The following is a 144,179-nucleotide window of genomic DNA, read 5'->3' as shown; positions in this document are numbered from 1 at the left end:
TATAATTTTCTAACATTTTCCGCGCTTTAAATATAAAGCTTTATTGAAAGTTGCTATTATTATCTTTTATTTCTTTGAGATAATTAGATAAACTTAATTTAATTAAATTAAAATAATTAAATATAACTTTTATATTAATATCTTCCATCAAAGTTTCAAGACAGTTCATGAGCTTTAACATATTCATTAATGTAGTCATTATTCACCTCAAATTAAAATTAAAATATTAGGCGAGCATTCTGTAGATTTGGCATATTCGAGGTGGACGACGTTTGTTCATTTCCAAGCAGCTCCACGTAACCCATGGACAACGGTTGCAACAGCTACCGCTAGTGTCCCAAGTAGGAGGCTGTGTATAATAAATTTCTTATCCCGGCGTTCCATTGAATCTTGCGTCTTCTTTCATGCATGGCACGTGCTTTTCGGCCCTCAGCTGCTATGTCTCTTCGTGGAATCTTCAAATACCCATCGTTACTCGAGCACGTGTCCCCTTTCGTTTGTCCTTCTTCCGGTCGGGGAAGGGACCGAGAACGGGCATAAAACAAAAACTCATTGCTAAACTGAAAGAAAGAACTTTGTTGTGCATGTTTCTCATTTAGTAGTAACCTTTAATAGTATTATTTTAGTATTTAGTTCTATTCTTATTTCGTTTTGTAACGTCCATTTCCACTAATGCAGATTAACTTTAATCTTAGTTTAATTAACTTTTTACTTTTCTAGTTCTAAGAATTAGAAAAAGATAAAAAGTAAATTAAACTGAGATAAAAGTTAATCTACATTGGTGGAAACGTACATAATTCACAGTATTGATCTCTATATAATTTTAATTACTTCAGTAATTCAGTAATTCATTAATTTTAAGTAATTCAAGATATTGTAAATGATTGTTTGCGATTGGTGCTACCTGAAAGTATTATTGGGATTAAGTTCTTTGCACATGTTATTGACTCAGATACTTAATGTGATTTAATGCTTAAAGACTGAAACACTTGTTATGTTGAGGATATATATATATTTCTAATATATTTTATTGCCACATATATAAATATTTGTAATGTATATTGTATAGGTAAAATGACATGAATAAATACAGTTCTATCACAAGTATTTATGCCTTGATTCATTATTTTATTCTTCATCAAGAAACTTTGTCTACTAACAAAATATATAATTAGAAGTGTTATACTTATGACCACTAGTGTATAATACATAACTATCAAACTAAGGTTACTAGATAATTTCTTTTTGCTAAACCAGCATCTTCATCTGCCACTGGATCTTGAACACAAACTTCATTCTCCCTGCCTTCTTCAATGTTTTCATTTTCCCAACCTTCTAAGATATATTCTTCTATGTTTTCATCAAATCTTTCAAGACAGATGTTGTGAAGAACTGTGCAAGCAATTATCACAAAGGGGATCATGTCCACTCTATTCATGTCTAGATATTTCAGCATTCGAAATCTTCTTTTCAGCAATGCGAATGCTCTTTCAATTACTTGTCTAACTGTAGACAGTATGTTGTTGAATCTTTTCTGAGCCTGCAAAAGAAAAAATATTCTAATAATTTCATGGTTTCGACATGCAAAGAGAAGTGAAGAAAATGTTTACCAAATGAAAAATTAATATGATTCTATAGATACAACTAAATATATAAAGTATGTATTTACCGCTGTAAGATTACCACGATCACGAAAAGCAGAAATACACCAACGTAAAATAGGATAAGCTTTATCACCAATGATGTATTCCTCGTTAGGGAAATATGATTGTCTATCCCTCTGGACTTCTGACCAAAGATCAGAATTTCTAAATACTCTTATATCACCTACAGATCCTGGGTAACCAGCAAAGCAATCCAGAAAAACTAACTCAGAGTCACATATAGCTTGAAGTATAACAGCATATTTTTTCTTATATGTCTTATAGGACAGAGAACCTTTCTTTAAAAAATAAAGTTTCAGCCAATGTAATATTTAGAGGTATTATGTTTTTAAAATTAATATAAAATTATCCAGAGCTAATGAACAGAGTTAGGTCACCGTGCTATTATTATTAAAAAGTTATAATAATACGTTTCGGTTAAACAATGTTTTTTTACTTTATTTCTTTGATGATCGCATTTATGGTTAAAACATTTGATATTTTATTTGTTTAATATAATTGTTTAATAATAATAGCACAGTGACCTCTACTCAACCCTTGACAATTTTATATTAATTTTAAATGTTTAGAGCACATACACAAAATATTTATAAATTTTAATGTTCATTTTAATTTTAAACTCGCTCAACAAATTTTTTGCATAAAATCATATCATGATCAGAACATTGGATAAATCCATCAAGATATAGTTGTTTTAAACGAAAAAGAAACTTACATACGGCTCTTTTATAGAAATATGAGTACCATCCACAGCTCCAATAATGTCAGGTAGCACTGACAACCTTTGAAATTTTTGTTTTACTGTTGCTAATCTGTCTTCTCTTGGTCATTGTATGACATCTCTAGCGATGTCATTCAAGGCTTGTACAACCCTCATGAAACCGACATTCAGTGAGCTCTTACTCATGTCAAATCTTTCCCCTACAGACCTAAAACAAATACACTTATTCACAGACAAGATTCACACACACATGCACACGCACGCGTGCATACACACACACACACACACACACTTTCAATGGTCGTGAATTACATATCATGACTATACATTTTCTACTACATCTGTGGTTGCATAGTTTTCACTGTCTCTTTAGAAAATGCTTTAAAAGAAACTTACCTGTAGGAATCTGGTGTAGCCAATAACCATAGAGTTGCAAGTAATTGCTTCCTGACTGGTATGTGAGATTTCATATCAACATCTCCTTGCAAAATTGGTGCCAATCTCTGTTCGAGTTGATTGTACGTTGTTGGAGTCATGCGAAAATGCTGCCTGAACTGCTCACGATGAAGTTGTGGGATTGTATGTTCTATATAACCTTCAATTCTTACAGGTTTGCGTTGAGGTCCTCGCAATTGCATATGTATTCGCATATCCAACTCCTCATCAGAGGTATCACTGCCACTACTGTCACTATCACTTTCCATTACTTCTTGTAAAAAATTTTTACTTATAGTCACAACTGACGCTATAATTACTCGATGATCCATCTTTAAGGTTAGGTGATTGTAGATGGACGTTTTCTTTGTTAATGGCACCTTTACACAGTCTCCAGAATGCATAGGTGCGTTCAGATTCTTCACTCCACCGAAATCACCTCACAGTAACTCCGCCCACTCCCAGTCCACCCTACCCACACTCGCTGGGTGAGAGATCTGAACGCACCCCAGGATAAGGAGCGCCACGGGTGGAAAATGCCCAATTCATTATCGGCGTGATCCCGGCAGGCCTCTTGCTCGTCACTGTCCGGCGGAGCGTTCTCGAGAGCAGAGGTTCCTGCGCGTGGATGCCGAAGCATCAAAGGACCCATCGCTACCGGTGAGACGAACGGCCCTATATTCTTGTAAAGCCGCTAAATTCTTTTTTGTGAGTACCGTATTCGGGAGAGAAGCGTGTCACGGCCGCGGCCGGTTATTAGATTCACCGGTGTAATTTCGCGATATTTCGAGAGGTTTGATTTAGAGTTTCGTTCCGCGTGGAATTTATCCCGGCGCCCGGCCGACCGCGTGCTCTCTCCCGCGCGTATACGTATTAAGAGAGGCTCTCTCTCCCGTGGATACGCCGACAGTCACCGCGATTTCGTTACATTAATGTAGAACAAAAGTATCGTTTCGTGATTATTGTGTCGTTCTCGTCTGTTAGAGTTTCTATATCTGAGAATAGAAAATTGTCTAGAGTCACGCATCCGAAATAGCGTATTCTTTCTCGCGCATATCATTATCCGCGCAGTCTTATGATTCTTTGTAAAATATTGCGAGGGACGACCGGAGTGATCGGTCGCAAAGGAAGTCGCGCGGGACTTACTACAGTTTACGGAAATTTTGTATTGCCTACAACCCTCAGAATTAATTACGCCGCACGGACCTTATTAAGTCTCGTGCGTTAATAATTAGTCGACACGTAGGCGTGCGAATTTACTTCCGAGTCCCGCGTGTCGTTCGATATCACCGCGTCGGGTCGTCTCAAAGGCGCGGAACAATAACAACGCGCCGCGTCTCGGCCGTAAATACGCCGTATTGTATTGTCCGAATCAAATTTCGGCCTCGTTTATTTGTATGTCGGCGTCATTAAAACGGAGATCCCTCCGTAGTATACCGAAAGAATATTGATTTTTCTTTCTGGACCTAACAGGTCACTCAAGCTTTTATACCATTATTTTTCTGTCTATCTTCGTTCATCATTATTCAAATATATTTAATGTTTGTTACATTTGAGCGATTTCAAATAGCCTTTCTCGAATTCCGTCCTCTCTCCCGTCCGAACTCCCCCCTCTACCCCCTGACGATCTGAGCGAGTCGATTATCGCCGTCGCGGAAATTTTCGGGATGATTTACTGATTATAAAGGTCATCTGTCGATTTGTAAATTTTCAGAGTGGCGCGAATCTCGCGCCTGGCGCCCAATTAAACATATTTTTCGTGTTTACGCGAATTTCCCGCTTTCCGCACCGAAGGTGTGCCGTCGGCCATTTACATCGGCCCGATTTCCCGGATCCTTATTGATTCGACGGACTAATATAAAATCAACGGTTACAATATATATATATATATATATATATATATATATAAAACATAATATTAAAAAAACTCGCAGTTTTAATCGTTCTTAACGGACGATGAATACATTCTATGCACTCTGCACGAGGTTTACTGCACCATGAACAATAAGAGACTGAGAAAAATGATCAAACGTTTCGGACCAGAGAAAATAAAGATAGAATATATATATATATATATAAAACACAATATTAAAAAAACTCGCAGTTTTAATTGTTCTTAACGGACAATGGATACATTCTATGCACTCTGCACGAGGTTTACTACACCATGAACAATAAGAGACTGAGAAAAATGATTCAAACGTTTCAGACCAGAGAAAATAAAGATAGAATATATATATATATATATATATATATATATATATATATCCCGATTCAGCCGACTTTCGGACCAATATTTTTCTCGCCTATTTCTTTACAGGGGATGTTAAGAGAAGGAACAAGGGGAATTTTTGAGATCCCAACCATAGGATTCAAATTCCTTAATTTTCCAAATGTTCTTTCTTTCATAATTGTCGCAATAACATCGCGTTTGACTCTATTGGTCGAGAGGAATTAAGTGGAGATTGTGGTTTTAAAAATTAAAAGAGCTGACTTAATAAGTATTTTCATTATATATATATATATATATATATATATATATATATATATTCTTCTTTCTCCCACTCAAGTTTTCACAAACATTTATATCTTGGACTCAACCCTACTTAGTAGGATTTTGGCCCTACATATAGATCCTACCGGGTTTTTAGGTTGATATTTCTCCCTACGAGACCTCTACCGCTCAACGATGAAGATTGATTTTATATCATAATGGGTATGGACTCTGACTCATTTTATCAAGAAGAGCTATCTGGATTCGACGATCTTTAGAGTAGACTAGTTGTAATCTTTGCACATGAAAGCGATGTTGAATATCACCGTGGTTTGATGTGTATACTAACCTATTTAATTCATGAAAAGAATGTCGTGGACAATTTTCTAGATTCTGTATTTAGATTTATTGAAACAGGCAGTGTCAGAATTTGACGAAGCTTTATTGTATTATTTCACCGATACACCGCTGCCTTTTCCGCGAATATTCAGCAAAATCTTTTCGAGTTATTTATCAAACCTCGACTTCTCTTGTGTGAAGGCTCAAGACTATGAATCATGCCACTACTCTCCTGGGAAACTACGGAGTGTTTTAAGACGTGAAAAATTCGTAGAAATTAAGAGCAATGCGACAGTTTTTGACGCATACGTTAATGTCGGTTTGAAAACTTTTATTTTCAAGTTTACCGAAAAGAAAGTACGTGCACCTCCTGCACCTGAAGATAGACCTACGGGTGATCTAGCGACAAGCTTGATACCGTCAGATAATTATAGCGCAACCAACTTCTGATGTGAGAATTTCTCCCCCTAGGATTCATCCACATACAGTGGATTCGGATAAAATCCAGAACGGATTTCCCGACCAGAAGACTGAGAAGAAGAGGGATATCAGCAGGCCAAAGTACCGATATGGGATTTGTAGTGATCCTGTACTCCGGATGGACATTGCTGTTCATAGGCCTAGCTGCATTGTATATGCTCCTCCTGCTTCTGGAAAAACAACATGGTTGAAGCAACAACAAGGCAATAAGGTTATCGACACGAAAGACTATCCGTGTGATCTTGGAACTGATAGTGTTGTTACTGATTGTAGTGAACTGGCAAAGTTTGGAAAGACCTCCATATAGATCCTACCTACGTCATCTCTTTTTCTTAAACGAGAACAAAGAAATTCAAAAAAACTCTTCGCGTGTTCTTCAGGTCTCGTCCAATTGTTTGCTAAATTGTCTATGTCGTAAAGTAACTGCTTTTTTTTACCTTTTTTTAAATATATTTATATTATACACGTAATACGCTACAATGTTATACATGTCACTAGTAATTCACATCATTGTCATTTTTATTATATAACGTTTGCATAATTTTTAAAACTGTTAATAATAAAGAATATTAAACGTGATTTTTTGATTTTTCATAAAAATAAATAATCTGATAAGAATATCCAATGTGAATCATCGATCATTTAATATCGACGTTTCATATAAAATTTCTACGCGAATTGAATAATTTATTAGCCACACACACAGATTTCCTTTGCTACATATGACATATATATGTTATCTATCTACATTAATTGTTAATAATAAAAAATATTTCAAGTAATGTTAATCTTTTTCTTTTAATTAAAATATAAATTTAAAGTTTTGTATAAAATAATTACTTTCCGTATTTTCAAGTTTGCTTTTATTTCATTCTTACACGGAAAATCACCTCATTAACAATTCTATTTCTTTCACAGCCTGCTAGTTATTAATAATGTAGAAGGTCGACACGACCGTTGGTCACGGTCACGGTATGTGTGTGTCATGTGATTTTCGGCTGCTGGCGGCGCGCGATCCGCGCCCAACAGCAAGAGCGATGCGTGATTTCAGTCAGTCGAGATCCGCACCTGACTTCGTCAATATTGAGAAATAATATGTGTACGCGGCATGAGTGAGCCGATCGACAAATACTTCGTGTATCTTAATACTGTTACAAAATATATTTTGTGATTCTCCCTTCTGGAACTCTCCGATCTGTTTCATTTTTATGCTACATATTAATTGTATAACATCCTTCAAACTTTTGGGGGCTTGTCCGGGATAGCAGTGAGACATTTGGAGACGTGGCCGGAAGATACATTAAAGAGAGAATTTGACGACGTAGTCAGGTAGTGCGAGGAGTTTGAGAGCGAAACGCGCGTGTCGGGGTACGAGGGACGGTGCTGCGACGTGGAGGGCGGTTTTAGAGACGGTTCTCGTTGAGTGGAGTGCGGTGTAGAGTCGCCGTAATGAAAGATCCGAACAGATTCACCGTCGTTGCGTTGAAGGAGCTGTTGGCGGCGCGCGAACTGTCCACTGCGGAGTTGATCGCGCGGTTGATGGAGGACGATCTGTCGGGGGCGTGGATGGACGGACAGGACGAGTGTGGTGACAGCGGCGAGGATTCGCAGCAGCGAGAGGTGGTTGGTGCAGCGAGTGCACAACCGGCATCGAGTCGGCAGCAGCGAGAGGCAGCTAGTGCGGCGAGTGCACAACCGGCATCGGGTCGGCAGCAGCGAGAGGCAGCTGGTGCAGCGAGTGCACAATCAGCATCGAGTTGGCAGCAACGAGAGGTCGAGCTGCATAAGAGGGAGAGAGAGTTGGCGGAACGAGAGTTGACGGTAGCGCGTTTGGAGCTGGAGGTAATGCGCAAAAGGATGCAAGCCGAGCAGACTATAGTGGGCGAGCGACGGCAATCGACGCGTGTGGCCGCGGCGATTGAGCGGGAGCAAGTGCTGGCGATGGCGACGGGGAGCAGCGGCGGTAGCGACGATATTCCGGCCTCGTTGGTTCAAATGCGAACGAACATAACGGTGATTGCGAATCTGCTGAGTGTTTTTGATGGTAAATCCAGTCATTATGAGACGTGGGAGAAGCAGATAAAGCAGCTTAGGTCGACGTATCGATTGGAGAACGACGTTGCGAAAATTCTCATCGACATGCGACTAAAAGGAAGAGCGCACGAGTGGTTGCATTCCAGAGGCGGAACACATCACGATGACATTCGACCATCTTCTGGATGAGTTAAAAGCTATGTTCTTTAGGCGGCAGAGCAAAGTGACAACGCGGAAAAAATTTGAGGAGCGAGTGTGGAGGAAGGGCGAAACGTTCCAGGAATATTTCCATGAAAAGATTATCTTGGGCAACCATGTGCCAATTGAAGAGGATGAAATGCTAGAGTATCTGATCGAGGGGATTCCAGACGAGAGACTAAAAGATTAAGCACGCATCCAGCGATTTGCAGCGGCGGATGGACTATTGGAAGCATTCGAGAGGGTGACCCTCCGAGACCGAGGTATATCCAACGCATCAAGGTCAACGAGAACAGAGAAGCGAGTCAGCGACCAGGGAAGAAGTGAGCGAAGAGAAACCGCAAACGGTAGCGAGAATAGGAGGTTCACGGGTAAAATCGCGTATTGTTTTAATTGTGGCGAACGTGATCAATTAGGCATAAATTGTCCGACTAAAGGGCAAGGCGCTAAGTGCATTCAATGCGGAAAGCGGGGGCATATTGCGTCGAGGTGCGTTAAGAGGACAAAAGCGGGTAAAGAGCTGCGCGATATCGGGGGCTTCGCATCGTAAATATCTTAAAAATGTTTTTTTTAACGATCGTGAGATAGAGGCATTGATCGATTCGGGAAACGACTTTAGTTTGATCCGCGCGGACGAATACATCAATCGGTTCTCCGTGTTTGCGATGTAGCAGGCTGTTATTTGATGGCGTAGGTTCAAATAATAACACAACATTGGGAAAATTCCAAGCCGAGCTCAGAATTGAAGGGCATTCATATTTGGTTTGTATACATGTCGTGTCAGATACGATGCTTCGACACAATTATTACTGGGAACGGATTTCTTAAATTTGACCAATGTTAATATCAGGGGCGGCGATATGACTATCCGTCTGTTGGCACAGATAACGCGCGAAGTGGTAGAGCATGCGAGCGTCGAATCTGGGGCGATGAGCGATGTGGCGGAATGTGAGAGTACGCGCGACGTGGTGAGGCGCGCGAGCGTCGAGTCGGAGGTGGCGAGCGATATGGCAGGATGCGAGAATATGCCGGAGATACTTAAGATAGATGTAATTCGCGACGAAACGTGCGAAGCGAGTCACGTAAATGTCTCGCATGTCAAGGACTCTCAGCGGAGAGAAGCGATAGAAAAATTAATAAATAAATAATTACAAGCCAGACAGAACCGGTGAGGCTGAGGTAACAACCCCCCCGTGGACCACCACCTTGGCGTGGTGGGGGGCTCACCCTTTGCAAGGGAATAGCCTTGCGAGGGGTGCTAAGAGTGGTTTGTACCTCTCGAGGTACACTACCCCCGGTCTCGGGGGCATGCCCTCCGTCTCTGGGGGCTCTCCTCGAGGTGTGAAAGAATTCCACATCCCGGGGAGACGGGGACCACTTCCCCGTTAGAGCTTCGGCTCGTATGTGGTAAGGGATGGCGACCCGGAATTCAAACGCCCGGTGGCATGGCACCGTTAGGAGAAGGGACTGCACGGCGCTTCGGCGCTTTCCTTCGCACCATGCTATGTGGCTCGGCACGCCTGCCGGGTAGACGGCTTTCGCCGTCTGGGGTCTTGTCTCTGTCCTGGGGGGGCTTTTTTCGGGGTTTTTCCTGGGGGAGTCCCCCCGGGGTCTGGGGTGGAGTTTTGGCGGCGGGGGCCGCAGGGGAGGGATGTGTGTGCCGCGCGTGATCAGCTGAGGGGCCCTGCCCGGAGGGTTTCCCGAGGGGCTTTGCACGGAGGGGGCTATATCGATCGGTCCTCGGGGCCCACTCGTGGAGTAGTTCCCGGGGACAGAGAGGTACCTCAGGGTGCTGATAGAGAGCCCGGCTCTCGTCTCAGCGTCCCTGGGGTAGGCCGCACCCAGGCCGCTCGGACGTTTCCGAGGCAGGGCTGGGTCGGCGGAGGCGGCCACGCGTGGTTACCCGAGGGGCATAGCCCGGAGAGTTTACTCAAGGGGCACTGCCCGGAGGAGACCACGCGTGTCGGCCGTCGAGGCCGCTCGGACATTTCCGAGGCGGGGCTCGACGGCGAGTGGGACGTCGCAGGGATGCTGGTCGGAGAGCGTGCTCTCGTCCCAGCGTCCCTGCGACTTGCCATCCTCGGGCCGCTCGGACGTTTCCGAATCCGGGCCGAGGATGACGGAAAAGGCACGTCGCGGTTACCCGAGGGGCATAGCCCGGAGGGGTTACCCAAGGGGCATAGCCCGGAGGGGTTACCCAAGGGGCATAGCCCGGAGGGTGCCGCGGCCGCCTGCCGCCGGGGCCACTCGGACGTTTCCGAGGCAGGGCTCGGCGGCGAGGGAAGATATCCCCAGTCGGTCGGGACCGTTTCCCCTTCCGAACCGACCGACCGGAGAGGCGCATGCCCCTCGTCGAAAGCCTTCGACGAGGGGCGACACGGTATGCTGGTCGCCACGGCGTGTAGGGCAGGGCCGGGGAGCGGCGACCCTGTCCAAAGCGTCCGTGGGGCCCCCCCGGGTGGCGCCGCCCATCACGGTACCCGCATTGTCGGAGATGTGGGACTCCTGAAAGCTCGCGTGGGCGTCAAAACCCGCGCGGGTGTGTAAGGGGCTCGGGGTCAGGCCGGGGTGCGGTATTCCCCCGGCCAATGACGTACGTCCCCTCCCCGGGGGAACTTGGGGACCGGCCTTGGGATGTGGCTGGTCATGTTTCGGGGCACCCCTTGGCCGGTGGGGGTATACCCTGGGGGACAGGAGCCGTGATGGGAACGTGGGATTGTTAGAAATGGAGAGACTAAAAACTCACACAAAAAAGGAAAACGAGGCAAAAGAGTCTGCAGAGGAGCAGAATGTACAGGTAGGAGAAACCTCAGTCGTGCCTAACGTAGCCAGAGAAGCATTCTCGGCAATGGAAAGGTCTAGGGAGATCACAAGAGATCTCCAAATTAGACTGTCAAGGGTGGACACTCAATCATCATCAGGCACGAGTGTACTTTCATACAAAGGTTCATGGATCGGAACCAAGACCAAAAGAAGGGGAGCAAATACATCGCCTGCGGCAGGAACGACGGCCAACAGATCAAGGAGCCCGTCAAAAACAAGGCACGCGTCGAGATCGGGATCGGAGCATGGAACATGCTCCAAATATGACGTTGACAATGCCAGTATAAAAACAGAAAGGGCAGATCTCCCTGGCTTTAGAAAATTTGAGAAGGCCATAGATCTCGAAATTGAAAGACAGGGAGACAAGTTGCTACAACAGCAACAACAGCAGGAACCGCCGCAGCAGGAACCGCTACAAGTTGCGCACGGCCGGGACGTGGAAAAAGAGGATATAATTCCCATAATTGAGGAAAAAAAGAAGCAGGGCCGGCCCCTAACTACGGGAGGACACAAGATCCTTCAGGAAAAACAAAGAAAGAAGGAAGAAGAGAAGAAACTCCAAAAAGAAAGGGACATTATGGACCCCCTTATAAAACCGGCGCAATCCAATTCATATAAGGAATTCTTGAAGAGGATAAAAGAAAAAAAAAGAGAAGTATAGGAATGCGCCAGTATTGGATCTGGAGGCAATGATCTCCGAGAAAAACATAGACATATATAAAATGGCTGTGCAATCAGGAAACATAAAAGGAACGCTGGTAAAACTGGCGAAGGTTGCGGCGGCCGACATGTGCGCAGCCGCAATAATTCTGGCGTTAAAGGCGCAGAGTCCGCAGGAGATGCAGGTGGCGGAGCAAATAAAAGAGTTGAGGCACCAGATGCATCTCCTGAGGATGAAAAACGCACAACTGCGCAGAATGGTCGAACAGACAAAACGACCAAAGAAGAAAACCTTTGATAATATCGAAATTCCCCAAGGACCGCTCTGGGAAAAACAAGATCTCTCCCTATTTCAGGAAAGGGGAAAAAGGACGGAGAGGTGGGTTAAGGAAAACTCGCCTCCACCGGAAGATGGGGGAATCTCGGCGATCGGGATGTACCCGACCACCGAAACTCCACTTCCATCAACAAGTGGGGAGCCCTCCAAAACCCGGGGGGAAAGAACTAATGGAAAGACGCCTCTATCCACGGATAGGGTCCCCCCAAAAGCCCCTGAAACAGAGGAAATGGAGGTGGATAACTGGAAGTCGGAAATTTTCCAGGAAAAGGATTTTCCCCCTCTTGAAGAGAGGAAGCAAGGAAGAGGTAAGGAGAAGCAAGCCTCGATCCCTCAAACACGAGGAAGAGTAATTGAAATCTCCAAACAGCCCTCCCAAGAAAGGAGCGAGGAAAGGAAAAAGCAGGAAGCTCTTATTGCCATGATGGAGGGCATATGCGAGCGCTTAATGGATAAGAGGCTGGGCAACCCGACTCTCAGCTATAGTCAGAGGAAAGAAACTGAGAGAGCGCAAAAGGAAGCACCAAAAGATAAAAAGGGGGCTGCATCTCAGAAGGAAAAGGTAAGGCCAATAAAGAAAACTGAAAACATTCCGGCAACAACATTAAATCCACCGGCAAAACCCGCTCTGCCAAGGATCAAGAAAATAGAGAAGGTTTCAATAAAAATCCCCCATATGTCAAAAACAACGGGGGGAAATAAGGAGCAGAAAAATAAGGAAAACAAACTCCAAGAGAAGGAGTCAGCCCAACAAAAACAACAACAAGGGTCAACAGAAGTGTCGAGAAGGACAGCACAAAAAATGAAGAGGAAAGATCAACCTCCAATACGAGGGGCCGGGGCCCCCACCCCTGCTGCAGCCCCAAGCGGGAAGCAGCGGCCTGGACCCCCCAAAAAACAAAGAGAGCCAAAAATGGCGGCGGTGACGATCACCTGCCCCCCGGGGAAATATGAGGAGGTGATGACAGAGGCGCGCCAGAAAATAGGCCTGAAAAACCTAAAAGGCCTAAGAATAAATGAGGGAGTCAAGATCCGGAGAGCAATCACCGGAGCCCTCATATACGAAGTCCCCGGCGAGAACAGCAGCGAGCTAGCAGACAGATTAGCTCTCAAGCTGAAACAAGCTCTCGTCGGGAGAGAAGGAGTAAGAATTCAGCGCCCAACAAAGACGGCTGAACTCAGAGTGAGGGGATTAGACGAGTCAGTCACCCCCTCAGAAGTTAGAGAAACCATCGCCAAAGATGGCAACTGCGAAGAAGAGGAGGTAAATGTGGGTGAAATAAAGACAACGCCCAATGGGATAAAAATGGCCTGGATCAGATGCCCAATCAAGGCCGCAAATATAGTGGCCAAAAAGGCAAAAATACAGGTTGGATGGGCACTGGCAAAGGTGATACTATTAGAAAACCGCCCCCTCCAGTGCTACAAATGCCTGGAGGGTGGTCATGTCAGGGCACGATGCCCGAATAAAACTGACCGCAGTGGTAAATGTTATCGCTGCGGTCAGGAAGGCCACGAGGCCAGGACGTGCGAAGCCCCGGTACACTGCGCGGTGTGCGGCGATAAAAACCTTCCCGCTAACCATAGGACGGGAGGGAAGGCCTGCACATCCGCACAAAAGGGTAGAAGAGGGTTCCCACTACATAAAATAGTAGGGGGACCCCAAAGAAGACAAGAAGTCACCCCTATGGATGTAGAAGTAAAAAGTGACGCCTGCCCTGAAGGAACCTGGGAGCGGCCTAAAGAGCAAAGGCCCCTCAGGATAGGGGGAAAGAAAAAGACTGAAAAGAAGGAAGGAGAAAGCGATCCCGAACAGGGAATAGGCAAGAGGCAGCGACTCAAAGAGGGACTTGAAGAAGAGGATAAAGATGCCATAGAGATAGTGGCAGAAGGCAGGAAGGTGTCGGTGACCAATGATGGCAAACAATAAGGTATTGCAAGCCAACATCAACCACGCGAGGGACGCTCAGGACCTTTTCATCCACACAATGGCGGAAAGGTCCTGTGGCATTGGAATTGTGGCGGAGCCGTACAGGATATCAGATAGAAACTGGGTCAAAAGTACAGACGGCTCCGCCGCAATTGTAAGAAGGAATGTGCGCGACTTCCCACCCCTAAATCTGATTGAAGCGGGAGGAGGATTTGTTGTAGCTTCCTGGGGGTCTTTCGTAATAATAGGCATATATCTCCCGCCGAGCTTGGAAAGGGGAGCGTTTGGCGGGAGACTTAAAACTCTGGAGCGGCAGATCGCGAAGCACCACTCCCGTCCGATGATAATAGCGGGGAACTTCAATGCCAAATCAACGGCATGGGGTTCCCCGCACACCGACTGGCGGGGGGGCGAAGTAAGCGATTGGGCGGCGCAGTGCGACGTTATACTCTTAAATGAAAGACGCGAAAACACGTGCGTGCGTTGGCAGGGCGGGTCGATCGTAGACCTTACATGGATGACCCGCTCTGCAATTAGGATGGCACAGAGTTGGAGGGTGGCGATGGAGATAGAAACATTATCGGACCATAGGTACATAGAAATCTCTGTCGCCACCACAACAAAGGAAGTCGCGGAGCGCCGTCGGAAGATAGAAGCCAGCTTCAGAAGATGGGCCCTCAGGAAGCTCGACAAGGATATGTTCATGGCAGCTATTAACGCTGCACTATTAATAAAGGAGGGGGAAACCGGGGACTTGGAAACACATAGGGCATGGCTGGACAATACAATGCAGCAAGCTTGCGAGGCCGCCATGCCCAGAGTTAAGACCCGGTCTCCAAAGCATGCATACTGGTGGTCGGAGGACATTGTTGAATTGCGGCAGTCCTCCGACCGGGCCAGGAGAAACATCAGAAAAAGGCAGAGGTACGCGCTATCGGACCCCGAAGGATTAGAGGACGCGTGGGACGCATACCGAAACGCAAGAGATGTCCTGCGTGCCTCCATCCGCAAAGCAAAGGCGAAGGCCTGGGAGGAGTTAATCTCCTCCCTGGATGAGGACCCGTGGGGCCGTCCCTACAAAATAGTCCTAAACAAACTGAAAGAAGGGACGGCACCAATAACGGAGTCACTGGACCCCCATTCTGTCCAAGACATAATCAGTGTCCTGTTCCCTCGCGGGGATAATATAACAAACCCCATCCAAGCGAGGGAGCAGGAATGGGATGAGACAGAAATGGGGATCACGGGAAGGGAGATCCGGGATGCCATCAGGAAAATCAAGAAGAGGAAAGCCCCAGGGCCTGACGGCCTCCACGGGAAGCTATGGGCCCTCGCCTTTAAAGAGTTGGTAGAGCCCATGAGGCACTTATATAATGAGTGCCTCAAGACGGGCACCTTTCCCCAGGTATGGAAGAAGGCGTCAATCGTCCTGATTCCAAAGGAGGGCAAACCCAAGGAGTCGCCCTCGGCGTACAGGCCCATATGCCTGCTGGACGAGGCGGGAAAAATACTCGAAAGAGTAATCGCGGCTCGCCTCGTCCACCATCTGTCCCGGGAGGGTCCAAACTTGGACAGACAGTAAGGCTTCCGGGCCGGGCGGTCAACTGTCGACACAATCTTGCGTGTCCGCTCGGCCTCGGATGCCGTGGTGAGGGAAGGCGGGGTGTTGTTGGCGGTATCCTTAGACATATCGAATGCCTTCAACACCCTGCCGTGGCACCGGGTGGGGGAGGCCATGAAATATCACAGGGTTCCCCCATACCTGGTGTCCATAGTGGCGGACTATTTCAGGGACAGGCGGTTGACCTACATAGACAGAAACGCCGAGGAGCGAAGCAGAAAGATGTCATGCGGGGTTCCACAAGGCTCAGTGTTGGAGCCACTAATGTGGAACCTGGCGTATGACATCGCCCTGAGAACTGCCCTCCCCCCCGGCTGTCAGGCAATCTGTTACGCCGACGACACGTTGATACTGGCCGGGAGAGACACCTGAGGAGAAGCGACGAGACGTGCAAACCTGGCAGTGGCGCGCGTGGTGCAAACCATTAAGGACATCGGTCTAAGGGTGGCGCCTCAAAAGGCAGAGGCTGTCTTTTTTCACAACAGAAGAATAGGGGCGCCACCCAAAACGACCATAGTGGTGGAAGACACCCCCATAGAGATGGGGACCCAAATAAAATACTTGGGTCTCCACCTGGATGGTAAATGGACATTTGGCGAGCACTTTCGCCGGATAACCCCGAGGGTAGACAGAGCCGCGATGGCCCTATGTCGGCTTCTGCCGAATCTCGGGGGGCCCGACGAAAGGGTTCGCCGATTATACACCGGGACTGTCCACGCAATGATAATGTACGGAGCTCCCGTATAGGCGGAAAAACTAGAGGCGACCCGGAAGCTGCGAGATTCACTGCACCAGCTGCAGAGACGGGTCGCCAACAGAGTGTGTAGGGAATTCCATACAGTTAGCTGGACGGCAGCGGGGGTACTCCCCGGAATACCTCCCATCGAATTGCTAGCCCGCATGTACACAGAAGTGTATAAACGTACACGCGGGCTGCAAAAGGAGGATATTATTGTGACGGACAATATCCGGCGTAATCTGAGGGTCCGCACCCGGCGGCGTTTAATCGAAGATTGGTCCGGGAGACTAGAAGATCCCAGTCTTCCCGGGCAGCGCACCGTCGGGACCATCCGACCCTGCCTGGAACAGTGGCTGGGCAGGGCGAAAGGGGGTGTTACATACCGGATGACTCAGGTGCTCACCGGGCATGGATGCTTCGGTGAGTACCTGAGGAGAATCGGAAAGAAGCGCACCACGCGCTGCCATCACTGCGGCCACCAACGGAACATCGCCCAGCACACGCTCGAAGAATGTGTTGCCTGAGCGGGCGAATGAGCAGAGATGGTGGCCGCAGTCGGGAGGGATTTGTCGCTCCCAGCAATAATACAAAAGATTGCTGGGAGCGAGGAGGCATGGAAATCCTTCTCCTCCTATTGCGAAGCTGTGATGCGGCAGAAGGAGGAGAAGGAAAGAGATAGAGAGAGGAAGGGACAAAGAAGAAGAGAGTGGGAGGAGGGAGAGGTTGCCGGTGGCAGCGAAGAAGACGAGGAGAAGAATCAACATATAGGTGGGGGTGTGCCCCTTCCTTCCTCGGCGCCCGTGGCGGGCAACTGCTTGCCCGGCGGGGGCGTCGGGAATCGGGGGGGGAGGGGGGCGCACGCCTGCCATACCCGCATCTAACATAAATGCGGGATAGGGTCTCCGGGGGGGACTAGGGACATCTAAGTCTCAGGGCTCCCCCCCCCCGAAGACCTCTCGAGAACCGGGGGCGCGGGCGCGTCGGCCTCGCCTAGGCGGGGTTGGCAAGGCCGCGCCCCCAAAAGGGCGACCCCCCCCTCGGCTGTGGTCAAATCTTAACTCCCAAGGGAGCGGAGGGAGCCGCAACCAGGGGGCGCCGAGGGGGGGCCACGTGTCCCTGGCGGGCGGGCATTGCTCTCCCGCCTGGGGCGCCTGGGCCCCTCTCAAGGACGGAGACGTGACGTGTGGGGCTCTTTCACCGGGAGCCATATGGCACCGGTGGAAGGGCAACACCGTCCACGAAAGGGGGTTTCTCTCCTTCAGAGAGGAACCCCCTGGTGAGGTCTCCCCTTGTGGAACGCCGAACCGGATCACCCTCTAGGGGATCCGAGGGCTGCGTCCACTGGGGGGGCGAAGGGCGATGGCTCGAGCGGGAATTCTCGAGCCATGGCTCCGCCCCTCAAACTCTTTGGGAGGGCGTGGCATGAGGTCGATGTCGCCTCGTGCCGCAACCGCGTCGATACCGCACAGTCATTGACTGTGCGGTCGGGGAGGTGTTTCGGCCATAAGGTCGAAGCGGCTCCCCGGGACTATTGGCGGGGGGGGGGTGGTTTCCGAGACGGCTATGGGAAACTAGCATCCTCGGTACCCCCCATTCAACGCCACGAGTAGGACATCCGTTGGGGTTTTAGTGCGGTAGGTCTTGGGCCCCCTGGTCGAAGCATGAGTGGCTCGATCAAGGGAAACAAGGAGTCCCACATAACCCGCACCTCTACCCGGAGGTGCGTGGTACCATGACGGTTTCCCCAGCGTCAAAAAAAAAAAAAAAAAAAAGGCTGAGGTAACAATAAAACTTGTGCTTATGGATGAGGAGCCGGTGTATCAGTCGGCAAGGCGCTTATCGGCGTTCGAGAGAACAGTAGTTAACGCGCAAATCGATCGGTGGATTGCGGATGGAATCGTGCGACCATCTGTTTCTGATTATGCGAGTCCAGTGGTTTTAGTTTGAAAGAAAGACGATACGTTTAGACTGTGCGTAGATTATTGGCTAATAAATAAGATTATTAAAGACAGATATCCGCTGCCATTGATCGAGGACCAGATTGATATGTTGCAGGGCGCGCGTGTTTTTAGTACGCTCGATTTGACGAACGGTTTCTTTCATGTACGAGTGGACGAATCGAGTCGGAAGTATACGGCATTTATTGTGCCCGATGGCCATTACGAATTTTTACGAGTTTCTTCCGGTCTCTTTAATTCGCCGGCGGTGTTCCAGAGATATGTGAATACAGTATTTAGAGATCTCATACGGGAAAAGATAGTTTTGGCATATATGAACGACTTGATTATACCATCCAGCGATGTCGAGAGTGGCATTAGAAATCTGGAAAGAGTGTTGGTAACGACAAGGGAGGCGAGCCTGATGATCAATTGGAGTAAGTGTTGCTTTTTGGATACCACTGTTGAGTTTTTGGATCACGTGATTTGTAACGGATGCGTTCGTCCGTTGGATCATAAGACTGAGGCGGTGCGACGTTTTCCATGTCCTGCGAGCGCAAAACAAGTGCAAAGTTTTCTTGGTTTGAGCGGGTATTTCCGTAAATTTATCCCCGGATATTCCACGATTGCGAGGCCGTTAACAAATCTTTTGCGTTCGAATGTTGAATTTCATTTCGGAGCGGCTGAGAGAGACGTGTTTATGCGGCTTAAAATTATGTTAAGTGAGAAATCGATTCTGAGTCTGTATCGGGTCGAGGCGGAGGCAGAATTACATACAGATGCCTCGGCGTTGGGGTATGGTGCGATTTTGCTCCAACGAAATAGCGACGATCAGCGCTTCCATCCTGTGTATTATTCTAGCGGGAAGACGACGCCTACAGAGGCAAAATACAGTAGTTACGAGTTAGAGGTGTTAGCGATAATAAAGGCATTAAAAAGATTTCGCGTCTATTTGCTCGGTATCGCATTTACGATTGTCACCGATTGTCGTGCGTTCGCGCTCACTATGAGCAAGAGAGACCTTTGCGTGCGTGTTGCGCGGTGGGCTTTGCTTCTTGAAGAATTTAATTACCGCATAGAGCATCGGCCAGGTAAAAATATAGCTCACGTTGACGCGCTTAGCCGAAACCCACTGCCTACGTGTTTAGTAATTGACGAGTCCGAGACTGGGCTGACGGTTCGTTTGCGGAAGGCTCAGGAAGAGGACGACGGTGTGATGAAGCTCCGAGAACTGGTGCAACAAGACAAGACGCAGGATTATGTGATGCGAGGCGGTCTGCTTTATAGAGAGTCTGGTGGTGATATTCAACTCGTGGTGCCGAAAAGAATGCAGACGCAAGTTATACGACGTGCTCACGAGCAGAGGCACTTTTCCGTGGAGAAGACTATGGATCTGGTACGCGCTGACTATTGGATTTCAAATCTGCGACAACGAGTTGAGAAGGTGGTGCGGAACTGTATTGCGTGCATTCTGGCCGAGCGAAAGCGTGGGAGGCAGGAGTGCCTGCTGCAACCGATCGAGAAGGGAGGTGTTCCTCTCGATACGCTGCACATTGACCATCTTAGACCTTTACCATCGACGAAGAAGTCGTATCGTTATGTTTTCGCCGTGGTTGATGCTTTCTCCAAATTCACGTGGTTATACGCCACAAAGTCTGCGGGTACAGCTGAGGTTGTAGCGACACATCAGCGGATGAAGAGGATGGTGATGTTAATTTATAGATATGGACATTCGAGACGAATGAAGGGTCAGAACGGCCGAGTGTAGAAGGTCGACACGACCGTTGGTCACGGTCACGGCATGTGTGTGTCATGTGATTTTCGGCTGCCGGCGGCGCGCGATCCGCGCCCGGCAGCAAGAGCGATGCGTGATTTCAGTCAGTCGAGATCCGCACCTGACTTCGTCAATATCGAGAAATAATATGTGTACGCGGCATGAGTGAGCCCATCGACGAATACTTCGTGTATCTTAATACTGTTACGAAATATATTTTGTGATTCTCTCTTCTAGAACTCTCCGGTCTGTTTCATTTTTATGCTACATATTAATTGTATAACATCCTACAATAATATCTCTTGTTAGTTATTAATAATATAACAAATAAATTATTTCTACATTTTTTATGTGATTTAAAATTTTTCATAAATCTTTTAAACCAAAGCAGATTTTTTATCATTTTATAGAATTAGCTATAGGTCTTTTGAAATTTGCAATAATTTATTGAGAAAGGAGACAGTTCATTACTTATGTGCAAAACATTTGTAAATTAAAAAAAATTAAGTACAAATTAAAATTAAATTTTTTTAAATTGCATTTATATTTCAAACTTTTTAGATCTCAGATATTATTTTAAATGTTTCAAAAAACAATTTTTTTGCGTAGTCTTTTAATTTTATTTTTGGCCAGGTTATTGCAAAATCGCTTTTTATACGATACACCGATTAATTAAAATAACAAAAAGTGCACAGATAAAAACATACCTCTGTTATAGTCCGAATGACTATAACTATATTATATTAAATATAGTTTTAATAATAAATTAGTAAGTTGACTATTATGCAATCGTTTGAGAAACGTTCTCACGCTCTCGCGAAGCGCTTATCGCGAAAAGACGCAAACGCGACGGAATATAAGCGTTACACCGAAAACCGCGGATCGCAAGCGAAGAATCAACCTACTTCGTTTGCACCTAGATAAAAACGTGTGAATAAAAATTAGCCAATGGAAGAGCTTTTCTACATCTTCCCCCAAAAGATGTAGAAAAGGGCAGGAGACCACCGCGAACGGAGAGCGAGGCGATGAAGGCAGTCGTTAACAAATATCCGAAAAGACAAGTCGTTAATTAGAACCTAACTAAGAGTCGAAGACAAGCCGCAGAATACAAACTATCACCTGTAATCTAACTGCCGAGTGCGAGCATACTTAACTAACCACCCAGGTGGGATTAGACATAATTAAACCAACTCGAGAAATAAGAGAAATAAAGGATTTATTCAAATAAACAAGTAAAGTTTTTCAAAGTGGAGACGCTCGCCGATCCTAGGATCCTCATCCTTCAGTCGGCTGAGACCCAAAATTTTCAGTGCCTTCTCGGAGGCACAACACCTCTGACCAAACTTTTTCTTCCAGAATGTGTTGTCGTCAGCTATATCTCGAAATTTCGTGCACGTGGAACGTACACGATTTACAATAATTACAATGTCTTTCAAACTAATATTCTCGTTTTCCATAATTGTGAAAGTTATCTCGGGAGGCAAATCCAGTATTGTAGCCATTATTTAATGCGAATAATATTATATATATATATATATATATATATATATGTATATATATAACACAATATTAAAACAACTCGCAGTTTTAATCGTTCTTAACGGACGATGGATACATTCTATGCACTCGGCACGAGGTTTACTGCACCACGAACAATAAGAGACAGAAGAATGACAAAACGTTTCGGAACAGAGAAAATAAAGATAAAATAGTATATTGTGATACAAGTGCGAGAAGTTGACAATTGCCGCACGAGCCGAAGGCGAGTGCGTTCACCTCCACGAGTGCGACAATTGCCAACTTGCACGTGTATCACATACTATTTTATATCACGAGTGCGAACTATGTGGAATAAGAGGGTGGAAGTAGGCGAGAGAATAAAACGCAATGGGGGGGGGTCCAGGGGGCGAAGCCCCCTGGCGGGGCGTCTGCGGGGGGCGGAGCTCCCCGCAAAAGAGAAAGTTTTATGAAATATAAAGAGATTTTATTTATATCTTGTTTTTACAATGAAATAATAGGCAAGCAAAATAAAAATAAGTCTTAATTTTCTTTTAATAGAAAATAACAAAAATAAATAAATAAAGTAAGGTAATTTTTGGTTTCTTTGATAAGTAATAACAAAAAAAATAAAAATAAAGTAAATTAATCTTTTTTTTCTTCAATAGACATGTGTATTGTGCAGTTATTTAATGTTAATGAAATATATTTTGTTTGGCGTGCTGTTAATATTTCATTATAAAAACAAGATATAAATAAAATCTCTTTATATTTCATAAAACTTTCTCTTTTAACAATGTGTTTTGAGAGAATGATCTTATATTTTTGACAGTTGTCTAGGTTATAAATTTATTGTATGCAGCTGTATATTTTTCTTTAGATTTTTGAGGCAAGAGATTTTCTATGGTGTTTCTTGCCATTTCTGTAATTTCTGGAGGTGATTCATTTTCACTGTTGTCAAATGTGATGTTCGATGTCATATTGGTTTTTTTATATTGACTCGTTTCAATTAGATTGACGCAATGTAAAAGACTGGAATGGGGACGTAGTAGCGGTTGCGCGCTGCGAGATGGCGTTAGGAAGAAAGTGTTTGTAGCGATTGTAGCATTTGCAGCGTGAAATAATGAGCTTGTAGCGTGAAATAATGGGTTTGAAGCGTGAAATAATGAGTTTGAAGCGTGAAATAATGGGTTTTGAAGCGTCTGTAGTGTGTTGCGTGTGATAATAGGCTACTTTGCGCACGGAAAACTGCGCAAAGTAGGCATTTACGCGCACGCGTGATATCATATATATATTCTTTTTTCCTTCACTCAAGTTTCCACAAGCATTTATATCTTGGACTTAACCCTACTTAGTAGGATTTTGGCCCTACATATAGAATCTACCTAGGTCATCTCTTTTTGTTAAAAAAGAACAAAGAAATTCACAAGAACTCCCTCCACGTGTTCTTCAGGTCTCGTCCAGTTGTTTGCTAAATTGCCCACACAGCACAAAACTCAACTGAAATGTTGCAGAAACGTTTCAAAGTTTCAAAAAAGTTACAAGTAATACTGACAAATCATAACATCTACCCAGTGAGAAATGATGGCCGAATCGACGTCGATTCGTTGTCGAATCGATGTCAAATTCGTCGAATCGATGACAATTCGACCAATCATTTCTTACTGGGTAAGAAACATAACATAGAAAAAGTAACATTTAAAACATTTATGCAATCTTTCATAAACATATTTGTGACAAAATAGCGGACATTTTCACGTATTTAAGACGTATATGAAACATTTTTGAATAAATTTTGCGAAGGTCTCTGAAATGTTTTGTGCTGTGTGGGTGTCTATGTCGTAAAGTAACAGTATTTTTTCCTCTAGCAAATTATATGCTATTTATGTTAAAAAATCATATAAGTAATTGTTTTTTACTAATATTTTTTTTTAATTGAAAGCTTTTATATCTGAAAAATAACAATAATTATAATATGCTAAAAAAATTATTTATTTATTTAAAATTAAGTGATTTCTTAATATATGAATTGATTATCTTTTCTTTACAATATATTTATTTCTGAAAAAAACATGGAAAATCACTTATCGCAAATATTTTTGTTGCTTTTCCCCGACTGGCTATCTCGATTAATATTGTGTGTTATTTTAATAGCATCAGCAACTTTTATTATGAAGGTTAACAGTTTGACAGGTGTAAAATAAAAAATAAATTTATGTAGCATATATATACATATATATCATTTCGTTTAATCTAACCGAATATTACATACGCAAAGCGATGTTATATTATATGTATATATATATATATACATATAATATGTATACAGGGTTTGTCCGGAAAGTAATGCGTCGCATTTTTTTGTGACGCGACTATACATCGCAGAGCGATGGGACCGGTTGGGGAGGAAGGGGGGTACCCTTAGCTTTCCAACGGTAGGTCGCTCAATTGTTTCCATGCGCTTGGAGGGTTAGGACGGCTTATTCTGTGAACCTCTGCTTAGTGGTCGCGTCGAACTTGTGATGGAGAGAACGATAGAGCAACGCTATGCGATAAAGTTATATTACGGCCTACCTGACCCGGATCGGTGTGGCAACGGTGCCGCAGCCGCCCTACAGTCCCGACTTGGCCCCGGCGGACGTTTTGTTAGTTCCTCGGCTGAAAAGGGAGCTCAAAGGACAACAGCTCGAGTCGGTTGACAACGTACAAGCTACTTCGACGGCCTCCCTGAACAGCATCCCAGTCAAGGAGTTCCAGAAATCTTATGACGCATGGAAATCGCGTTGGCAAAAATGTATTGACGCAGAAGGGTCATACTTCGAACAATTTTAAGTTGTTTTACCTATGCGATCAATAAATTCTTTTTTAAAAAATGCGACGCATTACTTTCCGGACAAACCCTGTATATGCAATAATAATTATTGCAATTAATGCATAAAAAATATATCAATTAATTATACAACGCATATATAAATTTAATATTTAAATCTTTAACAAAAAATACGAACGAAGAAATACAATTTTCTACAAGAATCTTTTGTGATCAAATATCTACGCTTTCATTAGACTCGCGCAACTTCTACACTCCACATATCCGTCACGCGGCTCGAGCGAGACTTATTCTTGTTCGAGCTCACATGAAGTGGTCACCTCGGTCCCGCATTGGCGATACCCCTCACGAGAATCAGTTTCGCGCGAACTGCGCAGTGTGATAGACGTATGGGATGTATTAATCCGAAAAGGATAGACAGAGGGAGTTGCTTTCATGGTTTATGTAATATAATGTAAAATTAAAACATTAAATATCTCATAAAATATTCACTTTTTTCTCACTATTTTACCCATATAACTTTTTATGCAGAATATTGCAAGGAATCGATTTATATAAAAAAATGTAGTGATTTTATTTGAACAATTTAAGATGATCTTGCTCTGACCTTGGCATTATCATCTATGGTCAAACTGACAAAACTAATAGATAGATATTTTTAACCGCTACAATTTTTACTTAAAATATTTTTTCTAAAATGTATAATTTGTGAAATATTCAATTATTTCTAGACTTTTAGCACATCCTGTATGTGTAATTTAAATGATGTAAATCAAAACATTAAGTTTTCTACATATACTACTTATTTACAATATATATACATAGAATTGATTTAATTTTGAATATATGTTAATGATGTGAAGCTTATTAAAAATCATTATATATATATATATATATATATATATACTAGGTGTCCAGTGACTCGCGTTTTACACATTAATGAGAGATTTCTGAGGCGATTTGGAGACGATTTTTCCTCAGCGAAAATGATGAAAAAATTCATCATTTTTTTAATGCTCCCAATTTTTGAAATCATGTATCTATGTAACTAAGCCTTAAATTAAAATTCTATTACAGTAAACTTTACCTGAAATTAACTAAAAAATGTAGTTCTGTTAATAATTTATTTTTACAAAGCTTAGTTTACAAAAAAGCTTTTATTTTCAATCATTTATAACTCAATAATTATTGGTGCCTGGACATTTTCGCTGAGGAAGAATCGTCTCCAAATTGCCTCAGAAATCTCTCATTAATATGTTAAACGCGAGTTACCGAACACCCTGTATATATATATATATATATATATACATGTATGACTGTACCAATAATGAATCTTAATTTTCACTTTCGAACATTTACTTCTCATTTTCGATATATCGTATAAACACAATTACAATTAGTAACACAATTTTGGTAATATCAATGAAAACAATTTAAAAATTTAAATTCTAAAATCTTAATATAAGAACAAAAAAAAATCGTAAAACTTGTGTACATGATGCAGTTTGCGGAACAGAATTTAAATAACACTACGACATAATAATTTCATAAGACAAAACTGTAATTTTAAATTGTTTTTAATTTGCAGTAAATTTCTGTCTCGCAAATAATTCAACTTGCTATTCAAACACTATAAAATGTAAACATTTATTGCGAGTACATTTAAACTCATTATCTCGTTTGTTGCAAAAAACCGATGTTTAATACGCGAGTCATGCGTATTAAAAATATTTACAATAGAAATTTCATGATTCTAATTTATTAAAAATAAATCCACTTATTGTAATCCTTTATAAAGAGGATGCTCAAAAAGTGCGATTTTTTTACCTCGAGCGGAAAGTAAAATTGAGTTGTTTTAGATCTCATACATCTAGAATAACAATACTGGTTTTTCCAAGACAATACAAGAATATGTAATAAAAAATAGATAGTTCTATTTATGAAAATGAAAGTGACCTTCACATGACTATTCAAGGTCAAATCAATAGCACGATCTTATGTTCCTTTCGAAACGCTACAACTTTTGTTTAAAACATTTTTTCGTATCTTAAGTCGTTTCCAAGATAAAAAGCCCGAGTCGGACGTTAGATACCCTATATATACATATATCATTCGATTTATTATTGACTGACATTAAAATCGATCTAAATGATCTTGAAAAGTTGGTGTTATCAAAATATTTACTAAAATATTCGACTAAAACATGAAGCAATCTCGATTTATTGCGAGATATTGATTTACGTGATTTTCTCTAAACATATAATGATATTTAAAATGTTCCCTGCATTTCTAGGAAAAACCACTATAATTTTTACATTATTCTAGATATATGAAACCTAAAACAACTCGAATTTTACTTTCCGCTCGAAGTCAAAAAATCGCACTTTTTGGGCATCCTCCTTTATCACTAGTGTTGGCGCTCTTTGTAGGTCTCGGCAATAAATGGAGATAGAAGCTTGTTTTACAGTATTTTACTATAATTCTCAGGCACAATACAGGAATAAAAAGAATAAGAGAGAGTTCGTGTGCCGCTCGTCACATGTATTTATATCTCGCCCACGTAATACCTGCTTCCCAGAATCGAGCCAATCAAGCGAGGGCACGTCTTAACGAAATAATAAGGACATACATACAAGGCGAGCACACACGCGACAACAACAATAACTCAGCCTCAAACAAATAGAGATTAAGAGGATGCCGGAGCGACGGCCGAACTCCGATAGGTAAGCACCACACATATCTAAACATATGCACGTATACAACACATATGTGTGAAAATGTTTTTAATATATGACTTTTTTATTAGACTTGCAATCTCACTTTTAATCGTTTACTAATAATTCTTCATATTATCCTTACCGCGTATACTATATTTTATGCACAGACAAACTGCAGAACTTTTTTATTAAATAAGTATTGTTACGAACTGACATAAAGAAGTCGATAACAAAACTGTAATTTTTTATTTTTATATGATTTATATATGCAATCATAGCTAACGCGGTCCGTTTTTATAAGTACTTTAATCGTGGAAAAAGATTTATTGATCAGCATAGTCAATAAAAGGTTATTTAAAAAAACTAAATATTCGCATTCGGTCGGTAAAAACATACCTCCGGCATCCCCTACCTGTCGAAGGTTAATATAATAAATAAGACATATGATGATACCATGGTATCATCATGTAGCGAGCGTTCTCCACGGAGACGCCGTTGCATAGAATATCGCCAACACTAGTAACACCAATTTATCACTTATTTCGAGTACTTAAATTACTGTATGTATATATTATTTTAAGTACTCGAAATAAGTGATTAATTTGGCGTTACTAGTAATAAATTTCTACAAGGGATATTATTTTAGATTTACACTAAAGTATATATAAATAATGAAAGAGAAGAAGTAACGAATTAAATTTAGTTGCCGTCTTTTTTACCATATTGATTTGCAACGATGGATCGAACTAATTGTTGAAATCATCAAAGTCAAAACTGGTCAAATCTCAAGGTTGATGACTGTTGATTGGTTGATTGATTGCTGTATAATGGATCAATATCTTCTACATATCTATCAGAATTTAACAGACAGTTTAAATTATTCGATGATCCACACAATAAAAGATAAAAATTGCTAGATTAATTAATATTATTTAATCTTGTTTGAATCATATGTATATAATGTCCCAGCAAACACCGATATATTGCTATAATAAAATGGAATATAACAAATAATATAACGTGTATGTTACATGTAACATTCATGTTAGTTATAATTTCCCACTCATAGATGTAACATTTTAATATAACATTGTATATTAATATACATAATTACAATATAACTACAATGTAATATATGTTATATTAAAATGTTATATCTATGAGTGGGAAATTACAACTAACATGGATGTTACATGTAACGTACACGTTATATTACCTGTTATATTCCGTTTTATTATAGCAATGTAACAATTATATATCGGTGTTTGCTGGGTTTGTTCTTACTTGATTCTGTACGGAGATGAGAGTTTTCTCGGCCGCTCTTGGTGATAACGCCTGGGCTGTCGCTCTCTTTCAGGACCTCGGTCTCAGAATGGAGTTGGTAAAACAGACGCACACTGATTTTATGTTGCTTTAATTCTTTATTCCTTCATTTACAAACAAATTCTAAGTCCGTGACTTAGAATCGTACAGTTGGAGTTTGAGTATTAAAACTAACAAATAAGGTTGACTTAAATGATCGACTAATCGTTAGGCGACCACGAAAAGATGTAAACGAAAGACGAAAGCCGAAAATTGACCCGAAAAGCTCGACTAGCAGTAGTCGGCCAGTAGTTGACTTAAGAAAATTGTGACACGAAGTGCTCTATTCTAAAAGTTGACACAAAGTGCTTGCAGGACGCTACATTCACGATGTATATACCCTTTAGAGGACCAGTGCGTGTTTAGATGACAGGTTTATCGTTTTGCTCTTCTAAGAACTTGGCTTATCTCATCGAAGAGGGGGTACAACGGCGAAGAAGATAGTCCAGTAACGAAGATAATTCGTCGGCGCAAAGTAATTACTATTCTTAAGTTGTCAAATGAGAATCTTTACAATAATTTCGTGAAATGCTTATTTTATAAAATTTTAATATTTGTTATTATAATTTGCATTAGTGTATTTAGGTAGCATACCTCAGAGTTCTTCACAAAATGTTGAGATTGGAATTTTTAGGTATTTATTATGATGATAATTGTAAGTATAATTGTATACCTAATTGTAAGTATAAATAAAGCGAATCCTCGAATCTTTTACAAAATAATGTTGCATGCTTTGAACAATAAGCATGCAACATTATTTTGTAAAAGATTCGAAGATTCGCTTTTGATAGCACGATTCGCAGCTTAAGATAGATGAAAGTCTAGTTTACAATGACAATTAAAAAATAATAATATTTCGCCTTCTAAATCTTTGGTCCGGCGTTGGGTACCGATTTCTTTCCTACAGCTCAGGAATGTAGGCAACAAAGTTATGCAGAGGTCGAATTACCAGTCATCGCGTCGCCAAATCGATTTCTTATGTCGAATACTTATGTCTACTAGTACATATATTGCTCTTGCTCAGTCTCTTTACGCATTAGTAATATTGATCAATCAATTATGGAATACTTTATTTATAATATATGATTGTTAATATTTAATCAAAAGGTCGCCGAATTATTATTTATAAATCCATAATTCATTAATGCAATTGAAAGGTTTACATACTCAAATGTGTACTCGGGTAATTCCTAATCGTACCTACAGAATCATGGTTTCGTTTAGATATGAACTCTGGAAGAATTAGCATATTTTTAGTTATCGTATGAATTTTAGTATGAGTAAGATTCTGTAAATATGATTATGGAATAATTAAAAGGTCTAATAGGTCGTCTTAGAATCAATAGTACATCACATTGCATTGCAATTTACATCACGGGGTAGGTTAATACTATTCTTAAACCTTAAATCTTGTGCCTGATAGTGTTAATATTTGTCATACGTATTATTTATATCGTTTAATATTGTTGTAATAAAGGTGCATACATAAGCGTTCTTATAGGGGAATATCTAGTTAGTTCCGCTGGTTACGTACTGTCTCTGGGGTCCCTAGACGATGCCAGGGTATCGATTCTGTAACTTTTTCTAAAGTGAAAATGTGAAAAGTGAAAAATTTCCGCCAATCGCACATCAATTTCATTTTAAAATCAATGCGTGATTGACGAGAATTTTTTACTTTTCACATTTTCACTTTAAAAAAAGTTACAGAATATCGATACCCTGGATATCAATTCTGTAATTTTTTCTTAATTGAAAACGTAAAAAATGAAATTTTTCCGCCAATCACGCATTGATTTTAAAATGAAATCGATGTGTAATTGGCAGAAATTTTTCACTTTTTACTTTAAAAAAAGTTACAGAATCGATACCCTGGTTGATCGCGTGGTTAGAACTAGATAGGAATGCTTGGTTCTTAGGCAGAAGACCCTAGATCTGGTGATTTTAACTATTAATACAAGAAAAGGCAAAAATAATCGAGTTAGAGCGAATAATAAAACGTAATAATCATTAATAGACTTATTTCTACGGGAATATGAATAGCGCGTAATTATTATACCAAAAACAAAAAAAATTAAAATAGACAGAACGTCACATCTTCCCCCTTATTTGAGAACAAATTACGATGCTTTCGTAGTAATTTGGTCTAGATCGTTCAAGCGATCTCTTATACGTTGATAATAATTTGGGGTATTTCTCAATGTTTCTGCTTCGATATTGGATGAGGCATTTGCATTTGACAACCCGTTGATTGCTGTTCCTTCTAGTGAGGCTGAAGATCCTGCGGGAGCGGACGCCAATGATGTGTTATCTTCAGTTCCGTTATTCCTATCATTCTTATCAACAGGTCCTCGTGCAAGGTGGAGTAGCAGGTTGATGAGGGAGCTCCACATAGCTCCGAGCAAATACATGCTCCTTCCGTAGGTGGTGTAAAGAGCGTATCCGTGGATAGCCGTATCGATAATGATCTTTATTATTCGAACGACTACTAGTATGCCAAATATTCCAGCGGTTGCAGATCCGAAGGAGACAACTCCGTTCCATAATCAGGAAGTTGCGCTTTCCGCTATTTCATTGAGGGAGGCTTCGTCTAGTAAATTATACATGGAGACCGCGGAATTATTGATAAAGTGACCGGTAATTCCTCTGGCTATTGAATTAAGAAGAACCAGCTTTTCAGCGGAAAACATAATATAATCTCTCAATTTTTCAATATTCTTCTCAGAATATATACCACTGGTAGCGAGAAGCCCAGGTGTCAGATAGTCCCAAGATAGTACGGTCATAGGCTTGAGTTGTTGCGGAAGAGCCTGCCTTACTTGGCGTTCTGGTGCGAATTGAACCCAGGTATCTTCGATGCGGTAAATAGTCGGCAATTCATAACTGCATTCTCTTTAATTGCCGAACTTGGTAATTATCCGGGATTTAAAAGTAAAGAATAAGGAGGAGTTACAAACAGTAATGGGTAATTCTGTGTAGCATTCCGTTGTTTTCCTCACCGTGACGTCCACTGGTATGCATTTGATGACATAAGTGACTCCTCCGGTGGTGACTGCCATGTATCCTGGTCCTTTCATCTGGCGGTATGCGAATTCATCAGGTTGCAGAGTTGCGAAAGACAGAGCGTTTGTTATAACTTGTCTTTTTAATTCACACTTTTGTTACATTACGTTGTGATATAACGATGTTATTTGCTGGCGAATGTGTTTTTTCACGTATACGAATTTGGAATTCATATACGCGAAAATATCCAAGTTATCCATGGGGATAATCCCTCTGATGGCGAAAGTATCTCCTTTTCGGGTTTCGAGGATGAAAAGTTTAGGATGTTCTGTTTAAAGTATATCCGCAGAGAGGTTTTTCCTTCGTTTTCGTGAGTGCGAAGGTGACATCTTAAGTAGTTAAGCTGTAGATGGTTGAGGACGGGTGATTCGTTGTGTCGTCCGTTTGGTTGCATGGCCCTAGTAGAGAACGTCGTACTTGTGAAAATTGCAGGCGGATGAAGTTTCCAATAAGTGTATCCATCGTCTACATCAAAACAGAATCTTTCTTTTAGAGTACAGACGGCTCCAGATTTCAGTATTATTTTTCCGGAATTTAGTTGTACAGGTACATGTGATGATTTCAAGGAGACCTTGACGACGGCTTGGACCACGACATCGTCCCAAGTTTCGTAAGGGTCGGAATATTGAGTGCCCTTACAAGTTCCGTCGTTGCTGATTTGTCCAGCCAGGGTGAAGCTATGGAAGGTAGTCTGATTGATCCTTAGACCTTGGATAACGTTACCGGATCCCAGTGAAAATGTTCCATCATGAAACATCCTTAAACAAAGTATATCCGGTTTCATGGATATAATCAACTCTTCCGTTGTGGACTGCTGATATGTGAGAATGCATCCCACAATGACAAATAGTCCTTGAGATTTCCACCTTGCATTGGATGACTTCAGCATGATTATAGTCCGAAAGTTGCAGTAGTTGAATATACAGTCGCTTGAAATGGGTTTCCGTACGTTGAGATTGCACTCTCCAATATCGAGCAATGACACTAAGGTAATATTTAGGTGTTGCCCGCTACAATCAAATCCGATAAGAGCGAAAATTGAGCTTGCAAGCAATGCGGGTTAATATATTTGTAATTTTTAAATATATGTTTATACTGTGTGTATTTATTATAATTTTTATACAAAGCCTTTTCCTTTTTTTCAATATTATAAATATTATACTAAACTATCGGGATCATTAACATATATAGGTAAACATACACACATACACACACACACACACACACACACACACACACACACACACACATATATATATATATATATATATATATATATATACGTACATATATACGGATGTATATACATACATATATAATCTGTAGCTGAAAATAATAGTAAATTCGATAGATTTATCTATAAAATAATAAAATTTATTAACAAGGAGTAAATGTAAAAGGAACTCTATAGAGGTCGGTGCTGTATGTCATAGTCATTGTCTCAGCGCTAGGATTACTTGTGTAAGGGAGGGGTAAGGATTCTTTCTCTGAGAGTTGTCCGTCGTTATTATTACTGTTCTGGCTAGCGTCGAGTGCAGTGCTATCATTTTCTTAGTGAAAGAAGAAAACATGTAGAGGTACCAAGAGAAGGCCGGAGTTCTAAATATCTTTTATTATCCGCCGACTCATGAACGTGAAGGGAAAAAGAAGAGGGTCATCGTGAAAAGTACATTTGTCATACACAGTAAGTGTAAAATTTTCGTTTAACATCCTTATGAAAAATTAATTTGAGACGGTTTATGTGGTCCGTAAGATTTAAATGTTGTTTACTAAGACTAATTACTTTGCGTTTATCTGATTGTAAAACCATAGTAAAAGTAAACAATTTCATGAATATTTTATATAAATTGTCAAAAGCCGAAGATCGCAAAAAATGGAGACCAAAAAGGTGTGGGAGAATCGGGAAGAGTTCTTTCGATTTGGAGGAGCTCTTTGAGCCGAAGCTCCCGAATAATTCCTTCGAAGAGGTGGATGAGCCCTGGGTATCCATGCTGGGCAAATGTGGAAATTTATGGGAGTTGAACCTCTCGTTTGCTCACATCACCCTTCAAATATTGATGCTGGATGTAAGTAAAATTATTTCCATAACGGATATATGGATTAATGTATATATATGTTTATAAAATTTTGTTTATTCCAGGTGAAGACCATTTCGGATGTGGACATCCGAGGATTTATTAACATGAGAAGAGAAAGCGAGATGCGTTAGAAGAGAATGGATTCAAGGAAGACGACGGACACCTTGTGGGAGGCCCAAGATGAAGACATCTTTAACCAATCGTCAGACCGATTGTCAGACGGGTCGTCTGGCCATTTATCCGCTATCGGCAACTGCTATTGTTTTACAGATGTGTCCACTCTGTAGATAAGAGAGGTTGGGATGTAAAGGTAGGTTTTTCTTGTTTAACTAGAATATGTATACATATATTAATGGAGGAGATGGAAGCGGATTAAATAATTTATTACGACACGTGCACGAGAATCGGTTTGACAAGACTTTATTGCGCCACGTTCGAAAAGGAAGTGGCGGGATAAGAGAGTCGATATTCCTTGCGCGCCTCTTAATACATTTATCTAGATGGCACACTAACAGAGATCGCGTCATTGCTTATCATGCGTGTTGAGCTTTAGTCTCTAGTTCATGAGTGTAATCCCATGTAAATATATAATTCTATCACTCCCACTTGAACTCGAGCTAAATGTAAATACATACAGTTATTTCTTAACCTAAATATATCAGTCGACTGGCAATAAACCCATTTCTTTATTACAATGTTTTAACTTCTCGCTAAATACACCTTTCGTTAAACAATACGCGGTCATTTCGCGTGAATTTAAGTAAACTAGTTTAAATATTCGTTCTTTCATCTTTTGTCTAATGAAATGATGACGAGTGTCTATGTGCTTTAATCGGGCACGATACGCATTGTTCTCACTTAGTTTTATTGCACTTTGGTTGTCGCTGTATATTGTAGTCGGCTCAGCTATCGCCAAGGGATTCAGTTCCCTCAGTAACGAGTGGAGCCAGATCGCTTCTTGACAGGCCGCTCCGACGGCCAAATATTCTGCTTCTGTTGTCGACAATGCGACTGTAGATTGTCTCTTGCTGCACCATGAGATTGCTCCTCCTTGCAGTATGAATGTGTAGCCTGTGATGGAACGTCTCGTGTCGACGTCTCCAGCTCAATCTGCGTCGCTGTATCCAGTGAGGTTAGTATTCCCCGTTAATGAGTATAGGAGTCTATAATCCTTTGTTCCTTTCAGGTATCTGAAGACCCTCTTGAGTGCAGTCCAGTGTGCTTTGCCAGGATTGGCAATGAACCTCCCTAGTGAGGTTAGTGCACTTGCTATGTCAGGGCGAGTGCCTTGATAGACAATCATTAGTGCCCCAGTGCCTCTCGGTAGGGTATATGCTGCATTTCTTTCTTGTCTTTTGCTGTCTTCGGTGACATATGCTTGTCCAATCTTTGGTTAGGATCAAGCGGTGTCAGAGCATGGTTGCACTCGGTCATGTTGAATCTCTTTAGAATCTCATCGATGTATTCAGTTTGGTCTATTGCGATGAGTTCTTTCGTTCTGTCTCTTGTGATCTTTATGCCAAGAAATCTGGATGCCTTTCCCAGATCCTTCATTTGAAACTTTTTCTTTAAATCTTCTTTGTTGAGATTTTCAGGTCCTTGTCATTGGTTATTAGTTAGCAGATCGTCAACGTATGTTGCTATTATGGCCATTCTGTTTTGCACTCTTTTGATGTATACTCCTTGGTCGACTTTGGAACGCGCGAAGCCCATGTTGGTGAGTACGTCGTCAAGCTTTTTATTCCATGCAAAACTACCTTGTTTTAGGCCGTATATAGCTTTTCTTAATCTGCATACCTTTTCTTCTTGTCCTTTAGTTATAAAGCCTTTGGGTTGTCTCATGTAGATTTCTTCGTCGAGGTCTCCATGCAGGAAAGCCGTCATTACGTCGAGGTGATCCAGATCGAGATTATATCTAGCAGCCAAGGTAAGTAGACATCTAATCGTATTATAGCGCACCACAGAAGCATATGTTTCTTGAAAGTCTATGCCCTCCTGTTGCACACAACCCTTTACTACTAGGCGTGCTTTATATCTTTGAACTGTCCCATCATTGCTCCGCTTTGTTTTATATATCCACATGCAATTCAACGCTTTTCTTCCTGACGGTAAATTGCATAGGTCCCAGGTTTTGTTCTTTCTCAAAGAATCGTGTTCTTCTTTCATGGCCTTTTGTCATTCGTATGTCTCTTCGCTGGAAATAGCTTTTTTTACTGTGGTGGGATCACTTGACGATATCTTCATTGCATTGTATAACACATAGTCTTTCATGTTCCTAGGTTTTGCTGGTTTGGATGATCTCCGCAATGCCTGTGCTCCTGTGTCACTACTTCTAGTTTCTTGCAATGATGGTGGATCTTCTGCTTTGATGTCAGTGGGGGGTTCGATCAGCTCAACATCTGTATCTGTGTCTTCAAAATTAAAGCTCTCATCATCCTGGGAATCCTCTTCGGCGTCGCTCTCTTGGCTGGCCATTGTCTCATTGTCTGATGAGTCTGCATCCCCCACTTCATCGGTGATATCTCTAAAACTTTTATTCAACTGAAGTGGTTGAGTCGTAATTTCCTTTCCTTTTATGTTTTCAAAGAAAATTACATCTCTGCTTTTAAGAACTTTATCAGTCTTTATGTCAAATAGGCGATAACCTTTAGAGTTTTCTAAATATCCAACGAATATACACTCACGTGATTTTTGATCCCATTTTTGTCTCTTTTCTGTAGGTATGTGGGCCATCGCCTTGCAGCCAAACGTTTGTAGATGCTCGAGGTTTGGTTTCTTCGAGGTCCGCATCTCTTCCGGCGTTTTGAATTAAAGGCTCTTCGATGGAGATCGGTTCACAAGATAGACAGCTGTAGACGATGCTTCCGCCCAAAATCTCTTCTCCAGATTGGCTTCTGCAAGAAGACATCGTGCTTTCTCGACTATGGTGCGATTTGCTCGCTCTGCAACTCCATTTTGCTCTGGAGTGTATGGGATCGTCGTTTGGTGACGTATCCCGTGGTTCCTCAGATAAGTAGCAAAGTCTTTATTTATGTACTCTTTCCCATTGTCTGACCGAACACTTTTTAGCTTGTGTCCTGTCTCTGTTTCAGATGCTGCATAGAATTCTTTAAAGCATTCCAGTGCTTGTTCCTTTGATTTTAGGAAGTATATGAATATTTTCTTTGAGTAGTCATCAATGATTGTCATGAAGTACTTGGATCCTCCAATTGACCTCGTCTCCATTGGCCCGCATAGGTCTGTGTGCACCAGTTCCAGTGGATTCTTCGCTCTCCTTCTGGATGCTTTAAATGGCTGTCTTTGTTGTTTTCCTTTTAGGCACGTAGCACATGGCTCATCTGAGGGATCGTCATATTTTAAATCTTCTGCATGTTTATCACGTAATAGTTTTATGCTGTTTCTATTTAGATGGCCAAGTCTTTTGTGCCATAGCTCACTGTCTGCGTATTCTTTGCAGGTGAGTGCTCTCTTTGTCGAAGGTTGATTCAAACAGTAGACTTCATCCGTCAATTTGGCTGTGGCCATAAGTGACATGTCTTTGTCATAGATTTTGCAGCCTTTCTTGTTGAATTTCACGGTTAGGTCTTTCTTTGTCATCCGACTGACTGATAAAAGATTAGCAGCAATTTTTGGTACGTAGAGAACATCCTTTGCAGTGATTGTCTGGATTCTATCTTCATCCTTAACTTTTATTTTCACGTCTCCTATTCCCTCGACCTTGAGCTTTGTGTTATCTGCGGTCACGATTTTTGAGCTTCTGTACGGTTTGATCTGTTCAAAAATCCTTTTGTTCCTTGACATGTGGGTTGAAGCTCCCGAGTCAATGTACCATAGATCTTCTTCTACTCGTTTTCTACTTAACAGGAGAGGCATACCGCCAACGACAAGAACTACCCCCTCCATATTTCATCATTCATCAGGAAAGGCATACCGCCAATGACAAGACCACCATGGTCCACCACCTCCCCCCTCTGTTTTCTTCGAACATCAAATAATAAGTAATTTTAATTCATCGTAGGAAATGGAGATCCAGCATCCAGATATGGACTACCTTACTCGCAGCCGCCTGAAGGTAACCATAGTAAAAGCGGAATCGCCACTCTTTTTCTGGGTGCAATTAAAAAACAGGGCCAAAAACCTACTGGAGATGGAGGAAGAGCTCCAGCTAAGGATGAAAGGGAGGACCAACTTATTACGCATGTGGCCAAACGAGATGCGGGAGGAAATAGAAGTCGTGATCAAGGATCACCAAATGTGGCGACGAGGGTATATTCGGAGGGTTGACGCAGCGAACCGGACAATCCAAATTATACTTGGAGATTGGGGAAGAATAGTATAGCGCCGCTTCTCCGACATCTATCGGTTGGAAGACCGATATAAAAAACTAGAATGGCAGGCCATAATGTGCGGATTGGCTTACACCAAAGCTCCGGGAAATAAAACTATCTGGCCAAGAAGTACAAGAAACCACTGTCGGCTTCTTCTACAAGGCCACAAAGGATGGATAAACATAGTCCTTCCTTTGAGGAAAGGAGTGGCATTGGTGAAACTCCATATGGAAACTACCAATCGGTTTGACAGAGTCTACAACTTTAGGGACGCACTAGTCCGGATAGGCCACGCCGAACCGTGCACTAAAATCACCGCTGTCGTTGAACCCGCGGTTTAATATAAAAAAGGAGGGAAGGGCCTTTTTATTACATAAATATTACTTACAGAATTAAGTCCTAGAATAAATAACTATATAAAAATAAACATACTTAATAATAATATTACTCATATATTTAAAATAAGTTTTAAAGATAGTTATTTCCTCTTTATATTATTAATCTTTAAGAAAAATGATAATAAAATAAATGCAATAAAATTATTTTTAGACATATGTAACACTAAACTTTACAACTAGGATAAAATAAGTATTAAATCTATAATAAGTATTTGCCTTCACAACAATAATTCTATTACAGTTTGATAGATAGAGCCGTATTATTGTCACATCCTCAATATCATAATAAAAACTTGAAATATGTAATAAACACTTTATTAGAAAATAGATATCTTTTGTCTTTTATCTTTAAGCATGTTGAGGTCAGAATAAAAAAATTAATGTTTACGAAATTATGTCAGAGTAATACTGTTGATAACCAACTTAATAAAAAACTAGATGTGAAATTTATAGCAGTTCCTTATATTAAATATTTAACTGAACATATTTGCAAGTTCTTTCGAAATACAGATTTTGCAGCGGGATATAAATGCTTATATAGGCTTGATAATATTATTAAGATTCATAAGGATACCACTCCAAAAGAATATAATAACAATGTTATATATAAGATTGAATGCAAAGAGTGCTCAGCATCATATGTTGGACAGACTAAGCGACAGTTACATACTAGGATAAGAGAACACAGGACGAACATTAAACAACATGAGACAAAACACACGGTAGTGTCTCAACATATCATGAAAACTAATCATAATTTTGACTGGGATAATCCCAAGATTTTAAATCACGAAAGAAATTATTATAAAAGGTTGATCTCGGAGATTATCCATAAAACAACAATACAATGGTCTAAATGCAACAGAAGATAGCGAATATTTAGATTCTTCTTACTTTCCGTTATTAGATTCTATTTTTAATAAACAAAATTATACAACATGATTGTCATTGTCTTTTCGTCACTGTTTGCTTAGTATATATAATACCGTCGCTTTAAGGTTGATGTCATTGTCTGTTCATAACTCAGTAATTATTGTTAAGTAAACGTGATTATTATACACCGAATAATTTTGACACGTATACATACAGAATAATTTTTATCATTTGACACACTGCAAAATTTATTTATTCTAACTTGGACAAACGATTTGGACAAATTTATTTATTCTAACTTGGACAAACAAGTTTAGTTTAATTATGTAAACAACACTCACATAAAATTTGATATTCTTAAAATTGTTAAAGATAATTATTATATTATATTTATAGCGTTTGTATATTGCGGCTGAAGAAGTTTTAAGTAAAAGTACGAAACGATCCGCTTCTAATAAATGTTACATTTGATATTTATGTTTTTTTTTATTTTATTTTATTCTAACTTCGTGCTCGAAAAAGCCCTAATAAAAATTAAATCTTATACTTTTAACTATCGAGCTTGTCAATTAATTTTAATTCTATTACATTTAATTTATATTTTATATTCTATCGAATTATATTAGAATATATATATTTCTAGAATAAATGTATTTACTCTATATACTCTTTATTAACCATATGAGTAGTGCACAATCTACAGAGCAGTCATCATGGCAGATATGTCAGATTACGATGAAAGCTCAATGGAATATAAATGGATGTGGTATTATTTGAGAAAAGATACGGAGAATTAAATGTGTAATATTTGTGATAAGAAATATGATTTGTGTCACATTCGATGTATGAAAGCACATATGGCAAGGGCACATTCTGGTATTTATGATAAATTGAAAGATGATCCCTATTCTACAATAGAGAGCAATAACGGAATAAAATGTAATTATTGTCCTACAATTTATTATCCATTTTTGTATCCAAATACGAAGACGGAAAAGCATATAATAAATATTGTTCGTGATTGAGCGCCGAAATTAAGAACTCTAGCTTCAGGCTTGTGGGGACAGCACCGATCGAGTGCTGCTGATTCGAAAAGCCCCCTCCATCGAGTATCGATACATTCCGAAGCTTGTTTTTGATTTCTCACTCTGCTTTGTGCCTCGGCGAGATATACTCGTGTTTAGAGTTCTCACTGATTGTTAGTGAAGTAAATGTCGAGTTGTATTACAATGGAGTAAAATAAGTGAAATTGATCAATTAACTGTGTAATTTCTTCTCTTATCTCTCAATGATATTTCCCAACGCGCTGCCGGATTAAAACGAAATTATTATTGGCAAACATTTAATCCTTCGAGCCGGATATTTCGTCGGCGATGTATTGACGAGTGCTGTGGGAATTTCATAAGATTCCAGAGACTGAAAAGAGAGTTGTGAGTTACCTGAACTATACATTGTTAACACCGTTAATTGATCAAAGCAGATAATTATCGCCGTGTAATACGAGTTACGAGCGTTCCGATAAGGACGCGGCACGAACGACTGTGTTTACGTTCAGTGTCTCTTTTTTTTTTACTACCTGTACTTTGAACAGACATCATTCGTCAATATTGACAGGCGAATTCCTAAGTACGATTTTGCTCATATATACGGTGCTCTAGCAATATGGAACGTCACCTAACTGAACAGCGTGTCATGTTCGGCCTTGTTAACCGTACTGTGGAGAATCTAAAAAAGATCGGGCAGAAGAATTGGACTCCAGCGGTTCTACGCAATCGCATACAGATTCTAACGGATCACTGGAAACAATGTCAACGTCTCCATGTAGAAATTGAAATTGCTGCGACAATCAAGGAGCGAGAGGAGTCGTACTTCACTGATGAGGAGTTTCTCCTGGCTGAGGAGGCCTATATGACTGCATCGGACTACTTGACGGAAATATTGGATAAGTTGATTAAACCCGTTGCGACGGCTACTGCCAATGCTAGCGACTCTTCTATAACTAGTGATACTAATACAACCGCGATTCAATTACCTCGCATAACATTGCCCAAATTCTCGGGCCGTTATACTGATTGGGCTAACTTCCGAGATCTCTTTGAATCTCTAGTCGCTAATAATGAAAGTCTCTCCAATGTACAGAGATTACATTACTTGAAAACAAGCCTTACAGATGAGGCTAGCTTAGTTATTAAAAATGTAACCATTACTGACGCGAATTATCGAACGGCATGGATCGAACTAAAGAATAGATATGAGAATCAACGCGCTATTATTACTTCTTATTTACAAACTATATTCAGTATTAATCCGATGAAATCGGAATCCGTAGCAGCCTTAAAAAATATTCGTGATATTATTAATGATGCGCTTGTTGCGTTGCGTAATCTTGGCAGACCAGTAGATACCTGGGACGATTTATTAGTTTTCCAGATTGTACAGCATTTAGACTCTCGAACGCGAAAGAAATGGGAGCTGAGTTTGGGTGATTCAATCGAACCACCATCCTATAACAAGTTGAATAATTTTCTTTCTGTTAGAATACGTGCTTTAGAAGCTGCCCATCCTTTGAATGATTATTCAATGATTAAATCAAATCGTTCTATAACTACTAAGTCCCACGTATCTGCTGTATCATCTTCGAAATGCTTGTCGTGTCAATTCTCTCATTTGTTATCGCAATGCGCTCAATTTAAGTCTCTTTCAGCGGAACAGCGACGTACTTTGATGAAACATCATCGTTGCTGCTTTAATTGTTTACGACCGGGGCATCTACCGCGCGACTGTCCGTATCAAGGATGTTGTATACGCTGCCGACGTAGGCACCACTCGCTACTTCATTATGAGAATGAGAATGATCAGGATACCGGTAAGGTGACTGCCAGTCCGAATAATTCCACGTCGACTGAGACATCAGTGAGTGAGACTGCTACTACTAGTCAAGCGTTAAGGGTCTTTGTTCCTAAGAACTACGAAAAATCAAATTCTATTCTTCTTGCTACGGCTCGCGTATCAGTAATTTCTGAAAATGGTCGTTCACTCAGCATTCGTGCCTTGATTGATCCTGGCTCAGAAGCCACTTTTGTCATCGAAGTAGTACAACTACTTAAGGCGAAACGTAAGAGAACTCATGTAGAGGTCTTTGGACTGGGAGGTCAGTCAACGGGAGTTGCAAACTATACTGTTTATTTACATTTAAATTCATGCGATGGGCAGGAATCTTTACCCGTCCATGCCTTAGTTTTTTCTAAATTAACTTCGTATCAACCTGTTCAGTCACTGTGTAATCAACACGTTCATTTGCAGGGATTGCAATTAGCGGATCCAGATCCTACTAATCGAGAGCCTATCGATTTGTTGATTGGTGCTGATTTGTATGGCTCGATCTTATTGGAGGGCCTACGAAGAGGGCCTAGGGATTCTCCTGTAGCACAACAGACGATCTTTGGATGGATATTGTTTGGAACTCTTTCGGAGAATCGATCCGTTCATCACATTAGTGTATCCAGCCTACATTGTGCCGCGTTTTCTGAAATACACTCATGTTTAAAACGCTTTTGGGAGGTCGAAGAAACTCCTATTGTTCACACGATATTATCGGAGGAGGAGAAGCAATGTGAAGAACATTTTTCTTCCACTTACTCTCGACTGTCAAACGGACGATATATAGTATGTCTGCCATTTAAGAGCAATTTTCCAATTGATATTGGTGAATCCTATACAACTGCTGCTAAATCACTGGAAAAATTAGAACGACGTTTAGCACGAAATACGCAATTGAGTTTATCATATCATAAATTCTTAAGCGACTATGAGACGCTAGGTCATATGATTTCTATTAAATCTCATGAGATGCCATTACGTCCTTCTCTGTATATTCTACATCATCCAGTCTTAAAAGAATCCAGTAGTACTTCGCCGTTGCGAGTAGTTTTTAATGCTTCTAGCCCTACCTCCAATGGGACATCGCTCAATGATCATCTTTTACCTGACCCTAAGCTTCAGAATGATCTTCCCTCAATAATAATGCGTTGGCGCACACATCGTTTGGTATTTACCGCCGACATTGCAAAAATGTTCAGGCAAATACTCGTACATTCGAATGACACTGATTACCAAAGGATTCTCTGGCGATCGAAACCGGACAATCCCGTTGGTCATTATCGATTGTTAACCGTTACTTACGGAACCGCTTCGGCACCATTTCTCGCGATGAGGGTATTACATCAATTGTCTCAGGATGAAGGAGCTGATTATCCTCTTGCCAGAACGGTGATGGAAAATTCCATCTATGTAGATGATGTTTTATTCGGAGCAGACGACGTCACCTCCATACTGGAGATTCGACGTCAACTAATTTGTTTATTAGAGAAGGGAGGATTTCATTTGCGAAAATGGGCGTCAAATTATGACGAACTACTAAATGATATTTCCATCTCAGATCGTATTAAATTAGATAATATGCCGTTGGAAGAGGAAGCATCCGTGAAGGTGCTAGGTATCAATTGGAACCCCAAAACAGATTGTTTTAATTTTAATACACGAGTTATTGGAATTGAACGTTTGACAAAACGTACTGTATTGTCCATTATTGCTCGCTTTTACGATCCATTAGGATGGATTACTCCTGTGATAATAACTGCTAAGATTTTTATGCAGGAGCTTTGGATTAGACAGTTGAGTGGGACTCACCCCTCGTTAATGACCTTGCGGAACGGTGGTCTTTCTTCTGTCGAGATCTAGAGTGTATTAAAGCGCTTTCAATACCACGTTGGACACAACAAGTTCCCCTTTCTGAGTGTGAATTGCACGGATTTGCAGATGCCTCTAACCGCGCTTACGCTGCGGTTATTTATCTCCGTACTTCTTTATTAGAATCCTGTAGCGTGACACTTCTTGTAGCTAAATCTAAGGTTGCTCCCATTAAAACCATTAGCATACCTCGATTAGAATTATGTGCCGCGGTTCTACTAGTCAGATTAATGGAATATGTGCAAGGGATTTTAGGAGTACAAATTCCTTGTTATTGCTGGTCAGACTCTATGGTTACGCTTGCTTGGATTAAACAACATCCTTCTCAATGGAAGCCATTTGTGGCAAACAGAACTTTGGAAATACAAACGCGTCTTCCGTCCGCACGATGGAAGTATGTTGACACTAAAAATAATCCATCTGATTGTGCATCGCGAGGCATCTCGGCAAAGGAATTACTTAGACACCCCTTATGGTGGAAAGGCCCGTCTTGGTTGCGCAATCATACCACTACCTGGCCAGTTCAACCCCCGGTATTAACTTCAGACGCCACGACGGAGCAACGCTCCGTTCTTGTGCATTTAGTTCAAAAGACAAATGTAGAATGGGAGTTACCTCAACAATTTTCATCTTGGCCGAAACTACTTAGAGTTACCGCCTATTGTATCTTATTTAAGAATTGTCTGAAGTATAGAATAGCAAGCGTTAAGGACACTTTTTTGTTAAGTGAAAACACTCTTTCTGACAACATTCGAAGAGCCAGGGAATTTTGGATTGCTTATGTCCAAGGTGTTCATTTTCAGTCTGAAATTAGAGCTGTTAGATTACGTCAAGGGTTGCCCAAGTCGAGTAAGTTGAAAAATTTGAGTCCATTTCTGGATTCTCAAGGCCTACTAAGAGTTGGTGGTCGATTACATCACTCTATGTTATCGTATAATGAGAAGCATCCTATAATACTTCCTCGTCACCGTATCTCAGAACTCATAGTTGATCACGCTCATAAGCAAACCCTGCATGGAGGATCGCAGTTAACATTACGAGTTCTAAGACAAAATTTTTGGATCCTACAAGCACGTAATGTTGTTAAACATCACATCTATGAGTGTGTCAAATGCGCGCGACAAAAGGCATTACCTATTGAGCAGATTATGGGTAATCTGCCAGAGACACGGGTTCAACCAGCTCGTCCCTTTCAAAATTGTGGTGTAGACTATGCCGGGCCGGTTCAAATATTGCCTCTAGTAGGCCGCGGTCAACGGGCTCACAAGGCTTATATTGCAGTATTTGTTTGTCTGGCTACTAAGGCCGTACATTTAGAATTAGTTAATGATTATTCCACGAATGGATTTTTATCAGCCTTTCGTAGATTCGCAGCTCGCCGTGGTATACCTACACTAATGCTGAGTGACAACGGCACTAATTTTCAGGGAGCACAACGAGAGCTCGCTCGTACATTTGAAGCTTTAATTTGTGACGCAGATTTAATTGCGCATTTAGCCTCAGACGGGACGACTTGGCAATTTATTCCCCCGGCTGCCCCTCATTTTGGAGGCATATGGGAGGCTGGCGTAAAGTCAATAAAATATCATTTAAAACGTGTAATAGGTCCACATACGTTATCTGTGGAAGAGTTTACCACATTATTGACTCAAGTAGAAGCTTGTCTTAACTCCCGTCCAATTGCCCCACTGACTGACGATCCGACGGATATTACTCCTCTTACCCCTGGACATTTCCTGACAGGTGGACCGTTAGTAACCGTACCTGATGAGTCTACTCTGAATCTCAAAGAATCACGCCTGAGTCGCTGGCAGCGTATACGACGTATGCTGGAACAATTTTGGCGTATCTGGTCGCAGGACTATCTGCACACCTTACAGCAACGGTATAAATAGCGGAAGGAACAACCTAATCTCAAGATTAATGATCTAGTCATAGTGCGTGACCATTTACTGCCTCCGTCTAAATGGGAATTAGGGCGTGTCATAATTGTATTCCCAGACGAAAAGGGATTCGTGAGAGTTGCGAAAGTGAAAACCACTTCTCGTGTCACCAAACGTCCGATATCTCAGTTATGTCGACTTCCCATCGATACCTCGTAGATAATTCTCGACGTCGGGCGGCAGTTAGTTAAATGTATTATTTAGTTATTAAGTATCTTAATTTAGTTAAGTAAATTAGTTAAGTACCTACTATTAACAAAAAAAAAACTTTGTAATTAAGCAATTGTTCGTAGTTTATAGAAACTAGTTATTAGCTGCTTCATAAAGGAGTATGTTTCGTATTAAAAGTACGAGTCAGGCGGTATGTTCGTGATTGAGCGCCGAAATTAAGAACTCTAGCTTCAGGCTTGTGGGGACAGCACCGATCGAGTGCTGCTGATTCGAAAAGCCCCCTCCATCGAGTATCGATACATTCCGAAGCTTGTTTTTGATTTCTCACTCTGCTTTGTGCCTCGGCGAGATATACTCGTGTTTAGAGTCCTCACTGATTGTTAGTGAAGTAAATGTCGAGTTGTATTACAATGGAGTAAAATAAGTGAAATTGATCAATTAACTGTGTAATTTCTTCTCTTATCTCTCAATGATATTTCCCAACGCGCTGCCGGATTAAAACGAAATTATTATTGGCAAACAAATATACATAATATTAACGAAGATATAGCTAATAAACTCAAAATCTGGGTAAACAATCAACTTTATTTAATTCAGAAATGCGAGGCTTGCGATTATTACGTCCTGTGGACTCCACGTTTCTATTCTTTCTCACAACCGGAGCGGAGTTTGTCCCTAGATAAATAAAAATTGCAGGAAATAATAATCCGAGCGACGCGTATGATGAAATCGCAAACGTGCCAACACAGCCGGAAGTATCGGAGAGGTCTAACAAATATCATAAATTATTAAGATATAAAGACGGGGCAAAAAGTGCCAAAAGCAAGGAAAAATAAATACATATTTTTATATCTATAAAATTAACAAATAAGACGTGCCGATCAAGCGGAAAACCTTATGTACAAATTGTAAGAACACAACGACCGTAACCATGTGAGGTTCTCACATGCGATTATGCATTATGCATGCGGAAATTCTTCTTACCCTGTTGGTATACATTTTTGAAGTACAGTGACATTATGAATTCTGTGTAAATGTACCATTATATTAAAAATATCAGATTTTTTTAATTGTTCGCAAGATTTGCGTTTCTCAAGTAAAGGAAGTTGGTCGTTTACCCAGATTTTGAGTTCATTAGCTATATTTTTGTTAAGATTATGTATTTGTGTCATGTGATTTTGTATATTCGTACATGGATTCAAGGATGGCATAATAATTTTAGGACAATATTTACATTTTACTCCGTTGGTTTCAATAGGAGTAAAAGTATTATGTAATTCTCAGGGTTCATACATTTTAGGATGTGAGGTTCTCACATGCATTTATGTGAGAATTACATAATACTTTTACTCCTATTGAAACCAACGGAGTAAAATGTAAATATTGTCCTAAAATTATTATGCCATCCTTGAATCCATGTACAAATATACAAAATCACATGACACAAATACATAATCTTAACAAAAATATAGCTAATGAACTCAAAATCTGGGTAAACGACCAACTTCCTTTACTTTGAGGCGGGCTATGCGACTTAATAAATAACTTGATATATAATTATTTTAAGCAATAGCTCTCACCCGACGCGACCGGGTCCGTGGCCGTCAGGGCTCTTTATTAATATTTAAATATATAACAATAGGCGCCAACTAATTTTTATAAAATTAGTAAATTTCTTTTAAATTTAGATTAATAAAACAAAAGAATTTTCACGGAAAATTTAGTAGGTTCTCAGGGATGGGACTTGGGAGGACCCAAAATTGTAAATTAAGGAAAATAAGGTCGAGAATTATATGGAAATGGAAAATTGCTCCGGGCAGAGCCGCTTAAATAATTGCTACTCACACGTATAACCGTAAGCCAGATTTATAGAATAGACTCTCTCTCTTTGTGTATACACTTGTCTCCGACAATTCAAGACAACAATCCTCAGTTTAACGTTTAATAGCCAGCGGCGGTCCGACTTCTCGGGGGAACGACTCATGCAGCCTTTTACAATGTGTATTCCGACGGAAGGCCTATCGCAGAGTACCCGCTCCGATCTTGGCAGTAGATTGTCACACCTGGCCTGGCTGTTGTCGGCTTGAATCGATTCGGAAAGTGGGGCCTTCGTTCCTTTTCGTCAAGTATTCTTGAGTAATATGATGGATAGTTCAAACGTAACATGGATGTGACAAAATTAATAAGAATAAGATTTTTACAATAATATCTAAGTGTGGGAACTCCCGACGAGTCGGATCGCATTGACGCAATGACATATTACAAGAGTCAACAGAAAATACACCAAAAAGATCTCAAAGGACTACAAAATTCCCACACAGATACAACGATTACGCATTTTTAACATATGAGGAAGTTATAAATAGCAAAGATTAAAAGAAATGGATTAAAGCAATAAAAGAAAAAAAGAAAATAAAACATGAAAATTAGTAAATATAGATAAAGCAAAAAGGAAGAAATGTCTTACAAGAAATAAATTTCTAAGTCAAGAAAGAACTAGACCTTGAAATTCCACGGTCTAGTCACTCATGCTTTTAATATTCTTTGCATAAGCTTAGTATCAAATTTGATTTTTAAATTGTTCAATCCAGAATTATGCTCTGTTCATGCCGTATATGTGCGTGAAGAACATAATTATTTGACTAATTATTTCATTTATTAATAGTTATAACTTAGTTTAATTAATTGTTACTTCCTGTGGACTCCACGATTCTTTTCTTTCTCACAACCGAAGCGGAAGTTTGTTCTTAGATAATAAAAAATTGCAAGAAATAATAATCCGAGCGACACGTACGACAAAATCGCAAACAGCCGGATGTATCGGGAGGATCTGGCAAATATTATAAATTATTAAGACGTGAAAACGGGGCGTAAAGTGCCGAAAGCGAAAGAAAAAAAATATATATTTTGATATTTATAAAACTTGTAAATAAGACGTGCCGAACAAACGGAAATTGTCATGTACAAATCGCGAGAACACGACGCCAGAAACGCGCCGGAAGTAGATTTTTCTCAAGAAAATAAAATTGGAGAAAGGACACACTCGTCGATTCTCGCCAAATAAATGATAAATCAGCAGTCTCATTGATAAAAGAACATCACTAATAACCGCCAAACATCCCGATACACGCCAGGAAAATCTAAGAACAAACATCGCCAACAATACTTAATTTCGAGTTATCCCCGCTTTTGGAAACGAACTCCGATTCGAGGATCCTTGTAATAAACTTCTAATTCGCCAATCCTCGGAACTCATCCTATGAAAGGCAAAAATATCCAAAACTGCGTCTAAGGATTTTCGTTCGCAGGGTCTTATTAAGAGGACAAAACGGAGGGCGTAAAACCGGGATATAAACGCGAACTTTGCCACGGAGCACTACTACTTTAGTGCTTGTGCTTATGCAAAGACTAACAAACCAAAACTGCTTTAATCGAGACTGATCCATCGCTCTCTACAAGTAAAATAGTTGTGTTTGCTTCGCACTTGTGCTAGTGCGAGACTACTGAGCCGGAGCTGCCTCAACAAAGCCTAACCCACCGCTCGCTATAAGTAGTAAATCTATCTGATACATTCACACCTCCCTCTTGTAAAATATAATCCCGGGAATTCAATTAAATTATTAAGCTTTTATTTTTATTACCTTCTTATTTCGCTATGGGATTTGTTAACCAATCATCTACCTTATCTTATTTGCTCCCTCTCTCAAAATCACTCTAGATTCTCCGCGTTAACAGAGTAATCCGTGGTTTCTTGTCTCTCTTTCTCACCCTCGAAAATCACTCTGGATTCCCTGCAATAGCAGAGCAATCCGTGATTTTCTTCTATCCCTCCTTCTCTCGAAATCACTCTAGATTTTCCGCGTTAGCAGAGTAATCCGTTTCTCTTCTTACTCCCAAATTATTGATAAATCTGACTAAGCGAACTGAGAAATAAAATAAAAAGAATAATATATACATATTAATACATTATCGTACGTAATCCACGAAAAAAAGTTCCCGAGAATTATTTTAGAACATATTACATATTAATACATTATCGTACGTAATCCACGAAAAAAAGTTCCCGAGAATTATTTTAGAACCCCGCCTGTCAATTCAATTATTTCATTCCGTTCGGTCTTGTAGTGGAACCACGCAAATGACCTTCTCTATGACTCCGACACACCCCATACATGTAGATAAGTAATTATTTAGTAATATGTTATATCTATTTTCTAATAACTAATCGGGATTTAGATAAACTTTGAAGAATGACTCTTTCCCTTGTAATCCCGATTGATGACCTCCGAACGATTGTAACACCCGCGAGAAACACACACATGCACGCGCTAGGTATATTATATAGAATTTAGAATATCCTTTAATAGATAAATTATTTTTGTTTAATGAATTAATAAATTTGTTATTTTATGAATCTTCTACTATTAATTGACTAACCCCCCTCCCTCTTTTTCATTCTTCTCTGCCCAATAGACGCACTGGATCCCATCCTGAGCAAAAGAGATTTAATTCTTTTGCCAAAAAGGGACCACCGAGAGAACAGCCTTTAAATAGCGTAAAAGTGACTCTCCAGGTCACAGACATATTAAGACCTTCGCACGTTTGCTTGGCTCGAACAAACGCACCGCCAAGCGTTGTTTGAGAGATAAGTATAGTTGCGTCCTTCTTTCGACTCTTCCTTTTATTGAGTCTAGACGTAACACTTTTCTCCCCCATTTTGTACAAATATTTTATACGTTTATTACGAAATATTTGTGCAAATTTTTGTATGAAGTACTGTAAACAATAATAGTAATATTATAAGTATGTAATGTGTAATAAGGAATAGTATTTTGTATCAAGTGTGGAAAGTTGACAATTGGTCACGAGTGCGGGGGGATGGACGCACGAGCCGAAGGCGAGTGCGACCACCCCACACGAGTGAACAATTGTCAATCCGCACGTGATACACATACTATTTACCACCCCACACGAGTGAACAATTGTCAATCCGCACGTGATACACATACTATTTTGTATTACAAGTGCAGGCAAAGTGGCTTTGTGCGTGTTTTCTGTGCGCAAGGTGGCCAATCGCACGCCGCCATCTTGCGGCGGCACGGTGCGGGAATAGCCGTGGACAATGACTTTGAACGCGGCTCAGCCGTAGGTAATGGCTTTGAACGCGGCTTATTCACTCATCGTGCCGCCGCAAGATGGCGGCGTGGGAAATCGGCCGCTTTCCACACAGAAAACACGCACACAAAGTGCCACTTTGCTTGCACGTGTAATACCAAATATATTCTATGTACAGTTTTTATAATACCGTTACAGATATTATTTAAAATTAGCAAAGAATAAAATTTTGTATCTCGAGTTGTTTAATATGCTCTTTTCTCTATTCCTTCTCTGTATTTCGAGAAATAATTATTTAATTATTTTATACATATAATTATTTTTTATATATAATTATATTTTGTCAGCAATAAAGAGATTGTATTGATAAAAACCTAGTAAGGTCGAAACGTCTACATTTGTATTATAAATAAATAATTTTATCCTTACATCTAAATTATATTTTCTCGTTTATTTGGCCTACTATTTATGATTTATTAATTTTTAATTTTACACGAACGTCAATTTGTATTTTTCTTATTTTAAATGTTTCAAAAAACAATTTTTTTGCGTAGTCTTTTAATTTTATTTTTGGCCAGGTTATTGCAAAATCCCTTTTTATACGATACACCGATTAATTAAAATAACAAAAAGTGCACAGATAAAAACATACCTCTGACCAAACTTTTTCTTCCAGAATGTGTTGTCGTCAGCTATATCTCGAAATTTCGTGCACGTGGAACGTACATTTACAATAATTACAATGTCTTTCAAACTAATATTCTCGTTTTCCATAATTGTAGAAAATTATCTCGGGATGCAAATCCAGTATTGTAGTCATTATTTAATGCGAATAATATTATATATATATATATATATATATATATATATAACACAATATTAAAACAACTCGCAGTTTTAATCGTTCTTAACGGACGATGGATACATTCTATGCACTCTGCACGAGGTTTACTGCACCACGAACAATAAGAGAGTGAGAAGAATGACCAAACGTTTCGGAACAAAGAAAATAAAGATAGAATATATATATATATATATATATATATTTCTTCTTTCCCCCACTCAAGTTTCCACAAGCATTTATATCTTGGACTCGACCCTGCTTAACAGGATTTTGGCCCTACCTGGACCCTACCTAGGTCATCTCTTTTTGTTAAAAAAGAACAAAGAAATTCACAAGAACTCCCTCCACGTGTTCTTCAGGTCTCGTTCAGTTGTTTGCTAAATTGCCCACACAGCACAAAACTCAACTGAAATGTTGCAGAAACGTTTCAAAGTTTCAAAAAAGTTACAAGTAATACTGACAAGTCATTATAACATCTACCCAGTGAGAAATGATGGCCGAATCGACGTCGATTTGTTGTCGAATCGATGTCAAATTCGTCGAATCGATGACAATTCGACCAATCATTTCTTACTGGGTAAGAAACATACCATAGAAAAAGTAACATTTAAAACATTTATGCAATCTTTCATAAACATATTTGTGACAAAATAGCGGACATTTTCACGTATTTAAAACATATATAAAACATTTTTGAATAAATTTTGCGAAGGTCTCTGAAATGTTTTGTGCTGTGTGGGTGTCTATGTCGTAAAGTAACAGTATTTTTTCCTCTAGCAAATTATATGCTATTTATGTTAAAAAATCATATAAGTGATTGTTTTTTACTAATATTTGTTTTAATAGAAAGCTTTTATATCTGAAAAATAACAATAATCATAATATGCTAAAAAAATAATTTATTTATTTAAAATTAAGTGATTTCTTAATATATGAATTGATTCTCTTTTCTTTACAATATATTTATTTTTGAAAAAGGCATGGAAAGTCACTTATCGCAAATATTTTTGTTGCTTTTCCCCGACTGGCTATCTCGATTAATATTGTGTGTTATTTTAATAGCATCAGCAACTTTTATTATGAAGGTTAACAGTTTGACAGGTGTAAAATAAAAAATAAATTTATGTAGCATATATATACATATATATCATTTCGTTTAATCTAACCGAATATTACATACGCAAAGCGATGTTATATTATATGTATATATATATATATTCTTTGGTAATAAAATCTCAAAAATTATGACGCATGTATGCAATAATAATTATTGCAATAAATGCATAAAAAATATATCAATTAATTATACAACGCATATATAAATTTAATATTTAAATCTTTAACAAAAAATACGAACGAAGAAATACAATTTTCTACAAGAATCTTTTGTGATCAAATATCTACGCTTTCATTAGACTCGCGCAACTTCTACACTCCACATATCCGTCACGCGGCTCGAGCGAGACTTATTCTTGTTCGAGCTCACATGAAGTGGTCACCTCGGTCCCGCGCTGGCAATACCCCTCACGAGAATCAGTTTCGCGCGAACTGCGCAGTGTGATAGACGTATGGGTTGTATTAATCCGAAAAGGATAGACAGAGGAAGTTGCTTTCATGATTTATGTAAGATTATGTAAAATTAAAACATTAAATATCGCATAAAATATTCACTTTTTTCTCACTATTTTACCCATATAACTTTTTATGCAGAATATTGCAAGGAATCGATTTATATAAAAAAAGTAGTAATTTTATTTGAATAATTTAAGATGATCTTGCTCTGACCTTGGCATTATCATCTATGGTCAAACTGACAAAACTAATAGATAGATATTTTTAACCGCTACAATTTTTACTTAAAACATTTTTTCTAAAATGTATAATTTGTGGAATATTTAATTATTTCCAGACTTTTAGCACATCCTGTACGTGTAATTTAAATAATGTAAATCCAAACATTAAGTTTTCTACATGTACTACTTATTTACAATATATATGTATAGAATTGATTTAATTTTGAATATATGTTAAAGGTGTGAAGCTTATTAAAAATCTTTATATATATATATATATATATATATATATATATACTAGGTGTCCAGTGACTCGCGTTTTATACGTTAATGGGAGATTTCTGAGGCGGTTTGGAGACGATTTTTCCTCAGTAAAAATGATAAAAAAAGTCATCATTTTTTAATGTTCCCAATTTTTGAAATCATGTATCTATGTAACTAAGCCTTAAATTAAAATTCTTTTACAGTAAACTGTACCTGAAATTAACTAAAAAATGTAGTTCTGTTAATAATTTATTTTTACAAAGCTTAGTTTACAAAAAAGCTTTTATTTTCAATCATTTATAACTCAAAAATTATTGGTGCCTGGACATTTTCGCTGAGGAAGAATCGTCTCCAAATCGCCTCAGAAATCTCTTATTAACATGTTAAACGTGAGTTTAAATATAAATATATATTTATGTAAAGTTCATTTGGAAGAGCAGTAGCCCGGCAAGCGGAAGGTCTCGGGTTCGATTCCCGATTCAGCCAACTTTCGGACCAATATTTTTCTCGCCTATTTCTTTACAGGGGATGTTAAGGGGATCCCGGATGATCTTTTTACCGATTGAATGCGAGAATATTTATTTTTTTCATATAACTTTTTATTGACTATACTGATCAATAAATCCTTTTCCACAATTAAAGTACTTATAAAAACGGACCGCGCTAGCTATGTTTGCATATATAAATCATATAAAAATCAAAAATTACAATTTTGTTATCGGCTGCTTTGTGTCAGTTCGTAATAATACTTATTTAATAAAAAAAGTTCTGCAGTTTGTCTGTGCATGAAATATAGTATGCGCAGTAAGGATAATATGAAGAATTATTAGTAAACGATTAAAAGTGAGATTGCAAGTCTAATAAAAAAGTTATATATTAAAAACATTTTTACGCGTATGTGTTGTATACGTGCATATGTTTAGATATGTGTGGTGCTAACCTATCATGTGTATATGTGTATACGTGCATATGTTTAGATATGTGTGGTGTTAACCCGTCGAAGTTCGGCCAACGCTCCGGCATCACGTCGCAATAACATCGCGTTTGGCTGTATTGGTCGAGAGGAATGAAGTGTAGATTGTGGTTTTAAAATTAAAGAGCTGACTTAAAAGTATTCTTATTATATGTATATATATATATATATATATATATATATATATACATATATATACATATATGACTGTAGCAATAATAAATCTTAATTTTTACTTTCGAACATTTACTTCTCATTTTCGATATATCGTATAAACACAATTACAATTAGTAACATAATTTTGGTAATATCAATGAAAACAATTTAAAAATTTAAATTCTAAAATCTTAATATAAGAACGAAAGAAAATCGTAGAACTTGTGTACATGATGCAGTTTGCGGGACAGAATTTAAATAACACTACGACATAATGATTTCATAAGACGAAACTGTAATTTTAAATTATTTTTAACTTGTAGTAGATTTCTGTCTCACAAATGATTCAACTTGCTATTCAAACACTATAAAATGTAAACATTTATTGCGAGTACATTTAAACTCATTATCTCGTTTGTTGCGAAAAACTGATGTTTCATACGCGAGTCATACGTACCTGTATTAAAAATATTTACAATAGAATTTTCGTGATTCTAATTTATTACAAATAATTCCACTCATTGTAATATTAATTTATATTTACACAAAAGTATATTCCTATAAATAATGAAAAAGAAGTAACGAATTGAAATTAAATTTAATTGATGTCTTTATTATTATATTTTTATTGATTTGCAACGATAGATGGAACTAATTGTTGAAATCATCAAAATAAAAACTGGTCAAATCTCAGGGTTGATGACTGTTGATTGGTTGATTGATTGCTGTATAATGGATCAATATCTTCTACATATCTGTCAGAATTTAACAGTAGACAGTTTAAATTATTCGATGATGACAATAAAAGATAAAAATTGCTAGATTAATCAATATTATTTAATTTTGTTTGAATCATATGTGCTGCAACGTCTTTTCCTGTGCCGAAACGCCAAGTTCGGTCAGGGGAGCGTTCAATTTAAATAGTCTACTAATCTGAATCTTAATACGGTAAAAGTCGGTAAGGAAAGAAGTACTTATTCGTACTTAGGTACATTCGGTACTCACGGTACAGTTGGGCGCCAGGCGCATGTGAACGCGCCACGATACTACTGTGAACGGTACTTAAAGTCACTTCTCCAAATTTCATACAGAGTCGCGGGTCTATAGGAGTGATGGGTCTATGGGAGAGAGAGAGGTATAGAGAGACATACACGTGGTGTTATAATTTGACATAGATATATATATTTGACACTTAGGATTTACAATTTGACATCTAATAAATACAATTGGATAATATAATTAGGTAACAAACAGTAATATATAAACTAGCGGTAGGGAAACAAAATATAATATCCTAAGATCTGCGAATATCGATATTTCGGAATTGATCTATAAAATTATTCTTAATTATTCAATGTGAAACATCTTAGAGAATTTCGCGACAATAATATACAAACGGGATAAACAAAGACAAAATCGGTAAACGTTATGATGGTCCAACTTATTTTCGCGGGCACGTGGTATAGACAGAGGTCACAATAAGATACTCCGAGACACGGCGCGGTATGCAAAAAAAGATAACAACTAGATGACGGAAATTTTGTGACTCTCTCGCACGACTCTCGCCGAGTCGAAAACAATGAAATATTTAACAAACTCGCGGAGAACGGCTACACGCAAATTCCGAAAATCTAATAATCGAGCCTACAGGAAACGTGGCTCTGAATATCTCGGTAACCCGAATTTATAATAATTACTTTCGAGACGATGGACTGTCGGCGGCACTTTTCGGAGAGGGCTCGGTTCGCGAAACGCAAAGTCGGCTGGCCCCGCGATACGATACTCCAAGAAAAGACAAGAGAGAGACCGCTCTCTCACACACAAAACGATACGAAAAATGAGAGAGTGCGGTACTCACGGTAATTACAATACACGATCAATACCTACGGTACCAACCAACACGGATCTACGACTACTCGAGAGGCGGCTTACCGTTTCTGGCGACGAATTCTGGTCCTCGGGTCGTACGTTTGGGAGTTCTGGAGGCACCCTCTCTGTTCTAAGGCACACCGAACAGTGGAGAGCCGGGCCTCGCGCGCCTCGGTACCCTACGTGCCGCGCCGATCTCTCGCGCATTCCCTCGATGATAGGGTCGATGGCGAGGCCCTAAAGTCTTCCCCGCCTCCCCCTCTAGCGGGGTAATTCTCTCGCCGGTATCTTCCTGCTGCTCGAGAGGATTTTTCTCCGGGTTTGTTCCTGCGGCTTTTCTCCTGGGGGAACAAGCGGTAGGCTGGCCGGGCCCTCCGTCGTCCTTCTCCAGGGGCGGTCCAGGTGTAGGCGCGACTCGGAGTCCTCTCGGTATCCTAGAATATCCGTACGGCATCAACATTGCGCGAGAGATAATAAATAAAATTCGGCTATTTGATACTTAACTGCGCGCGGTCCCGTGCTCTCTCTCTCTCTCTCTCTCTCACTCTCGATCCATCCTTCTCTCTCGGCTGTGGTATTCCGGCATCCTCCATCTCTCTCTCTCTTGCTTTACAACCTCTCCTGCCGCTCTCTCGGGCCGTCGTTGTCGCTCTCCCTACGAATCGTGTTGCACGCGCATCGACGGGCCGATGCTGCGTGCAATTGCGATTCTCGCAAAAATACGGTAATAAAAAAAACGAAACAACGCAAACGGATCGCACCCTCCCCGAAATGAGGGGCGCTCCAGATCCCCGCGCCCTACCCGATCGGGCTTTTCGCCCTTGTAACGGCGCTCTCAAAAGCGTCACGTCACAGTGCATATAATATATAATAAATCCTAAACAGTTATTATTAATAAAACTTTATCTATCAATAAATAACTTGTCACTGAGAACTTTAAATCAATATTATCAAAAATATAAATACAAATTCAAAATTCTTGCTCAATTATTTAATTTTCACTTTAATTTACAATTTATACTTAACTGTCGCAATTACAGAGTAATAAATACAACATATAACACATTTGCTGTATATTCAACAATGTATTTTGATATAATATTAGCATAGTTCGCATATTTATACAGATATATAGACAGACGAACGGACTTATATTGTTCGCGCTAATGAGCTCAAGGCGGGCGATGGGCGCCGCGCCGCATAGAGTCGCCGTTTTCCTTGCTCCTCGCAGCTCTGATCCTCGTCAGTCGTCGGTCAGCTGTTCGGTTATCAAGAGTCCGCGGGGAAAGGGGAACGCTGAAGCTAATCGCGTTTTTAAGTCTGTTCTTTTGAGCTGAACTGGCTACACTAGTTCAGAGGTTATCTTTTTCCTTCTAATGTCGAGCAAAAAAGACAACCTCTGACTTAGTGTAATCAGTTCAGCTGAAAAGAACAGACCTTTTGTCGCTAAGGCCGGGGTACAGTTCGCGTACGAGTCCGATACCTATCCACGCCGTTCCATTGAGCCATTTAATTTCATATATAATTTTTATGATAAATAATAATCCTTAAGGTTGCCAGTAATAATTAATAAAAAACCACTCCTCAATGTTTAAAGTCGACCAGACTGGCAATAATTTATTATAAATAATTATTTGAAATACAACAACGTTTCGGCTGTCATTGCAGCCCTTTTCAAGTACATCAAATAATTATTTATAATAAATTATTGCCAGTCTGGTCGACTTTAAACATTGAGGAGTGGTTTTTTAATAATTTTTATGGTCTATATCTTTTAGTTTCAAAGATAAAAGGGGGTGGCCACTTTTGATGGGACACCCTGTATATACATATATGTATATATATATATATATATATATATATATATATATATATATTGCAACCGTCTCTCCGTCCTCTCTCGTCCAAAAGAGAGAGAGTGCGAGAGAGACCGCTGCGCAACCTCGTCGTGCCGCTCTCCGTTCTTTCAATCGTCACTCGGTATCGTAATTCTTGGGCGCCAGGTACGGTCAGGCCGCACCACTCATCAATATCGCGAACTAATTAGCGGACACGACGGCTCAGCCTCGGAAGCTCGGTATCAACAGGGGGTAGAGTGTCGTGGTTCTTTCTGTAAGGAGAGTCGGAATCGTAGTCTCGGAGAGAGAAAGGAAATATTGACATGAACTAAAATCATTGCAGTGAATAATAGATATAAGAACAAGGCGTTGGCATAACATGATCATCGAGCGCGGAGGAGGTCGCTTTGTTTTCTTTAAATATCTAGTTAAGGTTATTCTCCTCCTTTCGTAGTCGGCTCGGAATTGTAAACGCCGTAGCTTAATTCAGCGACAATTATTCTCAAACTCGGTACGAAATGACTCTAGATAATCTTACAACGTCAAAACGATAACAAGGGACTCTATATAATATTACCATTACGATACGATATACAGTGACTGTCGACTCGTTTCGGTGTCCCTCGGAAGGCGAAGAAGGCAAAGAGATACGTAGAAACTTAATTACGCGGAGATCGACGCGAGTCCCGTGAGTCTTCCACAAATTCTCGGTACTAAATTGTTACTAGCATAATTGCTCGGTATCGCGATAATAATCTATTACCCACGGGTCCTCGCCGATTCCGCTCTTACCGGGCGATCGAGGAGGTGGCCTTACAATTATTCGCCGCAGTCGTTGTCGTCGCAGTCGGGAGGTACGCTGTAGGGGAGGGGGAGACACTGCGCGCCATCCCGGCCCAGTTGCCATGTTTCGCGGCAGCGTTGCGCCCCGCGCCAGGCCCGGAATCGATCCTCGTATCGATCTCCGTCTGTCGCGGTTGGTCGCAGACTTCCGCCGTTAAATTCGAACGTTCGCTCTCGGGAGTGACGATGTTGCAGGTCCATTCTGGGCGGTCCCGTCCACATCTCGTACTGCTACATGGGGGTGTTCGTGACAGCCTTCCGCTGGGGGAGAGCGTCCCGGGGTGATCGGTCCCGGACGATCTCCGAGTTTCCTTCGACGAGTGGTGACGGGCCCCTCAGGGGTGGTCATCCTTGTGGAGGGATGCAGGCGCCTTTCCTTCCCCGTTACGGACCGCTGCTGTTCGTTCACTCGAGGCTGTAACGAGTTTACTTGCAGTATCTTTCTCTTTCGTACTCGGTACTGTGTACATTGTATTGCTCTTTTCTACTCACCGGGTCGGCCGCCCAGTCTCCGTTCCTCCCTCTCCGAGGTCGTCCCTCCGCTGTTAGCCTGGGTCCTCTTCTCTCTAAAACAATTCAAGCTCTCCTGGCCCACCACCTCGATTCTCTGTCTTCTTCTGTCTTAGAAGCTCATCGTAGAATAAAAATGGAAGAATAGAATTTCCAACAATATATTTTTTTCTCTTTTATACTTAGGGTCCCACACAGCACAAAACTTAACAGAAATGTTGTAGAAACGTTTCAAAGTTTCAAAAAAATTTCAAGTAACACTCATTATAACATCTAACCCATACAGCACAGATTATTGCAATCGTGCTGCAACGTTGCAATGTTGCAAGTTGCAATGCAACATTATAAAGACATTGCAGAGATATAGGTGCACAAAATTCCAGCACACTTATAGCAACATGACATTAATATTTCGGAAATATTGCATGTAATCCAAATTCTATAATTTATATATTGTAATATATATACATATACCCAGCAAACACCAAGTTACAGCTATATAATTGTTAGTTGTAATTTCCCACTCAAAAATATAATACGTGTATTATAACAATTATATTGTTGAGTGGAAAATTACAACTAACAATTATATAACTGTAACTTGGTATTTGCTGGGTATAATACTGTAATAAAATAATTTTTTGCAATATTGTACAATAAAAGATGTTAACGATAATCAATAATTTTATTATTTTCCAAAAAGCGGACATTTTAACATTGCTACAATTCAACAGCAATGATGTAGCAACATTTTGCAGTGAATTTGCAATATTGCAATATTGCGGTGAAAGATTGTTGTAATGTTTTTGCAATCTAACGGAGCTGTATGGGAAGAAACATAACATAGAAAAAGTAACATTTGAAACATTTATGCAATCTTTCATAAACATATTTGTGACAAAATAGCGGACATTTTTACGTATTTAAGAAACATTTTCACGTATGGAACATTTTTGAATAATTGCGCTGTGTGGGGTACATCACGTGACAATGTATACGACGGAAGGGACTACTTTAGGTTCTTAGGTAGAAATTTGAGAAGAAGAATGGTCAGAGTGTGGACAAGGTCCGCAGTAGAGGTGCCCATTTTTTTCTAAAGAATTGATTTTTCAGATCAATTTAGATCGCCAATTTAAGAATCATTGATTCACGACAAAATCGGACCTAAAAAGATCGATTTAGAGATCGCGATTCAAAATCGGTATGTAAAAAACAGTTAAAAAATTTAAAAGCGCATATTTTTATACAAATAATGAAAGATTAACAAAACAAATAAGAAAGTAGAAGAATCTTGATGATAACTCATTGTCAAATCGACATTTCTATGTTAAGATTTTGAAAAATTAGCTATATTAATATAAATACGTGTATTGTAAGAATATTTTCTATAATAAAAATGTTATAAATCATTAATTTTATATAATATTATATAATATTCAGCAGCGCCAAAATGGATCGATAATTACGAAATTGGTCGCTGTTTTTGCAAATTCGATAATACGCATTACGTACCAAATGAAATGCTAACAAAACTTTACCCGCAAGACGCCGCTATAATTACACAAAGAACAAATTCTCCAAACCCCACCAACATCAAATTAACATTACGTAAACGTTTAACAAACGTTTTTCGTTTGTTAACTTTTCTGCGGTGGAAATAATTTTACAACAATTTACTTCTATGAAAAATTAAAACTTTGAACAAATCTCAACTTTGTACAAATTTATGAAAATTGTAAAAATTCATGGTAAGTTGTAATAAAGTTAAAAGTGGAAAAACATTAAATTTTTTTCAACAGTTTACGAAAACAAATTAATCTTTTAATATACAATTCGCCTTTGATAATAACACACACATACACACGCACACCCACGCATACCCACGCACACACACGCACACACAATATACACACAAAAATATTATTCTTTATTAATCTTAATAATTAAACATCTATATAACTTTCTTAGTTTAGTATTTATATTAAAAAATAAAACATATGTAATAATAAATCACAGATATCACATAAATGTGTTCATGAATTATATATAGCTTTATTAAATAATGAAAAACAAAAAATTTTGAAATATTGTTTCCGATTGCTTAACAAAAGAAAAATTATTAAATAAAAATTTTCCAATTCTATTATTTACATAAAAATACATCAATAAGCCGAATAGTATACATATATATACATATAATGTTTCATATAAAATTTGACATGATGATATATATAAAACCTTATAATTTATATACAAATTTATATAATTATGTTTAAAAATGGACAAAGTTTATTTTCTTTTTTAAAGTTTTTTTAAATGTATTTACAAAATATGCAAAATATTTTGACCAGCTACAAAAATAGAGGTAAATAATTTATTTATAATATCAACTGACTTATTTCAATTACATATATATATATAATATAACCCGCACGAAAAAAAACTACAAGAATACGAAAAAATTACTGATATAATAATATAGTTCTTCAATATATATTTACCTCACCTATCAAGTTTTACTTTCAAAAATTCTTTTCTTGTGAATATTTGCCAATGTATCTATAATTATATGTTGTGTCATATGTTTAAAAATAATTTCATTAATTATATTATATTAATTTTATTATATAATATTAATGATTTATAACATTTTTATCATAGAAAATATTATTCTTACAATACACGGGAATCGATTCCCGATTCAGCCGACTTTCGGACCAATATTTTTCTCGTCTATTTCTTTACAGGGGATGTTAAGAGAAGGAACAAGGGGAATTTCTGAGATCCCAACCATAGGATTCAAATTCCTTAGTTTCCAAATTTTCTTATCTTAATCTGTCGCAATAACATCGCGTTTGGTTCTTTAGTCAAGATGAATATGGTGGTTTAAAAATTGGAGAGCTGACTTAAAAATATTCTTATTATTTCTTATATTTGTTTTGTCAATTTTTCATTACTTGTATAAAAAATATGCGCTTTTAAATTTTTAAACTGTTTTTTACATACCGATTTTGAATCGCGATCTTATCTGAATCGATTTTTCAGGTCTGATTTTGTCGTTAATCAATGATTCTTAAATTGGCGATCTAAATTGATCTGAAAAATCAATTCTATAGAAAAAATGAGCACCTCTACTGCGGACCTTGTCCACACTCTGACCATTCTTCTTCTCAAATTTCTAGCTGAGAACCTAAAGTAGTCCCTTCCGTCGTACACATTGTCTTATGATATGCCATACACAGAAAAAGGAAACAAAATTTATTGTTGGAAATTCTATTGTTCCATTTTCAATCTACAATGAGCCTTTAAGACAGTAAAGGACAGAGAATCACAGAATAGCATTAAATTAACACAAAAGATTTTTAATTTTTCAAACAAAATGTATTTATCAAAATTAAGTATGTAACATTCAAAAGACGACCAATACTGGACAATAAGCCCTTTATTAAAATAGAAATATCATGACATTTCGACCTGTGGTTTAGGTCATTATCAAATGAACTAAAACCCATGTGGGAAATTGCAATCGGCGAAATAATGGCCCAGTATCGATTTACAGTATTGAGTACTGGCGTTGTATTAGAAGCCAGTACTGTTGCAATATTGGTGAAATACTGGGATGATAAATAGAATTGGGCCAAGACTCGAATAACAGTACTGCTGTGGTACAGGATTTCGGTATTGTTCCAATACCGATTTTTGTTATTAAATCAATACTGATTTTCAATACCATAACAGTACCAAAAATCAATACCAATTGCTAATACAATATCAGTATTAAATATCTGCACCGAATTCCAATACTATAACAGTATCAAAAATCAGTACTGATTTTCAGTACAGTAATATTATTATTTAATTTCCGAAATTTATTATTATATTATTATATTTATTTCTAAAATGAAAAAATCTTTAAGAAATTGAATTAATTATTTTATTATTCACTATGTTTAAAGAACAGAGATATAATTTGAACTTAATATACTAATTTAACACATATTTACATTTAACATTTTTAATAATATTTCTTTTTATAAAACATAATTTATATAAATTTAGAAGTATGTAATAATAATAATGAAGAATTATTTGTCAAGATTTTTTTTTCCTTACGACCTCCACACCGATCTACCGCTCCCGAGAACCATTGACTCATGAACGAATTTATATCTTTCTCTTTTTTCGTTCCAAATTTACTGATTAGAATATCTGTACCATAATTTTTAATTCTTATATTAAAATGTATAAAGTGTTAATAATGTGTTAAAAAATATTTAAACTATTATAAATATTTAATTAAAAAGTTGAAGTTATTAATATTACTTTAATGTAAACTCAAATTATACGCGTACCCATAAGTAAACTGTTTTTCGTCTTGCTAAAGTTTAATTTTTTATTTTCATTTTTCTGTCTCCCAAACGCCATAAATAATAATTGTACATTTTTAGCCATTACTGCCGATAATGCACTATGTATTGCCTTTTTATTCGTTGGTGTAACATCGACATATTTTTCAAGTAATGTACGCTGTAAGAACAAAAAATCCATTAAATATTTTATTTATTAAATAAAATTGAAAATTAAAATATAAACTTTGAAAAAATTAATTACCAAGGCAATTTTTTTTTCATCAACTTCCATTGAGGCATCCAAATTTTCAAATTCGTCTAACATAGCTACTGGTAATTTAGTTTCAATAATTTGTTTTAATGCCGAAATCGGATTTATTTTCTCTTTGGTAGATAAATTACATAATAATAAATTATTTTGCAATTCTTCAAAACCTTTCCGTACGCCGTATAAAATACTTCTTTTTATATTGTCCATCTTTTTTGTATAAATGTTTTTAGTTTTTTATAACAAGTATTGGCAATGATTTCAGCGTATTCTGAAATGAGAAAATAGATATTTTTGTTTTGGATATTATTATTTTTAATAATCATAAAAATTATATTATAATGTAAATTTAATTATTTAATTATTTAATTATTTAATTATTTAATTATTTATTTTATTATTTTATTTTATTATTTTATTATTTTATTATTTTAAATTTTTTTTAATGATCATGAAAAAACTCAAGTGTTAAAAAAATACTATATACCATTATTTCTTGATGAATGATTATCATATGATTTTGCTCTTTTTGTGTTTGAAGCTTCAACTTCGTCAGAGAGAGAGAGAGAGAGAGAGAGAGAGAGAGAGAGAGAGAGAGAGATAGAGAGAGAACATGGCGCTTATTATTTGTTTTATTGTTAAATTTTGCGTTTGAGAACTTTTTGGGGAATTTGATTGTAGTATAATTGATTTCGATAAACTGGTTGGAACATCATTGTCTATGCAATAAAAATATTAACTATAAATATACATTTATAAATTTATAAACGAAAAATATGTATTAAGCTATCGATTAGTTTTTAAAAATAAATAAAAAAAATATATTAAAAAATAAAATTTTTTTATATATTAATCAATAACTTAATAGATAATAATTTTTGTTTATAAATTTATTATATATATATATAATAAATATTACGAACATATATACATTTATATTGTATAAAATAAATACCTTCATCTGTATTAATAACTCTTTTTCTTATAATTTTTTTATTCGAAAATGTTTCGAATTCCAAATCACTGCTTTTACTCCATTTATCTGATTCTGTATCTGATATTTCTTCAGCTACATCAGATATTTCACTCGACAGTAACACAGTGTTTTCTGTAATGCGTGCTAAACGACGTTGTCCTTGATCGAAGTTATCTATAATGTAAATTATTTTAAAAATATTTATATTTTGAGCTTTTTAATTTGTACTTACTAGCATCTTATTAATTTCACAGAATATTGTTTCCATGTTAATTCTGGAGATTTGCATTCCCTACTCCATTCTTCTACTTTCTCGTATTCTGATTTTGGCGGATATTTACAAAAAAATGTACGTTTACGTTTCAACAGCCAGTCTTTTGGAACAAGATCTATACAAGATTTTTTATCTCTTTTTTAAAATATAATTAAATACAACGTTAATACAAAAGCAACAAAATAAGATTAAACCACCAATAAGATCGTACAAAAAATTACTTACAAAATCTTTGAGATGACATAATAGTAAAGCAATGAGAAACACTTAAAACATATCGCTAATATAAAAATAGGTTTATTAGTTTAGTTTAAATGTGTTTTATTTTTAGAAACGCTCCTTGTTACTGACGAGACGTCTTTTAAGACACAAGATTTAATTTTATATATTTTTATATTAGCGATATGTTTTAAGTGTTTCTCATTGCTTTACTATTATGTCATCTCAAAGATTTTGTAAAGTAATTTTTTGTACGATCTTGGTGGTTTAATCTTATTTTGTTGTTTTTGTATTAACGTTGTATTTAATTATATTTTTCAGTTCATTTGATAATGACCTAAACCACAAGTCGAAACGGCATGATATTTCTATTTTAATAAAGGAATTATTGTCCAGTATTGGTCGTCTTTTGAATATGATATACTTAATTTTGGTTTATTTTTTACTGGCGAACTGATTTCTCACACCAAAATCAATTAAGACATTTTATTTTAAAATATATTTATTTTATTTTACCATATATATTAATTTATTAATTGTTTTTATGTTACATAAAAATTTACGAATGTACCATATTTTCCTTTGTAGAGAAAATACAATTTCTTTGAATCTCAATAAATCTCTCAGGTAGTACATTCTTGTATGAAAGAAATACAATGGAAATAGTTTGGGTTAGAGTTTTAGGAATGTGCCATTAACAGATTATATGGTAGGTCTGAGACACCCTGTATATTTCTTACGATAAAGGACGTTATAAGAAGAAAGGCGTGATGATTTTAATTTCTTGTTGATTTTTCTAATTTTTACGTTTATAAAAAAATAGTGATCTATTTTTTCAAACTAATTAAAAATTACAATTTTACCGTCTATATCGCATATATGTATATATATTTAAGTATATCATTTATACCGTGTCATGTCGAAAACAGCAATTCGTATTCTTTCCAATTAACATTATTATACATCAAGATTTCAATGCTATATAATCACAAACAGATATTTAACATAATAGGTACTGTTTGTGGATTGATATCTAGTAGTAATATTTTCAGCATATATATCAGAATTAAATTGAATTAAATAAAAAACAGTGCCTATATTTTTCTAAAATTTGCACAATGAAAATAGAAATTGTTGAATAAATGAAAAACATAAAATCTTGTTTGAATAATGTACAAGATTATTATTATCAATTCTGTTATTATTAATGTAAAAAAAATATATAGTCCAAATATACAGGGTGTCCCGTAACGTGATGTCCACAGTGAAACTTTGTATTCTTGGGATTATTCGAACAATAAGTAAAAAAGTCTTCATACACATATGCCCTAAAGTCGATTGTTTTAAAGTTGCAGCGAAAAGACGATTGCATATAATAAGATGAGTATTATTTATTGAAGATAATTTTATTTTTTGAATGATAATATTATATAATAATTAACTACTTTATAAACTGTGCAGCAATGTAAATCATAAAGGTGTTTTTCTCAGACTTGTGCGATAAAGTAAGGCATACATTGAATCGTTAAGAAATAAGCCACTTCTGCACACTAAACAGCAATCGAAATTCAAACTTTGGTGACTGGCATTACAAAAAATAATTACATGCGTTGTCATAGTAAAAAAGTAAATAATAAATCTATATATATAAGCACCGTCTGTCTGTTTGTCTATACGCGAACTACTTCCGCATTTGTGGATCGATTTTCGTGAAACTGGTACCAAAATGTTGCAAATTTTTCGGGGATGGCTGCTGTGGGTTTTTTTTTTAAATTTTTTTAATTTTATTTTTCTTCCTCAGAGAAAGGGTATGTTTTTGCGAAAAAAATCTTTTTTTGCTATATTTCTGAACACATGGTATCAAAATGTTGCAAATTTTTTGGAGATAGCGACAATGCGGTTTTTTCAAGTGTTACACCTCCACCCACGCACCCAACCACGCATTCACCCACACGCATGCGCATTTATGGACCAATTTTCACGAAATTAGTACCAAAATGTTGCAAATTTTAAATATGTAAATAATAATATTAAAAATTAATTTTTAATTATTATTTACACATTTATTTATTATTTATTTTTTACTATGACAACGCATGTAATTATTTTTTGTAATGCCAGTCACAAAAGTTTGAATTCCGATTGCTAATAAATAATAATTAAAAACTAATTTTTAATTATTATTATCCCAATTATATTTATCCCAAGCATACAATGTTTCACTGTGGATATCACGTTGCGGGACATCTTGTAATTGATAATATAAATTTTGTTAATATCGAAAATTTAACATAATGCAATTCAAATATCAAAATTACTGCCCGATTAATTAATTTTCATATTTATTCACAATGCTTACTTAATCATAATGACATCATAATGACAATCAATGCATAATGACATCAAAATGCATAATTTTGATGGCAAATGATGCATTTTGACATCAAAATGATGTCATAATAATTACTGTGGCTATCTGGGTTGTTATTCTGTATATACACTGGTATTTGTAATATTCTTTTCTTTTTTTTACCATTGGCTATGCAAACTCGCGAACTAAATATTATGTCTTATTTTTCTGTTTTAAAAGTTTACTGTAGAGTGAAAATAGAACAATAGAATTTCCAACAATATATATTATTTTATTCTCTTTTATACGTATGGTACATCACGTAACATACTGCACAACGGAGAGGATTACAGGTATAAATTTCAGAAGAAAAGTGGACAGAGCGTGAACAACGTCCGTATAGCGTTCACATTGAACACGTGTTATACGAATTTAATAATTATACACGAATAATTTGTTGCAATAACTTCAATATATATAATTTTCTATAGTGCTCTTTTTCGAATTTTTGTTATGATGGCATCCTTACCAGACGAATTGATATCCATCATTCTCGGCTACAAGGATATCACCATCGAGGATATCATTAATTTCCGATGCGTCTGCAAACAGTTTCATTATGCAGCCGACTATCTACAGTATATGGAAAAGAAATTTTTTTAAAGGTAATTCTTTGTTGTTTCCACATTTTGCATGAATAGATCAAACATTGCATCATCGTAGTTTTGTATATATATGTATATTTGAAAATTTTATTTTAAAAATCACAAATATAAAAAATATATTCTAATAAAATAGAATAAAATAGTATATACTAAATAATTATTTTTTAAAAAGAGCAAATCAAATCAATTCTCATAAATATTGGTACCTTTTCCCGCAAGATCCCGATTTGCATTGTGAGTTACATTTGCTTAACAGTTATTGTTTCGAAACAAAATTAAATACATTTACAGAAAATTGGACAATAGCGCGCGTCTATATGGTATTTATATGGTGTCTATATGGTATTTTTTGTAGAAATATACCGATTTTCTATAATTAAATTATGGATTTTTTATAATTTTGGACTATATACGTTCAAAAATCGTCATATAACCTATTTACTTTTCTTTCATTTCCAATCCGTAATGATTAACATATGGAATCAAATAATAAAGTGTGATACTTTTCGGGATATTTAATAAATTTTATATATATATATATATATATATATATTATATATATATTTCTATATTTAAAATTTAATAACAAAATCAATATACATTATTAAAACAAACAGTTAAAAAGACTAATGAACAATGGATATTAGGTGAATCTATTAAAAAAACATTTTTAACAATAAACCCTTCCTTTGTCCATTTTACATTCTTATACATAATAGTAATTTTTATAAATACATTAAATAATGAAATAATTTCTTTCTGTAATTGAAAAATTTTTATTGAAACCACATGTAAACGGTGCTTTTCTACCCATTTTCATAATATAACAAATAAATATATAATATAATATAATTAGAAATTCGAGAGAAATATAATATTCAAATGTATAATATGATAAAATAGAAATAAAATAATTGTAATATTATAAAATTATATAAATTTACTGATTAATTTGTGAAGTATACTAAATACATATAATATGTAAAGCAAATAAAAATTTATAGTTATTTTAAAAACGTATTGCTCTGAATTTTGATTAGTGATGCAACAGTATACTTTTAATATATAATAATTAGAAAGCTTTATTAAATCATTTTTTGTTTCAATTTCAAATGGCCTTCTTTAAAAAAATATTGTGACATATTGTCTAAAAATTATGAAAAATACGAAGAGAATTTTTGAGAAAAACATAAACTTTAAAAAATGGGTTATCAAATATACGAGACAATTTAGAAAATACGTGTCTAAAATGAGATATATGCATTGTCAGACTGAATCTATCGATAATTGTACGAAATTCCTACATATATTTCATTTAGATAATCACTTAGAAATAGATATTATTACTCAGAAAATTTATTATGGTTTAATATTTTCCACATTTTCTTTTTTTAACAATGAGCTTAAAAATTTGCTTACACATTCTCCACGGTAGGATTCTCAATATATTATAATGCTAACAACTTTATAGATTATGTTTTTGCACAGTTTTAATATGTAAATTTTTCAGAAGAACTGACTGCGATTTAACCGAAAGATATTATTACGAGAAACTATTTCACTTTATGAGGAAATATGATTTAAAAAAGAGGTTGCTCAAATTTCATATGTCATATGTCGGAAGACAGATTATGGAACGTCCTGCCATTAATGTGGCACAAAATATTCAAATCCTAAAGGATGTATCTTACGTGTACGTACTAGAATCTTTGGATAATATCGCAATAGAGGTACGAAATTATCTGTAAGAAAAACATCCAGATCATTCGATATTTTCGACGTCCGCTGACATTTTTTTTATTGGAAAAACAATAATATATATGATAATCACTAGAACAAAGCGGAAGAAATTCAGATTATCGATGCACTCAACGAATACATATTTGGCAAATTAAATTTTCGACCGTGCAAAATGAACGATTCAAATTTGGAATACATGTGTATAGATAATGTAAAGTTATATAATGTATATTGTAACAATATGTAGCGTCTAAAAGAAAATCGTGAGCATGGCCATTTGTTTGTTTATATATTAAAAATAATGTCATTCTCTCATTAATTTATTGTAATTTCTGGTATAGGTATTAAAAAGTACCCACCCATACAGCACCGATAGATTGCAAAAACTTTACAACAATCTTTCACCGCAATATTGCAATATTGCAAATTCACTGCAAAATATTGCTACATCATTGCTGTTGAATTGCAGCAATGTTAAAATGTCCGCTTTTTGGAAGATTGCAACAAAATATTACAACAATATTGCAATATGTTATGAGTTTGCAATAATGCATTGTTATTGCAACCATAAACTAATGTTGCATATACAGGTATATAAATGTAAATAAATCATTAATGAAAATACGTTGTAGTTAATTTATATATATTACAATATATAAATTATAGAATTTGGATTACATGCAATATTTCCGAAATATTAATGTCATGTTGCTACAAGTGTGCTGGAATTTTGTGCACTTATATCTCTGCAATGTCTTTATAATGTTGCATTGCAACTTGCAACATTGCAACGTTGCTGCAATATAATTGCAATAATCTGTGCTGTATGGGCAGATAGCCACAGTAATTATTATGACATCATTTTGATGTCAAAATGGATCATTTGCCATCAAAATTCTAATATTTACCATAATGTTTATCATAAATATTTTCTGATATTTATGATAAATATTTATGATCTATTGAATCTAAGACTTCAAAAACATTTATAAAAAATATTTATGATAAATATTTATAAAATATTAAAATAATTATTATAAATATTTTATAAATATTTTATAAATATTCTGTGTTGTCTGAGTCATATATTAATAATGTAATTGCATGGTCTGTTTTTTATAGTTGAACTAGTTGCACTAGAATTTATCTTTTTGTCCTTCCAATTTTTTAAAAATTTAATAAAAATTCCAATTCTTCCACTTTTTTTAAATTATATATTATTATATATTTATACAAATATTAATTATATACCAATTTAAAATTCAAAATAAAAAAAAAATAAATAAAAAGCTCGTGTACATTAAACAAATTATTAAAACATAAATTGATAATAAGCCAACTAAACGAGCAAAAATAAATTATAAGATTTTATTTATTAATTACAACATATCAACATTAAAAAACCGCAAACGTTTTGACTGTACTACAGTCTTCATCAGTACAAAGATAATAACGAATAATCACATTATAAAATCATAAATTTAATATATAAAATAAGTAACATACTCGATTGGATAATATAAAAAACGGACAGCAATCAAACATGTTTACAATTAATATCAGATGTCAAAACGCGAATATAAACCCATTTAATGTGTAAATAAATTATAGATACAATTAAATATTACAAAACTTACGAAACAAAAAATTAATTAATTGGTCAATATACAATAAGAATAACGCGGTCAAAAGATTCACAAAAACATATTCGTCGTTTGTAGGCGGGAAACATGTCAGTAAATCGCTCATCACACCAACAATTTTTTGATAAAATTTCTATGTTTCCAAATTTTGACGACAAACTCAATGAATAACGATTATGCTAAGAAAAATTTTTGGATATTAATGATCTTAATAAAATAAGAACCGAACCGATTAAAAAGATATAAATTCAACTTACAAATTGTCAAAGGAATAAAACGATCGTCCGTATAAGATGTCATGAGTATGCTTAAAAGTCAGAAACAAGACTGGTGCCTCGATACGTTAGAAATTTTTATTTATATAATTCTTTAGCAATGTTTTCATGAACTATGACTCAGCCAGTCTTCCAAGTATATCAAAATAGCTTTCGTCAAGCAACTCGGTGTCCTTATTAGAATTAATGCCATGTTGCTGCTCTTTTATATGTATCATTTCAGATAATTCTTCTCAAGATCTAAAATTTTTACATTATCCCAATCAAATGTGTGTCCATTATTTAGGATATGTTCTGAGACAACCGAGTGTATCTCAGAATCCAATCTAATATTATTTCTGTGTTCTTTCAGTCTAGATCCTAATTGTCTTTTTGTCTGTCCAACGTATGAAACATTGCAGTCATGACAATTGATTTTATAAACTACATTAGAAATTTTTGAACGATCGTCCCTATTCTTCTGAACCCTTATAATATTATTCAATTTCCTAATACATCGATAACCTACTTTTATGTCAGGCTTTTTTATTGTTGACGCGATTAACTCTGAAATTGTTTTTAGTTTTTATATAAGGAATAACAAAATATTTGATGTTTTCATTTTTATTATTACGAACATTAGTAAAAACATTTGTGTCTGTTTTGATTAACTTATTAGCTAAAAGATGTTTCAATCTTTGTTTCGTTTCCAAAAAAATTAGATCAAGAGGATAACCGTTAGATAATAATATATTTATGGCTATTTCTAAATTCTTCTTGTAAAATCTAGGATGTGATAATAATATAGCTCTGTCTAATAAATTATATATTGTCCCTATTTTGTGACAAATAGGATGATTCGAGAAAAAAGAGAGCAGTCTACCCGAAAACGTGTTTTTATGAAACCAATCAAAATGAATCGTATTATCAATTACTTTTATGGAAACGTCTAAAAAACTAATACAACGGTTAACCTCTCGTTCCATTGTAAACTTTAATCTGTCATGATGACTATTAAATTTTTCTACAACATTTGATATATTGTCTGCCGAGGTACACATAATTATTGTATATCGTCAACATAACGAAAGTAAAATGTTAAATCAAAATCCAATTTATTAATTATTGATGCCTCTAAATCTTGCATCACTATATTAGCAATAATTGGGGACAGAGGTGAGCCCATAGGAGCTCCAAACATTTGTTTATAAATTGTGTTATTAAATACAAAAAAGTGGATGTCAATACAAATTTTACAGCATTAATAAAATTACTTTTCGGAATTTGCGTGTGTGGTTCTATAAAATGCCATCTATTGCTGATACCGTTCGAGTATGTTACTCATTTTGTATATTAAATTTATGATTTTATAATGTGATCATTCGTTATTATCTTTGTACTGATGAAGACTGTAGTACAGTCGAAACGTTTGCGGTTTTTTAATGTTGATATGTTGTAATTAATAAATAAGACCTTATAATTTATTTTCGCTCGTTCAGTTGGCCTATTATCAATTTATGTTTTAATAATTTGATTAATTATATATTTATATATATAATCATATATATAGGAACGATATATTTAATTCGACCCAAACTCTAGCCAAGAAAATTTTTTATTTTATTTCCACTACTTATTGTAGAAATAAAATAAAAAATTTTCTTGGCTAGTTTGGGTCGAATTAAATATATCGTTCCTATTTCAAATACCACTAGCGACGTTTTAAGTATTTAATTTGATAATCATATATATTTACATATATTGTCTTATATATATTTATATATGCTTATATATGGACTATTGTCTCCCGGAAAGTTATCACAAAATAAATTTTTAAATGTAAATAACGTCATAAAATTTTACATAACTGATAAGCGATGATACGAAAGATAATTTCAAAATACTTGCAGCGAATACTCCTTTATCCCTACTAATGTTAATTAACGAATCGAGAACGACGAGTCAGCGCGATAAGCATATATTTTTATGAAACTCATTACGTCATTTATTCAACACTTCATACTACTATAAGTAACTTTGCAGTACGCATTACGATTGTCTGCAAGCAAGATGGATAACGTACGGAATAAGACAGTAATGATTACCGGAGGAGCTGCCGGATTAGGCTACAAATTCGCAGAAATATTACTTCAGAATGGTGCCAAAAGTGTTGCGATAATCGATTTGCCGACATCGAATGGCGAAAATGCAGCGACTACGTTGAAGAAGGAATTTGGAAAGAGCCGTGCTGTCTTCATTGCATGTGACGTGGCAAAGGCAGAAGATCTAGAAAAGGCATTCAATAGAGTCATTGATGCGTTCGAGACTCTTGATATTCTAATCAATAATGCTGGCATTTTGAATGAGCACAATTGGCATCAGGTGATCGATATCAATGTTACGGCGCTAATTCGCAACTCGTATCTGGCCCTGGACCACATGGGAAGACACAAAGGCGGCAAGGGAGGTTTAATCGTGAACGTCTCATCTATAGCTGGATTAATCGCTTATCCTCCAGCACCGGTATATGTGGCTTCGAAACACGCCGTTCTTGGATTCAGCCAATCTTTGGCAGGTCTATACGACAAGACTGGAGTGCGAGTTCTTATAATGTGTCCAGGTACTACGAAGACGGCAATAATTGTCGACTTAAAAAAAAGATTTCTCCCCTTAGTCGATGCAAAATACTCCAGTAAGTTTGACGCTCTACTTGGCTCGGTTCAGTCAGTCGATTACGTGGGTCGCGCGATGCTAGCTCTCATCCAAAAAGGTGAAAACGGAGCGGCCTGGGTCAGTGAGAATGAAAAATCACCTTATGCCGTAGACTTTCCTCATTATTCAAAGCGATCTTTATCTGTAGAAAGTTAACATTTGATAACTTGTCTTATCTTGATCAATTTGCACAGTAATAGTTTATTCGTAACTATCAATAAATACATAACATTGATGTAATTGATATGATAAAATCAATAAATATATAACATTAATGCGTAATTAATATAATGAAAATATGTAACATTGATGTAATTGATTAAATATAAAACATTATTGTATTAATTATGAGTAAGTAAAATTGAAAATGTGAATATGGAAAATATGAATAATCTAAGATATGTAATATTAAAATATAACACCTTTATTTCCAAGAGTTCTAAGAATTATTTATAGAATCATGCGATTATTTATCGGCAATATTTTATTTGTTCAGATCACGTAAGTTGCAAAAAAAAACTTTGTGTGTACGTATGTATGTATACCATATATGCACACCCACATTTGTGTTTAGATTTAAATATTTTAAAAATTATTTGATCTCCACCCTTGTAGAAATTTATCACTAGTAACGCCAATTAATCATTTATTTCGAGTATTTAAAATACTGATATACAGTAATTTAAGCACTCGAAATAAGTGATTAAGTACTCGAAATAAGTGATAAATTAGCGTTACTAGTGATAAATTTTTATAAGGGCAGCACTTCAATTTGGCATACAAGTAAAATAAAATTACACTTTTATTTACTGTAATTTTTAGAAAAATTCATAAAGTATTTCATTTTTTACAAAATTTTTATTTTTTTTAGAAATGTCAGTGGTTGCTCTAACTTACGTAAATTTTAAAATATCTTGATAATTTTTTTAATATAAATAGATTATCATCAAAAAATAGTTTGTATTGAATTTGACGAGGTTCGATGAAAGGGTTTATTTTTTATAAAATTTTGAATTTTTTAAAAAATGACTTGTTGCTCTAACTTTTATAAATTTTAAGATATGGGGATAAATTTGTTTACATGTGAATAGACTATTATTTAAGAAGGATTGATATTGAGTTTAGCAATGATCCGTGAAAATACTTCATTTTTCATAAATTTTTTTAAGAAGTATGCATTTTTATTTATCACAAATTTTGGAATATTGAACAACTATTTTTACATGAATAAAGTATAATTAAAAGATATTTGGTGTTGAATTTAACACCATTTGGATCGGTAAATTATAAAATTTTGAATTTTCCAAAAAAATTTTTTAAATTTTATGAAATAAATGTAGGAGAGTGAGTACATACATACACATATACATATACATTTATCTAACTTTTCAAAAACTACTTTATGTAAAAAAAAGTGCAAAGTTAAACTTTATAAAATTATCAATTTTTCAACAAATTTTATTAATATCATATTAATTTTATTAATATCAATTTTTATTAATATCATATTATAATAAATGCATATCACAAGAATTGAAAACAGAGAAACAAAAATTTAATATTTACTTTAAACATGTTTGTTTTATTATGTGTATATACATATGAGATATTCAGAAAATTATACTTTTGTATAATTAAGAATAGATTTATATTATATATAATGCCATGTAACAAATATACAAGTTGTAGATAAAAATAATATTATAATTAGAAGAAAATTTTATGTCTAATATGATGTTTGATAAGTGAACAATTATCAAATAATATGTTTAAAAATCAATTATTATAATTATAATACAATTTTACTGTCTATACCACGTATATGTAATTACATATTATGTATATCGATTATATCGTGTCGTGTCGAAAAACCAATTCGTATTATTTTCAATTAGCGCTATTATTCATCAAGATTTTAATACTATATAATCAGAGGCATCAATGAGACTTTTTAAATTATGATCAATGTATACTCGATATTTAACGTGATTAAATACTGTTTGTTAATTGATATATAGTAGTAATATCATCAGCATATACATATATATATGAATTAAATTGAATTAAATAAAAAACAGTGCCTATACTTTTTAAAATTTGCACAATGAAAATTGTTGAATAAATGAAAAACATAAAATCTAGTTTGAATACACTGTAAAAAAATTTTGTGTAAAATTACAACTATTATAGTGGGTAATAATAGGACCCACTCAGAGATGCTGATTAATTAATTACTTTTTTAATTAATTATGACATTTAATTACAAACAGAGGTAATCAAATGTAATCAAAATATTTTGAATTGACGATTAATTTTAGAAAGATTAATTAGAGATTGTTACAATGACGATTGATATAAGCTAGATTAATCGAAGATCGCTTAATTAACGATTAATATGATCGAAGTCAATTGAAGGTTATTTAATTGACAATTGATAGAAACGAAATTAATCGGAGAGCGATTGATTAAACGATTAATACAAGCTAATTTAATTGAAAGTTTTTCAATTAAACGATTAATATGAGTTACTTTTAATTAGAAGTTGTAGACTTTAATGGACGATTGAAAAAAACAGATTCAATCGAAGACAATTCAATTGACAATTGATTTGAGCAGAAACAATTAAAAAGTATATAATTAACGATTAAATATAGCAAATTTAATGCGAATCTCTTCCATTAATGATTGACTTAAGAAAATCGATATAATTTCTCTATTTCCATTAATTAACTATGTGTAACGATTAATAAAATTTAAATCGAAGATGTTTGATTGATGATATTATAACATGACTGAATTTAAATTTAAATAAAAATAGAGAAATTATATCGATTTTTTAGAACAACTGGCGATTTAACCGAAAGATATTATTACGCGAAACTATTTCACTCTATTAAGAAATATGATTTAAAAAAGAAATGGAATGAAATAAAAAATCACATAAAACAAACTTTATGGAGTGGGCTGCCATTCCTAGTCAGAAATAATCGGTCGAAAAGACGTCGAATCGATATCGATTCGACCAATTCGACATCGATTCGACGTCGATTTAACTATCATTTCTAGCTGGGTTATTGTGGCACTAATTATTTAAATCCAAAAGGATGTTTCTTATGTGTACATACTAGAATCTTTGGATAATATCGCACTAGAAGTACAAAATTATCTGAAAGAAAAACATCCAGATCATTCGATATTTTCGACGTCCGCTGAAACTTTATCCTATTGGAGAAACAATAATATAAAAGATAATCACTGGAACGAAGCGGAAGGAATTCAGATTATCGATGCACTCGACGAATGCATGTTTGGCAAATTAAATTTTCGAATATGCAAACTGAAAACACAAATCTGGAATACATGTATATAGATAATGTAAGTTATATTATGTATATTATACATGTATGTAGCGTCAAAAAGAAAATCGTTCTGTGAGCATGGCTATTTGTTTGTTTATATATCAAGAGACACGGTAGTGTCTCGCGACCAGTTAAGGGCGTAGCCGAGACACCGTGTATCTTAACGCGAGTCGGACATTTGAGTCTATTATAAATTTCGAATCCTTAATAACGGCTAAAGTAATCGAGTTAATACTAGACTTAATCGATAGATTGAGTTCGAATTATATAATAAAAGTGTCTTTATTTATGCTCTACGTGATTAGTAAGCAGAGATATATAAATGCAAAGTCGAAATATGAACAATTTCTTTTAAGAAACGTCCCCGTCATCATTATTATTATCATCATCGACCACGCATACATAGTAGTATCGTGCTACACGTATTCACACGTATGATGACACTTTTATTATATAATTCGAACTCAATCTATCGATTAAGTCTAGTATTAACTCGATTACTTTAGCCGTTATTGAGGATTCGAAATTTATAATAGACTCAAATGTCCGACTCGCGTTAAGATACACGGTGTCTCGGCTACGCCCTTAACTGGTCGCGAGACACTACCGTGTCTCTTGATATATAAACAAACAAATAGCCATGCTCACAGAACGATTTTCTTTTTGACGCCACATATATGTATAATATAACTTACATTATCTATATACATGTATTCCAGATTTGTGTTTTCAGTTTGCATATTCGAAAATTTAATTTGCCAAACTGCATTCGTCGAGTGCATCGATAATCTGAATTCCTTCCGCTTCGTTCCAGTGATTATCTTTTATATTATTGTTTCTCCAATAGGATAAAGTTTCAGCGGACGTCGAAAATATCGAATGATCTGGATGTTTTTCTTTCAGATAATTTTGTACTTCTAGTGCGATATTATCCAAAGATTCTAGTATGTACACATAAGAAACATCCTTTTGGATTTAAATAATTAGTGCCACAATAACCCAGCTAGAAATGATAGTTAAATCGACGTCGAATCGATGTCGAATTGGTCGAATCGATATCGATTCGACGTCTTTTCGACCGATTATTTCTGACTAGGAATGGCAGCCCACTCCATAAAGTTTGTTTTATGTGATTTTTTATTTCATTCCATTTCTTTTTTAAATCATATTTCCTAATAGAGTGAAATAGTTTCGCGTAATAATATCTTTCGGTTAAATCGCCAGTTCTAAAAAATCGATATAATTTCTCTATTTTTATTTAAATTTAAATTCAGTCATGTTATAATATCATCAATCAAACATCTTCGATTTAAATTTTATTAATTGTTACACATAGTTAATTAATGGAAGTAGAGAAATTATATCGATTTTCTTAAGTCAATCATTAATGGCGTTATGCCTCTCATTATACTTTAATTATTATCATTTATAACTGTTTACAATTATTAATTTATAACTGTCTTCTGTTCTTCAATAATTTTTCAAGAAATCTTTCATTCAGGAAAAGGAAATTCTTGTTCTCAAGAGGACAGGATAGAAGAAAACTGAAATAAACAACAAGATTCAGAAAAAGGAAATCGAATACCTGAAGAAAGCAGGATAGAAGAAAACTCACAGTATATATATCTTTAGTTTCATCTCCCTCTCCCTCTCTTCCTCTCTTCCCCTCCCCCCCCCCTCTCCGTCTATCTCTCCGTCTCTCTCTCCGTCTCTCTCTCTCCGTCTCTCTCTCCGTCTCTCTCTCCGTGGCTGCTTTGCACCGATAAAGAGTGGCTGCTTTGCGCCGATAAATTATTACATATTTCAAAAAAATATATATAAATAATAAAAATGTCTATAAAGACAAAAAGATATAGAATTTTATCTCCTGAGGATAAAAATATAATTGTTCGAGGTAAATGGTTAACTGATAAACATATGAAACATTTTGATTATTTGTTACAAAATTTTTCAGATTATAGACCTGTCGAAACATGGCGATTACAACTTCCTGATACGATTCAGCCTATGCCAATTGATAAAAAACATACAAATATTACATAGTTCGTCAGGTCCATCAGATGGACATTGGGTGTGCAGTTACTACGATACAAAAAATATATTTATTTATGATTCATTAAATAATAAAAAATTGCATAGACATCATGAACAATTCTTGAAAAGATTATTTCCAACATATAACTTCGAAAAAAATTCTGTCCAATTTCCTACTGTACAATACCAACCAAACAGTAGCGATTGCGGAGTTTTTGCAATAGCCTTTGCAATTTCATTGTTATTCAATATTAAACCCGAAAAAATAAAATATGATCATAGTTTAATGCGTTTGCATTTAATTCAGATTTTTGAATCTAATGTTATTGAGCATTTTCCACAAAATCCACAATATGCTCCTCAAAAGGTGCTTCCATTAGCAGTAATAAAAGCAAGAGAGATTGAAGCATCTCGTAAACGTACTATACGTCAATGTGAGACGGAACGACAATATTTGAATCGGTTAGAAGAGCAACGTCATATTTATCAACCTGAAAAAGAGTTAAATAATAATCAATTTCAATTAACAGAAAATAATTCAAAGAATTTAATGAAAACAAACAATGATATTTATAAAGAAACTAAGCAGCATGACTTGGAAAATAATTGTGTAAATAAACGTGCACGCTATTCACAAGATTTAGAACAAAATCAGGCTAAACAACATGATTTATATGAGCAAGATTCCAAGAATAATTGCATTGAACAGCACGATCTGTATAAACAGAGCTTAGAAGATAGACGCGCTAAACGACGTGATCGTTATAAACAAAATATAGAAGACAATCGCGCTAAACAGCGCAATCGATATAGACGAAATTTAAAAGATAATCGCGCTAAACAGTGTGATCGTTATAAACAAAATTTAGAATACAATCGCGCTAAACAGTGTGATCGGTATAAACAAAATTTAGAAGATATAAAAAAAACTATTAATCTCGGCTCGAATTATTGTGTTACAATAAAAATAAAATCTCGACGGCAATCGGAGCCTATGCGGATGACATGCACAAAATTAATAAATTAAAATGAGATCTCAAGTCAAACTCATTTATTAAATTCTAAACGTTTCGACCCACTTCGGGTCTTCTTCAGTAGAATCCGCAAATAAATTAAATATCATTCTCCTCCCTATTCAAACCGTCCGGCCGTCGGAGTGTCTCCCTAACGGCGACCATCGTCAGGAAGGAAGCGGAGCAGTGACTCTCTTACTAACACCCGACAGCAAAAACAGAGAGAAGACGATGCTACACGTGACACATCACTCTAACGACTGTGCGGTGAAAATTTAGAAGACAATCGCGCTAAAAAGCGTAATCGATATCAACGGAACTTAGAAGATGTACGCATTAAAGATCGATATCAATATGAACAAGATTTAGAAAATAAACGCGCACAAAAGCGTATGCGTTATTCGAAAAACTTTGAGTATGAACGAGATAGACAAAAAAGATTGGATCTTAATCGCAAATGGCTTTATAATAAGCGATATTATCAGACAAAAAGACAAAAAATCAAAACAAAATCTACATTTGAAATAAAAACTTGCAATATTGCTAAAAAAATTACTAAAAAGTATAAACAATTCTGGTCAAAAAATACCATAAAACTTCGTAATTGTTCAGAAATATTTATAAAAAATATTATTGAAAAAATCAATATTAAAGGTTATATTGAGAAACGATTGAAAGCCGAAAAAATTGTACGTTGGTGCATGTGTATTAGGAAAAATTATATTCGCAATATATACAAAATGTTAAGTTTGATTAAAAAGAAATCAGAAGTGTATTTGACTCTTGTCGCAGATTGTTCTACAATCGAAGACAAATTAACTACGCTATGTGGCGAATCTAGACATACAGCCTCATCTGAAAATTATTTTATTGAGTCTACATATCATCATGATGTAAATCCATTGGAACCTTTGATAATGAATGTAAAAGGAAAAGTAGTAAACATATTACCATTAACAACAGAACAAGCTAAAAAATCTTGGTCGTGTAATATTTCAGACTATAAAACTAACAATCCGCTTTTAATTGACCGTTCTCAGAAGTCTCTTAAAACCATAAATACATGTACCTTAAACAATGAACCAAAACTGATGTGTAATACTGCAAGCTGTAAAATTAACGATCCGCTTTTAATTGATCGTTATCAGAAGTTTCTCGAAACCGTAAATACATGTACTTTAAAAAATGTACCAAAACTTATGCAAAATATTCATAAATGTACAATGAAAATTTCAAATGAGAAATTGGGTCATACGCGTAGCTGTTATATTGATATAACACTTTGCGAAGGAATGTTTCTTCCAGTTTAATTATTATCGCCTCATTTTCCAAAAGTAAGATATATAAAGCGTTTAATTTATGAACTTACATATTTTTATCGAAAATTGGAAAATCTAGATGATGCTTTAAATAATGCTGATATGAATACTTTGAATGAAATTGTGACTTCTGCACAGGAGAAAGTAGATATGTACAGACATCAACGGATTGATACAATTTTGAGTCATGATGATATTATGTTTAAATATCGTTTAGCATTTAAAGCATTGACTGAACGCTCTGTGGACACACCACGACATGTTTGCGTATCATGCGAGAGATTGTGTTATAAAAAAAGTGTTTCTAAAGTCAATAGTCTTCAGACACAAGTATATGTTAAAATTTGGAAAGATTTAATGACGTATGTACAACAACAAAAAGTTGATGAGTTCGCAATATATATGTAATTATTGTGCAGGCAAATTTCGTAAAGGCTTAATGCCTGCATACTGCGTCTTAAATAATCTTTTTACAAATCAGGTGCCTGAAGTAATATCATCTCTTAATACATTCGAAAAAATTCTTATACAGAGAGCTAAAGCGTTTCAAACTGTTCTTAAAATGGGAACTGTTATTAATAAAAAGTTGCCTCAAAGACAAATGGTATCAAAAGTTAAAGGTAAAAAATTTTTATTTACCACTTCCGTTTCAGGAGACATTGAATAAATTATGTTCTAATACTGATCCAATAAATATTAATCATGAGTTATATATATTAGTTAGAGGTATCCCGACAAAATCAAAGATTATTTGGGAAGAGGTAGTTGATGTTAAAAAAGTATTTGACGCTTTAACGTGGTTAAAGCGCAACAATACTTTATATTCTCATATTATATTGTCAAATGATTACAATGATTTACGTTTACCAAAATTAAAAAATTCAGAATTTCAAATAGAAGATGAGACAGAAGATAATGTAGAAGTAGCTGATGATGAGACTGAATTATTAAATGAGACAGAAGGTAATGCAGAAGTAGCTGATGATGAGACTTAATTATTAAATGATCAGATAGAAGAAATAACAAATGATATGTTAGAAAGTCAACGGAAAGCAATGTTGACTCAAGTGACTAATGCTGAAAACGATGGCTATTACGAACAATATACCATCTATCCCTTATATGAAAAGAAAGCAAATAAAACTGCGACAGCTTTATATCAAATGTTAAAAATTCAGGACTTTCCTCTGAACAATCGTGAGCAACATTTAGATTTAATGTTAATTAATGAAAGGCTCGTATAATTTAACAAAATTAAACAAATCATATATAGTAGGCCAACTGAACGAGCAAATAAATAAGGTGTAAAAATTTTTATTAATAGTTAAATAATTAAATTAACATTCCGTTACAGAATCGATATAAATTGTAAACGTTTCGACTGCACTACAGTCTTTATCAATACATAAAAGTTAAATATTAAAATATAAAGTTAAATGTTAAAAATACAAAGTTAGTTAAATTTTTCATAAAATGAATGTAACTAATCCGCGACTTCGTTATACAGCCTGCAGAATACCTAGACGCAATGTCGAAAGAATTGTTGGAATCTAATTTGAGTACAATATTTGCCACACTTCAAAATACGGAACAATATTGGTGTAAATCGAGAAACGATTTAAATTGTATGACGCAGCATTATGGACCTGCGACATGGTTTTTAACACTCAGTCCAAGTGAGTGGTTGTGGGAAGATTGAGGTGAATATATTCGTGAAGTAAATGAATGGCATGACGCTTCCTTAAGCGTTAGCGCACTCGTTGTTAGAGATCCAGTATCAACATCCAGGTTTCTCGATAATAAGTTTCGGGCAATGCTTGACTTTATTAGGTCTAAAGATCATCCAATTGAAGAAGTAACGCACTATTTCTGGTGACGAGAATATCAAGGTAAAGGTATACAACATTTTCACTTATTAATTTGAATTAAAAATGCACCAATTTTCGGTGAATCTACTATTGAGGAAGTTTCCAAATTTATTTCACAACATATAAGCTGTACAATACCGGATCAAAATATTTCGCCATTGTTGTACAGACGTGTTGATACGCATCAGCGACATACACATAATGATTATTGTCTTTAAAATATGTGATATAATAAAAGGCCAACTTAACGAGCTTATATGATATTAATTGAAAATTTTTTTTATTAATTTACGTCATAATATACAAAAGTTAAGATAAACGTTTCGACTGTACGACAATCTTTTTCAATATCCTAATAATATGTCAAAAAATTAATTTAGTCATATCGACCTTATTATAAATACAACATTTATGAGATTATATGACGAACGCAGTACAAAATTCATGTTTGTTGGCATGAGTTAGAGCGTCAGATGCTGTTATATTATGTAACGATACTGTGAACAAATTAATATATCCGCTCAAATATTACATTTAGATTTTTAATAAATAGTATTAACTTACTTTTTTGTCACGAACATAACACTTTTTTTAATTACTTAACATAATCACAATGTGTACTTTTTTAAAAAACAAATCGATATCTGTATCTTACAATGTCGGCGCGCTGTATATATACCCAATTTTTAAGATGACGTAGACAATTTTTTTAGAATATCAAAATAAGAACCGTCAAGACGCTCGGTGTCCTTTTTTAGGTTGATACTGTTGTTTTCTTCTTTAATATATATATTATTGTCTTTGTTCTAAAAAAGTAGGACGTAAAGTTATTTGTCGATGTCGTTTTGGATTTCCTCGTCCCGTTACTGAAACTTTGAATATCAGGGATGTGGCAACTTCGATAGCCGGTAGAAAACAATTGAAACATAAAAGTAGACTTTACGATCTTCCTCGAATAGATAATGAAGGTAATATAAATGACTATAATCCTGTTCTTCTTACTGCATGGGAAGGTAATATGGATATACAATTTATTGGTGAAAAATCATCGCTGCTAACCTGATATGTTACTAAATATATGAATAAAGCGGGAAAATAGTAAGGATAACAAAAACAAATCATTAGCGAGTCATCTTTGGAATAATGCTTTGCGATTTACGAATAATAGAGAATGTGGAGCTCTCGAAGCTGCTGATACATTGTTAGGTATTCCTTTGTATGGAACTGATCGAAATACAACCATCAGATGGTTAGATGTTAATCAAATACGATATAGAAAATTAAAAAGTCGTAAAGAAATTGAAGCTCTTGATCCTGAATCTACAGATATATTTTATCAATCTTTGACAAATGATCATTATTCACATAGACCAAACGAATTAGAAAATACGTCTCTTTATAAATTTGCACAGTGGTACGATATCTCAAAGATCAAACCGAAAAATAAGTTTATTGAATATTATAAAATAGGTAATGGTTGTTATCTTAAACGGCGACAGCACGGATATCTTATTAATCATTTTAAATATAATGTTAATACACAGCCGGAAAATTATTTCTTTGTGTTATTGCTTATGTTTAAACCATGGCGAAAATTAGAGGATCTTAAAAATGAATGCAATACTTATACTGAATCGTTTCACAAAGTAAAACTGCATCTTGTAGAAGTATTGCAATATCATGAAAGATTAAAAGAATTGCAAAAAGCATTTGAAACTGCAAAACAGTTAGTTCAGCAATGCTTAGATGACGATTTGCAAAAAGAGCAGTCTCAGGATGATCCTGAAAATGCAATAGGTATTCAAAATATAGAGGCTGGTGAAGCAATGTAAGATTTTAAAGATCTTGGTGATAGAGCAATTCAAGAAATTGATGTATCTGTGTGACATGATAGTAAAATTAAATACGGATCAAAAACGAGTATTTGATAAAGTTACCAATGCTGTAGAGTCCGATAAATCAATATTATGATTATATGTTAGCGGAGAAGGTGGTACTGGAAAAAGTTTCTTAATCAAGACTATTAAATGCTGGATAAAACAAAATCTCAACAAAGATACTGCTGTAACAGCACCTACTGGTGTAGCAGCATTTAATATAGATGGCTTGACAGTTCATAGATTGCTTCAATTACCCGTTGAACATGATCAAACTCCTAAGTATAAACAATTATTTGATTGTATATTAAAAGTTTTACGAACAGATCTTAAAGATGTTATTCTTTTCGTAATTGATGAAGTGTCAATGGTATCTAATTTGACTTTAATATATATTCATCTTCGATTGTCTGAGATATTTGATCTCAGATCAAAAATTTATGTTCTAAAATTAAGCCAAGTTTTTTTAACTAAAATTTTTTTATTTTTTTTTATTTTATATTAATTTTAAATTTGCATAAGTTTTTAAATTTTAATTTTTTATAAAAATGTTTATTTATTCGCGCAATTTTTGGACATTACTTTTTGTAGAGATATTAATTTTAGAATATGTGATATAATAAAAGGCCAACTTAACGAGCTTATATGATATTAATTGAAAAATTTTTTTATTGATTTACGTCATAATATACAAAAGTTAAGATAAACGCTTCGACTGTACGACAGTCTTTTTCAATATCATGCTAATATGTCAAAAAATTAATTTAGTCATATCGACCTTATTATAAATACAACATTTATGAGATTATCATATGACGAACGCAGTACAAAATTCATGTTTGTTGGCTTGAGTTAGAGCGTCAGATTTATGTATGTCATGCTGTTATATTATGTAACGACACTGTGAACAAATTAATATATTCGCTCAAATATTACATTTTAGATTTTTAATAAATAGTATTAACTTACTTTTTTGTCACGAACATAACACTTTTTTTAAAAAATTATTTCTTTTTACCTAACATAATTACAATGTGTACTTTTTTAAAAAACAAATCTATATCTGTATCTCAACAATGTCGGCGCGCTGTATATATACCCAATTTTTAAGATGACGTAGACAATTTTTTTAGAATATCAAAATAAGAACCGTCAAGACGCCGTCTGATTTGTGGTACTTGTCAGTTTCAGTTTCAGTTTCTTTGTACCCTTTAGATACCTGACAATTCTCTTGGCCTCGTTCCAGTCTGTTTCTGTCGGTTGTTTGACGCGCTGACTCAATATCGACACGCTTGCTGCTATGTCGGGTCTCGTGTGGGTTGCTACATACAACAAGGCTCCGATGAGTTTCTGGAATTTGTTTCCGTGGCTCATGGCCTTTCCATCGCGAGCTATCTTCATGTAGCCTGTGTCCAGGGGCGTCTTGGATATCTTCGCGTCCTGCAATCCGAATCTTTCGATTATTTTTTGGATATATTGAGCCTGATCCATGTAAAAAATCCCGTCTGCGTCCCTCTCGATGTTAATTCCGAGGTAACTCTTCAGTTCCCCGAGTCTCGTGAGCTTGAACTGCGCTGCGAGCCCATCAGCCGTGTTTTGAATTTCGTTCGCGTCCTTGTCCGCTATCAGAAGGTCATCCACGTACACGACCACATATTGCACACTCTTCTGGCTCTCTTTTGAATACAGGCAAGGGTCCGAAGTGCTTTGCTTGAACCCTAGCGTACTGAGCGCCCTGTGTAGTTTCTCATTCCAGGCCTTCGCAGCTTGCTTTAGTCCGTATATGCTCCTATTGAGCTTGCAGACGAATCTCTTATTTTTGTCAACGAATCCCTCCGGTTGTCTCATATAAATCGCTTTGGTTAGCTCGGCATTGAGAAAAGCCGTCTTCGCATCGAAGTGATGAATCTTCAGTTTCCTTAGTGTCGCTACCGCGAGTAATAGGCGCAGCGTCGAAGCCCTCACTACTGGCGCGAACACTTCGTCGTAATCTGTTCCGTACTTCTGGCTGAATTCCTGCGCGACAAGTCGCGCCTTGTATCTCATTAATCCAGTGACGGTATTTATTTTTCTTTTGAAAACCCATTTGCAACCGATGGCTTTTCTCCCTTCGGACAGTTTGGTCAACTCCCACGTGGAGTTTTTTCTCAATAACTTCATTTCCTCATTCATTGCCATCATCCACTCATGCTTGTCAGGTCCGCTGAGTGCCTCCGCTCGGTCTTTTGGCTCCTCATACTCTGTCGCGAGCCATGCTTGATTCTTAAACCTCTCAGGCGGCTGACCCTTTGTTCGTCTATCCGAAACTCTAATTTCTTGATCAGCATTTTTAAGATTTCCTGGGTAGATATAATCAGTGTCTCCTATCGGCAGTGTTTGCTCCTGGATTGTGCTTTCACTGAGATCTACTTCCGGTTGTAGTCGCTGTTCGTTTTCTCCGTCGATTTGTCCATCATCCGCTTCTTCAAACTCTTCCAGCGATTCGTCCAAATCTTGGTGTTGCTTATTTTCGTATTCGTCTTCGTAGCTTATCTCAACTTCTTCCAAACGAGTTGTTTCTCGCACATCATCTGATGTGACTAATTCTTCGTCTGGAACGTTTCCTTCTCTCCCTTCTTTAATTTCTTCCTTCTTTAGCTCGTGCTCAATAAACCTCACGTCTCGACTGATGATTATTTTATTAGTTTTCTTGTCGAGCATTCTGTAGCCTTTACACTCAGCTGAATATCCTACGAATGTGTACAGCACTGCCTTATCGTCGAGCTTTCTCCGTTTTTCTTTTGCCACGTGAGTGTATCCCTTGCATCCAAAAACATTTAGATGCCCGACATGGGCCTTCTTATTATTCCACAGCTCGAAAGGTGTTGTGGTGACCGCTTTCGACGGCAAGATATTCTGTAAGTAGCATGCGGTGTTAACCGCTTCTGCCCAGTATTTCTTCTCCATCCCGGCGTCGATCAACATACATCTCGAACCTTCCATGAGTGTCCTGTTCTTGCGCTCTGCGACGCCATTTTGGAATGCCGAATAAGGCGCTGTGTACTGTACCTTTATGCCCATATCTATGAGCGATTCCTTCAGTTCCTTTGTGATATATTCTCGGCCGTTGTCGGACCTAATGACCTTGACTCTTTTTCCAAACTTGTTCTCTGCGAACCTGATATATTCTTTGACATACTTTCCAGCCTCCGACTTGTACTTTAGGAAATATACCTCTGTGAATCTACTGTAATCGTCGATCATTGTCATGAAGTATCTCTTTCCGCTCGGTGTTGCATTCTGCATGGGCCCGCAGAGATCGGTGTGCACTAGTTCCAGCACGGACGTTGCTCTAGTCGTCGCTTCCTTTGGGATCGGATTTCTCGACAACTTTCCTTTGATGCAGCATTCACATACTTCCCTGATTCCGCAGTCCTGCATCCTTAACCCCGACACCAGCCCTTCATTTTTAAGTCTCCGCACATCCTCAGGATGTCTATGTCCGAACCTTCTGTGCCAAGTGTGTTGGCAGACTCTTGTATGTCCGCCATCTTTGGCTGCTAGAGCTTTGTAATCATCAACTCTCATTGCGTACATGTTCGATGACAATTTTGCTGTGGCCACTACGACGTTACCCTTGACGATCTCACAAATCTTCTACCTGAATTGTACGATGTGACCTTCTTCTGTAAGCTTCTTTACTGATAATAAGTTTTCTGCCAACTCCGGTACATATAGAACCTCTTTAATCTTGACTGTGACCACTTTACCTTTTTCATTGAGACACCGCAGCTCTCCGCAGCCTATTCCCTCAACCTTTACCCCTTTGCCATTCGCCAGGGAAACGTCCCGCATTTTCTTTCGTTCCAAAATGTCGAAGAACGTCTCGTCATTGGCCATGTGTCTCGTGGCCCCTGAATCGACATACCAAGTGTGCCTCTGAGTGTTAATTTCGTGGACGCTGTAGCAAATGGACCCCGCTTGTTCGCAATCGTCCTTGGCTTTATTTGCCTTTTCCCTTTTCTCTTTGTTATCTTTCCACTTTTTGTACTTGAAACAATCTTGTTTAAAGTGCCCTGTCTTCTTGCAGAAATAACATACTTTACCTTGATTTGTCTCTGTACTCCTTTTCTGTGATGCTCTCAATGCTGCGCTTGACTCTTCTGTATCTGGAACGCCCTTCCTCCTTTTATATTCGTCGATTAACTTCCCTTTCACCAAGCTCAACGTCAACTCAGTCTCTGGTCTGCTTTCCAGTGCAGTAATCAACGTGCTGTATGTATCCGGCAGGCTACTCAGCAGCATGGCCACGAAGAGATGATCCTTTATCTCTTCGCCCAGCACCGTCAGTTTATCCACCAGGTCCTGCATTGTTGCCACGTGATCCTCCATGTTTCCTGTCTCTGATAACTTTAAATTGCAGATTTGTCTTAACAGATATACTTTGCTTGTGAGCGTTGATTTTTCGTGATAGTCCTTTAACGATTCCCATACCTGTTTTGCTGTCTTTGCCTTACGTATATGAATCAACTGTGAGTCCTCGACGAGCAATCCGATGGTAGCACGCGCCTTGTCGTCCTTTTTCTGCCAAGCCGCCGCAGCCAGTGATTCTGACGGTTTTTCTGTGTTAACCTGAGTCCACAGGTCATCCTTAATTAGATAAAGCTCCATCTTTATTTTCCACACAGAATAATTGTCATTATTCAGTTTGGTGAAATTGGTACGGAATATATCTCCCATGCTTAACCTCAAAATTCACCACGTGCTTACAAATCTTTCGCTTTTACTTAATCTAATCAAACCTCTCCTGGGCCCATAACCTGTTGGTTATATCGTGGAGCAGGATGATTCCAACACCAAGTGAACAGAGAAATCGGAATTGAGATTGATGTAAAAATAGCGTATATATTTTAGCTTCTCGAGTACAGAATGTGAAACCGCAAGTAAGAAAGAAAAAGGAACCATATATATATAAGTGATAATGAGAGCGGCGTACGCGCGTCAAAAATAAATCTTGCACATGCGCGCGACGATTAATACGCGAGCGCTGATGTGAGTAAACGCGGCAGAATCGTTGTCCTTTTGAAAAAAGATTGATACACCAACAATATCATATAAGTTCGTTAAGTTGGCCTTTTATTATATCACATATTTTAATTGTATACGAGCCGAAGTTTAATTTATAAAATATATATATTTAATTTTAGAACATTAATTTTTGTCAATTGATAGATTTTTTTATTTAAAAATACTTTTTTGTTTAACACTTTTTCACATGGCGCATGGACTTGGCATCTTGTTTATCTTTTTTTTTTAAACATAAGTTTTTTTATGGTACGATTCTACATTTGCAAATTTAAATTTTTACTGATTCATTATACGACTCTATATGTCTGCAACTTTAATTTTCCACTAGTACAAGTTTCTACTTTCACTTGGCGCAATTTTTTTTTTATTTCATTACTTTTGTTACGATTGTACATGGGTTTATAATCGATAATTTTTCATACAATTCTATTGTACATGGGTTTGCAATGTAGGATTCTACATAAGTTTGCAATGGATAATTTTTAATACAATTCTACATGGGTTTGCAATGGTTACTTTTTCATAGGATTCTACATGGGTTTGCAATGGTTAATTTTTCATAAGATTCCACATAGATTTGCAATTATTAATTTTTCATAGGATTCTACATGGGTTTGCAATAGGATAGGATTCTACATGGGTTTGCAATGGTTTATTATACTGTATTATTATATCTTATATACAGGGTGTTCGGTAATAGTTGGCCTCAACCGTCGTAGTTAGGTAGGTAGAGCGAGTTAAACCGAGTAGAAAAGTCAGTTCACCATTTCTCGATATTCGGAATAATTAATGAGAAATTCAATTGAAAAAGATCGGCCAATTCGTCCTACAAGCACGCAGCGAGATGAGATAGCCCAGTTTTAAGCAGTTTATACACACAAGGATTAGTGACGCTAATCGACTAGCACCAATAAAAATGCAAGTAAAAATTAATTGGCATTCATTGACGCCAAAAACTATTGTCATTAAACTGGCGAGTTTTAAGTACATATTGATGTTACTGGCATATACTTTGAAAAATTAACTTCAGATCGCTAAAATGTTAATTGAATTGTTAAGTGCTACTATTTAATTTAATTAAATTTAATGTATTTTATTTTATTTTAATTTTAATTTTACTCCCTATGTTTTACGCAGCTAATAATAACCTTTCATAGTGACAATCACAAGCTATAACTTCAAATGATTTATTGGCGTTAGTTAATCCCTGCGTGTGTAAACGCTGCTTTATACGGTTACTAAGTAGGTATGTGACAAGAAGAAACAATATTCATGGTGTCGCTCATCGCTCACATTCAGCGACAAATGTGTCACGTGATTTCATATATCACTAACTTCGATTTATCGCTCGTATAAATAGGCTAAGCGATTTGAATAATATTGTGTTGTGTCAAATAAATACTCCAAACTCCAAAATGTCTTATCAGGAAAGATATTACAAGTGGATTGGTCAAGTCGCCGCAATTGTGTACAATAAAAATGAAGAAAAACGACGACGAAATCAATTAATCGCATTTATATGTATAAATGAATCTATAGATTAAAAAAAAAAGATATAAAAAGAAAAGATTTTGGATTGATCCATTATTTGAAAGACAATGAGAACATCGATTTTATTATGCATCTGTGCCAAGACTAACACCAGAGAAATTTCGAAATTATTATCGTATGACAGCTACGCAGTTTGAAGAATTATTACATTTAATGGCGCCTACAATCACCAAACAAACTGTAGTGAGAGAACCATTACCTCCTGCAGAGCGATTATCCATAACATTAAGGTTTTTTGTGTTCTTATTTATAATTGCAATAAAAAAATAATTAAAAAAATAATTATAAAAAAATTTTTTAATAATTAAATAAATAAATAAATAAATTATAATTATAATTATTTATTTTAAATAATTATATTTAGATATTTATTACACATATAAAAGGCTAATAAGAGCAGAAGTAATATTACGGTTATAAAACTAATTTATTACATTTAATCAATATGTACTGATATAAACAATACAGTTTAAATTAAAATTATAAAAATAGACTCAAAAGTTGAAACAAATGAGAAAGCGAACGTTTCGATCCAATTTTTCGGATCTTCTTCAGCGCAGTACAAAAAGCAAAATTAAAATCACCAAAGTCTAAATGTTTTTAACGTATAAACGTCTAATAAACATATTTAAACGCGGTTACATCAGTAAACGAAATAAAACGTCGAACTAGTGAAAAAATTGTCACAGATTCACATTGATAATGAATTTAAATTAATCTCGTTAGATGTTGTCTCGCTATTCACTAACGTCCCTATTGATTTGGCTCTTGAAAATATTTCCTCTAGATGGGAATTTATTTCAAAGAATTGTGACTTATCAAAATCAGAATTTTTAAATGGAATAGACTTAGTTTTAAATTCTACCTTTTTTATTTTTAATAACGTTATCTACCGCCAAACCTTTGGAACGCCTATGGATTCTCCTCTCTCACCAGTGATTGCAGATCTAGTTTTACAAGATCTTGAGAATAAATCATTACGATTATTAAAATTCACACCCCCAATTTACTTTAGATATGTTGACGACATTGTATTGACTGTTCCATTGACTTTAATTGACCACACACTTATGACTTTTAATTCTTATCACAATAGACTCCAATTCACTCTGGAAACTGACGATAATAATAAAATAAACTTTTTAGATTTGACATTATTTTAGAAAACAACAAGATAATCACTGATTGATATCGCAAGCCGACATTCTCAGGGAGATATTTACATTTCTTTTCTCAGCATCCTTTGTGTCAAAAGCGGGGAACTATATACGGTCTAGTGGATAGAACAATTTTATTGTCACATCCACAATTTCATTATAAAAATCTCGTTGTCAACATACTTTTAGAAAACTGTTATCCGCTTGACTTGATCTTTAATACTATTAACCAACATCTAGTAATTTTATTCAAAAAATTAAAAAATACCACAACTATACAATAATAATAATAATAATAATAGTGAAAAAACGTCTTTTTTCACTATACCATTTTTACCCGGTTTGACGGAACAATTTAGAAATATTATTAGTAACATAAATATTAAATTATCTGATATGTATTCAAGTATATACGCCGAGACGAAAACGAGGATTAGCGTGACACCTCTCGGCACTTTCTTTTGGCTATTCGCGAATATTGGCTAAAGCTCTGTTTCCGCCTAATCATCGTTTCCCCCGTTACGACAGACCGAGATCGGCGCGCGTAGGGAGCGGAGCTCCGAAATTACTCTCTTAGATTCTCACTGATACTATCGTGATATCTTAATAAAGTGTTCCTGTGGTTCAATAGATTATTAATCTCGGTTCTCTCAAATCCATAATAAACAAAATATACAACATTATCCTTTTTCAGTTTTAATAAATTAAATAAATACATACGAGTACATAAAGATACTATTTCTAAAATGAATAATACAAACGTTGTTTACAAAATTAATTGTTCAAACTGCGACGCTTCTTACGTGGGCCAGACTAGTAGAAGACTGACCACAAGAATTTCTGAACATAGGAAACACATTGTTAAAAATATTAATACTAAATCAGTAATAGCGGACCACCGCGTTAATTCTAACCATGAATTTGATTGGGACAACATTAATATTTTAGATAAAGAAATATATTACGGAAAAAGATCAGTTATCAGAAATGATATACATAAAAAGACAAAATAATAGTCTCAATTTACAGACTGATACTAAAAATCTATCTGATATTTATATGGAAGCTATAGAGAGACTACCTAAACTCTAAGGTTAAATAACAAATACAAAATGATTATAATTGTTTGTCACTTTTCGTTTCCAACTGAGCTTCAGTTTCCTCTGAGCCGTTCTACTGACATGAGGATTACGTCACTTTTGTTACTGTTACAATTAAAATATTGTCACATCATAAATATATGTAAGTTTTTATTAGCATATTTTTTTTTACCATGTGTTAGATTATTGTTTTATAACGCACTTGATTTTGGATCTTATAATTAGTGAGGTGTAATGAGAAAATTATTTTAATTTATAGGATGCGATTAATATTTTATATTTTAACACCGGTCAACCTCGTAGTCAGAAACTAGAGAGGATCGCTTCCCACAGTAACGTAAATGTGATGGCTTAGTGAGAGTCATATTAATCTTACGACGTTTTATTTCGTTTACTGATGTAACCGCGTTTAAATATGTTTATTAGACGTTTATACGTTAAAACATTTAGATTTTGGTGATTTTAATTTTGCTTTTTGTACTGCGCTGAAGAAGATCCGAAAAATTGGATCGAAACGTTCGCTTTCTCATTTGTTTCAACTTTCGAGTCTATTTTTATAATTTTAATTTAAACTGTATTGTTTATATCAGTACATATTGATTAAATGTAATAAATTAGTTTTATAACCGTAATATTACTTCTGCTCTTATTAGCCTTTTATATGTGTAATACTTTATTTGAATTAAAGAGCATTTAATTAGTATATTGTTAGATATTTATCAAATGGTAATTCGATGCATTCAATGTCGTATCTTTATCTCGCTGGAGTATCGACAATAAGCAATGTTATAGGTGAAACATGCGATGCCATATGGAACTCTTTGTCAGGAAGTGATCCCACCATCAAAAACTACAGAAGAGTGGCTACACCTTGCCCAACAATTTAAAGAGAGATGGGATTTCGATCATTGCATAGGCGCAATTAATGGCAAACATGTTGTTATTGAGGTACAATTATTAATAATAATCAATGCTACAATAATTGATGCCTAAATGATTTTTTTTTCAGTGTCCACGTAGGATCATCTTATTATAACTATAAGAATAATCATAGCATTGTGCTCCTCGGAATTTGTAACGCAGAGTATATGTTTACGTTCGTCGATATAGGAGCCTATGGTCGTCGCAGTGACGGTGGTATTTTTAAGGATTCAACAATTGGCCTAAAATTCCATTCAGAAGAAATGAATGTTCCTGCATCAGAACCTCTCAGTCCAGGTGGACCGCCTTTACCATATATTCTGGTAGGCGATTAAGCTTTTCAATTGACCGATTATTTGCTCCAGCCTTATCCAGGAAAAGGCGGTTTAAATAAGGAGCAAAATATTTACAATTATCTATTGAGTCGAGCCAGGAGAACGATTGAAAATACGTTTGGAATCCTAGTTAGTCAATGGAGAATTTTGAAACGACCGATCAATTGTAGTGTTGAAAAAACAATTTCAATTCTAAAAGCAATTGTATGTCTCCATAATTTGATTCATCGGAGGGATATTGAAAGAAATGAATATGTTCCTCCAACACTAATTGATCAAGAAGATGAGAACAGCTTTATTCCAAGCTCATGGAGAGATTCCATGGATAATAGTGCATTACAAGATATAACTCAATGCGGTTCTCATAATAGTTCTCATCGAGCAATACAGATTCGAGAATTTTGTAAATATTTTAATAGTGAAGGTGCTATACCATGGCAATTCCATCATTGTTAGTGTTCATTAACTGATTATTGTTTAGGTGTCACTAAATGTAACAATTTTTCAAATTATGTAGCTGTCATATAATAATTTTGAAATTTCTCTGATGTTAGTCTCGGCATAGCTGCATAATAAAATCCATGTTTACGTCGTCTATCAAATATATAATCGATCAATCCAAAACACACGTTTGTCCTTAAAATGTCGCATTTCTGACTCGATTCTAAAACGATTTTTCCTAAAAAAATAAATGATAAATAAATAAACAATAATTAATAAATAATAATAATAATAATAATAAATATATAATAACAATAATAATATATAATAATTATATAATTTATATTTATATTTATTTTTAAAATTTTATTCTATATATAATTATATAAAGTTATTATATTTAATAAGGAAAACAATTAGATATTTAAAGACAAGGCTCGTGTGATATTATAAAATTAAGATTTAGAAAGACAGGGCCAACTATAACGAGCATATTAAATTAGTGAGAGATGTAATGTCAACACATAATTGATTTATTTCTTAGTATATACAATGATAATAAAAAATAATAAAACGTTTCGGCTGTTACCTCAGCCTTCTTCAGTAAATATAAAAAACAATAAAAAATTCTTTTAAGTAAAATTATGACATATTACGCATTAGAGTCTATTTTTTAATGAACATTTTGGTTTGATAAGTCGATGAATTTAAATTGGGTTACGCTTATATCATTTATTAAATTAGATATTGTTTCTAATCGGCTAACCATTTTTTAGCTAAGATGGTAAACTTTTTGATTATGTCAAAAAACATGTAAACGAGTTCCCTGTTGTTAGTAGAACAGGTTGACGGTCCATTCCACGTCATCAATTCTTTTGAACATTATTAGTTAAAATTATCGTCAGAACCGCTTGATATGAGAATTGAAAACAATTAGATGTTATCCAGCATCAAAAAGTTAGTCCCCATCATCAAGGATATTTCCGAGTAAGTTCGTCATTGCAGTATATTTCACCGTGATTGTCTAAGTATCTATGTGTTCACTATACAAAGTCACTATATGAACTTTGTATAGTGAACACATCGACTTGGCGGAATCTTGACTACTCATCAATTTAAGTAAGCAATTCTAATCACAATCAAGATCTTTCACATAAAAAATAACTTATTAATATAAATTAATATACCGAAAAAATAAAAATATACTTAGACAATCACGGTGAAATTTACTGCAATGACGAACTTACTCGGAAATATCCTTGATGATGGGGACTAACTTTTTGATGCTGGATAACATCTAATTGTTTTCAATTCTCATATCAAGCGGTTCTGACGATAATTTTAACTAATAATGTTCAAAAGAATTGATGACGTGGAATGGACCGTCAACCTGTTCTACTAACAACAGGGAACTCGTTTACATGTTTTTTGACATAATCAAAAAGTTTACCATCTTAGCTAAAAAATGGTTAGCCGATTAGAAACAATATCTAATTTAATAAATGATATAAGCGTAACCCAATTTAAATTCATCGACTTATCAAACCAAAATGTTCATTAAAAAATAGACTCTAATGCGTAATATGTCATAATTTTACTTAAAAGAATTTTTTATTGTTTTTTATATTTACTGAAGAAGGCTGAGGTAACAGCCGAAACGTTTTATTATTTTTTATTATCATTGTATATACTAAGAAATAAATCAATTATGTGTTGACATTACGTCTCTCACTAATTTAATATGCTCGTTATAGTTGGCCCTGTCTTTCTAAATCTTAATTTTAAAGTTATTATTATATACAATAATAATTAATAAATAATCGAAAAGTCATGAAATCTACATTAAATTACGACGACTAAGAATTCTTAATTTTAACTGTTCAAGAAAGAAAACCTCTCTGGGATTTTATTGTTCCACTAGAACAGCGATGTCAACGAGTGACAAAAAACCTGTGGAATGAAGTATCCGAAATATTAGGAGGTAAAAAAAAAGTTAGAAACATTTGCGGCTAAAATACTTAAAGAAAAATTTCTCTTATAGATAAACTTAGCGCGGAAGAAGCAAAAAAAAGTTTAAAAATTGACATGACGCTTATCGAAGAATTGTTCAATCTGAAAATCACCCTAGTGGATCAGCTAGACCTCCCCCTACCAAAAATGACATCATTATGACTCCATGGAGTTTCTGCGCGATCTGTCTTGTTAAAAAGTAAAAATTAAATATTTTGGTTGTGTATACTGTCGAACTATTTTTGATTTATGATTTTTATATTTCTAGAGGAAAAGTTTTTAATATTGATGTTGATGGTGACTCTTCAAGTATTAGCGAGTCAATAAATAATGATGATGGAACTGACGATGAAGTCAACAGCAATGATCAGTCAGAGTCAGAAGGATCAGGTACTTTACTTATATTATCTGTCTTAAATATAAAAATATATAATAATAATTTTAATAAACAAATAAATTAAACAAACAACAATAAAGAAGAATTCGGGACGGCAGTCCAGTGCACTCGAAAAAATTGCCGATTCGTTTTGTCAACCACCAGCGCCATTTGTAATACCGGCAGCACCCAAACCCAATGAAATTTATCAATAGTAACGCCAATTAATCACTTATTTCGAGTACTTAAAATACTAATATACAGTAATTTAAGTATTCGAAATAAGTGATAAATTGGCGCTACTAGTGATAAATTTCTATAAGAGTCCTCTTTATCAGTTATTGGATGCAGATTGAGACAGATGGATCGAAAGATTCAGTTAGATGTCATTCAACAAATAATGAATCTAATTTATAATATGATTAAAGACAATTAAGCTTAATTATGTTTGAATTTACAACATGTACATAAAAAACAAGATAAACTTAAAACTTCTTATAATAAATTCAACATCTTAATATTACGCGGATACTAAGCACGGGGTGAAGCGATCGACAAAAGATAACATTTACGAATGTCGCATAACGCTAGACCTCCGAGAGGACTGTCTCTTCTCACCGCGTGCTTATAGGTCGATCTATTTCAATTAATTTCTCAATTATTGCGAATATCGAAAAATGGTAGAGGATTTTTCTACTCGGTTTAACTCATTTTACCTGCCCATGATGGTTGAGGCAACTATTACCGGACATTCTGTATATGTAACGTATTGTACTATACATACAGTGTCCTAAAAATCTGAAAATGAATATTTACAATGCATATTAGAAAAAAATGTTTCAAACAAAAGTTATAAGACTTAAGAAAACGCATTTAATGGCAATATTAATTTGACCATGAGGGACATTACTACATTGACAGGTCAAGGTGAACTTTATTTTTTTTTATCGAATTCCTTAATTTTTATTACATATTTTTGTAGCTTATGTCGAGAGCTTTCTAAAAGACTATAATAAAGTATTTTTCTCTTAAGTACTTTTTGAATTAAGGTTTGAACTTAACAATTTTTTTACAAAATGTAAAATATCTTACCTTAATACTTTTATGCTCGGTATAATGAGACCAAATAATTATTTGAAAAAAGTATGTAATTTGCAACAATGCAGGTGCGTACTTTTTTTTTAAAAGCAACTGTGTTTTCTTTATATCAATTGATTGGTCTCATTAGTCCGTACATAAAAGTATTAAAATATGATTACCGAAAACTGAATATTTTAACAAGATATTTTACATTTTATGTGTCAAAAAATTGTTAAATTCAAACTTTAATAACTTAATAAAAAAACGATAAAATTAATAAAGTCGCCAGTTATGAGTAAAACCATACAAATTTATTGAAATTTCGACCTAACTGGCCAGTACAATTTAATTAGAAACACTACGTTTCGACCCTTAGGTACGGGTCCTTTTCAAGTGTAACTTTCAAGATGTTGATTCAACAGCAGTAAAATTACTAATGACATTAGTAATTACTTCGACCTTAGGGTCGAAACGTAGTGTTTCTAATTAAATTGTACTGACCAGTTAGGTCGAAATTTCAATAAATTAATAAAAAAAAGTATTTAAGAGAAAAATACTTTATTATAGTGTTTTAGAAAGCTCTCAACATAAGCTATAAAAATATGTAATAGAAATTAGGGAGTTCCGTTTAAAAAAATTAAATTTACCTTGAACTGACATCAATGCCACCCATTGTCAAATTAATATTATTATTAAATGCGTTTTTTTTTTAAATTAATTGATGAAAATCTCGTATAAATTAACGAAATTAAAAGAAATAAATATTGTAGGCCAACTAAACGAGCAAAATTACATAAGATATAAAGATTTATTAATAATTAAATTCTCATTCCATTAGAGAAACAATATACAACGTAAACGTTTCGACTGCACTACAGTCTTCTTCAATACATAAAACTCAAATATTAAAATACAAAGTTAACGATTCTTCGCTGATGAACGATGGATAAGTAAGACGATTGGTCTGAGATTCCAAGTTTTGCGACATTTAATCATGCTCTGTGGAGATTTTACGCGAATTAATTAATATCAGAGAAAATTGAAAAATCTTTCAACTTACATTATCGTTTTAACAAGTTCTTTTTCTCGAAATTTCAAGTGTGTGTTGCGAAGTCTAAATAACAAATGTCAAGGTAGAGAGCGTGATGTATATATTTATTACCAATGTTTTTCTAAACTATGATTCAGCTAATTTTTTAAGTATGTCAAAATAACTACTGTCTAGAAATTCAGTGTTTTTGTTTAAATTAATTCCATTTTTCTGTTCTTTAATATGGATCATTTCAGATATTAGCCTTTTATGGTAATTCTTTTTATGATCCATAATCTTAGTGTTATTCCAGTCAAATGTATGCTGTTCATTTAGAATGTGTTCCGTGACAACCGAATGCTTAGCAGAGTCTAATTTAATATTATTTTTATGTTCTTTAAGTCTCGTTCCTAACTGTCTTTTTTTGTCCGACATATGTGGCGTCATAATCATTGCAATTCAATCTATAAATAACATTAGAATTCTTGGGACAATCGTTTCTGTCCTTTTGAACCCTTATGAAGTCATTCAATTTTTTAATGCAACGATATTCCACCAATATGTCAGGTCTTTTTATTGCTGAAGCGACTTTATCAGAAATTGATTCTATATATGGTATGACAAAATATTTAATGTTTGTATTTGTGGTATTGGTATCTATTATATTGTTGGTATTAGACTTGCTAAATTTCTTCGTTGAAAGATGTTTCAATCTGCGTTTTATGAAAATTAAGTCAAGAGGATAACCATTGGATAGCAAAATATTAATAGCTTTCTCTATATTTTTTTGTGAAATTGAGGATGTGATAGCAATATAGCTCTATCTACCAAGCTATAAATTGTTCCTAATTTATGACAAGTCGGATAATTTGAAAAAAATGAGAGTAATCTACCTGAGAATGTCTTTTTGTGATACCAATCTAAATAAATTTTTGTTTTTTTTAAGTCTTACAATTTTTATTTGAAACATTTTTTTCTAATATATGCATTGTATAAGAAATATTCAACCGTTTCCAGACTTTTGGGACACCCTGTATATGTATTCTTACATATATTATAAAAATTTTGAAATTAAATAATAATTATACATTTGTACAATTATAGAAAATAATTAATTTAAATATTACATTATACAATATTTTCTAAAATTTATTTAGCACGACTTTTTTATTTGAATACATTTTGATGCTGATATTTTAAGCCTTTTTCTAGTATTATTAATAAAGATAAAATATAATTAATAAATATAATTTTTGAGAAAGTAATATTTTTTAGAATCTGACGATCCTTCGACAGGTTATGATGTTTAATGTTTCCGCTTTGTACTATTGATTGACCTATATAATTTCAAGAAATGTTACTGACTAAATTTATATAATAATGTGTTAATTTATTTCATTTTGTTTCACTTGATAAGGACCACAATCACATAGTCGAAACGTCGTGAAGCTGAATAAATTATTTATTCGCTAGTTTGGTCGAAAGACATTTGAGCAAGTTCTCAGGATAAACTAGACATGAAAATGGGTTGAAATAAGATTAAAATAAAATAAAAATAAAAGTCAGTCAATCATGCACGATGTATCCGTTCGAACATCTTTTGTAAACGTAAATTTTATTTAATAATAAAAATGTAATTTCTATCGATTTTTTTTACTTTAAATCTTGTTCAATGATCTTGTGTCGTGAGTTCTGAACTTGTTTCGAGTTCCTCTATCATATTATAGAAAAAAAACATCGGATCCATTTAAAAAAATGAAGATGACCTTGGTATCTCCGAAGCGCCTCCACCTGGACAAAAATTATTATTGCCATATGATAGCCCCCTTCGTACCGTGCATTTTTGTTACACAAATCTTCCTCTGGGCCTCATAGATTCGAAGATATTTAAGGTCCTAATAGTTATTGCCCCACCCTGTATATAACTATAAATGCATATACCCAGATACTTAATATATACATAAATTTTAGTGTGACTTATCGTTTTAAGACAGTGCTCGGAATTAGTTGCTCTTTTCGAGCCGATTTCGCGAGCGACGGGGTGGATCTCCCCACTACCGTCGAGGCTCGACGGCGGAGTCGTCGTTACTCCGGGCAACGCTATATCTCAGGAGCGTCGCTAAACATGTTAAGTTGTACCTTCCGCCAAATCGTCATTATTATTACATAATTTATATTTTTGTTAAATAATAACTAAATATTAAGTTAATATTAAGTTAATATTCAGTTATTATTTAACAAAAATATAAATTATGTAATAATAATGACGATTTGGCGGAAGGTACAACTTAACATGTTTAGCGACGCTCCTGAGATATAGCGTTGCCCGGAGTAACGACGACTCCGCCGTCGAGCCTCGACGGTAGTGGGGAGATCCACCCCGTCGCTCGCGAAATCGGCTCGAAAAGAGCAACTAATTCCGAGCACTGTTTTAAGACATTACAGTTTTCTTTGCAACGTTTTAATGAGTGGGAAAACTCTATGAATAAAGGATCATCAGAGCCAATGAATTTTTAACAATCGAAACTGCCCACAATTTGCGACTATCTCTGATGTCGACAATGGATCTATGCCATCTCCTCACTGAACAGCATGGTTTCAAATACTTACTAACTGGAAAAGTTAACCAGGATAATTTGGAGGTTCTATTTCAGTTCTTTTTCTTTTTGCATTGTTTAATAGAAATTTGATGATTAACTTTGTAGAAGTTTTTTGGCACAATACGAGAAGTTGCTGGGTGTAATGATCATCCTACGTGCGCAACTTTCTTACAACTTTTTAAGCTCCTTTCAGTTTATAGTATTCTAAAACCTCCTATATACAGAAACTGTACGGTTGATAAAAATAATACTTCACTGTCTTTAGTATGGTGAGTGAACTTAAAGAGATTTTTGGAACAACAGAGACGAAAACAGCTAAAAGTCAAAGACAAATAAAAGAACAATTAGACAGAATTATAACAATCGAGACGTGGAATCCCGATGATATTTTTGAGCACGATTCTGCTTTAGCCCCCAGTATTGATTGTATATTTACTACGTTACAGGTTATTTAAATTAACTCATAGCTTTGATTAGAAGCTAACAAAACTTAAAAAAGCTGATATATATGCAGGCCGTAAACTATTAACTTATGCCAAAACCGTAAAATTTTGATCAATTGTGTCATTTGATTCCGCTGTGCGTAAGCACTTAGTCAAAATTTTACAGCTTCGGCATAAGTTAACAGTTTACGGCCTGCATAAATCAGCCTTAAAGGCCATTGTGAGTAAAGGTCATTTTAATCAAACTTTGTTTAATTTAATTATTAATTAATTTACAGGGTAATTAACATAATTTCTACTGTAATTTCGTATATGATATAATACAAATTTTATATTGGTTGTCAGAAAGTTAATTAATGATTAGATTAATTAAAGTTTGATTAAAGTGACCATTATACTTATTTTATCACAGCTTGTGTAGCTAGTATTTAATGGACTACTAATAATTTTTCTTGCATGGATTCACTCCCGCTTATAGGATATTTGTGCAAACAGCTCCTACGTCGCTACAGTGCATGTGAAACTTGCAAAAGTTGTTTTTTAAGTGTGAATAATACATCCTCAGTGTCAGCTTTGGTCGATTTTAAATCTCATGGAAAACTCATTCATTCAAATTTGCAAATTTTTAAACTTGTCCGCTACATTGAATCTTGCTTTGCAAAGCATGCTGCCTTGACTGATGTGTTTGATTAAACTGTCGATGAAGTTGTTAGTACCTACTCATTTTCATTTCCCTGCCAAGAGCATACATCTGATGTACTTTCTTATGCTATTTATTATTATGTACATCTCAGAATGAGACAATTCTGTTATCAAAATAATCAAAATATTAAGAAAAAATCTGTTGTAAAAAGAAAACTAGCAAAATTGTCAAATGAATAAACATATTATTTAATAACAATTGTATAACATAAAAATATTTTATTTTTACTATTAAGATATATATTTAAGAAATATGACATTTTAATAGCAGTATTAATTAAGGTTTATTTTAAAAGATAAAATATATACAAATAAATACATTTAAATAGCAAAAAATTAAAATATTAATTTATAATATTATATTTCATATTATTTATAATATTATTTTTAATAAAATTAATTAATGAAAGGCTCGTATAATTTAACAAAATTAAACAAATCATATATAGTAGGCCAACTGAACGAGCAAATAAATAAGGTGTAAAAACTTTTACCAATAGTTAAACAATTAAATCAACATTCCGTTACAGAATCGATATAAATTGTAAACGTTTCGACTGCACTACAGTCTTTATCAATACATAAAAGTTAAATATTAAAATACAAAGTTAAATGTTAAAAATACAAAGTTAGTTAAATATTAAAATATAAAATTGAAACGATTCTTCGCTGTTGACCAATAGATATGCAAGGCGATTGGTCTGAGATGCCAAGTTATGCGACATTTGAGCATGCTACGGATATAATACGCGAATTAAATCAATGTCAAAGAAAATTAAAAAATCTTTCAACTTACATTATCGTTTTAACAAGTCCTTTTCCCCGATATTTCAAGTGTGTGTTGCGAAGTCTGAATACCAAATGTCAAAATAGAGAGCGTGATGTATTTATTTATTACCAATGTTTTTTCTAAATTATGATTCAGCAAATTTTTTAAGTATGTCAAAATAACTACTGTCTAACAATTCGGTGTCTGTATTTAAATTAATTCCATTTTTCTGTTCTTTAATGTGGATCATTTCAGATATTAGTCTTTTATGGTAGTTCTTTTCGTGATCCATAATTTTAATATTGTCCCAGTCAAATGTATGTTGTTCGTTTAGAATGTGTTCTGTGACAACCGAATGTCTAGCAGAGTCTAATTTAATATTATTTTTATGTTCTTTAAGTCTCGTTCCTAACTGTCTTTTTGTCTGTCCGACATATGTGGCGTCACAATCGTTGCAATTCAATTTATAAATAACATTAGAATTCGTGGGGCAATTATTTTTGTCCTTTTGAACTTTTATGAAGTCATTCAATTTTTTAATGCAACGATATCCTACCACTACGTCAGGTCTTCTTATTGCTGAAGCAACTTTCTCAGATATTGATTCTATATATGGTATGACAAAATATTTAATGTTAGTATTAGTATTATTGGTATCTGTTATATTGTTATTATTAGGCTTATTAAATTTCTTAGTTGAGAGATTTTTTAATCTGCGTTTTATTTCTGTGAAAATTAGATCAAGAGGATAACCGTTGGATAGCAAAATGTTAATAGCTTTCTCTATATTTTTTTTGTGAAATTGCGGATGTGATAGTAATAAAGCTCTATCTACCAAGTTATAAATTGTTCCTATTTTATGACAAGTCGGATGATTTGAAAAAAATGAAAGTAATCTACCTGAGAATGTCTTTTTGTGATACCAATCTAAATAAATTTTATTATCTATTACTTTGATCATTATGTCTAAAAAGCTTATACAACGATTATCCTCTTTTTCCAATGTAAATTGTAGTCTATCGTTATAATTGTTGAATTCGTTCAAAACATATGTAATATCGTCAGCGGAAGTGCATAAAATAATGTCGTCTACATAACGGAAATAGAAAGTCATTTCGCAATTTAAATTACTAATTACTAATGTTTCCAAGTCCTGCATGACTATATCGGCAATGACCGGAGAAAGTGGGGAACCCATAGGAGTCCCATAAATTTGTTTGTAAGTTATGTTATTAAAAGTGAAAAATGTAGAAGTTAATATAAATTTTATCATACCTATGAATTCATTTTTGGGAATCTTTGTGTGTGACTCTATAAAATGCCATCTATTATTGATACCGTTTAATGCAAGATCTACGGAAACATTAGTAAATAATGAAACAACGTCCAATGAAACTATTATGTCGGTATCTTGTATTGTTTTCCCTGATAGAATGTTGCATATATCAAAACTGTTATTTACAAAACTGTCCGCTCTAGGAAGGCTATCTTTTAGAATTTTATGAAAGAAAGAAGCAATATTATATAGAGAAGTATTTATTGAGGAAACTATTAATCTAAAAGGAATATTTTCCTTGTGGATCTTGGGGAGCCCATAGGCTTTAGGAAGAAGAGAGTCGCTTGAAAATAAATAATAATATTCTAACTAACTATTTTGGTCTAGAAACGTTAAAACATTTTAAATCTTGGCTAAATTTTAATTATGCGATAATTAAAGCAATGTCGAAGTTGAAATTTTTAAGGGAATGTAAGAGATATTGTTTGTTTCCCAACCATTTGCGTAATTTCTGTAACAATAAATTTGTTTTCCATCACTATAAATCAAAAAATAGGATGCGTGGTTTGTTGCATAATATCAGAACTGAAATTCTTAACATAGAGATATTTGATTTATATAGAACTTTAAACTCACTTAATAAAAAACGGTCAAGGCAATTCCAAATTCTCCAAAATCTTTTACCATCTTATATCTGGCAGGAGATTTTAAATCACCATTGCAACTCCTTTTCTTTGTTCAACTAAAAATTATATCTCATACACAAGAAAAAATTCCTATGGCTACGTAAATCGCATGAAACAGAGTACATTAAAAATATTGATCCTATCGAATTGAAAACAATATCATCGACAAATATTGTTGATAACACTGTTTCTGCCAACAGTTTTCGTTGTGCTACACATAACCCTTTACAACAAACTAACCAGAAATGGTTTATTAATTTAACTGATAAAAAAATTCCCCCCAATGTAACCAATCTATTACAATTGGGAGGTGAATTTAGTCTCCCAGTTAACTTAAATAAAAAAGTAGCTATACACGAATTCATCAAAGATATAGAAAGCAATTCTAATGGGATCAGAAATCTTACTTCGATTCGTAATGCTGCCATTCCACAATTTTCATTATTTTTAAACAATAACGACAAAAAAACGGACATACAAGAAAAATTATTTCACATGCATAAAGACACAATTAAATTCTGCAATCAAAATCCTAATATTTTATTTACTAGAGCAGATAAAGGCAGCATTACAGTCGCACTAGAAAAAGAATTTTATATAAAAAAAGTTGAGAGTCTCCTAGAAGACGATTCTACGTATACCATAGTTAAAAACAATCCATCAACAAAAATAGAAAAAAAACTCAATATTTGTTTAAAAAAATGGTTGAAAAAAGATTTCATCAACAAAAAAGAATATTATTATTTATTTTCAAGCGACTCTCTTCTTCCTAAAGCCTATGGGCTCCCCAAGATCCACAAGGAAAATATTCCTTTTAGATTAATAGTTTCCTCAATAAATACTTCTCTATATAATATTGCTTCTTTCTTTCATAAAATTCTAAAAGATAGCCTTCCTAGAGCGGACAGTTTTGTAAATAACAGTTTTGATATATGCAACATTCTATCAGGGAAAACAATACAAGATACCGACATAATAGTTTCATTGGACGTTGTTTCATTATTTACTAATGTTTCCGTAGATCTTGCATTAAACGGTATCAATAATAGATGGCATTTTATAGAGTCACACACAAAGATTCCCAAAAATGAATTCATAGGTATGATAAAATTTATATTAACTTCTACATTTTTCACTTTTAATAACATAACTTACAAACAAATTTATGGGACTCCTATGGGTTCCCCACTTTCTCCGGTCATTGCCGATATAGTCATGCAGGACTTGGAAACATTAGTAATTAGTAATTTAAATTGCGAAATGACTTTCTATTTCCGTTATGTAGACGACATTATTTTATGCACTTCCGCTGACAATATTACATATGTTTTGAACGAATTCAACAATTATAACGATAGACTACAATTTACATTGGAAAAAGAGGATAATCGTTGTATAAGCTTTTTAGACATAATGATCAAAGTAATAGATAATAAAATTTATTTAGATTGGTATCACAAAAAGACATTCTCAGGTAGATTACTTTCATTTTTTTCAAATCATCCGACTTGTCATAAAATAGGAACAATTTATAACTTGGTAGATAGAGCTTTATTACTATCACATCCGCAATTTCACAAAAAAATATAGAGAAAGCTATTAACATTTTGCTATCCAACGGTTATCCTCTTGATCTAATTTTCACAGAAATAAAACGCAGATTAAAAAATCTCTCAACTAAGAAATTTAACAAGCCTAATAATAACAATATAACAGATACCAATAATACTAATACTAACATTAAATATTTTGTCATACCATATATAGAATCAATATCTGAGAAAGTTGCTTCAGCAATAAGAAGACCTGACGTAGTGGTAGGATATCGTTGCATTAAAAAATTGAATGACTTCATAAAAGTTCAAAAGGACAAAAATAATTGCCCCACGAATTCTAATGTTATTTATAAATTGAATTGCAACGATTGTGACGCCACATATGTCGGACAGACAAAAAGACAGTTAGGAACGAGACTTAAAGAACATAAAAATAATATTAAATTAGACTCTGCTAGACATTCGGTTGTCACAGAACACATTCTAAACGAACAACATACATTTGACTGGGACAATATTAAAATTATGGATCACGAAAAGAACTACCATAAAAGACTAATATCTGAAATGATCCACATTAAAGAACAGAAAAATGGAATTAATTTAAATACAGACACCGAATTGTTAGACAGTAGTTATTTTGACATACTTAAAAAATTTGCTGAATCATAATTTAGAAAAAACATTGGTAATAAATAAATACATCACGCTCTCTATTTTGACATTTGGTATTCAGACTTCGCAACACACACTTGAAATATCGGGGAAAAGGACTTGTTAAAACGATAATGTAAGTTGAAAGATTTTTTAATTTTCTCTGACATTGATTTAATTCGCGTATTATATCCGTAGCATGCTCAAATGTCGCATAACTTGGCATCTCAGACCAATCGCCTTGCATATCTATTGGTCAACAGCGAAGAATCGTTTCAATTTTATATTTTATTATAATATTTAACTAACTTTGTATTTTTAACATTTAACTTTGTATTTTAATATTTAACTTTTATGTATTGATAAAGACTGTAGTGCAGTCGAAACGTTTACAATTTATATCGATTCTGTAACGGAATGTTGATTTAATTGTTTAACTATTGGTAAAAGTTTTTACACCTTATTTATTTGCTCGTTCAGTTGGCCTACTATATATGATTTGTTTAATTATTTTTAATATTATTTATAATATTATATTATTTTTAATATTACTTATAATATTATTTTTAATATTATTTTTGAATAAATAAACATTTATTTATAATGTGTAAACATTTAATTTTATTGTTATTCCATACATCTGATATTAGTATATTATCATTATATCTGAGTGTGAAAAACATTTTGTTCTATACACCCTGTAGATAACACTTTTCGATTTTGGCGCCCCAAGCGGTCGTGCCTCATTAAGAGACGCTACCCCCACCATCAAAAATTGAAGTAGTTTCCAGACCTACGTAAGACCGTGGTCTAGATCAAGGCCCGTAGATGAACGACGGGAGGGGAAGTAAGGTCGTTGCATCATTGATTCAGCATAAGCCCCAAAATAGCGCCGCCAATCCAGCTACCGGACAGCTGTTCAACTATAGTTTTTTTTTCCCTAACACTTCGTACGACACACACCGACATACAACGCACATAACTTCGTGGTCCCAAAATGACGGCTCATGCGACAACCTTCCTTCCCCTCCCGTCATTCATCTACGGATCTTGGTCTAGATTTGCTCGTGAATAGTTTAGAAGTACATACATCTTAAAATTTTTTAATAATTAAAATCATATCTTTATAAAAAATAGATCTTTTACTGCGTAATATACATCTATTAGTAATTTTCATTTTTTTTCTCAGTATATATTGATCTTAACCATATTTTTTATAGTTTAGGTTATAGTTTTAAAATAATTTTATGTCATAAGAATAAAACTTTATTAAATTAAAATAATAATTTTGCTAAACATTACAGATGTGAAAAAAAATCTTTTATATAATACTTATTTTAATCAATGATGATGTCCAGTTGTAATCAAAGCAGGTAAAAATGATCCTATTACCAAGAATAATATTTCTTTAACTTTAAGTCCAGTCACAGATGACGTCGTACCTTCGACGTTTGGCAAATGTAAGTAATTACTGTTTCTTGTCATTAATTCTGGCAAAACATGTACAGTTGCTACATAAAGAAATGTTCCAGCACTAAATAACATAGCCAAACCAGTTGCATTGACAGTACTTAGCGTTTCTTTTCCTTCCTGCAACAATAAAAAATTTATAATTTATTAAAAATTAAATTTTATATTATAAATATACAAATTAACAGTAAAAATTAAAAAAAAACAAAAAGTGTACAAACTCTCCCTCTCTCTTTTCCTTTCCTCTTCTCTCACATTCAAGATTATTACAGTTATATAAACAAATAAAAGGATTTTTATAAAACTTGTCAAAATTTCATTTTTATATATGTATATCAATAGGAATAAAATAAAATAAGTAAAATATAACATATGTGATATAATAAAAGGCCAACTTAACGAGCTTATATGCTATTAATTGAAAAATTTATTTATTAATTTACTTCATACTATACAAAAGTTCAGATAAACGTTTCGACTGTACGACAGTCTTTCTCAATATCCTAATAATATGTTAACAAATTAATTTAGTCATTTCGACATCATAAATAAATACAACAATTATAAGATTATATGACGAACGCAGTACAAATTCATGTATGTTGGCATGAGTTAGAGCGTCAGATGCTGTTATATTATGTAACCACTGTGAACAAATTAATATATCCGCTCAAATATTACATTTAGATTTTTAATAAATAGTATTAACTTACTTTTTTGTCAACGAACATAACACTTTTTTAAAAAATTATTTCTTTTTACTTAACATAGTCACAATGTGTACTTTTTTAAAAAACAAATCGATATCTGTATCTTACAATGTCGGCGCGCTGTATATATACCCAATTTTTAAGATGACGTAGACAATTTTTTTAGAATATCATAATAAGAACCGTCAAGACGCTCGGTGTCCTTTTTTAGGTTGATACTGTTGTTTTCTTCTTTAATATATATCATTTCTGATATCAACCTTTTATAATAATTCTTTTCATAATCTAGGATTTTTGTGTCGTTCCAATTGAAATTGTGTGTAAATTTTACAATATGATCAGAAACCACCGAGTGCCTTGCTGAATCTAATCTAATATTATTTTTATGTTCATTTACTCTTGTACCTAATTGTCTTTTCGTCTGTCCTACATATGTAGCATCACAATTATTACATGAAATCTTATATATGACCCCTGAATTATTTTGGAGCTTTTCTCTGTCTTTTTGCGTTTTTATGACTCTGTTTAATTTCTTTAGACATCTGTATCCTACTGTTATATTTGATTTCTTTAATTCTGATGCTACTAGTTCCGAGATTCTTTCAATATAAGGTATCGCTATGAATTTTTTATTATTGTCATTATTTATGATTTCGTTAACATAATATAACATATTAAACATATAAAATAACATTTATTTTTAAAAAGGCACACTAAATCAGTATTTGTATCGATTCATATTTTGTTGTTCTTCTCTACAATATTAATTAGATATCTTATGCACTGTATGTTATTTCATTTCATTAGTGATACATTTATTTAAGCAAAAATCGTGTAATTTAATGAATAAATAATTATTTCTTAATTCTACAATATTTCTTAATTTTTAAATCTTGGTAGAACACCAAGAATAATACGTGCTTTGTGCACGGTTGATTATTTCCAATGAAAAACTTTATTTTCATTGGAATGTACGTAAGAACATCCGCGTATGGCTCTTAATAAAGACCTTCCTTAGTTGTATTTATTTGTTTAATTAAACAAAATACTGAGGAAAATGAATAACATATAAATAATTTTATTGGTTTAATGAAAATTTTTAACATCATTGCTTTCGAAGAACCATTGTTTTAAATCATAATGCATTTTTTTCGATTTTGCACTATTATTATATTAAATAGATGTCATTTTCAAAGATTTTGACAGTTTGAATTCATAAGTTTAGCAATTTAAGTAATTTTGTTCATAGTTTTATTTGTTAAATATAAATTTTATATCAAAATTTGTCTTTAAAATATAGCAACAGTTCTTTTAAGTACGTGCTGTAAACTTAGATATACTATAAATATTATAAATGTTTAGATGTATCAGTATGTACATAATTATGTTTTTGTGCATCGGCAAAAACATTTTTTTTTCAAAGTTTATTAAAATTCCTGGCTTCTCATCACCGACCATGTTGGAATCATGACGTCAAAGGCAAGAAAACACACTAAAAATTCTAAGATGCCATTTCGAAATAAAAAGATATTTCGACGAATCAGTACTTCAGATGGTTTTAGCACTCTTAAAATAATCGAAAACTATCCTTTACCCTATATGGCACTGTTGAACAAAAAATACCAGCACGAAACTAGTTATTTCTTATAGTTTTGTTTTTATAATTTCTTATAGGTTTTTTGGACGCTAAACACGAATTTGTCTTTAAAATTGCTCTATCACGTCATAATTTTAAGAGACATGCAATTAAAGTTGCAAAAAAGGGCTTTTTTCACGAACTTTGTCATATTATAGCTACAATATGCGATGTGTTAAAGAAGTTTTTGGCCACCAAAATAAAGTATATTGTTAGGATTGAATTTGTATTCAGTGACTTAAAAGACCTTTAAGGATGTATGAGACATCTAAAAATAGTACAAAATTTATAAAAATTATAGATTACTGCTACTTTGATACCAAAACTGTTGTTAACACATTTGGCTTTTAATTCACTAACTCATTTAAAAGGTAATTTAAATTTTTGCTAGTTTTACACATAATCTTATGACAAATCGTTACCCTGATTGATTATATTACGTTAAAATAATATCAAAAAAATTATACCATTTATTTTAAATCTTTACATGTATAATTGGAACTTTAAAGAACAATGTTGCAAAATTAACATTCTCTAAATCATTTAGAACAAAAAAAAATAATAATTTGTTGAAATTCTGATTTTTTTCCGAATTCTGAGTAATTGATTGTGTCAACGCTGAAAACAGCTGAAAGTTAGGATATCAAATTAGCGATTTTCTATAAGATGAATAGCGTTGATACTTTTGTCTCCAATTGTATCTCCCGTACATCCTTAAGAATAAATTAACATAATTTGAATTAATATTAATTTAAGACTGTTACTCGTCAACCTAAGTAAGTCACTTATTTAGTCAGATAACTTCTGCAATACCCTATATTCAACTATGGATATCTTATGAATCATAACCGACACCGAAAATTCTTATTGAGGAATTTTTAAAGTAACCTAATAATATACTTTATTTTAGTGGTAAGAAAACTTCTTTAGTACCTCGCATATTGTAGTTATAATAAGACAAAGTTCATAAAAATAGCCCTTTTTGCAATTTTAATTGCATGTCTCTTAAAATTGTGACGTGATGGAGCAATTTTGAAGACAGATCCATGTTCAGCGTACAAAACTATAAGAAGCGATTAGTCTGGTTCCGGTGTTCGAAATTCATTTTTTGTTGAACAATGTAATCAATCAACAGCTGTAAAATGACTGTAATATGAGGCCCAGTCCGTTTGATCTTTGCACATGCACATTTATTCCGCATGACAAAGTCTGATGTGACAATCATTTTATGGTTATTGATTGATTGTCAAAAGAAAAGAATGATTTTAGAGATATTTTAAAGGTATGCTAAAGTCATCTGAAATAGTATTTCATCAATTATCTTCTAAAATAAGCATCGAATTTTTAACGTATGCTTTCTTGCCTCTAACGTGACGTTAGGATTGTGACAATCCAATATGGCCGCGGCGAGGATCCAAGAGCCTTGAATAAAGAAATAAATAGTGTAATACATTCTATAATCTTCAACAAAATTAAAAGATTATTTTGAGATAAATTGAAAAAAATAAGCAAAATTATGAAATTCAAATTTATATAAATGCATTTCATGGAAAGTGATTACAAAGCGATATTTCGGAAAGCATTTTAAAACAGGAGTTTCTTCCATCTATTTTAATCCTGAATGTTTAAGTGATCTTATTGATTTCAATAACTTTGTATCTCTGTATATTGTAAAAAGAAAGTATTGAATATTCGTCAGCAAACGTTAAAAAAATCGCCGTGATTTTAAAATTATAAATATCAGAAAATTAAAGCATACTTTATATTACCTGATGATTCAAACGCAAAATAAGGTCTAAAAATGCATAATTCCATATAGTTTTTCGACTTTTCAAAAGATCTATCCTACATCACTGTTTTAAATGCAAAATGAAGGAAACATCAGTCATATTTATTTTTTATCTTCTATACTAATATGGAGTATATTGCCATTAGAAAAGTACATAGAAAACATATGTGAAATTGTGTATTTTTAAACCTTGTGTTGCATTTAAAAAAATAGCGAGCAGTAAAAAAAAGAATTTCTCTTTACGTGAATACTCGAAAATTTATAAAATTGTATTTTTAGATATCATTTTGTAACTGAATTACTGCATGTAAAATAAACCTCACTTCACCTTAAAAACTTTGAGTTAAAAACTTACGCGGAATCATACAATACATATTTTGAACTTTTCAGACGGTAAAATGTTAACAGTATGCTAGTACATCTAGTAAAATTCAATCATGATTTAACGGCAGATTTCAGTGTGTTGTTTCCTCGTTAAATTTAATTTCTAAAAACAGTTTGCAAATATGCATTGTGCAGAGCACAAATTTTGCTTGGTATTACTGCCAAAACTTATTTAGGAAATGTATCTCAATTCAAGATTACTTTTTTCTCGCCTATTTCTCTACAGGGAGGTCAAAGAAGAATATAGGAATTCAATAATCTTGAATTGAGATACATTTCCTAAATAAGTTTTGGCAGTAATGCCAAACAAAATTCGTGCCCTTTGCATAATTATCTAGTTGCAGTAAAAAATTAATTTCTGCTATAATTACCATACAAATATCCGCGTTCGGCTTCTATAGCGCGTTTATTTTAAATATTTAGTTTTTTCTATACAAAGTCATTAAAGTTATTTAAAAACATCTTAATTTTTAACTTTAAATAAATTTTATTATTTATAGTTGTAGCATGTCTCTCTTGATAAGTAATGTGATCATACATAAGGTCTTATTAAGGTTAAAATAAAAAAAACATGAAATATTATATGAAATGGCAAAGTCCAACAGTTTTTAAATAAATGTTTGAAATTACTACCATTTGCAAGTAAATATATGTTTATTCGACGTAAAAACTTCACACTACAATTAATATTTAGAATGTTACATTTTTTGTAATTTTAAGATTTGTTACGAGACACGTAACACATTGTTTTTTATTGACATAACTGCCCCTATAAATATCAACAAATCAATCATGTCAACAAACAATAACGTGTAAGCTACGTAAATAAATCATATCTCAAAACAAATCATATCTGTTTACAAAAAATATAACACACTAGATATTAACTGCAGTGCAAAGTTTATTTTTACATCGAAGACACATGTTTATTTGCGAATGGCAGTACTTCATTTTAAAAACTTTTGGCAACAAGAACTAAACACTTTTTTGCAATTTTACATTGTTTTTTATTGCAACCTCCTTGACTATATGTGGTTATTTTATTCGTCAAGAAACGCTACAATTATATGTAATAAAAATATATTTTCTCAGTTGAAAAAAATCAGGGTATTTTAAAAATAATCTTAATTGTTTAGAAAAAATTAACTTTGTCAAACAATACTTCGATACTAAACAATCTTCAGGAAATAAAAATTTCATATATTTTGGATTCATATTTTATATCGCCAATAAAAATTAAGATGAGAAAAAATTCTTTTATTTATTGACTAAACTCTGGCATTCCTCTGTTAAGGTGCAATTACGTTTCGATTGTGATGCTTTTCAAGTAAAAAATCTACGAATTGATGTTAATTATTCATGTCACATGATAATTGTGAAAACCGTCTATGTTCAAACGGTAATGAGTTTATACTTATATTTCATATATTGTTCAGTTTCAGAAATATGAGCCTATAACATCTTTAGTGATTCATCCCGTATAAATATTATGCATAATTAAATAATTTAAAAAATTATATTTTAACAATCAGTTTAATATTCTGAAGCTTATATTAGAATTGAATCAGAAATTGTGATTTTGAACAAGATAATTTTGATACAAATACTACATATAATCTCGTTAACCATGCTTTACAATCTCTGTCTGAGATAAAAACTTGACTGTGAGATAATACGTATAATAGAGGTAAACTATAACTCGATATAACATATCTTATGATATTTTATTACATTTCTGTCATTATTTAAAGAAAATAGGTTATATACTATGTTTCTGGTTTTTTAACATCAGCATAACTCGATTTATACCGCGTTTTGGCCATCATGCCATACTTGCAGATATGTATATTTTTAACAATATTCTATCAATGTAACATGATATTATCAGCGCATACACGCCCGCACATACACACGCACCCATGTACGCACACACGCACGTACCCACGCACGCACCCACGCACGCACCCACGCACGCACGCACACTAACAGCATGTATAGGCACACACTGACAAATGAAGTTCTCTTTCTCTCCCTATTTCCCTCTATGATGGCTCTCTTTTCACACAACACGCTTCGAAATACCGTCAATAAAGAACTTCAGATTACAATTACTCATAAAGGATACTGCTACGTATCCCCATTTTGTAATATGTCATTCCTAACATTATCATGCATTATATATTAATTTTTTTAGCAAAATACATAAACAATTTCTGCCGCAATAAATTAAAATATCCCTCTAAAACACGTTTTGTCTATACCGTACGTGTTAAAATTTGTAACTTTGAGATTGAATATCTCGATTTTGGAATCGTTCGGTTCTTATAATTGAGGAAGTGTATAGATAACATTATTAGCAGCATATATATCCAAATTTCAAGCAAATACATAGAACATCGATTAACTGAACATCGGTGAACGTCCTTAAGTTTTAAAACCCTTTCTTAAAATTTAAATTCTTATTTTTTCAAAATAAAGTTACAATTATTAAAAATTTGCGTATTTTTTAGATTATTTTTTGATCCCTTAACTATTGTGAGGAATGTATATACATATGGGGCATTATTTATGAAGTAATCCACTCAAATTTTCAAAATTTTCCAATCACGCTGAAATTTGCAGAAAGTGTAGTCCTATTAAAAGTAAAATTATTCCTCAAGTTGTTTGGTCCACACCATACAGGCTCTGTGTTAACAGGGACTTGAATCATTTTGGCCATTACGTCCAACTTCAAACATTGATAATTTTTAAAAGACTACTACGATTTTAAAAAATAAGGTGTGATTTTGAAAGGTCTTTTTGCGTACTTTAATCTAGTAAAATTGTTTTCTTCTTTCAATAACAATTTATATAAAATTTTCAAAAAACAAAGTAAAAATCAATTTTTTCTCAAATTTAGACATCTTCGATTTTCTTCAAAAAAATCTTACAAAAAGTAGAAATCTTTCCCTTTAAAACGCTTCCAAGGCCAAGATGGGCAGGCTTTTAGTTTCAAGATATAGTTCATTTTAGAACCAAGCGCGTCACCCACGATGCAGTTTGGGCGCTGTTACAAATACAGAAAGATATCTGGCCAGTTCTATTGCTTGTGACCAGACGTGATGACTTCTTATATGTATATATTATATATATGTATGTATGTTATATATATGTACATATATAAACATATATATATACATACTTACAAAGTATCTGATAAGTTAACCGAAAAGAGAGGATGCAGGGTATAAAAACAAATTGTTAAAAAGAAACAGAATAAGATTTAAAAAGCAGGAACGTTTGTTATGTCGATTAACTTACGTTTGCTTTTCAATTTTGTATTTTATAAAATCTCTTCTAATTCTCTTAATTTTAGGAAAAATAACATTATTTATTGTTTAAGAATAAATGTTCCTGCTTTTTAAATCTTATTTTGTTTCTTTTTAACAATTTATTTTTACTCCTCCATGCTCTTTTTCTAACTTATCAGATACTTTGTAAGTATGTATATATACATGTTTATATATGTATATATATGAAATACATATATATATATATATATATGTATTTCATATATATACACACATATATATATATATATATATATATATATATATATATATATATAATATATGAGAAGTCACCACGCTTGGCCACAAGCAATAGAACTAACCAGATATCTTTCTGCATTTGTAATAGCGTCCGAACTGCATCATGAGTGACACGCTTGATTCTAAAATGGACTATATCTTGAAAACTAAACTAACCTGCCCATCTTGGCCCTAGAAGCGTTTTAAAGGGAAAGATTTCTACTTTTTTTTAATTTTTTTGAAAAAAATCGAAGATGTCTAAATTTGAGAAAAAATTTATTTTTACTTTGTTTTTAAAAATCTTATATAAATTGTTATTGAAAGAAAAAACTAATTTTACAAGATTAAAGTACGTAAAAAGACCTTTCGAAATCACACCTTATTTTTTAAAATCGGAGTCTTCTGAAAATTATCACTGTTTGAAGTTGGACGTAACGGCCAAAATGATAAAAATTCAAGTCCCTGTTAACACAAAGCCTGTATGGTGTAGGCCAAACAACTTGAGGAATAATTTTACTTTTGATAGGACTAAACTTTCTGCAAATTTCAACGTGATTAAAAAACTGAAAATTTGGGTGGATCACTTCATAAATAATGCCCCATATGTATATGCAGGATGCGCGAAAAGTCCCTGAACGGTCCAATATTTCGGAAAGAAAGCATTTTATAAAAAATGTTTTAAATAAATATTGTAGTATTTAAAAGAATCCATTTAGTGTTTTAAATATTTTTATCTTAGATATAGTATTGTCGAGATCATATCAAGGTCATCTGGAATTTTTTAAATAAAACTATATTTTTTATTTAAATCGATTCCTTATAATATTCTGCATAAAAATTTGTACGGGTAGAATGATCAAAAAATAAATATTTTACAAGATATTTTATACATACTTTAATTCGATATAATTTTACATAAATATATTTCACATAAACATGAAATATATATATATATATATATATATATATATATATATATATATATCGTAAAATGCTCATTTTCCAATTATCTTACGTCAACACTTTTATCAATTAGTGTAAAGAAAACACATTGTTTTAGGGAAAAATATGTGATTTACAGCTAGCAACTGTTTTTTCTCGTGTCTACTAAAAGTACCGTATTTCCTCTTAATGGCAGATTTCTTAGAACATTTCAAGACGAAAATCTTAATACAAAAATGTCGAGGTTATAATAATTTTTAAACGGAAAAAGATTATATTTTACGAGTGACAACTAATTTCGCGCAGAACTCCGTCACGGCAAAATGACAAGTAAAAGCGTTTTATGAATGCAGCCTTTTATGATATTAAGATTATCGATATAATAGCATTGTTATTATGTATATTTTTCCACTTTTCTACTCATTGCATTAGTATTCTTTTTATGAAAAATGGATTCGAAAACTAAAGATATCTAAGAAATAATTCAAATAAAAATTTGTAACATGTTTCAACCTCAGTTATCAAAGTTTAAATCATTTTTGAGCTGCTTTAGTTGTACCCATTATTCATATTTATTTAAAAAAAATGTACTAATGCAATGCGTAGAAAAACGGGAAAATATATAATGATAATATGCTATTTTATAAATTTATATGATAGGCATAAAAGAAAAAGTGCATTCCATTCATAGTTATTTTCTCCACTTGTCATTTTGTTGTATCTAAACGCGCAAAATTTCAGCCCTGTCATTCATAAAATCGTCAGATCGGAATCTAGGCAGGGGCTTACCCGGTCCTAAGCTCAGGGCCTCGCTCTTACAAGGACTTCAACAATTTTTTTATTTAAAAATGAAATTTAAAACAAAAGGAGAATGTCCAAAAAGTGCGATTTTTTTACCTTGAGCGGAAAGTAAAATTCGAGTTGTTTTAGGTCTCATACATCTAGAATAATGTAAAAATCATAGTGGTTTTTCCTAGAAATGCAGGGAACATTTAAATATCATCATATGTTTAGAGAAAATCACGTAAATCAATATCTCGCAATAAATCGTAATTGCTTGATGTGATAGGATTTTGTAAAGCTTTTGAAATAACATACAAGACTATGTAATAAAAAATAGGTAGTTCCATTTAAGAAATTGAAGGTGACCTTTACGTGACCTTCACATAACTATTCAAAGTCAAATTAATGGCAAGATCTTATGTTCCCCTCGAAATCCTACAACTTTTGTTTGAAACATTTTTTCGTATCTCAAGTCGTTTCCGAGATAAAGAGCCCGGGTCGGACGTTAGACACCCTGTACATACATATATTATTCAATTTATTATTGACTGACATTAAAATCGATCTAAATGATCTTGAAAAATTGGTGTTACCAAAATATTCGACTAAAACATCAAGCAATCTCGATTTATTGCGAGATATTAATTTACGTGTTTTCTCTAAACATATATGATAATATTTAAATGTTCCCTGCATTTCTAGGAAACCACTATGATTTGTTACATTATTCTAGATGTATGAGACCTAAAACAACTCGAATTTTACTTTCCGCTCGAGGTCAAAAAATCACACTTTTTGGACATTCTCCCTTAAAAAACAAATATTTACAAAATTTTGAAGATATACAAAAAACTTATTATCAATACAATTTTTTATTATTAATTAACTTATTATTAATTTATTATTATTATTAGTAAAATTTTAAAAATAGTCGAAACAATTTCTTGAAAAAGTATTTAAATCAGTTTTGTAAAGAATTATTTAATCAAATTTTTAATATTGATTTAAATTGAAACTTCTTATATGTAGGTAGATTGCGTACAAAATAGTATTAAGAAATTGTTTAATTTGGTCAAGATTTTGATTTGAGCTATCTTTCATTAAATTTGTGAGTTATAACTAAAATTTAATTGGAATATTTTCCTCATACATGAATGAGTATTGAAATTAAATAACTTTATACTAGCTTTATATAATTGTAGTATCTTCTCGCATTTGTAACGATATAAAATAAGCAACCGATTTTCATTTCTTTATGTTTTGCGCGTAACGGCGTCACTTGACGACGCAACTCATACGTATGTCAATCGTCGTACAATTCACTGATCGTGTATCGTGAACTGTTCAAATTCTTCTTTGAATAAAAAAAGTAAATTTAACGTATAAGACGGGCAACAAGAGCCAAATCGCGGATGACAATGCGTTATCCTAACGAAACTAAATAATTTTTCGTTAGAATTAAATACCGGTGCACAAGGCACCAAATTTTTACTTGGACACGGCCAAGATTTTAAATATGAAATAATCTCATATTTTGAGATTTAATTTCAATACCCCTTTAACCCCCCTACGGAAAATAAATAAATGAATGCAAGAGAAAAATATAGATCCGAAAATCGCTGAATCGGGAATCGAACCCGAGACCTTTCGCTTGCCGGGCGACTGCTCTTCCAGCTGAGCTATTCAGATCCTTTCGATTCTATACTTTTCTCTGTTATATATATTAATGTTGGTAAACAAACGCATTTTTTAAGCCAGCGTGTATCAAATATAAGAGTTTTAACAAGGCTCTGTAATATAAATATAAATTTAACGTATAAGACGGGCAACAAGAGCCAAATCGCGGATGACAATGCGTTATCCTAACGAAACTAAATAATTTTTCGTTAGAATTAAATACCGGTGCACAAGGCACCAAATTTTTACTTGGACACGGCCAAGATTTTAAATATGAAATAATCTCATATTTTGAGATTTAATTTCAATACCCCTTTAACCCCCCTACGGAAAATAAATAAATGAATGCAAGAGAAAAATATACATCCGAAAATCGCTGAATCGGGAATCGAACCCGAGACCTTTCGCTTGCCGGGCGACTGCTCTTCCAGCTGAGCTATTCAGATCCTTTCGATTCTATACTTTTCTCTGTTATATATATTAATGTTGGTAAACAAACGCATTTTTTAAGCCAGCGTGTATCAAATATAAGAGTTTTAACAAGGCTCTGTAATATAAATATAAATTTAACGTATAAGACGGGCAACAAGAGCCAAATCGCGGATGACAATGCGTTATCCTAACGAAACTAAATAATTTTTCGTTAGAATTAAATACCGGTGCACAAGGCACCAAATTTTTACTTGGACACGGCCAAGATTTTAAATATGAAATAATCTCATATTTTGAGATTTAATTTCAATACCCCTTTAACCCCCCTACGGAAAATAAATAAATGAATGCAAGAGAAAAATATAGATCCGAAAATCGCTGAATCGGGAATCGAACCCGAGACCTTTCGCTTGCCGGGCGACTGCTCTTCCAGCTGAGCTATTCAGATCCTTTCGATTCTATACTTTTCTCTGTTATATATATTAATGTTGGTAAACAAACGCATTTTTTAAGCCAGCGTGTATCAAATATAAGAGTTTTAACAAGGCTCTGTAATATAAATATAAATTTAACGTATAAGACGGGCAACAAGAGCCAAATCGCGGATGACAATGCGTTATCCTAACGAAACTAAATAATTTTTCGTTAGAATTAAATACCGGTGCACAAGGCACCAAATTTTTACTTGGACACGGCCATAATTTTAAATATGAAATAATCTCATATTTTGAGATTTAATTTCAATACCCCTTTAACCCCCCTACCCGTAGGGGGGTTAAAGGGGTATTGAAATTAAATCTCAAAATATGAGATTATTTCATATTTAAAATCTTGGCCGTGTCCAAGTAAAAATTTGGTGCCTTGTGCACCGGTATTTAATTCTAACGAAAAATTATTTAGTTTCGTTAGGATAACGCATTGTCATCCGCGATTTGGCTCTTGTTGCCCGTCTTATACGTTAAATTTATATTTATATTACAGAGCCTTGTTAAAACTCTTATATTTGATACACGCTGGCTTAAAAAATGCGTTTGTTTACCAACATTAATATATATAACAGAGAAAAGTATAGAATCGAAAGGATCTGAATAGCTCAGCTGGAAGAGCAGTCGCCCGGCAAGCGAAAGGTCTCGGGTTCGATTCCCGATTCAGCGATTTTCGGATCTATATTTTTCTCTTGCATTCATTTATTTATTTTCCGTAGGGGGGTTAAAGGGGTATTGAAATTAAATCTCAAAATATGAGATTATTTCATATTTAAAATCTTGGCCGTGTCCAAGTAAAAATTTGGTGCCTTGTGCACCGGTATTTAATTCTAACGAAAAATTATTTAGTTTCGTTAGGATAACGCATTGTCATCCGCGATTTGGCTCTTGTTGCCCGTCTTATACGTTAAATTTATATTTATATTACAGAGCCTTGTTAAAACTCTTATATTTGATACACGCTGGCTTAAAAAATGCGTTTGTTTACCAACATTAATATATATAACAGAGAAAAGTATAGAATCGAAAGGATCTGAATAGCTCAGCTGGAAGAGCAGTCGCCCGGCAAGCGAAAGGTCTCGGGTTCGATTCCCGATTCAGCGATTTTCGGATCTATATTTTTCTCTTGCATTCATTTATTTATTTTCCGTAGGGGGGTTAAAGGGGTATTGAAATTAAATCTCAAAATATGAGATTATTTCATATTTAAAATCTTGGCCGTGTCCAAGTAAAAATTTGGTGCCTTGTGCACCGGTATTTAATTCTAACGAAAAATTATTTAGTTTCGTTAGTATAACGCATTGTCATCCGCGATTTGGCTCTTTTTTCCCGTCTTATACGTTAAATTTATATTTATATTACAGAGCCTTGTTAAAACTCTTATATTTGATACACGCTGGCTTAAAAATGCGTTTGTTTACCAACATTAATATATATAACAGAGAAAAGTATAGAATCGAAAGGATCTGAATAGCTCAGCTGGAAGAGCAGTCGCCCGGCAAGCGAAAGGTCTCGGGTTCGATTCCCGATTCAGCGATTTTCGGATCTATATTTTTCTCTTGCATTCATTTATTTATTTTCCGTAGGGGGGTTAAAGGGGTATTGAAATTAAATCTCAAAATTGAGATTATTTCATATTTAAAATCTTGGCCGTTGTCCAAGTAAAAATTTGGTGCCTTGTGCACCGGTATTTAATTCTAACGAAAAATTATTTAGTTTCGTTACGATAACGCATTGTCATCCGCGATTTGGCTCTTGTTGCCCGTCTTATACGTTAAATTTATATTTATATTACAGAGCCTTGTTAAAACTCTTATATTTGATACACGCTGGCTTATAAAATGCGTTTGTTTACCAACATTAATATATATAACAGAGAAAAGTATAGAATCGAAAGGATCTGAATAGCTCAGCTGGAAGAGCAGTCGCCCGGCAAGCGAAAGGTCTCGGGTTCGATTCCCGATTCAGCGATTTTCGGATCTATATTTTTCTCTTGCATTCATTTATTTATTTTCCGTAGGGGGGTTAAAGGGGTATTGAAATTAAATCTCAAAATATGAGATTATTTCATATTTAAAATCTTGGCCGTGTCCAAGTAAAAATTTGGTGCCTTGTGCACCGGTATTTAATTCTAACGAAAAATTATTTAGTTTCGTTAGGATAACGCATTGTCATCCGCGATTTGGCTCTTGTTGCCCGTCTTATACGTTAAATTTATATTTATATTACAGAGCCTTGTTAAAACTCTTATATTTGATACACGCTGGCTTAAAAAATGCGTTTGTTTACCAACATTAATATATATAACAGAGAAAAGTATAGAATCGAAAGGATCTGAATAGCTCAGCTGGAAGAGCAGTCGCCCGGCAAGCGAAAGGTCTCGGGTTCGATTCCCGATTCAGCGATTTTCGGATCTATATTTTTCTCTTGCATTCATTTATTTATTTTCCGTAGGGAGGTTAAAGGGGTATTGAAATTAAATCTCAAAATATGAGATTATTTCATATTTAAAATCTTGGCCGTGTCCAAGTAAAAATTTGGTGCCTTGTGCACCGGTATTTAATTCTAACGAAAAATTATTTAGTTTCGTTAGGATAACGCATTGTCATCCGCGATTTGGCTCTTGTTGCCCGTCTTATGCGTTAAATTTATATTTATATTACAGAGCCTTGTTAAAACTCTTATATTTGATACACGCTGGCTTAAAAAATGCGTTTGTTTACCAACATTAATATATATAACAGAGAAAAGTATAGAATCGAAAGGATCTGAATAGCTCAGCTGGAAGAGCAGTCGCCCGGCAAGCGAAAGGTCTCGGGTTCGATTCCCGATTCAGCGATTTTCGGATCTATATTTTTCTCTTGCATTCATTTATTTATTTTCCGTAGGGGGGTTAAAAAGGGGTATTGAAATTAAATCTCAAAATATGAGATTATTTCATATTTAAAATCTTGGCCGTGTCCAAGTAAAAATTTGGTGCCTTGTGCACCGGTATTTAATTCTAACGAAAAATTATTTAGTTTCGTTAGGATAACGCATTGTCATCCGCGATTTGGCTCTTGTTGCCCGTCTTATACGTTAAATTTATATTTATATTACAGAGCCTTGTTAAAACTCTTATATTTGATACACGCTGGCTTAAAAAATGCGTTTGTTTACCAACATTAATATATATAACAGAGAAAAGTATAGAATCGAAAGGATCTGAATAGCTCAGCTGGAAGAGCAGTCGCCCGGCAAGCGAAAGGTCTCGGGTTCGATTCCCGATTCAGCGATTTTCGGATCTATATTTTTCTCTTGCATTCATTTATTTATTTTCCGTAGGGGGGTTAAAAGGGGTATTGAAATTAAATCTCAAAATATGAGATTATTTCATATTTAAAATCTTGGCCGTGTCCAAGTAAAAATTTGGTGCCTTGTGCACCGGTATTTAATTCTAACGAAAAATTATTTAGTTTCGTTAGGATAACGCATTGTCATCCGCGATTTGGCTCTTGTTGCCCGTCTTATACGTTAAATTTATATTTATATTACAGAGCCTTGTTAAAACTCTTATATTTGATACACGCTGGCTTAAAAAATGCGTTTGTTTACCAACATTAATATATATAACAGAGAAAAGTATAGAATCGAAAGGATCTGAATAGCTCAGCTGGAAGAGCAGTCGCCCGGCAAGCGAAAGGTCTCGGGTTCGATTCCCGATTCAGCGATTTTCGGATCTATATTTTTCTCTTGCATTCATTTATTTATTTTCCGTAGGGGGGTTAAAGGGGTATTGAAATTAAATCTCAAAATATGAGATTATTTCATATTTAAAATCTTGGCCGTGTCCAAGTAAAAATTTGGTGCCTTGTGCACCGGTATTTAATTCTAACGAAAAATTATTTAGTTTCGTTAGGATAACGCATTGTCATCCGCGATTTGGCTCTTGTTGCCCGTCTTATACGTTAAATTTATATTTATATTACAGAGCCTTGTTAAAACTCTTATAAAAAAAGTAAAATTACACAATCTTCGCATTTTTGCCGTGTTTTATATTAAGAGGTAACTATATCAAGTAATTAATTTAATTTTAACAATATGATTTAATTAAGTAATTATGAATATTCGTATTTAAAAATTTTAATTTAGAAAAATGAAAAAAATCTATTAAAATAGTATAAGTAAAAGAAAATAGGCACAAGAGAAAAAGGATAAAATAACACAATTACTAAAAATCTTCTCTTTTCTTGAGAAGAAAAATCAGTCAATTAACCTCTTCACTGTGGCAGCTTATTTATCAAAGTGGGCCAAAAATGTGCAGGGTAAACTGCTGCACAAATTTGCAAAATAATGTTAGATATTATAGCTTTTTAAGGTACTAAATAAGAATTTGTAATTAAATTTAAAAAAATTTGAAAATTTTTAATGACGGATCTAATATGGCGGATCAAAAAATAAATACGTAACAAAATGAAATCATAGTGTATCTTGTAGGTTTCAAGGGTGCTAAATAATAATTTGTTTATCAAATTTTCAAAATAGGTAGGTTAAATTTTACGGACAAAGGATAAAGAGTTAGAAACTCCGCATTTTAAAAAATGTATGAGTTATGAGTTATGACAGATTTTGATTGATTCTATCACTTCTACATTTTGAAGATATCACAAAATAATAAAATTTCTAAAAGTCGGCCTGTGCTAGAATATCTTGTGGATTGATTTTATATAAACAACTTAAAGATCTGGAGAAAACATAAAAATAAACGGATCATTATTTTTTGGAAAAATCGCTTAATATTTAAACAATTTAATTTTAAAAAAATTTAATTTAAAAAATAAATATACGGCGCGCGCATACGTATACATATGCAAACACACCCACAAACACGTTTACATAACCCACAAACACTTTTACATACGTAAAAATTATTTTTAAAAAAATTTTGTTCATGACGCGTATACGCGTCATCCATAGTGAAGGGATTAATATAAATAATGACGAAAATTTATGTGAACCTTTCACAAGTGATGAAAAAAATATCTATGAAAGTGAACTATCTACAAAAAACCGAAAATAAACGAAGAATTAAAAAGTTTATTTATAACTGATTCTACAATTGACACATGCATAAGAGATAGTATAAATGAATGTTATGAAAATGATCCCGTTTAATGGAAAATTGACAAAAACGTGATTTATTGTTGGATTAAAAAAGGACCTTGCCAAAAATATTGATCAAGATTTTCAAAATTCTGTTCAGGAATACAAGGGTGACAAAATAAAAAAAAAAAGATTTTTAACGATTAGTGCATTCGAATGTCAACTTCTAAATGGAGAAATAGTAAACCGTGAATAGTTATTATACTCCTCGTTTCAGAGTAAAGTATATTGTTTTTGTTGTTTGTTTTCGACACATCTGACTTAGTAATTTCCAAAAGTGGTTTCAATGATTGGAAACATGTTCACGAATCATTAAAAGAACATGAAAATAGCTTGGACCATAGAAAAAATATGATTATTTATTTAAAACGTCAACGAGAAATAAGTTGTATTAATTTAAAATTATTAAAACAATTTGAAGAAAAAACTATTGAAAGAATGTTTTAAAAATTGTAATAGCGGTCATAAAATTTTTAACTTTACGAGATTTACCATTTCGAGGAAACAGTGATAAATTTGATACTATTAACAATGGAAATTATTTAGGAATCCTAGATTTAATGCAAACATAATTCGTTTTTAAAAGAACATATAAGTAACGATGATAATTCAGGTCATAAGCACGTTAATTATTTATCGAAGACAATTTGCGATAAAATTGTCAAAATAATGGCAGAAAAATTATTATTTTTAATTATATCTGAAATTAAAATAACGAAATATTATTCTACATCAGTAGACTCTACGCTAGATATCAGTCATAAAGACCAACTAACATTCATTTTAAGGTGTGTTAAAGAAAGACAAGCGGTCAAAAGATTTTTAGAATTTAGTCCTATCATATGTTATGAAAGTGAATACTTATCAAATATAGTGCTTTCAATGCTCAATAAGTTTAACATATCTGTCTCGGATTGCCAAGGACAATCGTATGACAATGCTGCAAATACAGTCGGGCTCCTATAAAGAACTACAGGCAAAGTTAAAAGAATATTTTCCTACTGCTGTTTATGTACCATGTGCTGCACATTCGCTAAACTTAGTAGGCGTCCATGTTGTGTCGTAATACGGAAGTAATTTATATTTTGACTTCTTACAAAAAATCTATACATTTTTTCTACTTCTACGTACCGTTGTAATATTTTAAGTGCGGATTTAATCAAAGTTCCTAAAATTCTGTCTACGACTTGATGATCAGCTAAAGCTGATGCGGTTTTAGCTTTATGAGAAAAATATAATAAAATTGAAAATGTGCTAGAAATAATAATTAATAATGATAAGCAATCTATGGAAACTAGGCATGGAGAGAGAGGGAGGGAGGGAGGGAGGGAGGGAGGGAAAGAGGGGGGAGGGAGGGAGGGAAAGAGGGGGAGGAAGGGAGGGAAAGAGGGGGGAGGGAGAAAGGGAAAGAAGGGGGAGGAAGGGAGGGAAAGAGGGGGAGGGATGGAGAGAGAAAGGAAGGAGGAGGGAGGGAGGGAGAAAGAGGAGAAGGAGGGAGGGAGGGAGGGAGAGAGAGAGAGGGAGAGAGGGAAAGAGAGAGGGAGAGAAAGAGGAAGAGAGTGAGGGAGAGAGAGAGGGAGAGGAAGAGGATGAGGGGGGAAAGAGAGGGAAAGGGAGAGGGGGGAGAGAGAGGGGGGAGGGAGAGGGAGAGGGAGACTATGTGTTTGAGTAATAAATAAAAGAATTAGAGACAGCAAAAAAAACTGTGATTATTAGCCAACTGATTTTGAAAAAACTTCTATGATATTAGAATTCATTCACTTCAAGTTTTATTTAGAATCAAAAGCTAAGTTAAACAATAAATTAAGAAAATCAATAAGAGAAATGTACGAATTATACTGTATGTAGATAAACTATCCGCAATTTTTCCAAACGTTGAAATAGCTATGCGCATTTTTTAAACTATATTACCAACAAATTGTAGTGGCGAGCAATCTTTTTCTCGACTCTCCCTAATTAAAAACGTCCATCGTAGTACTGTTAGTCAAAAAAAGCTAAACGAACGTTATGTGTATTGAGAATGAATTGTTATAGAGTATAGAGTATAGACTTTAATGACATCGTTGATGATTTTATGTTAAGGAAAGTGAGACGTAAACATATATAATGCCTTTACTGCGGTCACATTGTTCAATTATTCAATTATTAATAAATTAATATGTTGTGAAAATTTTTAATTTTTTGTTTTTTTTTGTTTTTACTCAAAAGTATGTTAAGGTCTCCATACGTACATACACAGCCCAAGGGCTCTCCTACAAGTTAATCCGACCCTGATAATCGCTTCCGATTTAAAAATTATTATAGTCTCGACATTTTTGTATTCAGATTTTTGTCTTGAAATGTTCTAAAGAATCTGCCGTTAAAGGAAAGTGTAATAGTATGATATATCCTGTACGAGTGTTCCACATCAAGTAATACAAGCTATTTTTTCGACCACTGCTAGAGATATTTAATTTTTTTTTTAATTAAATGAGACATAAGATGCCTGAATTTGACGAATAAAAAAATGCGAAAGATCTTTAAGAAACAAAAGGGAGAACCCCCCCCCCCCCCTCCCTCATCTTTTAATGGAATTACTATAATTTTTTCATATGGTAAATCGTTTTCTTTCCAATATTTGTCACAAAAAAACATAAAAGTAGAATAATCAAAAAATAAACCTCTATTAAAAGTGAATAGTTTAGGAAATATTTTGTACTTTAAGTAACATAATTTTACGATATCTCGTAAAATATTGATTTTCCGATGATTTTATTTCAATACTTTTATTTACAAAATAATGAGAAAAATTAATTAGTGTAAAGAAAACATATGATTTTAAATATTGTAATTATTTTAGCAATTATATACTTTTTCTCAAAACTATTTTTTTTTACACCAATTGATTTTTCTCAATATTTTATAATTATAAAAATCTAGTGAACTATTCACTTTTTAGCCTTCCTATCTTTATAATATTTTTTGTATTGCAAATATTACAAGAAATCGATTTATGTACAAAAATTATAATAATTTCATTTTAAAAAATAAAATTGATTTTGAAATAATTATTTGGATTTTGATCCAACATCAAATAAAGATCACTATCAGATGACTCTCTCAACATTAAATAGCTTTTGTTTAAAACATTTCTATCTTAAATTTTAGAGCTCTAAAATATTGCAGATGATTGATTAAAAAATGGTCCACCTTATTATATTATATACACACATACGTACATTTATAAACATATATTCTTATATCCCTTCCTGAGTTACACTCCTCCAAAGGGAAAGGTAAAAAAATTTAAAGTCTTTACTTTTTTTCTTGAAAACTATTAATTTTATAAAAAAAAACATAAAAGAAATAAAAAAGTTTCTAAAGAAAACAAGCTTTCTAACACATATTTTTAGATGATCATATTCTGACTAACCTGTTAAAAAGTTTTAATAAAAAGTTTAAGTTCTAATAAAAAATTGAATTGAATGAATAAAAAAAATAGAATTCTTATGAAAAATTGAAAATAGTAGTTGCAAGTTTCATCATCTTATAACGATACAAGAAGATTAAGAAAATATTAATATCTTTTTTACTAGAGTGGAAAATATCTATATCTTTCATTTTCTAACTTGTCCAAAATTTAAGGAAAAAATTAAAAATCTAATTCCCACTTCCTCTTTAGAGGACTGTAACTGTTCAATAAAAGAGTATATATTTATATGAAAAAGTCCCCATAATGTTCAATGAAGAATCATCTCCTGAAACTTTTCACACTTATTTAAAAATACTCTGTATATACGCATATCACACACGCGCAAACACACAAACACACAATATATTATCACAGACAAAGAGATAATTGCAGATTGTTATCTATTAATTTTTCAAATAAGAAAGAAATTTATAAAAATGACTGAAGGAAAGTGAATACCTTTAAAAGATACCTCCAGTTAAAGTAGTCAAAATGACCTCATCTTTAAAAGAAAAATATATTGCCTGTACATGTATATATACTAACTAAATTTTTTATAACGCCCCTACTTACCCTTTCCTCACTCCCCCCCTCCCCCCCACTCCAATAATACAAAAAGTCGCTAATTTGGTTTTTTCTCAAATCCTAAAAAAAAATTATTAAAAAAATTGAGCATGTAAAATATAATAAAACTGCATTAATACAAATTTTTTCAACGTTTAGATCTATCTTCTTATTTTTTAAAAATCCTAAATGTGAAAAATTGTATATTTTCGTGCTTAAGTGAACTTTGATTCAAATTTTTTCTATGAATAATATATTTTGCTAATTTCAATTTTTACAAATTTTTTTCAGATTTTTTAGAATGGTGCGCGACCCCTAAATTGACAAAAAATCGTATTTTTAGTGATTTTTGATCATTTTTGCTCTTAAAAAAGACCTTTTAATTATCTTCAAATTTGCAGAATTATTTACTGTAATTTACTCTATAAGACTAAAATAAAAAAATAAATATTATTTAAATATACGTGATACATATATGTAATATAGATATTATATAATTAAGTTAGGAGTAAAAAATGCAATTATTTGTTTAAACAATTATAAGGTGTGAAAAGTGCATTGATTACTATATTTGTTGAATAAGAATAACTAATTCTGAAGATTTAAAAATAATTTAAAGGTCTGTGAACTTTTTTGAGAGCAAAAAATGATCAAAACTCACTAAAAATACGATTTTTTGACAATTTATGGGTCGCGCACCATTCCAAAAAGTAAAACAATTATGAAAATCGAAATTAGGAAAATATATTATTCACAGAAAAAAATAGGATCGAAACCCTCAAGCACTATTAATAATTTTTCACATTTTGGATTTTTTTAATAAGAAGATAGATCTCCTAAATATTGATAAAATGTAAATTAATGCAATTTTATTATATTTACTTGTTATTATATTTATATACTCAATCGTTTTTATAATTTTTTCTTAGATAGGAAAGATTTGAGAAAAAAAATATTAACTGCGACTTTTTGTGTTATTGGAGGGGAAATGAGGGAAAAAGTGGAATTCGTTATAGAAAATTTTGTTGTTAGCAATATATACACATGTACCGGCAATTAGATTTTTCTTTTAAAGATGAGGCCATTTTGACTACCTTAACCGAAGGTACCCTTTGCAAAAAAGATAAATGCAATAAATCGCTTAATGATAAATTACTCAACAAATATAAATAACTGTTTAATAATAAATAAATTTTCTCTTTAATACTTGTTTCATTTACAAAAAATGAGAGATACTTATTAGTAGAGATTATTATTAGTATCAAAAGAGTTGCAAAAGATTTGTTTACTAATTGTAAGATATACAGAGTAGTAAAAAAAAACTTTTTATTTTGCCACGATTTCTTGAGAAAAACCTAGTTTTTAAAAAATTATTTGTAAATTTAGTTCCTCTAAAAACTAAAGAGTGATGGCAAAAAGATCTGTTTTTTCACCCATTTTATAGAGTCAAATTTTTGGACCTCAAATTTAAAACTTTTTTTATGCCAAATAGTACTATATGATACGACATTAATCCCACAAAAATTTCAAGATGAGCATAGGCATGGTTCCGGAGATATAAAGAAGTGAAAGTCACTGAAAGTGATAGTTTCTCATACACCCTGACTAGAAATCATCACTTTTACTCCCTTGTATCTCTGGAACCATGCCTATGCTCATCTTGAAATTTTACTGGGATTAATGTTTCATCTAATAGTACTATTTGCCATTAAAGAATTTGAAATTCAAGGTCCAAAAAATGGGCAAAATTTGCCATCACTCTTTTATCAAGAAAAATAAATTTTGTTATTTAAAAAAAATTAATTTCTTTTAAAAAGTTTTGAAAAAAAATTTGTTTTGTCATTTGTTTCTGTCTCAGATATTCAATCAATAATAATAATTCGCATCTGAAAATTTTACGTGTAAATCATTGAATTTGGTAAATTATTTAAATAATTTAATCGCGCGCTAGTAGAAAAATCAAAGGTCTTCATTAAACGATCAATTCTAGCACAAATTTTTTATTAATTCAAAATGACGTTTTGATCAACTGCTTGTGGTCCTTACCAAGTATAGAGTCTTAAATGAAACACATAATTCTCAGCCTTGCAAACGCAAATCAAACATATTAAAATTCAAATTATCCTAAGCACACAGTAGACATTAAAAAGAGAAACCGTCAGTATGGAACTTCGTCATACAATTTGAATTTGGTAAAACTAAAAAATTTTCTCTTTATTATTCTGTATATAATATTTTATTAAATAAACTTTTCTGAAATTTTGAATATCTTGTATTTTTTTGTAGATCCATGTAAACATTAATAAACAATAAACTCATTTATTAAGTAATTATTTGGTTTGCAATTAATTTATCGTTAATTTTTTGTACATTTAGAGATATCTATTCCCTTTAACATTGTAATTTTCGTGATTCTAGCTCAATTCATTGTATGGTATATATAGTAATCAATAATATGTATGTATGTATTTGAAATAATTATTTCCAAACAAACAGCTAAAATTCATACAAAAAGTTGATTGTGTTTAAAATTTGTTTCCACTATATGTACATATAATAATAAAATAATATAAAATTATAAAAATACAGGGTGTCCCAGACTACCCGTACACCCCTTTTCTTTCAAAAACTAAGCATTTTAGAGAAAAACGTTTTAGACAAAAATTGTATGATTTTGAGGGGAACATATGATAGTGTCATTTATTTGACCTTGAAAAGTCAGTTGAAGGTCACGTGAAGGTCAACTTCAATTTCTTAAATGGAATGACTTATTTTTCATTGCATATTTTTGTAGGTTATCTCAACTGCTTTCCAAAACCCTATAATAAAGTATTTTTTCATGAAGTACTCTTTGAGTTATAAAGGTTTAAAGCTAACAATTTTTTGACATAAAATGTAAAATATCTTGTAAAATAAAAAAACCACTCCTCAATGTTTAAAGTCGACCAGACTGGCAATAATTTATTATAAATAATTATTTGAAATACAACGTTTCGGCTGTCATTGCAGCCCTTTTCAAGTACATCTATAAAAAGTTCCATCAAAATAATTATAATTTAATACACTTATTCGCAACAATTAATTATACATTTAAAAACAAAAATGTGTTACATACCAAATTTAAAACAGTAAATCAACTTCTATGCAAACTACCGACAATGTTAACGCTTGTTTTGATGAACAATGCAAGACTGACAGAAGTAAGCACATATTAAATAGATGTTAACTGTTCGCAAGAATCTTAGTCACTAAGCGTTAAGAGAATAGAGACGAAACTAAATGTGTCTTTCGTAATTTAAATCGTCATAATAAAGTCAAATAAATAAAAATAAATAAATAGGTGGATATAAAAATAAAAATAAAATTAAAAGTAAAAATAAAACGACTTAAATAACGTTAAGAACACGATCATAAATCCCACTGAAATTCTCCGTATCTTTCTGTAAATTAATACTTTTTCCTTGTTTTTTTATGTAAAACATTTCTGCAATTTCTCTTTTTCTTGTCTGTTTTTCCTCATGCAGAATCACCGGAGAATCCCAACGGAACTCATGATCGTTGCAAGTCCGATGTAAACTAACGACAGAATGCAATGTCTTGAAAAAGAACACATGACAGCCATGTTATGATTTCGTTGGACGTGACTTCACTTTTTACTAACACCCCTTGGGAATTAATTAAAATAGCAATAGAAAACCGATGGGATGACATCTCACAATTTACTTCGTTTAGCCTTGCGCAGTTTTTACACGCCATTGACACGGTTATGCGCTCAACGAGCTTCGTTTTTGACGGAAAATTTTACGAACAGGTTTTCGGTTCTCCGATGGGGTCTCCATTGTCTCCGATTCTTTCTGACATTGTTATGGACGATTTGGAATCATACTGTTTGCGTCAATTGGATTTCGAACCCTATTGTTATTTTAGGTACGTCGATGATATCTTTTCAATTATTCCGAAAGGAAAAATTGAGGACATGCTTAGGGTGTTCAATGGTTTCCACACTCGACTTAAATTTACGTTCGAACTAGAGAAAAATTGTTCTCTGAGTTTTTTGGATACGAACGTTATACGTATCGGTGGTAGATTGACGACTAATTGGTACCGCAAGCCTACGTTTTCAGGCCGCTATATTAATTTTCTGTCAAATCATCCTATGAGATATAAAATTAGCGTGATTACAAGCCTAGTTGATAGGGCTATTTTACTCGCTGACCCTATTTTTCATGAAGAAAATATTAATTTAATCAAAAGAATCCTTATTAATAATTGTTACCCATTAACAATTATAAACAAAAACATCAATAAAAGACTTCGAGCGATTAAATTTGGCGGTAATCTTAACTCGCCCAATCGAAATAAATTTGATACGCGAAATTGCATTGTGTTACCTTACATTAAAGATCTTAGCGAGAATATTACGCGTTGCATCAATAAAAGTGGAATTGATGCTTTATATACTGTCCCAAAAAAATTGGACACGTTGATAAAAAGAGGTAAAGATGGGATCGAAAACTTAAAAAGAACTGATGTTGTTTATAAAATTGAATGTGCGAATTGCGATTCGGCTTATATAGGACAGACAAAGAGACATTTAGAAACGCGCATTAAAGAACATAGAAATAACATAAAAAAAGACAAGACATTGCATTCTGTCGTTAGTTTACATCGGACTTGCAACGATCATGAGTTCCGTTGGGATTCTCCGGTGATTCTGCATGAGGAAAAACAGACAAGAAAAAGAGAAATTGCAGAAATGTTTTACATAAAAAAACAAGGAAAAAGTATTAATTTACAGAAAGATACGGAGAATTTCAGTGGGATTTATGATCGTGTTCTTAACGTTATTTAAGTCGTTTTATTTTTACTTTTAATTTTATTTTTATTTTTATATCCACCTATTTATTTATTTTTATTTATTTGACTTTATTATGACGATTTAAATTACGAAAGACACATTTAGTTTCGTCTCTATTCTCTTAACGCTTAGTGACTAAGATTCTTGCGAACAGTTAACATCTATTTAATATGTGCTTACTTCTGTCAGTCTTGCATTGTTCATCAAAACAAGCGTTAACATTGTCGGTAGTTTGCATAGAAGTTGATTTACTGTTTTAAATTTGGTATGTAACACATTTTTGTTTTTAAATGTATAATTAATTGTTGCGAATAAGTGTATTAAATTATAATTATTTTGATGGAACTTTTTATAGATGTACTTGAAAAGGGCTGCAATGACAGCCGAAACGTTGTATTTCAAATAATTATTTATAATAAATTATTGCCAGTCTGGTCGACTTTAAACATTGAGGAGTGGTTTTTTATTAATTATTACTGGCAACCTTAAGGATTATTATTTATCTTGTAAAATATTCCATTTTCGATAATCATGCCTTAATACTTTTCTGCACAATATATAAGATCAATCAATTGATATAAAGAAAACAGATAATTATTTTAAAAAGAATATGTAATATTCTACATGCAGCTGTATACTTTTTTATAAGCAACTATGTGTTTTTTATACACCAATTGATTGGTCTCATTATTCTGTGCAAAAAAGTTATGGTATGAAAAGTTAAAGTATGATTACCGGAAACTGAATATTTTACAAGATAAAATTTTACATTTTATGTCAAAAAATTGTTAGCTCCAAACCTTTATAACTTAAAGAGTACTCCACGAAAAAATACTTTATTATAGGGTTTTGGAAAGCAGTTGAAATAACCTACAAAAATATGTAATGAAAAATAGATAGTTTCATTTAAGAAATTGAAGTTAACCTTCACATGACCTTCAAATAACTTTTCAAGGTCAAATCAATAGCACCATCTTATATTCCCCTTAAAACCATAAAATTTTTGTCTAAAATATTTTTCTCTAAAATGCTTAGTTTTTGGAAGAAAAAAGGTGTATGGATGGTCTGAGACTCCCTGTATCATTTAGATGTATTTTAACAAATATTAAATATATTGTAGTTAAATATAAATAAATTGTTCATGCTTTCTATTTAGTTTTTATATTATCAAATATTTCTTTTAAAAAAGTATACTAAAATTTAAAAAATTGTAAATAACATTATCTTGGAAATCATCAAATTTTATTATTAATGTTATTCAATAAAATTTTTATCATTAAAATTGTAAATATTTAAATTGAACTCAGACAAGATTAAATTCTCAAATATAATATAATACATAATTATAATCTTGCATAATATATATCCTACACTTAATAATATTAATATTCTCTATGGTATTCTATAATTATTTAAACATTTAATATTTTAGTATTTATGTTATATATATAGCGTGTCATGGTAAGAGTGGACAATCTCTTGTAGAATAGATAAAAATAATCCCATAAGTTCCTATAATTTTTTCTTCTATAACGCATTTTTATCGAGATATTTATCTCTAAAATTAAAATTTGTGAAATACTTTTTTAAATAATTCTTATATCACTTTTTTAAATTTTTATATTAAGTAAACAATCTTAAAAAGTGATATTTATATATATATATATAATCGTGTGATATATATGTATATATAAATTTCTTGATATTGAAGAGCCAGGGATGGATCGCCTACAAGATATTTATCTCTAAAATTAAAATTTGCGAAATACTTTTTTAAATAATTCTTATATCACTTTTTAGATTTTTATATTAAGTAAACAATCTTAAAAAGTGATATATATATATATATATATATATATATATATATATAATTTTTCGTTTAAATGTATTTTTCTCGAAAACAGTTAACTTTTATGAAATAAAATAAGAATCTTTTGTAAAAATTTTTGTAGGTTAAAAGATTTGTAGGCGGGCGCGATCTATCCCTGGCTCTTCAATATCAAGAAATTTATATATACATATATATCACACGATTACACACACACACACACACACGCGCGCGCGCGCACACACACACACACACACTCTCTCTCTCTCTCTCTCTCTCTCTCTCTTTCTCTCTCTCTCTCTCTCTTATTCTCTCTATTAAATATTACATATACTAACAAGTATTTATATTATACAGAGCCATGACTCGAAGTCCAATCCTTAAGGGCGTTATTGAAGTCTAAGAGTTAAAATTGTTCAATAGTATATGTAACATGTCTGTAAATGCTTTTTAATAGAATTACAACTATTGAAAGTTTATATGAATATTTCAAACATTTTCTGTCAGTCTGATATTGTTCATGTTTTCTCATACTAATAGTTTATGCAAAACAATATAATTTCGCAATATAGATGAATTTGTAAACATAATTATAGATGTGGCAATGCAAGTATTTTTACTAAAATGATGGAGTGAGCTGTTAGATTACTTTTACACGAGGCAAAACTTGCATTGAATCTGCAAGAAATAATTTTGCAACATTTTTTAATATATTTGTAAATAAACAAGTTAAATTAAATGTCTTTTTGTTTCTTTTTTCAAATATTTACATTAATTTTCAATGATTATAGTTAGAAAGTTATGGACATACGTTTGTTAAATAATTTCCTCTAAATGACATGCCTTTCATATATGGACCTTGAGTCATGAGACATCCTGTATATTATTTTAACAAAAACTTTAATTTAATTTTGTTTACTTATGTAAATAACTGTTTACTTATTTGCAGTAAATTGAATTTATTTTTATTAAAATTATTTCACAAAAAATAAAAATAAGTTTAGAATAAATTAATACAGAAAAATGCATATTCAAATGTAATAACCACCATATTAACATAATATTTCCATATTATTGTAAAAAACTTTCTTTTCTCTATCTTTCTATCTTGTGTATATATAAATATCTGTTAAAAAATAATTGATAAATATTTAGTGTTACTCACTTTTCCAATTCCGAAATATGTTACAAGTGCAAGACATGGTGCTGCAAGAGAGAAAATTAATAAGTGTCTACTTATTCTCTTTCTATCTACACCTTCATGAAGAAGAAATGACACAAGTCCAAATGCAGCTGGTGCCTAAAAAAATAATTTATTGTTTAATGATAAAAAATAGTAATATAATTATACTACATTTACTTATATTTTTAATTAAAATTACATTTTACATGTTAATTGTTAAAACATAAATCTTACTTTGTGTAACATTATAGCAAAAAAAACTATCACTTCAACATCAGCTTGAGATGTTGTAGCAGCCGCTCCCAACGCAACTCCATCAACTGCCGCATGTACTATAAGACCTAAAGTTGCTGTAATACTTTTTTGTCTTCCTCCACTTTTTCTGGCTGAACATTGATCAATCAAAAGCATAAATACAAAACCAAGTACTAAACTAATTCCAATTAAAGAATGTAAATCACCTATAAAAAAACAAAAATTATATTTACTATTGATACCGCTAAATATAAATTTCATAAAATGTGCCAATTAATAAATATATAAATTACATACTATATAATCCTTTTTCATTAGCATTTCCACCAGTAAATAATGCTCTTATACCCTCAGGTATAATCACTGCTAACGCAGTACCAACAAGAAGTCCTGCTCCTAATATTGATACTAATTGTAACTTGTCCTAAAAAAAAAAGCACATATTGTATACAATTACAAAGAACAAAGTTCATTCAATATATTCATTAGTTTTATTCAATATTTTACATATATAAAATATATTCTATTTTGTAAGAAAATATCTTACTTCTGATAAATTTATAACTAATGGCAATGATCCAGCTACACAAGAGCCAACGAACATAACAAGAGAAAGCATCCATAACATTGCCCTTTCCTCCATTTTTATTTAATACTGTTGAGAATTATTAATTTTCAACATTATGTACAAAAAGATATATGTGCCAAACATCAAAATGTAATTGAATAATTATCAATCAAATTATAAATTTGCTGTCACACATTGATTTATCATGTCAATGTACAAATTCTTATGACAGACAAAAATATGTAAGACATTATTCTCCGATTTGTATACATGAATTATATTCATTAAAATCGATTAAGCCACTAAAATCAATAAGAACGACAGACTAATTCTTCTTTGATTTGAGTGGCACTGAATAAGATTCAATCATGTGGTCGTAAATAGGTTAAATCAAGTACTTGAAAACTTGATATAAAGATACAAAAATTGGATCCAAATAAAAGACACGCGCGTTTAAATACGTTCATTTGTGTTCACAGACAATAAAGAACTTTACAAATTATTAATTTTGAACTCCGAATTGAGCTTCACATATGTTTATAACATACGACCATGGATGTACCTACACCCATGCATACTGATCTTGGGTTTGTTCTTTATTGCTGCACTGGTGAATTAGTGCAATGAGAAGTTGAAAAGGGTCGTGTGACGTCATTGGTCGAAACCCTAATTTTTTCGCGCTATGTAACATCCCGTCATTTTTTCGAAACCGTATTTTTGTGCGCTACAAATCTTTCTGAATAATTACTTAAGAAATGCAATTGTATTTCTCAATATTACTATTATTATTCATTATTCATAATTATTGGGACGATTTTACTAATCGTACTAACATCTAGGGTCTTCCTAGTTCTAACTAAACGGCTCAGCCAATCGGACAGCGTCACTAAACCTCACCTGGGTACTTATTACGGTTCTTTGGGTGAGTTTGCTCACGAGGTGAAAATCACAAAAGTGAGAGATTCACTAGGTTGTCTACACTTCTATTGGTCAAAATCTAGTGAATCTCTCATTTTTGTGATTTTTATCTCGTGAGCAAACTCACCCAAATAACCGTAATAGGTACCCTGAGGGTGCGATTACATGGACGCGCGGAAACGCGGAAACGCGGAAACGCGGAAGAGAAAGTAACTAAACTTTACTAGAGTTATAGTTACCCGCATTTCCGCGCGTTCCGTTCCGTCTGTTTTGATTGCCTTATATTACATGGAGCACATTTTGAGCGGAAAAGCGGAACGGTATAGTGACAAATAGACATTTGTATTAATTTTTTAAATTTATATTTACTTAATTCATTGTAATTCCTTTTAATATGTTCATCTTTTCAACTTATCTATTGAATACAAGCATTTTAATCAATAAATATAGTTAAATATTAATAT

At 34.0% G+C, this 144,179-nt stretch overlaps 3 protein-coding genes and 6 pseudogenes across 6 annotated transcripts; 6 read left to right on the top strand and 3 right to left on the bottom strand.

Annotated features, from left to right (window-relative positions):
• Positions 1–30,663: 30,663 nt before the first annotated feature.
• LOC146724803 (uncharacterized) lies at positions 30,664–31,279 on the bottom strand (annotated as a pseudogene).
• Positions 31,280–34,341: 3,062 nt separating this feature from the next.
• LOC146724802 (uncharacterized) lies at positions 34,342–38,996 on the top strand. Of its 3 annotated transcripts, none has more exons than XM_085489483.1 (5): positions 34,342–34,857; positions 34,917–35,447; positions 35,548–35,657; positions 36,010–36,245; positions 36,451–38,996. In XM_085489483.1, the coding sequence occupies exons 3-5, from the start codon at positions 35,597–35,599 to the stop codon at positions 36,535–36,537; spliced, it is 384 nt and encodes a 127-aa protein (XP_085345609.1). In that variant the 5' UTR covers positions 34,342–34,857; positions 34,917–35,447; positions 35,548–35,596; the 3' UTR covers positions 36,538–38,996. The 3 variants fall into 3 exon arrangements, with proteins under 3 accessions (XP_085345609.1, XP_085345607.1, XP_085345602.1); XM_085489481.1 differs by having other exon boundaries at positions 34,342–34,862; XM_085489476.1 differs by having other exon boundaries at positions 34,342–35,447; positions 35,577–35,657.
• A 1,995-nt stretch (positions 38,997–40,991) lies between these two features.
• On the top strand, positions 40,992–64,027 carry LOC146724801 (uncharacterized). The gene is made up of 4 exons (XM_085489540.1): positions 40,992–43,824; positions 44,202–45,527; positions 45,684–45,963; positions 63,883–64,027. Exons 1-4 carry the CDS (start codon positions 40,992–40,994, stop codon positions 64,025–64,027), a joined length of 4,584 nt encoding a protein of 1,527 aa, XP_085345666.1.
• A 415-nt stretch (positions 64,028–64,442) lies between these two features.
• LOC146724800 (uncharacterized) lies at positions 64,443–66,508 on the bottom strand (annotated as a pseudogene).
• Positions 66,509–75,135: 8,627 nt separating this feature from the next.
• Positions 75,136–76,281, top strand: LOC146724799 (15-hydroxyprostaglandin dehydrogenase [NAD(+)] pseudogene; annotated as a pseudogene).
• Positions 76,282–86,458: 10,177 nt separating this feature from the next.
• Positions 86,459–87,747, top strand: LOC146724798 (uncharacterized; annotated as a pseudogene).
• A 9,165-nt stretch (positions 87,748–96,912) lies between these two features.
• On the top strand, positions 96,913–97,978 carry LOC114945060 (uncharacterized; annotated as a pseudogene). Its single transcript, XR_014926331.1, has 2 exons — positions 96,913–97,140; positions 97,202–97,978. The product of XR_014926331.1 is annotated as an uncharacterized LOC114945060 (transcript).
• Positions 97,979–99,710: 1,732 nt separating this feature from the next.
• On the top strand, positions 99,711–100,497 carry LOC146724797 (uncharacterized; annotated as a pseudogene).
• An 11,817-nt stretch (positions 100,498–112,314) lies between these two features.
• On the bottom strand, positions 112,315–143,564 carry Zip102B (Zinc/iron regulated transporter-related protein 102B). Its single transcript, XM_029321131.2, has 6 exons — positions 143,364–143,564; positions 142,777–142,884; positions 142,527–142,653; positions 142,209–142,435; positions 141,957–142,091; positions 112,315–112,661 (listed from the first exon to the last, which is right to left on the bottom strand). Exons 2-6 carry the CDS (start codon positions 142,870–142,872, stop codon positions 112,413–112,415), a joined length of 834 nt encoding a protein of 277 aa, XP_029176964.1. The 5' UTR covers positions 142,873–142,884; positions 143,364–143,564; the 3' UTR covers positions 112,315–112,412.
• Positions 143,565–144,179: the final 615 nt, after the last annotated feature.

Source organism: Nylanderia fulva, unplaced genomic scaffold (genome assembly GCF_048542155.1).
Source record: "Nylanderia fulva isolate GAGA-0341 unplaced genomic scaffold, ASM4854215v1 Scaffold116, whole genome shotgun sequence".
NCBI classification, from domain to species: Eukaryota; Metazoa; Arthropoda; class Insecta; order Hymenoptera; family Formicidae; genus Nylanderia; species Nylanderia fulva.
This window is presented reverse-complemented; position numbering and strand designations above follow the sequence as displayed.

What these genes read in the sequence shown, in the direction of transcription:
- LOC146724802 (XM_085489483.1), top strand. Translation starts at nt 35,597, where the DNA reads ATGCAGGAAAGCCGTCATTACGTCGAGGTGATCCAGATCGAGATTATA. An exon ending in GATTATATCTAGCAGCCAAG is followed by an intron (nt 35,658 to 36,009) that starts GTAAGTAGACAT and finishes TCATGTTCCTAG; the next exon opens with GTTTTGCTGGTTTGGATGAT. An exon ending in CTGCATCCCCCACTTCATCG is followed by an intron (nt 36,246 to 36,450) that starts GTGATATCTCTA and finishes TCTTTTCTGTAG; the next exon opens with GTATGTGGGCCATCGCCTTG.
- LOC146724801 (XM_085489540.1), top strand. Translation starts at nt 40,992, where the DNA reads ATGGAACGTCACCTAACTGAACAGCGTGTCATGTTCGGCCTTGTTAAC. An exon ending in AGCATCCGTGAAGGTGCTAG is followed by an intron (nt 43,825 to 44,201) that starts GTATCAATTGGA and finishes CTTCTTTATTAG; the next exon opens with AATCCTGTAGCGTGACACTT. An exon ending in AGCACAACGAGAGCTCGCTC is followed by an intron (nt 45,528 to 45,683) that starts GTACATTTGAAG and finishes AACGTGTAATAG; the next exon opens with GTCCACATACGTTATCTGTG.
- Zip102B (XM_029321131.2), bottom strand. Translation starts at nt 142,872, where the DNA reads ATGGAGGAAAGGGCAATGTTATGGATGCTTTCTCTTGTTATGTTCGTT. An exon ending in TAATGAAAAAGGATTATATA is followed by an intron (nt 142,436 to 142,526) that starts GTATGTAATTTA and finishes GTTTTTTTATAG; the next exon opens with GTGATTTACATTCTTTAATT. An exon ending in TTGCTATAATGTTACACAAA is followed by an intron (nt 142,092 to 142,208) that starts GTAAGATTTATG and finishes TTATTTTTTTAG; the next exon opens with GCACCAGCTGCATTTGGACT.